Below are 144,179 nucleotides of genomic sequence, written 5' to 3' on the forward strand. Positions count from 1 at the left end.
GTTTACACATACAACTTTATTTAATTATTTAAGTCTTATTATTTAAGTCTTTCTGCGTATATACTGCATATATCCCGTTTTCCTCATTTTTCTCACTCAGTTTATTGAATTCAGAAAAAAATCACTTCAGTCATTTAATTCATGAGACTCTCTTTTTTCTTTTTGTTACTCCTTAGTCTCTTTCTCTCAATGTCTTTCTCTCACTTTCTCTGTGTCTTTGTATCTTTCAGTTACTCGTCTACTCATACAACTCTCACTCCCTCTCTCGCTTTTTCTTTCCGTTTAGTTCCTCTCTTTTGTAGGAGCTCATTGAGGCCCTCACGTCAGTCAAGTGGTCTCTGTTCATTCAAAGCCCCTCGATCGATCACTAGACTGGAAGAGTGCTATCACACAAAACAATGCTTGGCTTTTTTCTCTACTTAATCACAAAGACTACTGCAGCACGGGATCACTCACACACCCCGCGCCACTGTATACACACTTTTTAGAGTAAAGAATACCTAAGGGGGTGGGTGCACCTGTAAGATCTGTAAATTACAAGTGATTAAAATCTATCTATCTATCTATCTATCTATCTATCTATCTATCTATCTATCTATCTATCTATCTATCTATCTAGTTTCTAGCTAGCTAGCCAGCTAACTTGCAGGCTGGCTATCTATCTATCTATCCTAATGTGACAAATCCGCCGGCTGTCATTCTCGCTATTCCTAGGAGGGTCTCGCGCGGACCGTTAGAGCGGCTCGTGCTCTCCGGGGACCTAAAGGCTAAGCTGCACGGCCCGTTCAGTTCTCTCTCTCTCTTTCTCTTTCTCTCTCTCTCTCTCTCTCTCTCTCTCTCTCTCTCTCTCTCTCTCACGCACATGCACACACAAACACACACACACTTGTAGTGCGCGCGCCGGTCCCAGGTGCTCTATAAACGGATTAGCACTGCTCTACAGCACTTAATACCGCACACTGTAACACACCTCATCATCTCTTCATGCCCGGCCAATGCACCGCTATGGAGACCTAAAACGTGTATCGGAACATATTGATTGTTTAATTAAATGACTGAATACCTAAACAAACAAGTAAATAAATAAGGAAGATTTCAGCAATGCATCATTGGTTAATTTAGGATTTCTGTGAATTACTGAAGTGGAATAATAAGCAACTGAAATATCATATTTTTTAAGTAACGTATGAGCCATGTTAATTAGCGTAATAATAATTTATTTATTGTATTGTTAGCCTCATTATTTTTCTTCTTCTTCTTCTTCTTCTTCTTCTTCTTCTTCTTCTTCTTCTTCTATTAATAATAATTAATATCATTATGACTATTGCTGTTGTTATTACTGTCATCATAACGGTTTTTTTAATGGTATACTCTGCTCCATCAGTTCGCTTTAAATAAATGCGCGGCTCCACCAAAAATCCTCGGAAGGGACGCTGAGAGCAAACGGAACAGCAGCAAAAGATGGAAATGAGGTCTCCATTAAGCGCTCATTCGCTCCATTAACATCTCTGGCTCTTTGTGGACGTGAAAAGAAACTTCAAATGTTGTGTTACCGCAGGGCCGAGGGGACAAAGGCGCACGAGGGGGACGGAGGGAGAGCACACGGGAGGCCATTCACGTGCTAACGGAGGACTTGTTCTTATTCTAACACCAAACTTCACAGGAGATAACTTCAGAGGGGAGCTCGCGATGCTACACTAATTCAATATAAGGTGCATCCGGGACCTTAAGGGGTTCGCCGTTACAATCTTGCGCTTGTCAGTTTGCTTCAGTGATTCAGTGCAAGTAGGCCTGCCTGAAAGTCTATGCGGCCAAATAAGACATTTAGTAATATACCCTTAGTCATTAACACGTTTAAGGTGTGCTTATATTAGTACATTATTAGAGTTAACAGTGACTGATGTCAACGCAAACTAGCACATTTTTCCAACTGAACGAAGAAAACCTTAGAATCAAATGCTCAAAGTATTTTAAGAGAAATGAAAAATACTAAATATACATACATGCAATATACAAAAATACTAAATATACATACTCTGATTAAAGCATTCAGCTACTGTATGTTGCTGAGCACAGTACCATTGCTGGCACAGATGTGCAAATGCACACACAAAGCATGTCTCTCTAGAGCATAAACATGAACCGATTGGCACCATGCCTAATGCCAGGCATGGGCTAGAGGGGTACAAATTCCCCCAGCATTTAGCTATGGAACAGTGGAACTGTTTTCACTGGTGGGTAAATGCCTCATCCAATATTTTTGAGATGAGTTGGTAAGTTTGGGATAAGATGAATAGTCTGAATTCTCTTTTTTGTAAAAAAAAAAAAAAAAATCTACTCAAATAAAATCAAATCCTCACAGCAATGCATCATAATAAAGTACAAAGCCTTTTCTGGACCACAAAGACAGTTTTTCCCAAGAAAAGCCCCAATATTTTGGCAGTATAGTGTAACATTATCTGGTTTTTCAACATATCATCATATTTTGCCACATGGCATATCACCAAGCACACTGTCCTATTTCTAACACACCATCCCATATTATTTAACACACTGTCCAATATTTCCTAGCACACTGTTCCACTGTCCCATTTAACCCAACACACTGCACCATATTACCTAACACAAATTATCTAACACATTTTCCCATATGTAATAAAGTGTCATATTAAACCTAACCTTTCTACATTACCTAACACTGTACAATAACACTGTAAATTACTATATAACGTCCCATAATACCTAACACACTGAGCCACAATATCAGATTACCTAGCACATGGTGCCACATTAATTAACAAACTGTTCCATATTACTTGATGCACTGTTCCATTTTGCCTAACACACTGTCACAAAATGAGTATATGCCTACTAATTCCTAACATACTATCTCACAGTGCCTAACACAGTACCCCATCTGATATCTGATATCCAATAGCATTTTTCTGGATTACATAAAATAGGATTTGTTAAAGGAATAGATAATAGGCCTACAACAACTTTTTAAAACTTAAAATGAGGTCACTGAGATACTGACATTAAGTTTTGAGAACTATCACTAAAATACATTTAGAGAACAATCACTACAATCACTTATAATACCAAATATAATTGCAAATAAACATATTTGGCATCTTAACTTGCAAGAATAAAAAGGATATGGTCAAAAGCAATGGGTATGTGGAATACGCTTTAATTGTGTATAGTATGAAACTGTAAAAGCCATCAAATATGTATATATACATATATAATAACGGTGTACTGCAGGTGTTTGGTGAGTATGTATGTGTGCGCAAATTAGCTTGGATGAGATAAACATGCCGTAATAGCCTAATTTCCTGAACTTTGCTCGAACATGAAACTGGATGTTTGAGAGCAGAATTTCTTGTATATTTACTGCAGCGTTTTAAAAGCCCAATAAACACTGCTTATGATGTTTTGAGGCAGGTCAGATCGGCTGAGGGAGCAGAGCGGGTTTAGCTGTAACTCAACTCCGTCCTAAACTGAGGGGGAAATAGTGCTGGAGAGGCCGTTTGATTGCGCTTAAAGGGACACTGGATATCCATGTCAAATCAATTCTCGAGTGAAAAATCCCAGTCAGAAATTTTCTCCGTCAGTGGGAGAAAAAAAACATCATAAATAAAGAAGCGAATGTCACATTGGAGACGAAGGCAGAAACGCGACGGGTTCACTTGAATCTAAACCAAAATAACCCCTGGGATGCTGGAAAGACTTTATTAAATTCGAGCTTTTTGGGCCTCTGCAGCGTGGACATGCAAAACAGATCAGTGCGGCTCTGGACGCGGCAGATTAGCCAAACAGCAACAGACTGCTGACCTCGGGAAGCTGGCCTTATTTATATTCACATTCAGAGCTGCAGATTTTTAACGTTTAATCGTCTAAAACGCAGTGTAATGCTATGCTATCGTTAGGGGTCCCAGCACTGATGCTGCTGAAGCCCTGTTTGGAACTGGTGAGGCGTATCACACAACTTTCCCCACCAGTCCTCTGACTTCCGCAGCTAGTTATTTCAGGAGACTTTTATATAATCGCCATACCCTTCAGTAATTATTTCCCACACTGTGAAAATCAGTGTTGGTCTAACACTAACGTGACACTAACGTGACGGGATGCTTTCTGGAAAGTTTCCAGTGAACTCTTGCAGGCGATGCCATTATCCCAGCTACAGCTCGCCTGCTGTTTGCTTTTCATGGTAAGTAAATGTTGCCCGCTGATGTTTAGGTTTGTCAGTGTGTCAGGGCAGACAGTCTGTGACACCTAATTTATTTAGCCTATTAATTATTGTTGTTATTGTAGTTATAATCAAAATTAAATCTAAAATCTAAGAAGAAAAATAATCCAAAAACTACATTTTACATTTATTTTATTATTATTATTATTATTATTATTATTATTATTATTATTATTATTATTATTATTATTATACAAGTTATTCGTTATAATTGTATAAAATTCTATAATGCCCAAACAATTAATAAAAAGCATACACACATTATAATATATTTATACTATATGGTTGTCACCGTTAGTTCTGTAACTAATGTATTATTGTACATTTATTATATTATTATAAACTTATGATATTAATATTAGTAATAATAATAACATTGCGTGTCTTATTTCAGTGTTATTATTGTTTTTTGTTTCGGACCTAATACTTTTTACTTTACATACTAAAATATGTATACTACAGTAATATTTATACAATATTATTATTATTATTATTATTATTATTATTATTATTATTATCACTGCTGTTTAAAGTTCTCACAGCAGGTCTAAATAAATGTAATAGCTTGGCTACTTCATCGCTGTGTTTAGTGTCTCTTGCAACGTGCGTGTCAGACCCAGCCTCTGCGATTTACCAATTAGCTGTACCTTCATATCAACAGCCTCTTAAATGAAGTGCAAACTGTGCGTTTGATGGTTTTAATCACATGTTACTTATGAATGTAGCTTAACTGTTTTGAGATCCTTATAGCCCACTGACACCGGTATTCAAAGGAAATTAAGAAAGAAAGAGGCTTTTGCAGTTTAAAGCTGGAGCGTTTGTTGTGCGCGGCCCGCGGGGCATGGAGATGGTGGGGGAACCTGGAGTTTATTGCCCCCGTGGTGAACCTTGGCCCCGGGGCTGGAAGCTCGGTGTTGCCCCTTTACGGGGAGGCAGAGGGCCCTGAGGTAGCGGTGGCTTCCAGCAGAGCTCTCCTCAACAGGTGGTGGACATCAGAGGTGGTCGAGCTGGTGTGGACTGTACGAGAATTTTTACGATTATTTTTTTCATACCTTTTCAAAACTTATTTGGGCCAGTGCGCTTGAACTATAGGAATTATTTGGTTCTGCTGTTAATTAAGGCAATGTTTTTACATTTGATACATAAATTATATGTAACCAGTCACCTGCGCAACATCGAGTTAAAAAAGCCTAAAAAGCGATTCATAATGTAAACAAATGGTAGGCTATATTTCCACAACTTTTTTTTTTACAACTAAAACATGATACTTCCGACACTATGAGTCTCTGCAGCCGGTGGAGTTAACTTTCTCGGATTTAAAACGATTAAACTAAACAAACGGCGTGATTTGGTTTTAGAAAACAGCCTCATTTTCAAACCAGCCCTTTGTGGCTGTAATTGGTTCGAAACATCTGGCTGATATAAAAAAAAGGTCTAAGACAAATGCACAAGCTACGTTGTCTAATTAAGTGTATTGAGTGTATATACAAATATAATGTAAGTTACGCAATGCACAGAGAAGAAAGAAAAGCATTGCGGCAAATTTTTCGGTTGGAATTTTGTCACTAGTTCTTTACATAGTGTCAAAGTGCCATGATGAATGGACCAATAGAATAGTTGACATATATAGCTCTGGAAAAAAAGAGACCATTTCAGTTTCTAAATCAGTTTTTTTCTGATTTTGATATTTATAGATTTATGTTTGAGTAAAATGAACATTGTTCATTTATTCTATAAACTACGGACAACATTTCTCCCAAATTCCAAACAAAAATATTGTCATTTAGAGCATTTAATTACAGAAAATGAAAAATGGTTAAAATAAAACAAAAAAGATGCAGAGCTTTCAGACCTTAAATAATGCAAAGAAAAGAAGTTCATATTCATAAAGTTTTCAGAGTTCAGAAATCAATATTTGGTAGAATAACCATGTTTTTTAATCACAGTTTTCATGCGTATTGACATGTTCTCCTCCAACAGTCTTACACACTGATTTTGGATAACTTTATGCCACTCCTGGTGCAAAAAGCTATTCAAGCTGTCTAATAGCTTATGATCTTCCATCAAGTTTTCAATTTGGTAAAATTAAGGAAACGCATTTTTAAAGTGGTATATATATATATATATATATATATATATATATATATATATATATATATATATATATATATATATATTATTTTTATTATTTTATTTTTAAAATAAAATTCTAATTTAATTGTAAGTTAATAATTTACAAAGTTTTCGGCGCATGTCTATGTTGTCTGGACGGTAAACGTTAATACCTGTGTACATAACAGCGTGTCTCGTTCTGTTTGGCTGGAAAATGTTATGGTAAAGGATTGGCTATAAGTAGCTCTTTAGAAAACATTTGAAAACTTTTTAAGTTGCTTCTAAGAATTCAATAATTTAAAACCATTGTTTAACACAATGTTGTTGTTAGTCTCAGAATCTTTTGTTACAATTATATCAAAGTTGTTGTTTCTCTAACATTTCTATTGTAAACTGCTGTTTAAGTTATTATTAATTGATAGTTTGAGTCAGGTGTGATGAGAAGACCAGCAGAACCGCTGACAACATGCCGAATGCACTAATGGTAGCTATATAAATGATTGAATGTACACTCTAAACAAAACAATTGTTCTAATGAGTATTTCAAAATTGGTATTTGACATTTAAATAATAGTGAAATGATTTTGGTACTCTTGGTACAAAAACTATTGAGAACTATATTGAAAAATATTGAAAACATTTCTCTTTTTTTTGCTCAATGTAATACATCGTTTAACTGGTGTTATTCAGGCTACACTCAGTGTATATTTTTCAGTGCAGAAGTATCATCAGCTCAGGTGTGCATAGCTGAATGTTTTTGGAAGACTGGAAAACAAGGCTGGTGTAAACTTTTCAGCAGACCACTTGTTGCAGTGTCCACCAGAGGGCGCTTATGGATTCCTATACATTTTTCCCATATGCTTCCACAGTTTTACTATCCTGGGGCTTTATGATGAAGAATTGAGAATAAGCTAAATTAACTCCACACTTTAATGTGGCAATTTAGAAAAATTACAAATTTAAAGCACCTTTTATAGTGTAGCAAAACTGTGCCAACTTTGCCAACTTAACCCTACATAGTACTAAAACACAGATATGTCTTTAGTGAACGAGATACATACATCAATATATACATACAAAGAACATCATGTATTTTGCTGTATAACTGTTCAAACTGGTTGGAAAAATATATGAATTTAAATACAACTAGCTCCAGCTTGTTTTAAAAAACTACCTCCTGCCCTCACAACTGCTTTTTTACTTCACATTGTACTTTGGGATTACAGTGTACGAGTAACCAAACTCAAAGTCTAATGGTTTCTGAGCATGTGCCTTGTACATTTGAGTGTACTTATTAGTAACAGTTGTTATGTGTTCTACGTGTTACGTATTCAAAAACTAGTTAGTATTAGTAGACAACAGGAATGCATCCATATTTCACTTTATAGCAACAATAAAAAATCGACTGGTTCTGAGAAGCCATTTGAGTATACTTTTGTATCCACTTTTGTCTGTACTACATTCTTATAATTAGTATGCAATTTGGGACTAATTTCAATTCATAACAAGACAACAAAGAGCCAAGGGAGACGTGCAACTTATTCATCTGGTAAACAGATTTACTGCAGTGCACAAATTAATACACATTTTCAATACTGTGATTTTTCTCTTCAGTCACATGGGTACCAACCCTAAACTAATCCCATATAGTGCTAAAACATACTCACACATACATAGATATACATACATAGATATAGTACTTTGAAAAAAGTGTAAGGAAATTAATCTATTATTTGATGCATTTTGTGTAATAAAATCAAAAGAAAAGGATTGCTGAAGCATGCTCATCATTTAACAAGTTTCTTCAAAATCTGAATCTTAAAAAACATTTATTTTCCACTATACAGATGTCTGTTTTATGTTACGTTCTCTTTATTTCTAGACATTTAATATTTAGCCCCCAATCCCTTGTTTAGTTTATAGACCTATAGGTTAGTCTCTTTGTTTTTTGTTTTTTTTTTGTTAAGTACATTTGATACAAAATGACAGCTGTGGACTAAAGTAATTCTTTGTAATTTTACATGAAAGATATTTCTACTGTTTTGTAGATATGTCTTATTTGTTTGTTTGCCTTTTTTGCAAATACTTTTTTATTTGTAAAAACATGCAATACTGCATTGCCACTTTATATTTTATGTATGATTTGAATCTCATACATTATATTAATGAGAAAATGCACAATTCGACAATTTAGGTAATTGCATTATTTAGGAAACACTAATCATAGCTGTTTTTGCATTTTTAGAATATTATATATGTATATATTTTTTTTTCAACTTTCACACTGTTTACTAGATATCAACATAATGCAAATGGTTGATTTTTTGTGCTTGAAAACAACTTTTTGACATTTTTCTAATGTGTCATAAATAGTGACCATCTAGTAGTCCAAGTACTTGTTGGAAAGGGTGCCATTATGAAGTACCTTCTATGCTGCCCCTATTAGACAATGTCCCAAAAGGTGCTATGTCTAGTAAAGAAAATGTGATGAAGTGCTGTATACAGTTTTACTACATGTGGTAGATGTGCCAGTTAGGTGCTACTCTAGGGATAAGTGCCCCAACAGTGGGTGTGATGTGATGTCCTAAAGGTGCCCTCACAACAGAAAAAAAAACTGCAGTGCTCAGAATCATAATATGTATAACGATATGTTTCCCACGTTTATGATGATATCACGATACTTTGATTCTACAATACTTGATACAAGAGGACAATATACTCCTAAATAAGAAAATACCAGGAATTCTGGATTTATTGGAGTCAGTTTTACAGAATTTGAAAACAAATATTCTTCACTGCAGGTGTATCCTATTCATTTAATTAGCACCACCACGTGGAGTAATAAGGCAGTAACTTTAGCAAGTTAGTTTGTGCGGCCATTCTTAGGAAATTTAGATTGCCTAGGTTTCAATAAAAAGTTTGAGGTTTGACACTACGTAACGATAATGTATCACAATATCAATATTTTGTCCAACCCCTACTCTACAATAGACACTCCACACACCCCATGTTTGGCAGTAAGTTCAGGTTAATTGATTTAGCCTAGACCATTTTTACCACGTTTGTTTTCCCTTCATATACACTTAAAAAACGAAAAAAAAAATTGTTAGCATTACCTTTTCATGCAAGTCAGAGATGTTAGCTAGCTGGGGTTTTGCTGAAGTGTAGTGCTGATGGTGGAATGGTGTTACAATAGTAAGCCCCATCAACAACAGATGGGAACACTAATGGATCTTAGCATCACTGGATTGTGTATCATATTACGTTATTTATTGAACCCGAAAAATTAAAATGGCAAAAATCTAAATAAACGGCAAAAAGCCCATTAAATAAATAAACGATAAATACGACAGTTTGGGACATTTAACAGGAGTTCACTTCTCACCTTAACAGATTTACAGTAGATTCCATTAAGATGGACTGGAGAAGAATTTCACTGCGGTTTCATCAATGTTTACCCCTAAACACGCGGCGGGATTTTCAGCACCACCACGGCGGACAGCTCCGGCTTCCAACGAGCGCCCACCGTTCCCGCCCTGGAAAATAAAGGGTGCATTACATTTACACGATTCCGATACGTGAGGCACTTATAAATAAATTACATTTCGACACATTCCTTGAATAAGCGGAACAAAAGACACACAAAATGGCTATTCATTAATGGCTATTCATTTAAGACGATAGTTCATCATACAGTCGAGCAGCAGAACCAACCAGAAACCAAATCCTAATTTGAAATGTTGTAAATTTTCCCTGAAAAGGCAGACTAAAAACTATAGAAAACTCAACAATTAAGAACTAAACAATTATGCAATATCTATAGCCTTTATTCATAAGAAGTAACTTCATATTAAGGTAATAATCTCATCACTTACCGGTTTGAGACAAGCCCTAAATCGTGGAAATTAGTTAAGCAAAGGTTCCCCCATCTTGGAAATCTATTATTATGGGCATTATTTTAGTAGAATGATAATATGATACATAAGTCCATCTGGATAAATCATAAACTATTCTTGAAAAAACAAACAAACAAACAAGTAAAGTCCCTAATGACTCAATAGCTTGAATAAACTCCATCAACACAATGTATCTCTTTAAATGTATTTGTTTGTGCAGGGACCTTTTTGTTGTAATGCATTTAATTATGTGCAAACATCTGCAACATAATATTTATGTGCATTACCCTTTAAAAGTACAATGCCTTCTTTTTCAGTTTTTTTTTCTTTATTTGTATTATTAGATTAAAATGAAGACATCACAACTACAATGAGGGAACCTACATGGAATTTTATAGTAATTACCTGACCTGGTTTGAGATTAGTTGGACCTCTGAGTGAAGCACCACTTGGAACTCCTTCAAGATTGTTGGAGAACCATACCAGTTGACAACCTCAAGAAGCAGACTGAGAAAATACCAAGAGTGTGCAAATCTGTCATCAAAGCAAAAAATGGTTACAGTGACACATGACATATAAACATACATTTTTTGTTTACTATATAATTCCACATGATTTCCTTCATAGCTTTGATATCTCTGATGTCTTTGATGATCTACAATGTAAGAATAATCTAAAAAATAACTGAATGTGAAGGTAATGTGCAACTATTCTGTGTATTTATTGTATTGTAAGTCTTAAAAAATGATAAACAGTTAAATAGATAAATTGTTTTTTTCTTCCCTTGTCTTGCCACTACACTGTTAGTTTCCTCTCCCCAACACAAAAAATAAAAACATATAAATGAACACAAATGTTTTTTTTTTTATTTTATTTCTTTTAGCAAGAATTGTGTTCGATTTATTTGTGTGCGAACAAATGAGTTGATTTTTTTTTATAAAATAATTAAATAGAAGAGTGAATGAATAAATGGATGAATTAATTAATGAATTAATAAATGAAATCTGATGTTCCCTCACATACACACACTTGCACACAAACAAGAAAAAGTTCTTTCCACAGAGGTCGGCACTGTGTTAATTATGTGTTGTAGCTGCAGGCTATAGTGTCCAGTCTGGACCACTTAACCCACTTTCCCCTCAGTTGTGCTCCCAACAGACGCAAACCACTTAACCTATTCTTTGATCTGGCCTGGCCTCTTCAGTCAGAGGATACACACACATCCGGCCAGGGCCAGAATCACTACACAACATGTTTAGTGCCATTTCCTATCTGGGCTGAGTCGTCAGCTGAAGGGTGAGGAGGTAAGTATTCGTCATTGGTCAAAATCTTGCTCTATTTTGATGCTGGAGTATTGTTGCAGAACAGATCTTAATGTTTATTGATAAAATAATGTAAGGTTTCTGGATTGCAATTGGATGTTGCAATTGAATGACAGATGCCCATTTGAATGCAGAAATGCCTGGTTAAAATGCCCAAATACTATGAAAACCTCTGGTAGATGGTCTCTAACAGAACCTTATTTAAAAAATGTTTTTTATCCCCACTATGAAATCCAGCTAAAGACCAGCTGGTTATCTAGAAAGAATATACGCTGTGATGGTAAAAAAAAATACTTTTTCCAAAGTGAAGTATTTCACCATATACCGCAAGGAGCAACCTCAGCATTCAGAGTGGTTTTGAAGATAAAACTGATTCATGTAAGACCTTCTTCCCAGGTCTTGGTTACCCACAACTCTCTGTGCATGTACACTGCCAAGGATAACAGTCAAAAATGACAGAAAACAAGGCCTTCAAAGCACAATTTAGTTTTTAGCCATATAGTTCATTTCCTGGAAGACATAAACAAAAAAAAAACACAACATTTCACACCCCAATTGCAAGAAGCGGGACCTTTCTGGTGGCATCACCATGAAGCTTCATTACAGTGTTCCACTTGTGACCAACAGGTTACCAAGAAGTCTTCATAGGACGGTCCTACCAAGTACCTGTCCTACTTTGGCAGCAAAATAGGCTTTGGAGCACAGCTATTTTGAAGATACACTGATTATCAATGGGTTTTCGGACAATAGATTTTTGGCTCTTCTTAAAATACAAGAAAGACATGTCAAAGTTACTCACCTATAATTAACCACACAATACAGTTAAAGAAACATTCAGGAGAAAATATGCTTTCTAATCTCTTAGCCACCTTCATTTTCAATAGCTTGACAACATTTAAAACCATGGATTAAAGGGGCCAGAAAAGTGTTTAAATTGTAAGGAAAGCCCAAGAGAAGCTATAAGGTATACATCCAAGGCCCCTAAAATGAAGATACAGGTAATAATAAAAAAAACATAGAAGAACTTAACTCTTCATAAAGCTTTCTAAATGACCTTTGTTGACAATTCAGCTTCATGAGGCCTTTGAAAGGCCTATTTTCCAACATAGCCTCAGGGCAGGATTATCTCCTGTTCTTCTTTCAACTCACCCCCACAACACCACCCCACCCCCAGGCCCTAAACCAGCCTATACCCTTCTTCCACCAGCAGGATGTGCTCACTCCTGACCCCCCTAATTGGATCTGAACTCTAGCGTAGTTCACAGGGAGGTTGAGTGGAGTGAGAGGGCTTTATGCGTAACAGTTATATTGGGCCGTAAATTGTTTGCATTGTTTGAATAGGCCATAAAGCTGTATTTGAATCTATAATGATGAGGGTAATGAAGACAGAGTGACACCTTTCACACATTGCATCAGGCAGAGGTCACAACCTCGTTCTGAATACATGAATTTAATATCTAACAGAGGTGACTGGGTAGTGTGTGGGCAGCGATTGGATAATGTGTGGTGGTTGTGTGTGCCAAGGCTCTAACAAATATGTAAAGGCTTGTAAATGGTTCTTGGCTGAAGATAGCTTTTTATTTAGTGTGGAACGCTAAAGAATGGTTCTTTATGAAGCCAAAAGTGGTTCTCCCACAGCACCCTATGGAATCCCTTAAGTCCACCCAGGCTTTATTAATTAAGCATCTTCGCTAAGTCTTACATTTCAGAGAAAAAGCCCCACACACACACTCGCAACCAGCTGCAGCTCACCCGGCGGGGTGCAATTCAGCCCTAGGCTAACTTCACACAGGCAGGGATTCTTACACCTACCAACTCACCCTCATATGCACCGCCAGCTCAATCCCTCACACACGTACATACCCTTACATGTTTATTTGTATATTCAAACAAAAGAAGTGCCAGATTGTTATAATGTATAAAGATGTAGATAAAAGTTACCAGGAACAATAAATGATAATATATTCAAACTGATATTGGTAATGTTTATAGAGCTACACATACAGACATTTTATGTAACAACTGTATAATGCAACATGCCATGTCTTAGCTTGGAGTTGTAGAGGTTACAATTGTTGTCTATTGTTGATGGCTTGTCAAATAGCATCCCACACACTTTTTAATCAGGCGATGTTTCTGGTGATGAACAGTCGCTGTCCATGGCATAGTATCTCTGTGTTCAAGGCAGGCTCTTAAGATATCAGCTGTATGTGGAAACAAGAGTGTGCATTTAGAAAAAAGACCACTGGTTTCTGGATCTCATTAATGTAACATTGGGTTGTCAGAATGACTGTAATGAAGACTAAAGGTGATTTGGCATTATACGAAATTGTACCCTTCACCATGACAGCAGGCCTTTTGGACATGTGATTAATGATAACAAAACATTGATCTTGCTGTTGACCACAGTGGCTTCACACCAACACAACCAACAAATATATGCACATGTAGCTCAAAAATATTGCTCATATAAGTTTACATTTTTAATCATTCATTGTTCCTTGCATTTGTTCACTTTCTTTCAAATAGCATTGCTATCTAAAACTTCCTTCTGGTTGCAACAATTTATTTGGTGATGTGTGTATTAATTAGCACAGGCCTTTAATTCACTGTATTCTGGACCAACAGCATATGAACCAAATGTCACCATTTCCAGTGCCAAATGTCAGCTAGTAAAAGAATTGAGCTGTGAAGCAGTGGAACTGTATTTTCATGCAGTGATGGAGCTCCATCCAATACTTTTGGGTGGAGTAAGTTTGACCTTAATAATGCACAACAATGCATCCAACATCATCTGTATAGAATATCAGTATAGAAAAAAATCTTTTTATTTTAGAAATCACTGAACTCAGGTTCAAATAATTGCATGGCCACAGGTGTATGAAAGCAAGCAGCTATACTGGCAAACTGCTTCTACAAACATTAGGGAAGGAATGGCAAAAGAGCAAAATGAAAGCAACTAGGAATTATGGCAACTCGCTCTGTCAATGTAAAATTACTTTGCCGTTATAATGATTGTTAAATATTTGTTAACCCTTTTATATTCAGAAGATACATTGGATGAGCAGGTGTCTTTATGCTTTTGGACAGAGCCAAATGTGTGTGTGTAATAATAATAATAAGAGGCCCCATCTTCTATCACACGTACAGCATGACTCCATACTATAGTCCATTAAGAGGATTTTCCATTTGGATAAAACACGACACTTGCTGCAAAAGCTTTACATCAGGTGATGATCAGTAGATTAATGCAAGGTCATGATACTCTGGTAAGAACATGGGTCTTGCTAGTGCATTGCTAATAGGAATATATTGATCGTATTGATTGATGTACTCAACATAAACATAGAAAAAAAGATCCACAATGATGGGATGGAACTGAGGTCCTTAGTGCAAACATTAGTTCTTAAAAATGTATTATTATGTATATCGTGGCGTTAATAATGTTTGCTAATTAATTAAAAATAGAGTCTGCTCTATTGGCTTTGTATTTCCAGAGAAAAACCAAAACACCCAAGTTTATAATTTAATGAATCTAAGATAGGAGTTCAGAAAGAACTGTAGACTGTAAATTATTTGTTTCCTGGACTGATCTGTCCATCAACGGAATCAGTATCAAGGTGTCAAAGGCTGTAGCTGAAACTACGCTGAAGGACCTGACTCAAAAAAGTCAAGTTCGTTTGAGGCCTTGAAGCAGCTGGAGCTCGAATGTCTGTGGTAGAATTACCTATGAAATATTAATGCCTGTCAAAACCTGAAGAAAGCATATGCGGATGATACAGATGGATACAGGGGGATTATGTAATGGAGAAAAAGAGAGTGTGGGGGGGGCGGGGTGGCAGCTGATGCACATTACAGCATGGCTGATATCTTACACTCTATAACCTCTTTAACAGTAACACTAATAAATACATATGCATGTAAAACATTTTCTGGTAAAATTGTTCCTTTATTGGTTCCTTTTAAATCTTTTTTATGTATTGATTTTTTTTTCTTCTAGATCACCCATTCAGAAAGAGGATACACAAGTCAACCACCAAGTCAACCACTTGGACATGACTTGCCCAGTTAGGGTATTATTTCTAGATAAATATGGAATATATCAAGGAAACTGTTGATGTAATATTGTACAGTGACTGTATTGAGCGAACCCTAACTGGGCAACTTCACAGGTGGTCACACATTTTTCAGGGCAATGCAGAGATACATTTTATTGTTACATTTGACTAATTCAACAAAAAATATAAATGTTAATGGGATGTAGAGCGTGAAATTCTGTATTTTTATCCCAGATTTCAGACAGCCAATCTCCTTTTAAAATATTTCCTCCCACTGGACATATGTGGCATAACACAATCGGTTAAATGAGGAAAATAAGGTCAATCCAAACCTTGATGAGTCTTTTTTTTTACAGCTAGTTGATTTTTAAATAAGGTCGACTGTGCAGTTATCAGGCTTGTTAAATGGTCCAAAAACTTTCTTAAAGGACTCTATACAAAAAACATTACACTAAAAGACTAATTTGGATGCATAAACTTTTCTTTGCTTGATTAAAGCATTAATGAAATACAAGCAAAAACTTTTACAGATAATTTCTATAACTTTAAAAAGGGTTTAGTATATTTAATAAATAGTCTAGTAAATTTATTACAAGTTTCCATTATTGTCAAAGAAAGAAAAACTTTACTAATACAAACTTTTTTTGTAAAGTATGTCAGTATTGTAGGATGTTTAATTAGTTAGAGTTAGTAACAAATAACTAATAAAGGAGATATTAGTAAAGACCTCAGCAGACATTTAATTACATGAAAAGTTAAAAGAAAAACTAAAGGGAACCTATGAAAGCAAATTCCTGAAATAATCACGAAAATCTGTTGACGCCACAATCCTAATCCACAAACACACACCCAAGATGAACTTTGCCATTGTTGTCAACTAACTACAGAGGGTGCCCAGCACTGGACTGTCTTTTTATCAGCCAGACGAGTGCGGCCCTGACCCGGCATGAGGAGCTGTCCACACAAAGCAGGTATTTGTTTCAGCTGAGCGTTGTTTTCAGCCGGACAGTCAGAGGTCCGGAGTGGACGTCGCCCTCTTTAGAGGCCATTCAAAAGCCTCTTCTCTCCCTCTGCTTAGCCGGGCCATGAATAATGCCCCGAAATGCCCCTGGGGGGACAAAGGAGCAGGAAGAATGGGGCACCACTGGGAGCAAAAAGCAACACACCGGCCCAGACTCTGCAGAGAGAGAGAGAGCGGCAGGGGGACACTGAGTCTGTCTGCAAGGCTTAGAGTTAAAGATTACCTTTGAAATCTGTACCCAACCCTTAACCACCTCTTTCCATCTACCTCTGTGTTTTTTTCTTGCTGTCTCTCTCTCCTATTTCCCTTTGCTCTTTCTTTTCCTTTGCTTCTCTTTTTTTCTTCCTTTCTTATCTTCTTATTTTTGGAATTTATTTGCTTCAGATGTGCATATGTGATTGATCAACACACACTTTATTTATTTCAATATTTGTACAATTGTAAAGTTTTTTGCCTTGGAGAAAGGTTCTAATGAAAATGTGGAAGGCCTCTGTGCATCAAGAAAAGTATTCAGTTTGTGTAAAAGCTTTAAAAGAATATGTGAAGGTTCTCAAACAGCAGATGTTCATACATGGTTACTTTACCCTCTGTACCCTGTAGACCATACTTCAGTTCTTTAATCACAACTACAGTACTGCTCTGATTAACATCAAATATATAGCCCCCAAAAAAGAACCCTGAGGGACAATATATACTGAACAAAGCTACCTAATGATGATTAGTAGCTGAATAATAACGATGCAATTTAAGGGGTTCTTTAGGTAATCCAATAGTTCTTTAACACTTTAGTTTTCAGTTTTGTGTATTATAAATCGTTTTTGTTTTAGTATGTAGTTTTCAAAATAACATGAAACTGCTTTTAACTGTTTTAAAAGGTTATAAAAACTAGTTAAAAACCATTATTATTGCCAAGAAATTAGGTACACTTTTGAATCAAGTAAACTGAACTATTACTACCACTCTTTCTTGTTCTCCTCCTCACTTGTTCTCTCATTCCCTTCTCAGGCACCACTCCCTTCTCAGTAGTGTTTAAACCTGCCGGTAGGCGTGGACTTGAGCAGGGATGAGCCATGAAGAAGATCCGCTTTGATGACAGAGAAGGATCTTTTTGTTCTCTAATCCCTCTCTCCACTCTTCCTCATTTTTTAAGCCCAAGCAGAGCTCAAAGGGACCCAGCGCTGGAGCCTGGGTTTCAATGAGCGCATTCTTCACCTTCGTCTCGCCGGCCACGCAAAGGAATTCCCTCTCCTAATTCTCTAAACACTTGGCCTGTGCTTAATTGAAAAGAAGGAAAGCTCCTCAGGGTCTGGCAGAGTCCGTGGCTCTTGGTCTTCCAGATCAGTTGTTTCATAATCCTGTTCAGTGTGCAGTACACACCTCAGTGTTTTCCCTGCAGTTTCACAGCTGATTTTACCTGTGAACACCTTGATAGTCAGGCCATGGGTTTAATCCCTCCTCATCCACTTGAGATACTACTCAGGGTCAAACTTTGTTACAACACAGGTAAGCGAAAAGGTTCTTTAGAGGATTATTTATTTTATAAAACCATATATTCTAATAAAGAAACATGTTGGCATGTAGATTGAGGTATCTACACATACTTCATAGGTTCTTGAGAATGAAAATTTCTACTGATAACATAGATAAAAATATCTACATAAAACCATTGCCAGTCAAAATCTGAGGACACTAATGAACACACTTAAAAAAAATCTAACTTGACAAAAGTTTAAATAGATATTTGTATCAAATTGCCTCAACAAAAAGCCATAAAAAGTCTAACCTGTGTCAGCATTCAATAAATTATTAAATTGATGGTGTGAAAAAAAAAAACCTTCTTTGATTATTTGACTATGGTTGGTGTAAAATGCTCAGATGCAGTTTTACAGCTGTATTTACAACCCTGTAATTTTGCATGAAAATAAAACTTTGCTTTTCATTTTATGGAAGGCTTATGGGTTAAAGATGTTTGGCTTGGCTGGACTATGTCTAGTCCCTCCCCCAATCTCTTCTACAGAACCCCATTTGTAAATTTAGGGACATAAATATAATGGTTCAAGACAGTATAGAAACATTTTTTTTCTTTTATTGGCCCCTTTCACAGCTCTGTTTTTGGTTTAAATGAGAATACAGTAAAACACAGTTCATGGTCTGTATGTTCTATGTCCAGAACTTTCTTTTTAATATCAACATTTAAACGCTTCTTTAAATCTTGATGACAGTTATCCTAAGGAAACTGTACCACAGTACATGTTAACACTAAGACAATAGTAAAATAGCAGTGCTAGGAGACACCTGGAACCCCCAGAAAGTTTTAAACAACTTTAAATATGAGATTTTATTGATATTTGGAAAATTAAGTCATATTATAGACTAAATGTTGAAAAATATGAAGATCGATAACTTTGTGCATGTGATCCACTGAACTATAATTAAAACGTTATTATATTTCATAATGTAAGGTCATAACGGAAACAGTGAAGTTACCTGTAGGACATCCCTCCTGCAATCTCTCCATCTAAAGACAGCAGAAGGCAACATGTATGGAACAGAAGGCAAAATTATCTATTAGTAATTATCACATTGGACACACATGCACAGTCCCACAGAGGATGAAAGCCTTGCTGTCACATTACATCTGCCTTCTGCTACCAGACCTGCAAAGACATGACCCTGAAATTGCTCTGTCCACCTTCAAAGCCCTTCCTCAGGCAATGTAGTTTAGGATAGTTTTGATGATGCTCTTTACTCTTAATTGAACATCTGCACTGATGTTTCTACTGTTTGAAGGTTGATATGTAAGTAGCAATGGTGAATGTACAGTTGTGGTCAAAAGTTTACATACACTTGTAAAAAAACATAATGTTATGGCTGTCTTGAGTTTTCAATAAGTTCTACAACTCTTATTTTTCTGTGATAGAGTGATCGGAACACATACATGTTTGTCACAAAAAACAGTCATAAAATTTGGTTCTTTCATAAATTTATTATGGGTCTGCTGAAAATGTCACCAAATCTGCTGGGTCAAAAATATACATACAGCAACAAAATTTGTCAATTTTGGTGATGTAGCGAGTTGTGTCAATCAAATTAGCTTCATGTCATGGCCTCTTCACTTCTTGTAAGTGATTCTGATTGACTACAGCTGTTGACTTCTCATGAGCCCATTTAAATAGGGCTCATTTGACCCAGTGATTAGACTCAGCTACAAAAGCTACAATGGGAAAGTCAAAGGAACTCAGTGTGGATCTGAAAAAGTGAATTATTGACTTGAACAAGTCAGGGAAGTCACTTGGAGCCATTTCAAAGCAGCTACAGGTCCCAAGAGCAAATGTGCAGACAATTATACGCAAGTATAAAGTGCATGGAACAGTTGTGTCACTGCCACGATCAGGAAGAAAACGCAAGCTATCACATGCTGCCGAGAGGAGATTGGTCAGGATGGTCAAGAGTCGACCAAGAATCACCAAGAAGCAGGTCTGCAAGGATTTGGAAGCTGATGGAACACAGGTGTCAGTCTCCACAGTCAAGCGTGTTTTACATCGCCATGGACTGAGAGGCTGCCGTGCAAGAAAGAAGCCCTTGCTCCAGAAAAGGCACCTTAAGACTCGGCTGAAGTTTGCTGCTGATCACATGGACAAAGATAAAACCTTCTGGAGGAAAGTTCTCTGGTCAGACGAAACAAAAATTGAGCTGTTTGGCCACAACACCCAGCAATATGTTTGGAGGAGAAAAGGTGAGGCCTTTAATCCCAGGAACACCATGCCTACTGTCAAGCATGGTGGTGGTAGTATTATGCTCTGGGGATGTTTTGCTGCCAGTGGAACTGGTTCTTTGCAGAAAGTAAATGGGATAATGAAGAAGGAGGATTACCTCCAAATTCTGCAGGAAAACTTAAAACCATCAGCCCGAAGGTTGGGTCTTGGGCGCAGTTGGGTGTTCCAACAAGACAATGACCCAAAACACACATCAAAAGTGGTAAAGGAATGGCTAAACCAGGCTAGAATTAAGGTTTTAGAATGGCCTTCCCAAAGTCCTGACTTAAACCCCATTGAGAACATGTGGACAGTGCTAAAGAAACGGGTTCATGCAAGAAAACCATCACATTTAGCTGAACTGCACCAATTCTGTCAAGAAGAGTGGTCAAACATTCGACCTGAAGCTTGCCAGGAGCTTGTGGATGGCTACCAAAAGCGCCTAGTTGCAGTGAAAATGGCCAAGGGACATGTAACCAAATACTAATGTTGCTGTATGTATATTTTTGACCCAGCAGATTTGGTGACATTTTCAGCAGACCCATAATAAATTTATGAAAGAACCAAATTTTATGACTGTTTTTTGTGACAAACATGTATGTGTTCCGATCACTCTATCACAGAAAAATAAGAGTTGTAGAACTTATTGAAAACTCAAGACAGCCATAACATTATGTTTTTTTACAAGTGTATGTAAACTTTTGACCACAACTGTATGTCAGTATATGTGTAGTACAGCTTATTGTAGGTTAATGTAAGTCGTGTAGCTAATTGCACTTGGATAGTACAGCTGATATTAGGGTAAAAAATGACTGGTAAAAGGTGTGTGTAGGATAACATAAACTGGAGTAAAACTGGTGTTAGTACTAATACATTAGTATTCGGCTAGCATAGATTATACATTATTAGTTGGGTAGTATCACTGATTGTACTGCCTGTAATTCACTGCCTGCTGTGATGCGTTCATGCTCTACAACCCTGCACTGATTAACATTAACACTGACCATATACCCATCACACATACTCACACTCATAACTCATTACCTGTTTTACATTAGCTATAGCTCTCCATTATCTCTTTAACATTAACACCGAGCATCCATCACCTGTTCACATTTTTAACTCAGAACCTGTTTTACATTAGCTATAGCTCTACATTTTCTCTCTGTACTGTTATTTTTGTTCTGTTTTTTGTATATACTGGTCGACCTGAGGTTTGTAGGGTTCCTCTGATTGAGTCTTGATTCCTCGTAAGGTTCTTACTCTTTTTATGAGCAAGTTTTTCCTTGCCACTAGTAGCATCACTGTGGTGCTTGCTCATAAGAGGCTTGGACCTGTTTCTCTGTAAAGCTGCGTTGTGACAACATTTGGTGTAAAAAGCGCTACATAAATACATTTTAATTTAATTGAACTGTAGGTTAACATATGTGTAGCATTGCTAATAATACATTATTGTTTGGGTAGCGTAGCTGATTGTGGGTTAGCATATGAGCAGTACAGCTGCTTGTCAGTATAGTAGTATAACTGAAAATATGCATACATTGTGTGTAGTATAGCTGACCATACATTACTATTTGTGTTGCCAAGCTTTTTATAGATTAGTATATGTGTACTACAGCTAGTAATACATATTTGTGTAGTCACTGAAACAAAGGCCCTTCTTGTGGTGAATCAGAGCAAAGTTTATGACATTCAGACAGCTTTCACCATTAAAAACAAAACTATAAAAAATATAGACATAGCTAAACCCATAACCACATTCATACCTTTGGCTGGATGCTGTTGGGCAACATCAGTGTAGTGTAACGGTCCACCAAGTTCGCCACGTAGTGAAAAGGTGTAGGGCGCCATCCAGAGGGCCACTTCTGACAGTACAAGAGGAAGGAACCATCTGTTGAGAATCACTGCCGTTCATTACAAATCACTAATTCAACTCATCATATTATTAGAAAGGAAGAAAGGTCCAGTTTACTCTTCTTAATTGTAACCTAGTAACATAGCATGACATAAACGTAAAAAAGCAGTTTAGACAGTGTCGCTTGTTAAAGGGTTTTAGGGTTTGTTTTCTAATGGAATTTAAAACTTATATTGTTAAACTCTGTATGATCTTTTACTCATTGTCAATGATAGTCACTTGTATACCAAATGCAACATTATAGTCTTACCTAATTAAGTAGATAATCTTTTGGTCCTACGTATGTCATACTGGGTTGATATCCCAGACAGGGACTAAACCTAGCCCTAGACAAAATGTTCCTATCAATATCAAAATTCTCCATCCACAATGCTGTGTACTGCAAGACCAGACCTAATCCCTGTTTTGGTAACTGTCCTATTATATAACATAATAACATAGTCTAAATGTAAATCCTAGAAAAAATACATATATTTTATGTATTTATATATATTCTTGCCATTCCTAAGGTGAACATATCTGTAGAATGACCCCAGTACTGGGATTGGGCACCGTAAATTACGTAAATTATGTCGTAACCAGGGTACATTACTTTTTTGTTATTTTGTTACATTATTATATAACTGTTTACAAATTAGACAAACATTTATAGTTTAGTATAGTTTTTTTTTGTTCAGAATGCATGACATTGTTATATTTATACTCTATTAACTTTAATATTTATTTTGTATCATTTGTATATTCAAGTAAATGTTTTGTCATGTTTCCAATAATATTCCAATATAATTGTTATTTCACAAATATATAATATAATGAAATATATAATATAATGACCTATCTCCCTTGAAAAGCGTTAAACTGAGAGAACAAAATCATGTGCGCCGCCCGGGAATCGAACCCGGGTCGCAAGAATGGGAATCTTGCATGATACCACTACACCAGCGGCGCTGTATACTGCAGCTCACCACATCGCTATGTAAAGGAAACATCATGAGCTGTTCATTCACAATATTTTTATGTGAAATTATATTAAAACTACCTTTGACCTTTATAGGTCATTATCTACATAGCTGGCAGGTTAATAGAACACATTAGCATATTTAATTTCAGGATCAATAATTAGATATATCAGTTTATCATACAGAACACAGCGAGCAGATCATGTTGTAAGTTATAGATAATAACGCAGTTGGGGTTGGATCTTTGCCTGCCGGGAGACGGGCGGCAGTGGTGAGTCTGCGTGACGTCACCCGCCAGCCACTTTTTCATCGACCCGGCAGTGCCAGGCACGTACCCGGCAGTACTAAAAACTGTCAGGGGGCTTGCTCACAGTACGCCGGCAGTATTAAAAACTGCCAGGGAGCTTCCTGACAGTAGGGGGCTTTCTCACAGTACGCCGGCACTATTAAAAACTGTCAGGGAGCTTGCTGACAGTATGCCGGCAGTTTTAAAAACTGTCAGGTAGCTTTCCAACCCCCTCTCTAATAACGTTACACAGATAATACACAATCCCCCCCAAAAAACATCATGTCATAGCGATCTAGTTGATATAGGGAGCTAATATAAAGCTCTGGAAAAAATTAAGAGACCACTTGAGTTTCTAAATCAGTTTCTCTGATCTTGCTATTTATAGGTATATGTTTAAGTTTTAAGTAAAAGTAAAATGATTATTGTTGTTTTATTCTATAAACTCCGAAAAACAGTTCTCCCACATTCCAAATAAAAATATTGTCATTTACAGCATTTATTTGCAGAAAATGAGAAATGGCCGACATAACAAAAAAAGATGCAGAGCTTTCAGACCTTAAATAGTGCAAAGAAAACAAGTTCATATTCATGAAGTTTTACAAGTTCAGAAATCAATATTTGGTGGAATAAGCCTGTTTTTTTATCACAGTTTTCATGCATTTGGGCATGTTCTTCTCCACCAGTCTTGCACACTGCTTTTGGATAACTTTATGCCACTCCTTGTGCAAAAATTCAAGCAGTTCAGCTTGGTTTGGTGGTTGTGATAATCTATCTTCCTTTTGATTATATTCCAGATGTTTTTCAATTTGGTAAAATCAAAGAAACCTTTTATCATTAAGTGTTTTCTTATTTATTTATTTTTTCCAGAGCTGTATATATAACCTAACTAGCTGCCTAACAAAAAAAAACCCAGAATATTAGTCACAGCAAATGAGTTGCAATAAATATAAGCTGAAAAGGTTAGGGGATCCAAACGTTAATTTCATTGGTTAACTAGCTAAAAGTTTGACACCATCTAAAAGGTGAATGGAGGACATAGTTAGCTACACACCGCTGATGCTGTACACACACACACAGCGCTCTCAATGGCAGATGACCGCAGGTAACCCCATTGTCGTCACTGCAGCATCCTTCACGCGCCACCTTCAGCGAACCAATCAGATTGCAGGGAAACGGCCTCCGTCTTGACAACGCTTTCCGGGCTGATAACAAGGGCCGGCGAGAAAAACCCAGAAAAGGATTTTAACTAGCCAACTACATTATATAATATTAGCGCTATAATTCAGCTTCTGATGATGCTAAGATGTGCATGATTTACGTCTACTAGTGCCTGTAATAAGTGATCAGCTGATTCCTAAGCTGAATAACTACATAGCTCTCTCTGCGAAAGCGTGGTGTGTGAAGAAGCTAAAAGCAGGAGGTGAGCTCTCTCATTGTCTTTCAGCGGCGGTGCAGATGTGCTAGGAAGCTAACCTAGCTCTAGCTATGATGGCGTGGGATTTATTTATCTAACGCTAGCTATGTTTTATCTAATCTTGCTAGTAGATATTTCATTATATTCTAACCATGCTTATCTGTGGATGTCATTAAAAAGCTCGTAGACATTTTTAAATACATTCTTCATGCTCTCTCATCCGTATGTTCAGCAGGAATGTTTGGTATGGGCGCTTCAGTCTCCAGTCAGAGTTGTTGGCTAGCCTCTCAAGCCAGATCATCGTTATCAAAGCTGTGCATTCCAGCTAGCGGCGCATGGCTAGTGTGATTGTTGTGTGTTGACATGCTGATGCTTGAGATTGTAGCAGTGATTTGACTAACTGGGTTCATTTAGTTCAGTAAGCAAGCTAACTAACTACGTTACGTATTAGCTAATCGGACTGGTGTCACGATCTAACAGCAATGACAATCATTAAGAAACATAAAAATAGAATTTTAAAGCTTAAAACATAACATAACTAGCTGCAGCATCAGGCGTTTGATTGACAGTAATTATCCTAGCTATCTGTGTATCTAGTTAGCCAGCCAGCTAGCAAGCTAACCCTAGCTGTGTGGTTACGTATACACCAAAACAAAGACATGTGGAGACATAAATAAACAATACTCACTTTAAATACAAATACAATCTAATTTAGCTTAGGTTAACTAGGGCGAAGAGCTAAGTAGTAGTAGTAGTAGTAGTAGTAGTAGTAGTAGTAATAATAATAATAATAATAATAATAATAAGAAGAAGAAGAAGAAGAAGAATCATTGTTTTCTTGTATAGCCAACCCTTATGCTGTAAAAATAATCATGTTCTACAGTCAAGCTCATTTAGCTAGCTAAGATAACGTTAGGTAGGTCAGCTAAGGTTCATAACATTTAGCTAGCTAGTTTACTGATGTAGCCCAACCCTTATTCGGGTTGGGCTACATCATGTTATATGCAACAGACAAGCTCATTTAGCTAGCTAAGGGTAATAACATATTCTACATAGGTTAGCTAGCTAGTTTACTAGAATCGCCAACCCTTATGCAGTGAAACAAATGGTATAAGCTACAGTCAAGCTCATTTAACTAGCTAGCTAATTAGCGAAAGCTAACTTTAATAACATAACCTAGCTGGTTCAGTATAGCAGATCCATATGCTGTGGAGACTAAGGACGTTACAGACTGTGTAAGTTAGCTAGCTATCTAAGAAAAAGAAATAACTTTACCTGATTACACCGTAATTTCATTGCCAAGGAATATGTTACAAATAAAAGTACCGTTCATTCATAAAATTCCACACATTTCGTCTCGTGTAAACCCCCGCTACCCAGTTTAACCCTAAGTGGTTGTTTTGTTTGGCAGGCTAATTGTCAAAATGGCTAGCTAACGCTAGCTGACTACCAACGTTAGCGCGGTAACCTTGCAAAAGACTGCGTTCATACGACATGTGCATGTTCTGTCGTGTAATAATATTAACTAAACTAGTCCACGGTGTACCGTATTTAACTGCATTATCTAACTAACGCTAACTAGTTACGTTGATAGCTATGTGTTAACGCTAGCTGGCAAGCTAAAAATAACCTTGACAGACCCCCAACTAGCTAACTAGCTAGCTTAGCTCTTTCTTAACAGAGGTGATCTCATTTTGGATACAGTAGTTACCAGTCAGTAGTTTGGACACACCCCTTCTCCCCTAAATTTTCTTTTTTGTAATGTTTTTTACACTGTAAATTTAGTACTCAATACATGCAAACTGTACAAGAATATATGCTGAATTGTTTTGTAAAGTTTAACAAACTAGAATATGTTTTATACTTGACATTCTTCTAGTAGCCACATTTAGCTTTGAGAACAGATTTGCACTTGCACTTTATAATTATATGTCCCTTAAGTGTTTATTTATGTCTTTAATATTATTCTACAATGTAGAAAATATTTTAAACAAAGAGAGAAAGAAGAACATTCATTGAAAAGGTGTAAAGTTTGATTGGTACTGTACATTAAAAAAAGATAAACAACAATTCTATACATTCATATTCATGTAGATGGTATACAGCTCTGGGGGAAAAAAATAAAAGACCACTTCAGTTTCTGAATCAGTTTCTCTGATTTTGATATTTATAGGTATATGTTTGAGTGAAGCTAAAATTGTTCGCCCCCCTGAGTACCAGGAGCATCCTTCGCTGTCATTGAAGGCAGAAAATAAATGTCACAGCTAGCTGGCTTAGCAGAACACTTAGTACCCTTAAGCCAAAATGATGGCAGTCCTCAGTATCTGTGGGAATTCATTATGATTCATGAACCCTCATATTTAATCACTTACATTGTTAATACCTGATGATAAATTTGATTAAATAAAAAATTAAATAATTAGAAAAATGTATTCCCATAGATACTGAGGACTGTCTCCTCTATGCTAAACGAATGTCCTACAAACCTGACCCGGCTTGTTTTGATGGAGCTGCTCTATTCTCTCCTGCTTCCCACCTTTCCCAAAATAGCTCTAAAGGGGGCATTACTACATATTTATAGAAATGTTATCCAGGCAGTCTGAACATTTACATGCACAGGAACATATGTCCTTTAAACATAGATTTTAAAATCATTTTCAGTTGATGTTTCAGAAAATAAACCCAGAAATTAAAAAAGAGTGGATCTGTATACCATAACAAGCCACTAACATGTTTGGCCTATTTTATGGGCATTATATTATGGATAATATGCATTATAACTATCAATTATATTGTTAAGCTAAATGGATGCACTGATACAGGGATCAAAGTGCTAAAATATACCAGTACCAAACATGATCGAACCATCAAACAGGAGCATGTGCACCACTCACAGACCTATAGACAGATTGCCTCCGCCCATCATAATGCTAGTGGTTCTTTACCAGTTGTGTGGTGCTTATTCACTTCTGCAATCTGCAAGTTAGTAAGTCTGGATGTATGATTATTGTTTCTTTGGTCAATGCAGTATGCCTACTAAGACATCTCTAAAAGCTTAAAACAGAGGGGAACAACAGGAGTTGTAACCCTAAGTTAATTATTCAGATATTAATCCTAATTACAAGGTTCTAGGGCTTATGAAACTGAATATATTGTTGCAGTAATGAGTGTGTACTTTTTTTTTTTTACTCTAAAATAGGCCTAATCAAAAAACAAAACAAAACACCTAAATTGCGTAACCATTTTTTATTTTGTGCCTTTTGGAGATCAGTTTATGCAGTTGGCCCAAACACTTTCTCACTACTCTATATGCTATTCCTGTTCAGGGATGAGGTGATATAGCCAGTGTTAAACATTAGTTGCCGAGGGCTACCAAAAGCAGTTGAGACAGACTGCAAGGCAGCACCTTTTAATGTTTTCTCCAATTTGCCTGATGGAGCTCATCATTTATTTATTGTCATGCTTTGCTGTGTACAGGGAACCCAGCTGTACCTGAGGTAGCATCACATTTCCCCCATTAAATGTACTGTGGTGTTTCAAACAGTACTAAATGTCAGCATGATTGTAACCAGTTCCTCTTGCTGTCTGTAAGCTTCAGTTTCAGTGACCGATCAGCAACTAGTCTTTAGACTAAGACTGGGCATATTAAACAGTCGGAGGCATGTGTATTTCAGGGCGGTATTTGAAGGCCTGCGGGCACCCCACCCTGTCTTATAGTGGCAATGCTACCCAGAGATACTAGACCTGTCTTTCACGTCTGTTCGGAAACGGTTATAACTTACTTCTTACTGCAACACGTGGGTGGGCGTGTCCCTACCAGGCCACAGTGAACTGAAAGTACGAACTGTGCTCAGCCAATGAAAGTCTGAGCTTGCTTGCTTCTAGTTGTACAAGAGCATATGGCGTGAGGTCAGAGAAGAGGCAGTAGGCTACCAGGTTCAGGAACTTCATGCTGGGACTCGTGAAGAGCACCTTTTCCTTGTGTCTGGGTAGATCTCTGTCAGGCATTGAGAAGATTTCTTTTGTATTGTCCCGGAAATTACTGAAGAATGAATGAGTAATTTAACTGACATTCAAGTAAAGGTTAAGTTTTTTGATACTGTTGTGTTTTTTTCTGTGGGGATTAGGTTAAATGTTACCCCAGGAACCTATTCAGATATTCATTTTCACTGTCAGGCAAAATAAACCATATCTCCAAAATGGCAATTTTACAGAACAAGAAAAAAAAACTTGTTTACTTTCAATTGAACTTAGACATACAAATTATGGAGCAAATCTATTGGTTTATTTAATGCGTAGCATAAATATCGATAGCATAACATAGCATTGTGTATCAGGGTGCTGCTATATAGAAGGTCAGCTGGGAGAGTCAGTAAACAGGTAAATTTTTTACATAAAGTATAAAACGATTCAGTTTCACTACTTATGCTTGATACCAGTTTACTTAATAAACTACATCTTCAAAAACTTTCTTTTTGTCAGCTAAAAGGTATGTGCTGTACAGGAGTGGATAGTTTTTTAGCTGAGGTAATGCATTTATATGTTTACCAAAAGACCGACGCATTCGGCACTCTGAGGACTCAAACAGCATCATGTAATGCATTGCTGGCATCAGTTTATTGCAGTACAAATGCATTGTAAATATTATTTTTAGCTGTAAAACCTTGTCTTAAGTTAACATTTGCTAGTTTAATCTGTTTTATCACCTCTCCTGGGGCCTCATCTACTAATATTCTCATTTGCAATTTCAACGCATCACCTCAAAGTGTTGCTTAAACACATAAAAAATGTAGGTACGAAATGAAACATGAGCATGGGTAAATACACCTACAAATCTCACCTCCAAGTCAAATTCTCACCTCCAAGTCAAATTTAGTACATCTGACCAGAAGCATGAAATGTGTCCATCGCAATGTTTTTGAACATTACCAGCTTTAGTACATCAGGCCCTAGGTCTTCCTTTTTCTCTCTTTTTCTGCCACACTTCCCACATTCCTTGTTTCAAATTAAAAGTCCTTATAATTAAAATGAATTATAAAATTTCTGATGTAGTAATTGTTCAGTGCAGACTCTCAGAATATCCATTTTCATTTTTATTTTATTTTTTTAATATTTATGTATTTGTATAGATATCAACATTCGCCGGTACATATGTGGAAGTCTGTGCATCCCACAAACTAAAAGGTCTTCCGAGAAGGAGCTGTCTATAACCTAAGAATCTAAAGGATGTGAAATGTGTGTTTCCTTGCTAACCCATTTCACTCAGCAAGGCCCTTCTGTTGACTGTTTAAGTGGTTTGCCTTGTTCTCTTTATTAGCCACAGACAAGTGCCTTTATTGACACATATATTTCTTCTGATGGGGAGAGCAGCTGATGTGCTATATTGATAGCAGTGTTGTGCTGTTATGCAGTTAAGGCTGTCGTACCAGTATTGAGAATGCTTTAGGTAGCGTAAACAACGCCTCAAGGATTGTGTTGTTTCTCTCAGCAATGGTGCAGTGCAGGTGATCCCTGGGGGCAGATGTTATCCAATACATGTGTTTGACTGAAGGTCATCCATGCCTGACCCATGTCGCATGCACCACTTCCCTTGCGGGCTCACACTTTCTGAATTTAACGGTGTGCTTTCCTTTCCCGAGGCTGATAAAATTAGAAACTAAGCCATGCTTTGTGCCTGGACTGGCATTTTAGATCTCTCTGCTTTCAGAAGTCTTTTTCAGCCTCATCTCACAGCTTGGATCACTGGCAGGCTGTGTTCGGTAAAAATAGCATGATAATAGAAAAACGATATACATTTCACATATCCTTCTAACACTAAAAATGGCCTGAATGAGTTATATTTAGCTGAAGCAATGTCCTTGAGAAAAGGAGGTGTGATACTGTCAATGATGTGGTACTTCGTTGTTTCACTTGCTTGTCCTTGCTTGCACCCATATTCTTTTTCTGAATTCAGGCTTTTATTCTAGCTCAGCTTTTTACAATCTCAATTTAGAAAAAGCTGGGACAGTATGGAAAATTAAAATAAATAAACTTTTAATTGCAGTGTATATATACTATATTTCATGTTTCATCAAGTCAGTTAGTTTACATCCATTTCTGCAAAGCAGGTGTGCAACACATTCCATACGTTGGTACGCATGTTGCAAATCCTTCTCACAACCTAGTGATGTTTCATTTGTTATTATCTTGTTCGTCCTGCAAACATGTCTCAAGTGGTATGGGGCTGTCATTGGCACTTTTTTTTCCCCTTAAAATGCTTCACACATTCTCTATTGACAACACATCTGTACATAGACAGACCAGTCCATTACCCAAACTTCTTTCACAGCCAGGCCTTTGTAATGTGTGCATTGTTTTGGTTTTGCATTGTCTTAAAAGCAGCATATGATGCTCTAAGATTTCAATGTACGTTTCTTTTAATGCTGCTTTACTGGCATCTCCAGCAGCATTTGTAAACATTACTAATTTCAGACCTTGGCACTGACGCACACATTCAAACTAGATAAAAATAAACCGAAGCTACGTTACATTACTGCATTGAACTGATTTTATGCTTTAATACGTGTCAATGATTTCAGAGATTTGAGTCACTTCCGTATTGGGCTGCAAAATATATTGTTTCAGCATCGTCATTGCATGAGCCTGCACGATAGTCACATCTCAGGATGTGTAATGCATTGTAAGACAAATTAAATCATATTTAATTACTCCTTGCATGGTACAAAAAGAGTGTTCAATAATATATAAGAAATGTATTTCTGTTTTTAAATTACATATCTACCATTGTCAGATTATATCTCTTTATTATTTATTTTATTTTTTTATAGAATTCATTATTATGTTGGATCGTTAAAAGCAGAGGGGCTTTGTACCCCTTTCAATTATGCATGGTAACCCAAGGCACCTGTGTTGTGTCCCCAGAGCACCCGATTCTATTGGCAATGCAACTTTATGAAGATTAAACAAGCTGTGCGTTGAATGCCTGAGTCGACATTGGGCATGCCACAAAGTGGCTGGATTCACAGAGTAGGCATTGTGTCTGGACACTTTTGCACATAGTGTGACTAGATGGTCACACATTCCTAACTTGCTACTAGCTTGATTGCTTATCATGTCTGGACAGGAAATATTCACAATGTTGAAAGTAAATATTGCTGTAATCCGAGCTGTTATAAGCTGCCTCAAACTCGCTGACAGAGCTAGATTGTGCTGACTGTGGCTACAGGGGAAGCAGACAGTTTACCAGGTTCCAGCCCACTGTGAGCTTTCACTTCTAGTCAACATGTTACATTCCACGCCTACTGCAGTCAGACTGTTTTTAGCAGCACATTTTCTGCAGTACTCTTTCTGATGCTACTTTAGGGCAGAGAGATCTTGTAATAAAGTCATTAAAAGCAATGCAATGCAGAAGAACAGCACAGGAATAATAATAATGAATTACATGAACATGATTATTATTTTATTGATTAATCACATTGATTTGCTTAAATTTAACCTTAATGAAAGAAATGATCATATAATTAAAAATAGCAAAACTAATTTGTTCAGTTTTAGTTTCAGCTAAAATATTTAATTTTGGTTGATCACTAGTTTTATGTACAAACTTTGTTAGTTTGATGATTGCATGTATTTCACAAGTGTGGTGGCTTGGAGTGATCTACCCCTCACCATCATATTTGGACCAATGCAGACCCATTTAAAGACATTGTGACTGTGTTCTGCACCTTGCATTGCTACACTTTTATTTAGATAGAATGGCTCAATTATTAATGTACTACACTATAAACACAATCACAGGATGTCTAATAGACCTGTGGATGTATGTGGTTTGAATTACTGCAGTAGAGCTTTCAGCTTTCTTTGGTTTTGTGGTTTGTAGTGTCGTGTGTGCAGCAGGGGCCATCAGACCATATAGTGCAATCACATTGCAACTCATAGAAATGTGTAAAAACGTATCTGTTGGTGTGTGTGGAAGCCTATTTCCTGTATTTTTCCTTTTCCTGTACTCCTTCAATGGGTGTAGTGTTGCTTTGTTTACAGAAATGAGATTTTGTTCAGACCTCCATGTTGATCCTTAACCTAACATACACACACTCTCTGACATCGCACCCTCGTGCTGACAGGGGAGTCTGTTTTAGAGGTGAACATCTTAATGACAAAACAGATTCTGAATTGTACACACAGACTAAGCTTGATTGAGATTTTGTGCTTTAACCACAGTCTCTGGGTTTTTATTTTTATTTAATTGCAGCAAATTATACTCTAATAATAGTACTACAAAAGTTCTTTGAGCAGTGGCTAAGAATAACTATTGTTGGTAATTCATTTCTGTGAAAAAACAAAAGGATGTCTACACACTCTCTTGTACAATTATTTTTTTCATCCAAAAATGGATGAAAATTTTGGAATTTTTCCAAAAATCCTAAGTAGCATGTTTTATTTGCCAGTGCTTTCTTTTTCTTTTGAAACATTGCTTAGTGTGTAACATAGTTGCCTTCCCTGCACCAGACAAGAATTTTAATGGGACTGTCTTCTTCTGTTTTTCCAGGAATGCGGATCCTTGATTCTTAATTGCTTTAAGATTTTCCATGCCATCAAAGTAAAAAGTAGCATATTAGGAAAAAGCAAAAGAAACCGGAAGTTGCCTTGGTGGCTGGCACAGCCATCCAAGAAGGAAAAGGAAGTATAGCGGCACTCTCAAAGAGCTCCAGGAACGAGAAGAAAGCTTTCCAAGGATAAAGATCTACAGGATAAAAGTCACAAGAGGAAAGATACAGAAAACAAGACCAGGAGGGAGGGGAAGGAGCAGAGCATCAGCAGTGACGTGACCGATCCGAGAAGAGAACCAGCTCCACTCTGACCAGTGAGAAGGAGAGGAAGTATTCTGTAGTGTCTTGTTCTCTCTGACCCACTGTCAGGATGAAGCTGAAGGAGGACGTGAATCCTATCCTTCTGCAGGTCTTTCGTTCTGTGGTGTGGGTCTATTCAGTTATCACCTTCATCCCATGGTACATACTGTCTGGAGCTGGGGCCAACCAGGCCCGCGCCAAACGCATCAAAGCACGCTCTGTAAGTAAAGCTGTACCCTATAATCTGAATATTTAGTATATAATGACTAGCATCCAACCATTTTGAATAACTTTCTCTGCATAGTCTGTTCTTTAATGGTCAGGACACCACAGGATGACCACAGAGTAGGTACTGTTTGGGTGGTGGGTCATTCTCAGCACTGCAGTGACACTGGCACGCTGGTGGTGTGTTAGTTTGTGTTGTGCTGGTATGAGTAGAGCAGACACAGCAGAAATAGTCTCTGTTAAGATTTAGAATAGTCAGTAATTTAGAAATATAATGTGGGCAGCATCCAGTGGGGACTGATGATGCACTGTGTTGCAGGAGATGAGCTTCTATCTCTGACTTTACATCAACAAGGTGGATGAACTAGGCAGGAGTGTCTAATAGAGTGGACAGTGTGTGAGCACAGTGTTTAAAAACTCCAGCAGCACTGCTGTCTGATCCACTCATGCCGCAACAACACATATTACCAAACTAACATACACACAGCAACACTATGTCAGTGTCACTGCAGTTTTAAAAATGCCTGAATGTTGCAAAACAGTGTGAAAGAAGGATTATAATGTATGCAGAGAAATAGAAGGACTACAGTCTGCAATAACAAACCTGCAAAGTGTTTATGGGTGATTCTCACGAAATCAGACTAATGAGGTGGCATTAAGGAGTGTGATGAACAGGTAAATGCTATCACTTTGGGAAACACTGGTTTATAAACATCTCATCAAAGGCTATATTGGAAGTGATTAAAAGTAGACATTGTGATATTTTAAATTATGTATTTTTTATAATTTAGTGTGAAATTCTCAGTACCGCAACGCGTCCATTGCTGAATCTCGGCTCTTCAATTACACAATTTTAATATTTAAAATAAATAAATAATAAAAAACTTAAATGTATCTCATAAAGTAAATTGTTACAGTCAATAAAAATGTATTACTTGGAATTCATTGGTAAAAGAAAAGAAAATATTTAGAAAAATAACTTTGGTCAGAACCAATGTTCTCAGCCTCCGCAACAATTTTCAAGCACCATTTAAGACCACAAGGAACAGAAAAAAAACAGCCATTTTGAGAGGGGGGACACCTTTTAGTATGACACCCAAGATGGCTACCAGGTAAGCACCTAATTTTATACCTCTCCAGATAAATGTTAAAAACTTGGTTGTCAGCGAGCATACACAACTTTTTGTTTCTCATTACCGAAACAGCTAGTTTTTAATGTTTAAAAAAATGAAAATGTTATTGTGTTTTGGGAATTTTTAAGGTTTTTAAAGTCTAAATACAAAAAGCTAGCAAAAGTTTAGCCAGGCATCATGGTGGCCCCACAGAGATCAAAGAAGGTTAAGGTCCCTCATACTCCGCAACAGCCTTCTCATACACCGCAACAATTTAAGGCCTGTTGCGGTAGAGAGATTCACTGTTGCGGTAAAGAGAAATTAATGTTTTAAGTGACATGAACTTATATATATATATATATATATTGTTTCATAAAAAAGCCTTTATTTACTTATAATAAACAATATATAAAACAATACATGATGCAATTTCAGATACTAAACAGATTTATGTAGCAGGGCAGTGACACCCATATAACTTACGCATAAGATATAAAAATAATATATAAAAATAATAATAATAATAATATATATATATATATATATATATATATATATATATATATATATATAATATATAATTTTCATATATATAATATATACATTTCATGAAACAACTTTTATTGTTATAAACTGTTAATAAAGGTTGTTTCATGAAATTTATTTTTATAAACTTTTATTGTTATAAACTGTTTATATGTATATATATATATATATATATATATATATATATATATATATATATATATATATATATATACACACATTTTATGAAACAACCTTTATTAACAGTTTATAACAATAAAAGTTGTTTCATGAAATGTATATATTATATATATGAAATTTATATATATACACACATATATACATTTCATTAAACAACTTTCTTTAATTTTATCTTTAATTTTAATTTAGTTGCACATTGATGTTTACATTTTTCATGAGATTAATGCTTAATACAAAGATGTTTAATGAGATGTTGAATTGCTTGTTTCATACTTAAATATTTAATTTCAATTTAGTTGTACATTGATGTTTATATCTGTCATGAAATTAATACTTAATAAAAAAGTTGTTTTATGAGATGTTGAATTACTTATTTTGTATTTAAACATTCCATTTCAATTTAGTTATACAGTGATGTTTAAAGTTTTAAGGAATTTATGTCTAATGAGGTATGTTGAAATTTGTTTTATTAAAATACACAGTTCAAAATAGGATATTTTCACAGCTTGAGTCTTACTGAGAATAATTTTCAACAGCAAATACCACATTTTGTTCAATATTACTACTCCATACAAAACTCAAGAAGTACATCATTAGAATTTGTTATTTATTCACAGCATTCACACTCTGTGTTTGTTGTGTAAAGTGTTATTGTTAATTAAGTAGGAATCCTTGTAATGACTCTCTTTACCGAAACATTGACTCTCTTTACCGCAACACATATTTATTTACTAATTATTTTACTGTTATAAAACAAATTCTAGTTTATAATGGTATTTGGATAAATTGTATTTCTTCATAGGTCATCTGTACTAAATAAGAAATTATACATGTAATTTTTCAGTTAAATATCCTGAAAAGACAGGACATGAATCATGAAATCTGTTGCGGTAATGAGACAAATCATAAAATAAAAAAAAATGGGAAACTTATAAATATAATATTTTCTGGGTTATATACACATATGAGCACAACTGTTAATAATATCTATTTAAAAAGTAACAAATGTGTAACTTTTAAACCATATCTGTTCTGTGTTATCATGTTGCGGTACTGAGAATGTGTGTGCTCTGACTGACTAAAATGGTGCAAAATATACAGAAAAAAATTATAAAATTTAAAAAAAAAGTATTTCTAAAAAGTTCAGACCCTAGTCTTGCATAACAAAAAGAAATTTTATATTTAAATGCCTTTTGAATTTTTTCAAGTGTGAACCCTTTTAAATCTGTTTTTCGTGAGAATCACCCTTATATGTGGCCAGTAGAGCAGATTAAAATATAGTGTGGAAACAAGGAGGTCTGTTAATGTTACTGCATGTTATTTCAAGCCCTAATATTAACTACACTATTTTTTTATTCATTCATACTTGCATAAATACGAAGGTAGTGTGCTCATTCTATTTTTATATGCTGGGCAGTTCTACAAATATTATTGCTAAATATATAAATCTCGTGGCAGTTTAATTACTGGCAGCTTTTCGGAGCAGAACTGTCTTGGATTACTATATGCAGCATGCTGTGGTTGTCATGGTGTTCTGCTAGACTATTTTTAGCATGTCTTAGGGGTATTAGTTTGCACACTCTTAATATTTCATGTCTTGAAGATGCTAAATCCACTTTTCAAGGACTAGACACTTGAACAGGAGGTGAATTTCAAACTTCTATATGTTCTCCTAACACATCATGTCATGTCTTACTCTGCTAGGTGAGTGGTCATCCATCGGGCCCATACCGGGCAGTAAACAGTGAGCAGCGGCTGGTCTCCCAGCTCCACGAAGGTGTGGACACACTGGATAAAGTGTTTGAGTATGCAGTAAATTTTTTCCCAGAAAGAGATTGCCTCGGCACCAGGGAGGTGCTCAGTGAGGAGGATGAAGTACAGCCCAACGGCAAGGTCTTTAAGAAGGTGAGACATGAGAAATATGCACACTCACAGTGTTCATGCATGAAACGTTAACACTAAGGTCAATGTTTTTTTTTTTTTTAGCCCATCTTCTGGGAATTGGTTTATTTTTTATTCCTTCTCCTGAGAATGTCTGGGAACCCTGTTCAAAACAGGAAGTTGCGCTGCTGTGGAGCTGAGCTGCATTGCATATTCCAATAACAACACTGGCATAAGTTTGTATTAGTATTAGGGCATTTGCTGTTGCAGGAATGCCTGTAAATCCCATTAATATGAATGTTTTTCAGGTTTTGGGTCCAGTCCAGTTATAGCTTCTCATATCTAGAGCAACCTGCAGTTTCACTCGTGTTACATAAGTTGGACTCTTATTGGGATTCATGGGTGTTCTAGCACAAGAGAGAGTGGTGTACCACTGCTTTTAAATGATTGAACAGGGCACCACCAAAAAACAAAACAAACAATCAAATTGGGCCTTAATTATCTGGTTTTCTTGGATGAATGCATATAGCTAACTTATTTTACTGCATCAGGCAAATAAAGCTTCATTAATCTGACTAATTTAGATTAAAAAATTATATTATTTGTTGATATAGCTTAATGTATATGACCGTCTTAGCTTTATTTACCTGTACAATTTAGCTTAATATATCTGACTAACTTAGCTTTATTTACCTGTACAACTTAGCTTAATGTATCTGTCCAGCTTAGCTTTATTTACCTGTACAACTTAGCTTAATGTATCTGACTAGCTTGGCTTTATTTACCTGTACAACTTAGCTTAATGTATCTGTCCAGCTTAGCTTTATTTACCTGTACAACTTAGCTTAATGTATCTGACTAGCTTGGCTTTATTTACCTGTACAACTTAGCTTAATGTATCTGACTAGCTTAGCTTTATTTACCTGTACAACTTAGCTTAATGTATCTGACTAGCTTAGCTTTATTTACCTGTACAACTTAGCTTAATGTATCTGACTAGCTTAGCTTTATTTACCTGTACAATTTAGCTTAATGTATCTGACTAGCTTAGCTTTATTTACCTGTACAACGTAGCTTAATGTATCTGACTAGCTTAGCTTTATTTACCTGTACAACTTGTCTTAATGTATCTGGCCAGCTTAGCTTCATTTATCTTTACAATTTGGCTAAATGTATCTGGCCAGCTTAGCTTCATTTATCTGTACAATTTGGCTAAATGTACCTGGGTAGCTTAGCTTTATTTATCTGGCAAATGTGGCTTTATTTATCTGGTTATGGTAGCCTAGTGCATCTGGCTAACTTAGCTTAATGTATGTGGGTAGCATAGTTTTATTTTACTGGGTTACTTAGTTTAATGTTACTGGCTAACTCAGCTTTATTTTGCTCGTTTAGATAGTTTAATGTATCTGACTAATTTTAAAGCAGCCATCCGTAAGATTTATTTTTATTTATTTTATTTTATTTAATTAAATTGTAGTGGTCCTGAGTTGAGTGAACACAAATTATATATAAATGGCATCAATGTGCTTCTGCTACATTGTGCTCCTTTGCTTATTATATTAAAAAAAATACTGTTTCTACCAAGTGCTTTCTTAATAAATTAAAAAAAAAATTATCTCATTGTTTTACAGTGATATATGCTGTGTATGTTTAGTCCACAATTAAATACTTTTAATTAATTATTTTTAACAAAAACATTTGCATATATAGTTGTTCATCAATCTGCTAATGAAATACAATCTTGGTAATCTGAGGACTGTGGTACATGACGTGAACAAAACTGGAGTGTTTTGTTGAATTATTGCTTGTTGGTGTTTAGACAATTTAGTTTTAATAGATAACATAATGTCTAATATTTTTCTTGATGCATTGCTAGTTTCGCTGTATCAGTGTGTTGATGTTCCGATGCAGTAGTTTCTGTTTCCTGTGGTGTGTAAAATTCCTACTGTTTACTGTTTAATAATGTCACAGTGTTTTCCAGTGATATATGTTTTAATAGTGAAATCAGCTTTTCTGCCTGTAGGTCATACTGGGTGACTACAACTGGCTGTCATATGAGGAAGTGTTCCAAGTGGCCCAGCGGTTCGGCAGTGGTCTGGCGGCTCTGGGTCAGAAGCCACAGTGCAACATTGCTCTTTTCTGTGAGACTCGGGCAGAATGGATCATAGCGGCGCAAGCCTGCTTCATGTACAACTTTCCGGGTGAGCTCTTCAGTTACACGTATACATTTCTATGTATACACTTACAAACAGATATCTATTCATAGTGTGTTCAGTAAATCCATACAGTATCTCCAGTGGGTTTGTTTTTGCTGACTTAATGAAAAGATGGGAGAACATCAAGTCAATAACCTTTTTCGGATTGTCTTTCAAAACTCCATTCTGCTGCAAGCTCAGCTTAAAAATTAGACTCGAGGGATGTCTCTGGCACATTTCCGACAGATCCATATTTTTTATTTAGGGCAGAATAATTTTTGTAGCTGCAGTGTTCATTATTTATATAAAAAAAACTTTTATTTAGCATTTATTTAGCATTTATTTAGCGAGATACACTGTAGCATTTTTATTAGGTACTGAATTCATCCTCAAACTGTAACATGGAATGAATACAGATTCTTGTATGTAGTGTGCATCATTGCTGTCATACAGAAAAACATAATGTGTATCTATGAACTAGCTTTTTTCTCCTGTATTGCTGTTTTGGGGTACAAGGTTTTGGCATGACCATGACAATGGATTATGTCCATCATACATTCGGTGTTATTACTGATTACACCTGAAACACCATAGCAAACACAATATAAATCCAGCCTATCCTCTACATTTTCTTCAATAAGTCATTCAGTATCTGATTGATGATGACTTGGATTTAAATTATTGACTGTTTTTTGTAATGTAACCAAGCTAAATGTATTTTAGTCTAAAAAAAATCAAACCTGTGCTAAAATTAGCATTTCTCAGAAGTAAAGACATATCAGTTCCATGGTCTTGCTTGTTTCTCATTCTGTATCTCTCTCTCTCTCCCCCCTCTCCTGCAGTGGTGACTCTATATTCGACACTGGGAGGGCCAGCCATTGCTCATGGCCTCAATGAGACAGAGGTCACACACATAATCACCAGTAAAGACTTGATGCAGAGCCGCCTCAAGGTCAGTCCGCACTCGACTCCTGGCTGAATACTAACAGGCTTTCTTTATTATATTCAGAGCTATGATTGGAAGTTTTTTTTGAAAGGTTACACTTCTTGGGCATTGCTTACCTAACAACTCTATACCATGCTAAACATGGGATAGAGGGAAATAAAGCCTGCTAACATTGGGCTGAGTAATGGAACTGCGTTCTTTTAAATGGAGCTTCATCCCACACCTTTGGGATGTGATGGAGTGGTGTTTGTGATCCAGTTAAGATTTGTTAGCTAACATATTAGTACTAGAGATGGGCCGATTCATTTATTTGAGGGCAATGAAGCTGATACTGAACTTCATTCGTCTTTAAGTTTACAAGAGGACAGAACTTGATCAATCGTGCAGGGCTTCTTGAATCTAACCATGTCTGAAACCCTGTGAAATTCTGTTTACCAGCTATGATTTTCTTTGCAGTATTGTATTTTTTCTTTGCAAGCTAACTGATTCTTAGTACCTGTAAAAGGGGGAAAATAGCATGATTAAAAGTTTCCAGAGCAGAGTTCGATTTGAAATTTTTGTTTTTTTATAATTATATATATATATTTTAAGTAACTGTAACACTTGATTATGTGGTGTAATTACCATAGGTCATTACATATATGTGAACAGTAGGCAACTAACAAGCCCAGTGGACCAAAGAAGGACCAGTAGTTTACGTTTGAATGCTTAGTGTTTACTAGCCACTTGATTGACTGTCTTGGTACAGCTCTTTTATTATATTACATTCAGTACATACCAACAGTGATCCTGAAATGTAATCAAAATGAGACATTCTACAGGCATTTAAAAGTTTAAAAAATCAAGAGAGCAAGGCCTCCGTGTTTTATAGGGCTGGGGCGACGCATCGACATAATCGACGTCATCGATTACAAAAATACATCGATTTGCATAACGTGCGTCGGCGCGTCGTAAACATGGCGGCGCCTGTGGAGAGCATTAGAGGTTTTAGAGGTTAGATCGGGCCCAAAAATTCCAACTGGCTGTTTTCGGGCTGTTTTAATGAGCGAAATATGATCAGAATTATGTTAATTAACACGGTAACATAGAAGCATAGAACTATTATTTAATTAAAATGATTTTTAAGAACAGCTAAACACAGTTCTGCAAGTCAAACGCGGAGGAGTTCACGTGCGAGAGAGAGAGAGAGAGAGAGAGAGAGAGAGATTTGCTTGTTCTACTCACAGGTGAAGGTTCTCTTTGATCTCCTCGTGCTCATATTCTAGTCCCATTCATAATTCTGCAGCTCCCTCAGTGTTTTCTGCCGTATTTTGCGGCTAGCGCGAGCGCTTACAACTGACACCGCGGACCGCGAGGTGCCGCCGCGTTTGTGCCGAATCCGACTCTCTGCTGAATCTGACTCCCGCTTCGCGGACAGAATCGGCACAACACCCCCGCTGTAGAACTGCGGTAGTGAAAACAGCGCTTATAAATAAATTAGTTTAGTTTCACTTTCAGTTTTCGTTATTTTTTTTAAATAAAAATATAATTAAAAAACAGACGCCTACATCTCGGACTATTTTCTGGAGCCCGGGTCGGATTTACGGGCGGGCCTCGGGTCATGTCGGGTTCGGGCAGAGAATCTAAGCTCTAGAGAGCTTGGACTCCGGAGAGCAATCTCCAGCTACAAAAAAACGCCAGCGGGCATCTAAAGTTTGGGAGCATTTCACGCAAAAGGGCAACAATGTGGTCCTCTGCCATACGTGCAAAAGGAGCACTTGAAGCGCAAACATCCAGGAGCACTATGTCAACAGGGTCACACAGTAAGTTACCGTTTACATCAGGGTCTCCGCGGGTGTCCTTAAAAAGACTTAAGGCTGTCTACCAAAGGTTTTAAACCTGCCACAGGCAGAAATTATACATTTTTGGTTTATATTTGTGCATGGCATTTCGCAGTTTCCAGAAACAGTAGCATTATTCATAAGTTCAGGTGTTTAGCTAAGCTAGCTGCCTTAAGTTATTTTAGCTAGCGCCGTCGGCGCTGCGGTGTCACACCGTTTTCTGTCACCGTCGGAATTTTGTGACCAGTGCTCACGGTTATGAGCGTTCATTGGCAAAACGGAAGCTTTCTATACCTACACCTTACCCTCAGCCCTAAACTGAACCGTTTTGGCCAGTCGGGGTAAACATTAGAAACGAACACGTTTCGAATCGGCCAGTGCACCGGTCTGCTGAGAACTACTTGCCAGTGGTCACAAAATCTAGCGGTCACAGAAAACAGTGCAACACACGGTTGTGGTGTATGGGAGCTTATCCATTTTTAGCGTTATAGATCTAAACAACGTGTTGTACATGTAAGTGATTATAAGTGTGGGGTTTGGTTTAGTAGGCTTGTGGTGTTGTTGTTGTTGTTATTATATATAAATATAGTAATTTATCGTTTGCTTTAAAACGTAAAATAATTATTTAAATATGTTTCTCAATGAATAGATTAGTCGACTAATCGAAAAAAATAATCGTTAGAATAATCGTTTAAAAAATAATCGTTAGGGACAGCCCTAGTGTTTTATGTACACTTTTTTCAACCCAGAGAGAACCTGTCCTGATTTGGATCGACTCTGTGATGGCATTCACAGAATGTACTGGTTCCAGGTTATTTTTATAGGACTAAGGTGACATAGTGACAAAAAATGACACATTAAGGAATCTGAGATCCCCAAATGCAACATTCTGCAAGGAACACCGTTCCTTCATCCTAAAATAGATTTGATGTTACTGGGACACTAGCCTGCACTGTAAAATGGTGAAAAGAAAGACCTAAAGAAAATTACAGTGTTATTATAGAAGCATTATCAGAGAATTAGCATTTCTTGTTCTTAAGCTTTTCTTACAGTCAGAATATGGTGTTAAGGACATGCTTTACACATGCATTTCTGGACAATGCCAGGAAATATTTAACTGGCATTGAAAGTTAAAATGAGTAATATTACAAGATTTTACACTAATATGACTCTGGTAACAGTATGTAGCATTATGCACAGTCCTGCTGGCATGCTGAGCCCAGAGTAGCTATGACAGTGGCACTATTCTTCCTATTACAAGCATTAATGCATCATTATGATTTAGGAGCTGCTATTTTGGGGTTCTGTGCAATGATGTTCAGCCACCACATTAAACCCATTCATAGTTGTGAACACACAATAAATCACATACTGGTGAAAACAAACACCTGGACTAGTGGGCAGCCACCTCAGCACTCGGGAAGCAATGTGATTTGTGAAATGTGGTTTTCTTTGCAGCAATTTGAGTCTTCTTTATTTAATTTAACTGGTGAACTGAGAATGCATCTTATAAATTGTAGGCTAGTGTTGCAGTAATATCAATTCTGTCGTAATATGATGGGAAGCCAGTGTTCTTTGCAGAATGTAGCATTTTCTACAGTGAAGTCATCTCAGAGTTGCTTGTATAACTGGCCTTGATGTCACTGTAGAGGCTTAAGGCACATTCCAACTGCGGTAGTTGTTTCTTGTAAAGTGGACTACACTGGTTACTCAAACCACTGGGGGTGAAAATGTTCTTTTAGAAGAGAACTTCAGACTGTGTAGGGAGAATTCAACAGTTCATCAAAGTTCATTTGATTGACATAATGTTGTTTAAAGATGATGTTCCAAATAAAGGCAAACAACAAACTGCTCTTCCCCTTTTTAAATTTTTTAGTGACTATCTCTGTATATATAGCTTTTATTTATTATTTTCTATGTTTTGATTTTTTGTTGTTTTATATGTTCTACATCAATATCTTTAAGCTTTAGCTTAAAATGTATATATTCTTTTCACGTTTTACTTTATTTGTTATCAAAGTATCTCACTCCTAGTTGTATCATTTATAACTGTGTATGAGACAAACTTTTTTTTATTATTTCATGCACATACACTTTTCTGTTTTCCTTTTTTGCACTTCTGATATCTGTTTTGCTTTTGTAATGAATTTAAAACAAAACATTTTAAAGCAATTGTTCAAACTGTCTATCTTTCTTTTCTCCCTTCTCAACAGGAGATTGTGCTGGATGTGCCAAAGCTGCAGCACATCATCCTCGTGGACCGTAAGCCCACCAGCTGGCCTGGTTTACCCAGGGGCATTCAGGTCCACAGCATGGCCTCTGTGCAGGACCTGGGGGCCAAGCCTGAGAACAGTAAGGCCTGTTAATGTTGGACTCCTAATTATTTAACAGTTTTACTTAAAGTGGATTTGTTAGAATAATTGGTGAAATTTTTTATTGTTTTGGCCCTTATGTATCTCCTGTTCTCTCCTTTTCTTCCTTACGTTTGCAGTGGCTGTACAACGTCAGCGTCCCCTCCCCCATGATATTGCTGTGATCATGTACACCAGTGGCTCTACAGGCATTCCCAAAGGAGTCATGATCTCCCATAGCAACATCATTGCTGGAGTAACTGGCATGGCTGAACGCATCCCTGGCCTGGAGTAAGGCTGCTTTTGTTGCTCTGTCTGTGTGTCAATCAGACACTTCGTATTGAGTTATTTTACTGTCTTTTAAACCATTTTTATTGGGTGAAAGAATGCTAAAGATTAATTCTAACAAAACTAAACACTAATATCTAGAAATGAGCTGCCAGTACCTTTTTTTAATGCTGGAACGTTTTGTTATTTACTTAAGACGTCATGGCAGCTACCTTCAGTTCAGTTTTTATTACAGCCAACCCTAGTAAATGAAATGAATTTTAAAAGGTTTTCCTAAATGTTTATGTAGTAAAATCTGCAGATGTGTGCATAACAAATATCAGTTAGCTGCAAGGGCCCACTTTTATTTTAGGCTTTATTTAAAATGCCACCTCTCCATGTGTGTTAATTTGGGTGTCTGTGTTGTCTAACTCATCTATATATTTGTTTGTTTCTGCTTGACAGTGAGAAGGATACCTATATCGGCTACCTGCCTCTGGCTCATGTGCTCGAGCTCAGTGCTGAACTGGTGTGTGTATCTCATGGCTGCCGCATTGGATACTCATCACCGCAGACACTCGCTGACCAGGTACACAAACACACACACACAAACATCTCTGCTACCTTAAATAAAAGTATAGACAGTATAGACATCTGCTGTTCTCTTTGCTTGTGTTACAAAATTTCTTTATCTCACAGTCAACCAAAATTAAAAAAGGCAGCAAAGGAGACACAAGTGTCCTAAAGCCAACGCTGATGGCAGCTGTACCGGTAAGGATGCAGCACATTTTGATAACTTATTTATCTAGATAGTCTTATCCTTGTCTATTCTATTTTTTTCTCTTTTTTTTTCTTGTATGATTTTTTTCTTATTGTCTTTCTGGTTTTAGGAAATCATGGATCGTATTTATAAGAATGTGATGGTTAAAGTGGATGATATGAGCCGTTTTCAGAAGACTCTATTTGTGCTGGCCTACAACTACAAAATGGAGCAAATATCTAGAGGATATGGCACTCCACTGTGTGACAAGTATGTCTTTCTCTCTCTTTATCTTTTGCACTCTTGCAATCTACTACAAACACTTCACCCCCAGGTGTTTTGCATGCTCATCAAGATTCAAAGAGACAATTACCTCTGTTTTGCAAGTTAAAAGACAACATTTAGGTGAATGAGTTAAAGACTGCATTAGGAAAATTGGGGAAAAAATATAGAAAAAATAGCCTTGCCCTGAAAAGAGACATGCAGGATATACTTATACATTTTGAATTAAATGTATGAAAATACATTTATATTTTAAAGCCCTGTTGCCAATATTTGTCTCTGTGTGTAGTTTGGTTTTCAGAAAGGTGCGCTCGTTGCTGGGGGGGAACACGCGGGTGCTGCTGTCTGGAGGAGCTCCACTGTCTGCAGCTACTCAGCGCTTCATGAACATCTGTTTCTGCTGCCCTGTGGGTCAGGGCTATGGTCTTACAGAAACCTGCGGAGCTGGCACAATCAGCGACAGTAAGATTAAACACTGTACACAGCAGACAAAGTAATAGATATTACTGTATTGACTTAAAATGTTCTATGCAGAAAGTGATCCCTTTACCTTGAGGTCTGTTAAAATTGTTTAAAAGACTTTATATATGAAACAAATTGAAAACTTATTTCATTGTAAAATGCATGTGTGTTTTGTGTGTTCAGTGTTCGACTACAGTACAGGTCGTGTTGGAGCTCCTCTGGTCTGCTCTGAGATCATGCTTAAGGACTGGGAGGAAGGTGAGTACTTATCACACACAGATTACACTGTGATTCACTTTGTTATTCATATTTATTGATGATTGTTTTTTTTTTTTTTGGATTTCTATTTTAAGGCGGTTACTATAGCACAGACAAGCCCAATCCACGAGGGGAGATTCTGATTGGTGGGCCAAACGTTACCATGGGTTATTATAAAAATGAGGCGAAGAACAAAGAGGACTTCTTTGTGGATAAAAACGGTCAGCGCTGGTTCTGCACAGGGGACATCGGAGAGTTTGGGCCTGACGGCTGCCTCAAGATCATCGGTAAGGAGACACAAACACACACGCTATCTACTTATTTAGAACGTAGGATTATATTCATCAGTATTCATATCCTGTACAGTAGTTTTAGGCACTTAATTAAATTATTTTAAATGTCTCTAAGCAATAAACGCAGTAAAAAAAAATCTAATTTTAAAGAAATGTAACAAAAATCAATGTACAATGTTTATGTGTGTGTGTGTAGATCGTAAGAAGGACCTAGTGAAGCTTCAGGCTGGGGAGTATGTGTCCCTGGGGAAAGTGGAGGCTGCACTGAAAAACTGCCCTCTCATCGACAACATATGTGCATATGCCAACAGGTAACCACACACACTTGTTAAAAGCACAGTATACTGGTATAGACGATAATCACACATTGTGGCAAAGTGAAATATAATCCAACTGTATGTATCTGTATGAAAGTACAATCTAATCCTTGCAGCAATCTTTTTCTCCCTTTTCTCTCTTTTTTTGAACCACTTTCTCCTCTTTTAGTGATGAATCATACGTGATCAGCTTTGTGGTGCCCAATCAAAAGCAGCTGCAAGCACTGGCTGAGCAGAAGGGGGTGAAAGGATCCTGGGAGGAGATCTGTAACCGCCCTGACATGGAGAAGGAGGTGCTGCACATAATCACAGAAGCTGCCGTTACTGGTAAGAACATTCAGTGCATTTTTTGGGCCTTGCAGGATCTACACAGTGCTCTAATGATGCTAGCTAATTGATTTTCTATAAGTATGGTAGTGGTAGTGTCTGACATTTAGTAAATGAAGCCAGATTAAGCTTTATTGGGCAAGTTCCTGGCAAGAGATGAAGAAACTACAGTTCTAAATCAAATACAAGCTCTTTAGTGATGTTCTCTCTGTCTCTAGCTAAACTGGAGCGTTTTGAGATCCCCAAAAAGATCCGCCTCAGTGCAGAGGCATGGACTCCAGAGACGGGCCTAGTGACGGACGCCTTCAAGCTCAAACGCAAAGAGCTGAAAACCCATTACCAGGAGGACATCGAGAGAATGTACGGGGGCAAATGAGAGAAAGAAAGGGTGAACGTGGCAGAGGGGGAGAATTCAGGATCTAAAGCCCACTTGCACACATCCTTCTCCTGCTACGATCAAATTATCAACACTTGAATCTTTGCTACATTGAGGTATCTGTTCTTGCCTGACCAAAAATATATAAAGAAATAAAACAACAACAACAAAGCCAACACCAAGAAAAGGTCAGCTGATCAACTGCTAATGAATTGTTAGCTGCTAATGCATAATTATAGCAGCTCACCTCCCTCGGTAAGCAGGATGAGATGACCATTGAGGAGAAACTTCTTGGAGACTCACAGCACAGAGATTTGTATGAAAGAATATTATAAAGATGCTAAAAAAAAAAAAAAACTTCCGCCACCAAACCCTTCTCTTATCTGACGGTCCTTGAGGAATCGGGATCACGCTATGCTTTTCTCCACTTGGGATCTCAAAACGACGGATGTTACATGGACGAACCAGCTGTATTATTTGTCAGGAAAACGGTAGGGTTGACTCTGAGCTCACCGGCTTGAGTCTTATGCAGGGAAACCTTTTTTACAGTTGGGTTATGCTTTTGCTTGTTTTTTTATGTTTTTTTTTTTCAGTTTCTATGCTTGTTTGTTTGTACTGTTCCACCGTTCAATGAATATCTTGTGTCTTGTGAAATCAAGCCTTGAGAGATTTGAATGTGAAGGCCTATTACACTCTTTGTTTCCAGATTACTACTTGGTAGTTAGTATGTTTTTGTATTTTTTCCTCAAAGTTTTCCTTTGTGACTCCTGTTTTACCTTGATCCCAAAGTTTGTTACAAAGAATGGCTGTTTACCTTTGCTCTTGGACAAGGTATCGATGACTCCAATCATGATGATGATGGGGATTATAATGATGAGTGTGATGTGGATGATAATAATATACTGTATTATACTATTTGTAGTAATGTGTGCTATGTGCTTGGCTCTTGAGCCACTTTGATGAGAATTTTTAATGTTCAGTAGTAAATCAGTAACTTAGATCAGGACCCACTTTCCCTACTAGCATTGTAGTGTCAGAGATTAAAGATCATCTAAAGACGTAGTTTAGCAGTGCTAACAGTGCTAACATGGCATATAGTAAGAGAAAACTAACACATACTGAAGCCCAGCTCTTATGCTAATGGCTAGTTTCAGTAGTTATGATAACTGCTAATTGGCTCACTGCTTAGTCGTGTTTTGCTAGCTCCCATTCATTGTTGGTGATTCTAAACGCTGCCGTTTGTGTCTGGTTGCTGCCATTCATTGTTAGCCACAATGTTAGCCACAGTACTGTGCAGGTTGAACTAACTGTCTGTTTAAGATGGTAGAAACTGTTAAATGAATTTGGTTATAAAACGCTGCCACGTCTATGCTTTGGGGAACGCTCCTCCCTCAAATGTGCTCTTTTATAACAGTTGCAGCCAAGTTGGACAGTCTTTACAGAGCATTTGCACAAAATCTATTCTGCACAACTGCTGTACTTTGTACGCAGTGCTCCCACTGGGATGGTTGAAGACGGCACAAAAGCCATTGATACCGATACATTGAAGCCTTGTGTATTGTTCACCTCAAATACATGTAAACGGAAAGCATGTGAATAAAAACATTGAGGTTCGTAAACACTGTGCCACGGAAGTCATAAAGCAATACCTTTACATTTAAGCACATTGCTGCTGTAAATTTCATAATTTCATGTTTAGCATTCGAGAGAGACTTAGAATTGTGATTGTCCTCACCATTTATTAAAATGTAGATTAATTAGCTTTTATATCATTATATTTGACGAAGATCGAGGATCAATGCTGTGTTTCCTATTTCCCTACTTTGAGCTGCACTGTTAGAGACTGTAGCACAATTGCCGTAAAAAAAAACAAGCAAAGAATAAATCCATTTTTCAATTTAATCCATTTATTTGGTTTAATAGTCAAATAAATTATTTTACCTTTTATTTTATTTTATTTTATTTTACCTTATTTTATTTCAACTCGTATACTGAAATATAATGAACTGTTAAGTCATATCAGAATATTCTGACCATCTCCTTGTTACTATTACTCTCACTGTCCATCTTATCAGCTTTACTGAGCATATAAATTGTAACACTTGTAGTTTTGTAATTACAGATTGTAGATCTGTATCTGTTTCTCTGCATACTTTATCCTCCTTCGTTAGAATCCCACAGAAAACCAGAGAGCAGGTACTCCTTGGGTGGTGGAACTTTCTCAGGACTGCAGTGACACTGACATGACACAGCAGTGCTGCTGGAGTTTTTAAACACTGTGTTTACTTACTGTCCTCTATGTTTAACACTCCTACCTATAGCTGCTCCACCTTGTAAATGTAAAGTCAGATACAGAAGCTTTGAATCTGTTGCTGCACAGTTTGCGTTGGTCATCCTCTAGTTCTTCATCAGTGCTCACAGAATGCTGAGGGGTTTAAAAACTCCAGCACTGCTGAGTCTGATCCATCCATACCAGCACATATTATAGAACTACAGAGTACTCTTTATATAATCAGTGGAGCTGAATAATTAATAAAAACTGACATAATGCAATACAGTTCTTCCCCTAATGTTAGCACCACCTTAATTTAGATAAGCTAACATTTACTCACGTCCGAGTTGCCTCAGTTCTGTAATGTTTGTCCAACCCTTTAGCTACAACAGAACACATTTGTGGGCGGAGCCAAGAAAGGTAATCAGGGATCCTGTATAAAAGCAATGTATTGCCCAGGTTGTAGTCGGTTTTGGAGGAGAGAATCTTATCAGCGAGTGTTGATAACTTTAAAACCAGCAAGCTTATTAATCACTTCACAACATGAAGGTGTCTACATACATGTGTTTGTGTGTGTGTGTGTTTGAGAGTATGATTGTGCATTTTTGTATCTCTTATTAATATTCTAAACTAAGTATTCATTCTATTCTAACTTGAAACAAAGATTGTGTGTATGTTGTTACATAACCCCCCTGCTCCCTCCAACCAACCCCCATTAATTAGCCTTCTCCTTAAACTCACCTAGCTACCTATGTATCTCTGTATCAGACTGTAACTAAAAACCAACTGTAACTATTTCATCACCAGAACAATAATGCAATACTACACAGGATAAAAAATATATATGTATAAATATATATACTGTATATTGCTTTAAGTCTGTGCAAATGTCAAGCCTTTATCCCCTTAACAATAGCAGAACTTTTCATAAGACGTCAACCGGTATATTGCATGGATGTTTACAAAGGAGCGAAAACGTGTCAGGTTAATGTAGTTAAATGCCTTGTAGAGACCTTTTTCCAAAGGTTGAGGTTGTAGTCGGGCTCCCAGATGTTTTGGAGACCACTGTAAATTGCATTCTTATTTTTTTTTTCCTTTTTGATATTGTATTAGAGTCCATCTTGATATTGATATTGTCATAGTAGTTAGTCGTTAGTCACCAACAAGGATAAAAGTATAAAATGAATGTGCAATAAGTATCTGTTACTCCATTATGTACTTAGAAACGCACATTTTTAGATTTTTACGCCCAAGAGCAGGAATGTCTAGACCTCTCTTGGTGTTTTTAAGTTGGAGAGGTACATACATAGTAGTTTTTTGGCTTATTTCACAGGATTACTGCACCAAAATGTATTTGTCAGCTCTGTTTTATCTGGCATTGTGTAGGTCAAATCATGGTAACTGATGAGTGATAATTTGACTGGTGATGCTATTGGCTGATTTGATGCAACTTGTGGGGGTGCACTGATATGGGTAATTACAGAGCCAATACTGATATCAATATAATGTTTGAGTTGAGTGTGTATATATATCCGCCGTCGCCAATAAAATGTATAAATTTAGTATCAAATGTAAAAAATGATAGCTGCAAAAATATAACTTTAATTTTTGTTGTAGATTTACAAATGCAGTAAAATGTAAAAATTGAGATATTTTAGCTGTAGATACAACGTAGAATTTAGTGCAGTATCAAAGCATCACTCAAACTTTACGTTTCTTCCAGAGTTCTATAAATAGTATCTGTAAAATACTCACAAACATCCATACAATACAATATGAACATCTGTCTGATGCCAATAATGATCAGCCACAGTGGCTTTTCTTAATGTATATGTGTGTGCGTGTATGGGGACCCTAAACACATCCCCCCCATCTGTCAGGTCATATTGTATGTAAGATAGAAATGAAGAATAGTTTAATAAATGTAATATATATGTATGTATGTAAGGAAATTATGATGATAATTTAAGCTGTACAGAACAATAAAGAAACCATGTTTAAACAACAACAACATAGTAAAGTAAAGTGTGTTCAGGTATAATATTCTAGAGTAGAGAGTAGTATAAGCAACAAATTTTAACTAAAGTTGACATACATAATTTTCTAAATGCTCTAAAAAAATGTCAGATTTTTGTTCATTAATTTATTTTCTTACAAAAATCACACTCGCAGGGGGTCGCTAGACATTTCAGAATGTTAAGCACAGCACCTTATACTGTTAGTATCAAGATATGGTTCTGATTCACTATCCACATCTGATCCAAATCCAATATCGTGCATCCCTTACAAATTGTGCTGCAAAATTATATTTGGACGCCAGGAACCAAAATTCAGAGTTTTGCAACCAAAATATCTGTACTGTAATGGTAGGGCTATCCACATATTCAGTCAATAACTGATATAAAATTTTACCAAACTGTTTTTTATGTTATTATTATTTTATTATAAGATTAAACCTGCCATTGTATAATGTAATTATGTAATTGTTAATTTGTAGCACTTCAAAACATCAATTAGATACAATTACTTAAATAGCCCTGGGTGATATGGTAAAAAATATATATATATTTAAAGTTAAAAACATTTGCACGATACATAGTGTGTATTGTGATATTCTGACGTGCAGACAAAATTCATCAGTAGCTGTAGATTAATTGTTATTTATGTAAATTCAGCCTACATTTGACCATATGCACAATATACTCAGAAAAGTATATTGTGTATTATGATACAATTAATCACAATAGATTGAATTTTTGTCGTCATATTACCCAGCCATACTCAGCATACTCTAATTTTAGGATTAACACTGACAAAATTCCACTGTCATGCTCATGTGTTAAACCAAGAGACGTTGATTTCAAACTTCCAACATTTTTTTTATTTTACCCAGCGCACTTACTTTTTCTTAGCTTTGTTTGTGTTCTTCTAACTCTTGCAGATTTTCCAGCCTGATTTCTTAAGCATATTAGTTGAAGTCCAGTTGCACTTTGTGCGGCTGAGCTGATAAGAATTCTACTTGCATTAGCTTGCCTTCAGATGTTCCTTTATTGTTGTTGTTTTTTTACATTGCGTCCAAACACGTGGACCAAAATGGTCTGAAAGTGGCTCAAAAGCAAGTGAGCGTCTTGAAATAGTTGACTGCCTTTTTGTAGGTGATGAGTATGATGAATTTTAGGTTTTCACTCTTCTCTCTGTTAATCTAGACCAATTTGGATCTGAATCCACAAGAAGACATTGTTACAATGAGCTAATGGGCTAAAAATGACTGACCCGAACACTTCCAGCCATTCCATTTTAGAGCCTGGCCCATACTACACGATTTGTGACCAATGCTAATTTTAAAGAGCTAATACTTCTGCTAACCTGTGATTTACTCAATGATACGATTATTAAGTAGCAACAGTTTTAACCATTTCCACAGCAACAGGAACTCACAAAGTCCTTAAAATAGTTAATAGGGATTATTATAGCAGTTTTGTTGATTGTCTGCTAATTGGCTCTTAACTCTCGAACTCACTGAATTAAACACTGGCATACAAGCATTAAACCACTAAATATTGCCTAATTTATAAACATTCTTAAAGTACAGATGTCCCTCGGTATTGGCGCATTATCAGTGGAATATTGTGGCCATATATGTGACACTTACTGTGGGCTTTATTCGAAACCAACACTAGCCAGTGTGCTCCAAAAACGGTTTCCCCATTGAAGTGGTAAATGCTTACAGTACATCTCGATAGTGTGTATGAACCCATGAATGTGATAGATGAGGTGTGTTGGGAGAGCCTATGTATGATGTCTTTATATGAGAGCCTGTGTGAGATCCTCAACACATTTTGCTTTTAATCTCCATGTTTTTTTTTTTGGCCGAAGGAAGCTGTGTTTTAGCATGAACTGCTATCTTGTGGTAATGCACAGGACGGCGCGCAAAATGCACTTCAGATCATAAGGAAATTGTAAAAACTGAACGGATACTGAGTGTTTACGCTTTGCAGAAAAAGCCCAGCCGGATATCGGCAACGTGAGGACTAAAATGAATTTCACTGCCTGCCTGTTTCTATTGCAGTGACAGCAATCCGAAAGAACTGAAAAAGACATGATGTACACTCCTTTTATCACACAGACTGTAAATATGTATTGTTTTTTTTCCAGGGATAAAAAAAATCCATTCTCTTACATTCTATTGTAATCAAGTCATACCTCTTTTTAAATGTATTTACTCATTTTTTTGGTTGTTGTTTTGTTTTGTTTTGTTTTTTTGTATTGATCATTCTTGGGGTCTTATCTCCTTGGTGGAATTACTGCCTTGTGAGGTTCTAGCAGATGTGTCCTACTTTTTATTTATTTGGAATTTGGCCTTGAAAATTACTGTATGTCATTAAGAATAAAGGTTTGTGACCGTTCCAATGGCTCCTTCATTTCACAATGCGTCTTTTTTTTTTTTTTTTTTTTTTTTACAGAATTTTTATATTGTTTGGGCCATCTTATGGCGTCACACCAATGTCAAAAGTTGAGGACGCAAATACAGGATGTAAAGGTAGGATAAACAATAGAAGAAAAAGAACTGGTGTTCTGCCGAAATCTGACTCCCCTTTACACACAATGATGTTATGCAGCAGTACGGACACCACAAATTATGTCTGTGATTTATGTATCTACCAAGATTTACTGAATTATTTATAATTAAGAAAAATAAAAGGAATATGAAGGTAATGTGTTACATTTATTCCACTGTCAGAATTCAGCACAACATAGAGAAAGGCGCTTTGCTAAATTGACAACATTCTACAAAGTATGGAGAGACACAGCATAAATAGGTGTTGTTACCAGGGTTGTGCAATTCAATTAATGTATTTGAATTAAAGCCACCCTACAGTATGTTGAATTGAATTTTAATTGAAACTAATTGGAAGTGAATGAATTACATTAGGCATACTTTCATTTAATGTTAAATAATTAGCAATATCTTTATTTCAAAGTAAGTAAATAAAAAATGATTGTATTATTTGTAAAGTTCTCTAGGGGGTTACACTCTTGAATCTAATGGTCATCAGTTCCTCAAATAGCCTAATATATTTAGACAACATGTTAAAGACTTGGATCTTGATCTGTTTTATAGATTTATAATTTTTTGTAAATGTTATAAATGTTCTCTTTTGTTTGCAATATCAGATTATTTTTTGCAAATGGGGATTTTTTCTTTCGTTTTATTTCCTCATCAGCATTAAAGACCCCAATTTGACTCCATATAAAGGCTTATTGTTAAATACACCTTAAATATGTGTTATGAATTTCTTAGAATTATAATTGCAATTCCGCTTTCTGTTTGCAATCTCAATTCAAACTCTAATTTAAGAGTTGAATTGGAAGGTAGGGGTCGTTCTCAATTCAGTTCTGAAATTTGTACAACCCTGTTTTTTTACAGCCCATGTTAATTTTAAATAGGTTCCAATTGGGACCGGGCATTTTAGGATGAACATACAAGGCCCCACATGAGTGTATTTTCCATGACAGTGAAAATGCAGGGTAAGGAAACGTTTTACCAAAACCTTTTACCAAAATTTACCAAAATCTTAACTTTTGCAAAGAAAAAGGAAGTTGGCCCGTACGGGGATCGAACCCGCGACCTTGGCGTTATTAGCACCACGCTCTAACCAACTGAGCTAACCGGCCATGAAAGCACAGCTTATTAAAGCGATTATGAACCTTTAAGTAAAGCGGCGAAAGCTAGATTTTTATATTGTGTTTATATATGTGTAGAACAAAAGTAAATATTTGTTTACACTGTTAATATTATTATTAGCGCATTTTCCGTTACAAAGTAATCTTAACATTGATTTAATAACATAGTTAAAGAATTACAACATATCAGCTTCGTTAACCTAGAAAATAAGAAATGTTAATAATTTCTAATAATGTTAAATCTGTTTACAGCAGGATATTTATTGAGGTTATAACTATTCAGTGAGGCTATAAAAATTATATTTATGTCGCTGAACGTTAGCTAGCCTGGGTTTGTATTGACTGATTAAAGGCAGAGTGAACACATCCGGGCTTAAGACCTCGTGGCGCAACGGTAGCGCGTCTGACTCCAGATCAGAAGGTTGCGTGTTCAAATCACGTCGGGGTCAAACTTTTTAAAAAATGTTTTAGAAAATCATTCTTAAATCATTAATCATTTGTGGAATTACTGCCTTGTTAGGTTACAGCAGACCATATTAACGGTTCTATCAGGGTGGCTTATTGGTTGCCAGATAATCAACACCAGAATCAGTGTTCACTCATAACTTGGGCTTTTTACGAAAAAAAGACAACGGAGCTAATCATGTAAACTGTGATGAGACTGTTTCTGAGCCCCGGATTTTTACACAAGTTACCCAGGCAACGCCCCTGCTAAATAGTGGTAAAACAGGAGTGAATTCAGACACTAAAGTTACCTTATCATTATCATACGCCAGCACCGGTCGCATAAACACACAGGTGAGTGGTTGAGCCGTGTTTAAAACTTCATAAACACACGAGCTGAGTTCTGAATTAAAGTTAGTGAAGCTCTGAGATGATTTATAAGTAGTTTCTCGGCCTGGTATATTTACGCTGATTAAAAAATAATCCTCACATTATTGAACTAACTTACATGAAGAAACCCAGAAATTAATAGCGGCTAGCAGTGTTGCCAGATTGGGTGGTTTCGAGCCAAATGTAGAGTTGTGTCTGGATGAAACGCTGTGATTTGACGGGGTGCATTGAACTCATTAGTGTTGTATTTAGATATCTAACCATGCAGAGCCAGAGCTTTCCTGCTGATGGAAATTTAAAGCTGTGTTTATGTTCGTTATTACATATGAATATTTATTTATTTATTTAATTGCTTGCAAGATTATTTTATGTACTTTATTTTCTTTTTTTGGTTTGTGTGTCCAGTGATACAATGTACAAAACACATCATACAAACATGCAGAAATACTCATTTAAATATTGTTTTTTTGTAATTAGTGATATTTAAGGTATTTTATTTAAAATCATGTAAAATCACTGTAAACATGTTGATATGATGAACATCAGCTTTTTGGATGGTTTTCTCAGTATTTTGGCAGATTTGAAACACACTTTACCCAGTGAATTGGTTTTATCTGAATCCCACTGTAACTCTGGCAACCCTGATGGCTAGCTGTCCGCTCCGTTTCGGCTGTTGCTTAGTAGCGAGACCCGCAATGCATTTTGGGACACATTTAGCTCGCTTTGTAAACAGCGATGTTTATTTAGATATCTTATATGTATATGCATATTATGTCTATGTTTTTACTATAAATCATTATGCATTATGGGAGTTTTAAGTGCCCTCAGACAGTAAAAAAAAAAACGTCTGACTTTCTCAATAGAGCCCTACTAGTAAATAGGGAGCCATTTCATTCACACTTCCCTTTTAATTTATTCTCTCTCAAATTAATTTTTCTTTAGAAAGTTCTTCAAACATGATAAAAACACACATTTATCATTGCTACCTGCTACTGCAGCGTTAACCAATAAAATAAATCTTAAAAGACGATAAAAAAAAGGTGGGCTCGTCCGGGATTTGAACCCGGGACCTCTCGCACCCTAAGCGAGAATCATACCCCTAGACCAACGAGCCAGCGGTGCGGATGATCATTTAGCTACGGCCTATAAAGTTGACTATGTGGTGGAGCTAATTTACATGGTAATGGATTAATTCAGTCGACATTGATTCAAAATAAATAAAAAACTATTACAGCACATATTGTGTACTGGGCTTGGTAGTATTTACGTGTATACCCTATAAAATAGCCTTAAATTTCGTTACTCACTGTTTCTGTTTTTTATTCTTATTATGTTGTAATATATATTTATTTAATTGTATATATTTATATGTGTTTTGTCAGTGAATGTAAAGACACGTGGCACTTTGTAATAGTTTTTTAAAAAGATGTCATTTTAATTTCTGTCCGGCAGATGGCGACAAAAGCCCTGCTGAAAACTCCAACTCAAGGCCAGTCTACGCTGGTCTGGTTTCAGAGGTCTAAGCTGGTATTTAATGGTAGATATGGGTATAAAAACACAGTACCAGTCAAAAGTTTGGACATATTCTTATTAATATTTGCTCATAATTTTTATTATTTACTACACTACAGATTAATATTAAAGACTTATAAACAATGAAGAAACAAATTTATGCAATTAGGTAGTAGACAAAAAGGTGTGTGGTACGGAGCCCATGTACAAAAAAAAATGCATGGCCCAGACTTATTAAGGGGTGGGAAGTGTGCCAATGACTTAATTATCTCACCTTAAAAAGTTGTGGCAATACATAATTATTTAATTCTCTCCCTTTAATAAGTTATGGCCACTCTTTTTTTTCCTTTTTTTTTAATAAGATGTCACCGTAGGGCTGGGGTTGGCAATAGGTGGCCCACGGGCCAGATGTGGCTCACAAGCATGAAACATCTGGCCTGTGAGGTTGTTTGAACTATAAAGAATTATAATGAAAAAAAAAAATAATAATAAAACGCTTCTCTGGTGAGCTTTTGTTTATGTCCTCCCCTATCTCTCTGTCTCGCTTGGTGTGACTTTAGTTTTCGCCCGTTCTTGGGCTCCCTTATATCTCCTTATAAGGGCGTTTTTTTCTGGCTGTGTCCCAATTCACTAGCCATGCAGGGACAGTGTATTGGACGCGACCCTGAGGACACGGATTCGATCCCATGTGAGGAGCTTTGTGTTTGTTTATTTATTTTTTTCTTTCTTCTTGGGTTTACCTGCTTTGAGATCAACTGTTCTGCATTACACCTCATTTTCTGAAACAGAACTCTTTTTTGTGGCCTGCCACGTAATGGCATGAAAATATTCGGCCTGTGGGCAAACTTAATTGCGACCCCTGCCGTAGGGGCTCTATACTGTGGCCTTCACAAACACCTGACAGAAAAACCCAGCCTAAGTGTTTTAATAGGGAGGAGTTGGAGATCAGAGTGAGGGAAAAGCAGTTAACACATTCTCAGACCTTCTAGAATTCCTTAACGAAAGATGAAGAACCATTCTAGGTTCTACCTCATGTAGTTGTCATCAAAGCCAAGAAACACTTTTTGTGCTGACATTTTATATTAGAGCTGTTTTAAGACACAGTGACAGTGTACTTCTCTACTCAAAGGTATAAGAAAATCAAAACTTATTTTGTTGATACAAAGATAAAGAAGGTGACGGTCAGTGTGGAAGTAGGAGTTTTTTATTTATTGTAATTAAATTGAAGCAGATCTTGGCAACTTCTAAAAAATACAGACCCAGATTAAACATGGTGTGTTCATACAACAAATCAGAATAAAGTCTCTAGATTTTTGATTCTTAAATATTAAAGAGCAGTTTCCCAAAAAGGAAGTAAGTTTAGTCTTGGACTACACAGCATTTTAAATGGCGAGTAAATATTAAAAGGAATATATAGTCTACAACTAACTTAAATCCTGTCTGGGAAACTGACCCTAAAACACAAACATACACAAATCTACAGTTCTATATCTTATTACAGTAACAATCTACAGTAACATAATCAACAAGACTACTATTACTCTAACTAAACCTAATGTAACTCTAATCACAAAAAATAGCAAAAAGAACAAAAAAAAAAGATTAATATTAATACATTTTGAAAATCATTTTTCAAAATTCATCCTCCGATGTCAGGTGTTGCATGATTTTACGTCAAGGTTAAATTTGGATTTAGAAGATTCAAAGCACTATTTACACACCCGGACACTGGAACTCTTTAACAGAACTAAACTTTAAATGTAATAATTAAAACCTTTCACAGCTCAGCGTGATCTAGTCTTATTTTACAATGACATTTGCGAAGAGAAAAGACATAACATACAGCTTAAAAAAGAGAAAAATTACAATATTTCTATTAATCTAAATAGTACAGAACAGGTAGTAATATGAAAAAGTCACAACTAGAAGAATTCAGGTAACATACACAAACAAAAAGAAATGTTTAGAATAAAACATGATGTATGGTGTAAAAATGAAAGTAAGAATTAAATATGCTCTATAAAAAACTATAAGTACACTCTGAAAGAATGACCATACGCATTACACCTTTTAGACCCACCTCTCATTACAGCAAGAAGCTGTATGATGTAATCACAAGCTGAATAAACCCACCCACACCAAATACAGCCATGGGCCATTGACAGTGTTTCATGACCTATTTAGCACCAGGGTTCCCCACCCACATCAGATCCAAGGCCATTTAGAGAACACACCTTTATGGAACATGTTTGGGTACTCCAAGTGGGAACCAGAACGTTTTGTCCTCAATGGCCCCACAAATGGGTAACTGTGATGGGCCCCAATAGGGTCAATGATAGGATAAGGAGGGGTTAAACATGGGCTGCATATGGGTTTTACTGCTTAGGACTAATATAAGTGTGCTTTGATGCAGTAAGAGAGAATCTCTACTCTTGGGTTTTATTTCCACTAGATTTTGGGACATTTCTGTGAGAATTTGACAACATTCAGCCATGAGAGCATTAGTGTGGTCAGTTAGTGAGCATGGTGACCTTAGGGTCATGTGCATCCCATTCAATGGGGATTATACTGCTAAGTTGTGTGTGCACAACTGAATGCCTCTGTCAGCAAGAGGTGCACTATGAAGTAGCTGAACTGACTAATTACAGAGGAAGTCCTAGACTAAATTGTTGGAAAATATCCATTTAAAAAGCTTTGTAGTCATAGACTAGGCTTAATCCCTTTATGGGAAACTGTCCCTTAATGCATGAGGTTCATTTTGTATGTTCCACACAATTCATACTGAAATTTAGAAAGAATTATTACATAAAGTATGTTTGCATATTTGGGAAATGATGCTAAGGGCCCACAACATGTTTATAAGAAGAGACAGATTTAAAATATGGCTTTATAATATACTAGAAACAAAACAGAAAGGAAAGCAGGACAAGACATAACATAAAAGACAAAAAGACTGGGAGATTGGGAGAGTGAGGAAAACAGGAAGTCGTCCCAGACGTCTAGGAGGCGGTGAATTTTCTGAGTGTGATGACGATGAGGGCGAGGAGAACAGAGGCGCCAAGGAACACTGCGATGACTATGGCTGTGATGGCACCTGGTCCCAGGACACCTATAGATGTCGGACACGAAACGCAATCAATCATTCAGCATTTGCATACAGAAAATATTGACATTTGCTCTTTTATTTGCAGTTTAATCAAAAAGTGATAGAGTGGAAATATAATTAAAAAAAAAAAGTCCATCCATCTGAAACCCACTATCAGATCTCCCTCAAACTCCTCCATTATTCAAACCGCTTTGCTATGAGCATACTGGCCTGTATTCAGCCTCACTTACAAAATAACACCTCCTTATTTCTCTAAGTGTGGGTATTCCCATGTCTTTCCCTGAGCTTACACTTCATGACCAATTTACATATGGCTATTTCCTGACTTTTGGTCACTGTCACTGTATGATAATATACAGTTATTATACCCAGATTCAAAACCTGCACATGAAGTCTAACTGTACCTTCTTCATCTACAATCGCTGTGTCTGTGCTGTCCTCATATTCAGTGATGGTGCTTTGTGTCACATCCTGATAGGGGTCTTTCGTTGTGATATCATTTGGTGCTCCTGCTCCAGAGAGTGTGTCCTGGTTGTCGCTGTGTAGCGTGGGAGAAACCTCGCCGACGGTTTCTGTGGGAGCAGAAAAATTGGACAGTTATAAAATTATTAAAATGAAAATATTTGGCCAAAATTGAAACTGAAAAAAATAAAAATACTAAGCACAGTTTCAAGGCTTTATTCATTTTGCCAGTTTTCCCACCAATGTATACATTCAATTATCACCTTGGATAAATTAAACAGCCAACATTTATTTATTGCTCTTAAGAAAACATCATTGTCCAGGATAAATTATATAGCTGCTTTTTTGCCATGTCCAACTGAATATTTTCAATTGCAAAATATTTGGTGCATCTTAAGTGTACTGCATATATACTGTGTGAATAAGGTGTCTAATTAAAAAGAATCCTTTAAAATGTAGATGCAGCTGTCTTAACTAAAGTGAGCAGGTTATCAAATCACCCATATTTTTATATTCAAAAAGCATACATATATAATTCTTGATAACATGTCACTGATATGTTTGCTGCCTTCAGTTTTCTCTTGTATTGACTATGTTCCAGTTAAACATTCAGATAAATTGTACACTATTTCAAAACATTTTTAGAAACAGTAACTACAGACTTCATAGTTTACTGGATTGATAATTATTCATCAGTATTTTTGGCAAATCCAACCAAAATATGTCCCAATGTTTACATCCCAATTTATCACTGTTTGCTTTGTATTAGGTTTGCACTGTTAGCGATACCAGTTGCTAAATTGTACCGTATCTATCTATATATTTAACACATTAAACCATGCAAACATGTCCACAGACAGAAATTGGACGGTCCTGTGTTTTTGGATAATTTAATGACACACAAACAAATAGATATCATAAAAAAACCCTGAACTCAGGGTTGATGAGGCTTACCCAAATATGAAATCTAATTTGTTGGCTCATTCCAGTTGAAATTTCTTAGTTTAAACTTGGAATTCTAACATTTAGACAACAGTAATATTTACTGTGTAAATCCCACTCTATGTATATATCACAAACAAAATGAAAATTCCTGAAAATGGTCCTCCCAAAAGCATTTGGAAGCAAATAAACACTTCAACACACACAGTACCTCAGTGATTTCTGGCTTATGTAAGACAAACATACTGGGCATTGCTACACAAGCTCAGTTTAGTAAGGCCTACAACACCAACAAACAGCCCTAAAGCTGAGCAGCCTGAATTTAAACTAGCCAGGGTCGGAAAAATCAATATTATAGCGCCTTTTCCACGGTCAGGCTAAGAAGATGTGTTTACGGTAATGTCCTGTTTGCCTGGTCATTCTGAAACACGGGACGGAAGTTTCTAGGTGGAGGTAAACGTTAGTCAGCCGCTACTTTGATGATGCAGGGCCGAGGGGAGGCGGGCAGACTGGCTGATTGAAGGAATGAATAGGTGTCTTTGTAGAGGATTAACGCTCCCACTAGTTATTCTGTGCTGCCCTGCAGTCCTCTCCGTCTCCGTCCCGCCTTCCCTCCTCTCACTTGCATTCCACAGGTCGTGGCCTGGACCTGCAACGTGACTTTTCACACCTATGTGGAAGCCATGGTAGCTTGACCCTGTTTTCTGTGACAGCCCTTAAGGACACTTTGTGGGAGAAGTACTGACCTCATATTAAAAGATGTCTATGAGGAAAAGCATCGCAATGTCTTTTTTTAACGCCCCATGGATGAACATACAAGTTGGGTACAGGAGCAGTGAAGACGTCTCACACTAAATGTTCAAAGGTAATTTGCCTGATCCTGTAACATTCCTCAGAATGTCTCATGATCCTCCGAAATATACAGTTGTTAAAGAGCTTAAAAACAAATATTAGATACTAAGTAATCTAACTCTCATATAATACATACAGCTCTCAAAAAATAAGAGACCACCTAAAAATGATGAGTTTCTTTGATTTTACCTAATTGAAAACCTCTGGAATATAATTAAAAGAAAGATGGATGATCACAAGCCATCAAATCAAGCTGAACTGCTTGAATTTTTGTACCAGGAGTGGCAAAAAGATATCCAAAAGCAGTGTGTAAGACTGGTGAAGAAGAGCATGCCAAGATGCATGAAAAAAACAGGGATATGTGAATAAAAACCAGGGTTATTCCACCACATATTGATTTCTGAACTCTTAAAACTTTATGAATATGTACTATTATGCTATTTATAATATGCTATTTCTCATTTTCTGTAAATAAATGCTCTAAATGACAATATTTTTATTTGGAATTTGGGAGAAATGTTGTCCGTAGTTTATAGTTATAAAAATATAAAATATAATAAACAGTAAAAAGAGGTTTTGAGGGACAAAAAGCATTCTGATAATGACCAGCTATGCTTCCTATCATTCTGTTGAAACAAAAAACATGGGTTAGTACTTTAGTATACTAACCTTTTGAACTCACACTGTAAAAATTAATATATAGTCTATACATAATAGTTTTACGGTATAGTATGTGATTTGGACACTGAGAATAACTGTGGCCTCAAACAATTTTTATACAAATTCATTAGCTAGCTAGCTAAAAGCTTCACAATGTTAGCCAACACTTGCTAACCTAATGCTACCTCAAATGTAACACAGTTCAGACTCTGTGGTCAGGGATGAACTGGTAAACACAGGCAGAACGCTGGACATTGTACATTTTTTATCTTGTTTTATTTACAGGCAGAGACCGACATGTTCTCTGTAAAACTCTTCCCGCCGTCTCAGAAATAAACGACCCTGAGGCGAGAGGCTGAGCCAGAGGCACTGCGCATGCACAGCACTCAGTATTTTCTCTGTGGTCACCAGCGCTCTGTCAAAGAGCCCTTCAGTTCAGGCCACAAAGAGCGCTTTTACACAGAGAGAGAGGGCGGAGAGCAGCGGCTCCAACACGGTCAGCGCAGTGGACACACTGACCCACAGTCCTGTTATGGAAAAGCAGACAGACTCCTGAAACTTTTAATCTTCCATACACAGAGAGAGAGAGAGAGAGCGAGAGAGAGAGAGAGAGAGAGAGAGAGAGAGAGAGAGAGAGAGAGAGAGAGAGGCCAAGCGCTGGCCTGTGTTCAAAAGCACAATGTGCTATATGCTAGCACATATGCTAGTTAACTCAAAATAGGAGTATAGAAATTACCCCAAATATTATACATATTTATATTTTGTATCTAGTTTAAGCAATAAATTATCCATCATGGGTCTGAAGCATATTCCGAATCAATAGGCAGAAATTAGAAATACCCCCTGGACAATTGTATTCATTTTATTGACTTTTTTTACTATTGCATACATTAACTGCCTTTAAAAAAAGCTTTTTACAAAAGGAAAATGGACCAACCCACAAAGCATAAACAAAATGAGTTACATAATTGTCATTGTTCAGCATAAAATATTCTGTCTTTCAACGTTTTTGGCCAAACATCCAAAGTGCTTTTTTGTTATTTTCAGATGATTGATTTAGGTTGCCAAATATGCGGCACATCCCTATTATTTACATCTATTTTTTTTTCTATTTTTTAATTTGATTTTATTAATCTGAAATCATTTTCTGGCAAGCATGTTATCTGTTAAATATTTCAATTATAGTATCATAGCATCATAATACCCATCTGTTGATTTTGTTACAGTTAACTGTAGTATATTTTAGAATTAGGGCAGCTAAACATTTTTAATTTATATTATATTAATATGTCAGAAGTAGTACATTGTAAACAAAATATAATTAATGGCTTGCAAAAAATCCTATACTTATTTTCGCTTGTTTTTTTTTTTTTAAATCTTTAAATCTGGCAGTTGTTTTTTTTTTCATTCTATCACAATTGTATGATGAATAGACCAATTGAAAGTCAAAAATACTTTACATTGATTTTTATTTAAAGTTACTTTTTTTAGCTTTCTGTAAAGATGTTGTTTTGAAGTTTAAAAAAATCATACTTTTTTTTTATTATTTTGGTTAATAAAACTGTACAAATGGCACTGGTATAGTAGACAGGTACAAGAACGTGTGGTATGTGTCTCAATTAAAGATCCATTTTTCATCTTTTGTCTTTCAGACGGGAAAAGACAACAGATAAGTGTGAACTTTAATTCCTCTATCACATCCATGGCAGGGTGTTGGATGTGCCCGTGTCCTCACATCACCCCACAGCCAGGCAAGTAAGAGAGAGCTGGTACTTTAAAAACACCAGGCAACTAACAGCTATTTCAGTCTTTTATGCAGTATATATGAAGAGGAAGAAAAGTTCTGTTCACAAACTGGCCAAGAACAGGAATAGTGAAGTGTTTGGCCTGTAAAACCTCTGCTATGTTTGGCTTATAGAGCGTTCTGAGGTTTGTAGGAGAATTCATGGCTGTAAATGTAAAACAGGGATTGAGTGTTTTAACCAAAGATGTAATCAGTCAGTTCCCTGGAATCTTTTTGCATATTACGTGAATGAACTTCAAGCTTCTGTGTCAAAAATATATGGTACTTTTGTTTAAAGTCACTCCAAAAGCAAACAATACCATGACCAAGATATTGTTTGAATCGGGTTTAAAAGTTTAAATGAATGACTGTAGAAAACAATGGACGACTCTGGTGTTTAATTTCCTTCTGTTCTAGTGAAATAAAGCCAAAATACTCTGTGATGTAAACTTTGGTACAGATCAAGAACACTGTCCATGTGTCAAAAATATGCTAAAGATTTACCTAAAGTGAAGTAGGGCTGCTCAATATATCGGTATATCATTACCACCGCATTGTGCGCATGCACAGTATAGCAAATAAAATCAGACATTATACAAAAAAAAATCCTCATTTTCACTTACATATATATTGTTAGATGTTAGACTTCATATGCCTGATATATTTTAGATGAATCTAAACTGAGTGCATTATTAAAATCATGATGTTAGATTATTGATTGATGGAGCATATTTGCTATCACTCAAATATCCACAGTACTTAATTAGAACTGGTCAGCTGTGAAGTGTGATTACAATAGACATGACTATTCCACAAAATACGGGAGGAGCTAATCACAAACAATATTGGATGAAATTTCGTACAATGATTCAAGTTCTGCAGCAATGACGGCAGGACGACTTGCAGTGATGAACACTATGTTGGCATTGCAACTGTTTCTCACTACATTCTAGTACAAAACTATTTAGTATTTTAATATTTGTGTACTAACCTGCCAAACCTGTGTCAAATAAGGAAGTACAAATATCTCATAACCTTACATAAGTAGAAATGCTGGTTGTCTATATCTTACTGGAGTAATTATTGTTTACTTCTAACTTCTACTCCTTACATTTTTAATCAATTAACTAAACTTTCTACTCCTTACATTTTAAAAACAATCGAGCAAGAACATAGCAGACGTGTGTAGCCTAGTATAAAGATGATCCGTGCAGAGACAAACGTCCAACTAAGCTTTAATTTTAATATATTTACATTCTACTAAAATACATTTGTTTTAATGGGCATATATGCAGCTGAAAGAGGGAGCCTAGTGCATTCCTAATTTATCAATAGATTTCATAGAACATTATAGTCATTATGGCTTTTACAATATGTGGGGGGAGGGGGTAGTGCACTATAGGCTGTTTTTTTTCTCCTTACCTTACTTTTACTTTTATACTTTAAGTAGTTTTGAAATCAGTACTTTACTACTGGAGTAAAAAAAACTTGAGTTAATACTTCAACTTCTACAGAAGTATTTTAAACCCTAGGATCTATACTTCTACTTGAGTAATGAATGAAAATACTTTTGATACCTTTGCAAACTGTACTATTAAAATACTTAAGATTTTAAGTACAATATATTTCATAAATGTTAGTGTGTAGTGTGCAATCAGAATATAGCATAAATATTTGGTAAAAAAAAAAAAAAAAAAACTAGGAATATCTTAAAAACTATATTTCAGGTCCAGTCTGTACGGTCTTTGGGAATTTTCCACAGCTTAAAACTCATGTCCTGCTGTCTGCTTGTGTGCTTAACCTGCGTAACCTTGTCTTGGCGAATCAGGCGGATGATGGGCTGCTTTTCCGGAGCGTCTCACAAACATTCTTTGTGTGTTTCAGGCCCGTATCCACAGACTCAGCACTCTGGTGTGAGAAAAACTAGTGAGTCACTGAATGTGACGCTGAATTCTGTGGAACAAATACTCTGTCACAGTTACGTCCTACAGACAGTTTTAATAAAGGGGTTGTGTGGGTTTGGATTGTCCTTTTGATGTGGGTAAAGTTCTATTTGAGTTATATAACTAATGATAAATGCATCCAGTGTAGATTTAAGATGCTCCAAAACAAAAGTATCATTTGGTTTTAGTTTCAGGTACTCCTGACAATGACAGGACAGTGCTTTTCCCTCCTTTTTCTTCATCATACATCATCCCATGTGGGCCTCCTCATATTAATAAGGCCTATTTTAGTACTCCAAAACATGTGAATGGCTTATACACCAGCAGCAGAGAGCCTAAAATGAACACGTAGCGAGCGAAATTCACGTTTGCTCAAGCTGTTTACCCAAACTCCTAATGAAGGAGAGTATCAGTGAGCCGTTTTATGGAGAGAGGCAAACTTTCAGCCTCAGTAAGCGCCATTCATACAGCTGAGAAACAGAGGCCTCTCAAAGCCGAGCCACACGGAGTTAAACACGTATTCTAGAGCTGCACAAGATATTGTTTGTTAATGTTTAATTGCAGTGTTTGCTTTTGCAGTGCATACGTTTTTGAGAAAATGCAAAAAGCCAATAGCAAATAGCAGTAAAAAAAATAAAATAAAAAAATAAATAAATAAATCAGATGAGCTTCTGTGGTTGTGCTTATATAATGGAAATTAAATAGAAAAGGCTTATATTTAACAGCTTAAAATAAAATCAGCCTTTTTTATAGTACATACAAAACTAATACAAAGTGCATTATTTAGCAATTGATAAAACTAAAAGCAGTACAAATGAATAAAGGTAAACTAATTACGCAGTTTGACAGATAGGGATTGAGCCAATTTGTTGGACTATGTCTTTGATTGAAAATGGTAAATATATATATATATATTATATATATTCGGCAATCAAAATTATTTAAAATAAAACCAAATAAGTGAAACAATTAATAGGTTATTTAGAAAAATGACATTCAAGTCATATAGTCTTTTATTGGTCTGCAGATTGTTTTAAAGTTCACTGTTCAAATTGTAGATTTGTAAATTTTGCAATCGTGAACAGTTAATTAAACCTAATTAAAAAGTTCATGTTAAACCAAAGGTTTAATTTTGTTCTGTTTCAGATTTAAATGTGTATTTTGGTGCATCTTTGGTGCAACGTGAAAGATGATGCAGTGTCAGCAAATCCTGTCCATATCAAGACTAAAATTAAGATTTTGCTATATTTACAAGTATAAGCATAGTTATTTGATTTACTAATATCACAAAAATGTAAAAGCTTTATTTTATGTTTTGTGAATTTCAGGTAACAGATTGCACATGCAGATGGGTCTTACATTCTCAAATTTGGTCCTTTGGTTGATTGAGTGAATTTATAGACGGCACATTTTTGGTTTTGTGTAGAATCATTTTTGTAAGTGCTGATAATTTCTAAATAGTCTCTAAATTGTGAAGTAAAGGTTTCCGATACACACATTGTTCTTGATTGGGGGAAAGTAGCTCTTCTACTGCATCGCTCAAAGTAACAAAGTAACATTAAGGTTGTTTTAACAAGTTAAACCCATCTATTAAGAAAGATTTAAGCACATTTAATTATATAATATTATTTCAAGACCAAGCTGACCTGAATTAATACAACAATACATTTCAAGACATTATTGTACAAACCTCAGGTACAAACAGAAGAATCTGGAATGAGGCTGTTCTTACCTGTCCGTACCAAAGCCACGCAGAAGGCGAGGGCAGCTAGGAGGAGAAATCTGGACTGTGAGCTGGAGCTGTTGCTAAAGGCCATGTTGTCTAGGCTGGACCGAAGGCTTCTCCTCACTTCTACCAGACCAAGGAGCTGAATGTAGAAGAGGTAGAGAGGTAGGGAGAGAGAGGGGTGGGGAAGGGAGGGGTCCGGTCTGTGGACAGTGTGGACATTGTCAACACCTATGCTTACAGCCCACCCAGTTCAGGTCCACTCTCAACAGTCTTCACTCAGGTCAATCAGATCAAATAAATCTCATATTAATCAGTGAGAAAGTGACTCACAAGATCTAATTAATGATCTCAACCTTTTTACTGACTCTCTAAAATGCTGCAGCCACTGATAAACACCACCCTACCAACTGGGCAAAGGAATAACGAGCACCATGAGCAGGATTTTTGACCCAGTCCTGAGGCTGATTAATGATGTATTACATTTTGCCAGTGTCTGTACAGATGCTTAATAGTTTCACATTTAACTCATTGAGTTAGATGTGAAACTCATTACATAGATTAATTACAGTGTGATAAATGTGTTTTATTATGCTTTTAATTATGCTTTTAAATGTTTAGTAAAACATTTAGCAAAAAAAAAGGAAAGACAAGATAACATTCCCATTCCACCTTAAATGGTGCACCAGAAGGCATCAGCATTTAAAGTGGATCTGAAAAATAACCTAAAAGCTATTAAAAGCTCATTTTTTAGCTCCCCATCAGAGAGGAAATAAGGGTTGAAAATGATTACTTGCTGCACCACCTGCCCACTTTCTGAAGATATACAATACCCTAAAATTAACTTAAAGTTCAGCAGCTAGGTTGCTCATTTTGCTTTGCCAAATATATTTTTGTTTCATCTCAGACAATAGCATGCACTGGTTAGTGGAGCTTAAAAACAAGAAAGAGTGCCAGTTCTACTCCTCATGTGCTCACAATTACAGAAATTACCCAGCCAGTGAATCAGCAAACCAGGCAGCAGGAAACGACAAGCCAACCAAACTCAAAACGTAAAGAGCTCCATGTTTCACACAGTGGAACGGAAACCTGAGAATGCGTCATATTTCCAGCACAAAAGTACTTCCGATTGTGATTTTGTTTAAAATTAAAAAAGACAGAGAGAGAGAGAGAGACAAAAGGTGTCCATATAGAGACAATGTGATGTAGAACAGCCCACACAGAGACTGCCATTTATTTTATTTTCTTCCATACTGCAATAAAAAAGTATGACTCCATTGGTTCTTTGTTTCCATATATTATAATACAGATGCAGAATTGAAAGTTATTCTTTAAACAGCCTAATATTTTACAAGAAATGGATAACTACTTGGAACTTTCAAACACGTCCTTAAAACAGGACAGCGGTGATTATACGTCCTTAGGTCCTACGTTGTCATCGTCGGCTTCTTCCTCCAACACCGTGCAGTGAAGAGGAGTAGGAGAAGTTGAGTAAAAGGAAAAAAGGAGGGCGGGAGGACAGCAGGAAAATCTAAACATTCAATAAATAAAATATTACAAGGGGGTAAATAGTTTGTTTTGTATAACTGGCTCTATTATTAAACCTCAAGAGTCAAGAGTCAATTATGCAGCTGAATCGTCTCTGAAGAGAGCATTAAACAGAATCAGATCTTTAGTTGTAATAATGTGTGGACTCCCTTTGCTCTCTGGTTCTGCAGAGGCTGGTTTCCCTCTTAATATTTTTTTTGGATTGTTCCTTGAAGTGGATGGAGGCTAAGATTTGGGGCAAGATGCTGGACATATCCTCAATAGCCTCCAACACCTCAGCTTCACGGTTGGAATCAACAGATGTGAACTGACAAGAAGGGAAAAAAAAAAACCCCAAAAAACAGGAAAAACAAACATACGGAGAGGGGAGAAAAAAAAAAAAAGAAAAAAAAGGGGGAGATGGGATAAAACGTAGCTGTTGTGAACAGAAAGAGTCAGTAGGGGGAGTGAGCTTTTCAGCAGGTCTCAAAAGTCCTCCAGAGTCTCAATCTCACCCATATTTAATCGCTCAGACGAGGCATTGACGGAAAAACCTGTTTGACAAGACAAAAAAAAAAAAAAATCAAGTATGATTAGAAGCACAATAAAGGTTTGTTCTATAACCAATAAATCAATGTACAGCCATAATCCATGCTCAACTTACCTAACAAACTTGGATCTGCTCTCACCATCTTCTGTTTCTTCTTTTTCTTGCCCGAGGTGACCGTCTCAAAGCACTGCTGCTGTTGCTGCTGCTGCTGCTGCATGGAGGAGTGGTTGGACTGAAACACTGCCTGAGATACAGTCTGGTTCACCCCCCACACAGAGTCCTGCTAAACCAGAGCACAGAAGCACACACAGAAATATCAGCAAGATATCAGCATAAACAAAAAATCCTTCCATTTCTAAGAAACACCCTATCAAAACACACAGTTCTACAGTTCTCCCATTCTTAAGAGCAGAGGTGTCTAGTAACAAAATGCAAATACTTTGTTACCTTATTTAAGTAGAAATAAGAGTAATTATTTTTCTGATTACTGTTTTTACTTCTACTATTTTTATTTTCACACAATTATCTGTACTTTCTACTCCTTACTTTTTAAAAGTTGCCTTGTCACTTCTAATTATTCCAGCTTCTCATCATTCCAAAAAAAATCTATTGTGGTTGGATGAGAAGTATAAATATACACATTTCCAACATCCTATTGATTAATTTGTAAACCATCACACCTGCACACGTCAGGCCACACTCCAGCAAGAATAGAGTAGATGCAGAGACTCAGGAGAACTCGAGCCAACTAAGCTTTAATATATTTGCACTGTACTAAAATACATTCATTTACAATGGGCATATATGCAGCTGAAACAGGAAATCTAGTGCATCCCAAATGTATCAACATTAACATTTTAATATAACATTATAATCATTATGGCTTTTAGAAAAATGTGTTCACACATTACTTTTAAGTAGTTTTCAATCCAGTACTCTTACGCTTTTACTTAAATTGATCATTTTAACTTCTACAGAAGTATTTTTAAACCCTAGTACCCTAGTACCTAGTACCATAGTACTTCTACCTGAGTAATGGAAGTCAATACTAGTGAAACCTTTGTTTACGATCTAAGCTATCCATGGTAACTGTATAACAGTAAATTTACCACAGAAGTTGAGTTTTACATGCTGCTCTGGTATATTTCTAAAACATGGCACATCATAGTTTGCTTTTAGGTGTTATGATTCACAATCAAACAGACCTGTTGATTTTTCTGCTGCTGAATCTGCAGAGGTTTTTGCTGGTTGACGTTCTGTTTGGCACGGCGCTCCAGGAACTGCTTGGCAAAGTCCTTAGCCTGGGGTGAGTCTCCCAGATATGCTCGCACATAATCGTGCACCTCGTATGGAGAGTCCACCTCCTTCAGGAACGATGCAAATGTCGGGACTGCAGGAAGAGACACAGAACTCAAACATTGTACTGAAACCCCCTCATCACTCTCTGCGCGCGCACACCTCTATCCCCATCAGCAATATTTGCTTCTAACTCCATATCGTCGCTGTCCAATGAAAAACACATCCAAAACAGCAACTTTACAGGAGAGAGAAAAAAAATTTTTAAACTTTCAATGGAAGTCAATGTAAAAAGAGTTTATTCCAGGTAATTTTGAAGAGTTTCTATTGGTTCGTTCGTCAATAAATTTTGGCACAGTGTAAGGGACAGTTTGTCTGTTCAAATTATGTAGTAAACTAAAAATCGACAAAAATGGAGACAGCGACGATATACGACAAATAACTATATATTGTATTCTCTACCTCAGTAACTGCTGTGATAATGTATGACCTTTATAGGATACAGCATGTGATTTATCTCCACATCTTATCCTCACCACAAACTTAGACTGCACTGTGTTGGTACTTCACTGTCCTGTCTGGTAAATTATCTCATGTCTGCTGTATTTATTGTAGTGTTTTACTTCCATGTTGCCTAATGTTTTGCACATTTGCACTTTGTCATCTTCATTGTACTGTTTGCTTCATGGCTCAAGACGAACATAATTTTGTTGCACTGTGTACTTGTACTCAGATGGAATGACAATAAAAGCCTCCTGACTTGACCCTGTAAGCAAGGTAACATACTGCAAATTTTTAACGCAATCTATTATCTGTATTTACCCAAACAGATTTAACGGTCTAATGAAGGATCATTATCAATACAATCTGAGTAAAAGAAAAGTTTGAGAGCTGAAGATACTGAGTACAGTTTTTACAATTACTTATATCCAGCACATAAACCATTCACCTGAAAATAATATATTCGTAAACATCATATAGTTCACATTAAAGAAAACGGTCATCTGCCTGAGTAATGTTTAAACACATATGAGAAATATCACACAAGCCAAGTTTGTCGTCATTAGTTGTGGGTGTGGAACTTTGCAAAAGCAGGTTGTTTATGCCTGGGGCTGCACTGCCCGTGATTAAAGCTTTATGAATGCGTACAGGAACGCATGTGCAAATCTCTTACCGTCCAGATTGTTGGCAGTGTTGAGCGTGTGTAGCGTCTGCTCACACCACTGCATGAAGCTGTCCTGACTCTTATTGGCTCCCTGGAAGAGCTTCAACAGCTTCTCCTCCTCTTCCACTTTTTTATTGGATTTAGCACTGTTGCTATTACTGCAACACACAACAGCAGAGACAGAGCACAACCCATTTTAAAAACACAAACTAGAAGGGATAACATGGAAGTTCTTTACATGTAGCCTAGACAAGTTAAAATATAAAAAACAGTACAAAATATGACCTCTACACAAAACTAGAACATCAAGTCATGATTAATTCCCTATATATATATAGATAAAATTTATGATTGGAACAAGTCTAAAGTCTTTGCTGAAGGATTTGTCAGAGAGGTGAATATCTGCCCTGCAATACTGGTGTTTTTCATAACCTAAACCTAGAAAATGCTGAATTTATGTTCAAATAGATCAGGTGATTAAACTTCTGTTAAATAATTAAAAAGCCCCAAAATATCAACAAGAGCTAATAGTGTAAAATAATTGGGCACATGCATACAAGCAAATATATGCATATACCCAGGGAAAGTGTAATCAGTCACTTTCTCACACAGTCATTTGAACAGGAAACCACAAAGGTATCTTCCAAAAAAAGAAGGATGGAAAAATATCACCTCTATTACCGCAGATGGCAAAACCTTGGCTCTCACCAGAAGCTTTTAAAGTGTGACATTTAGGTCACAGAGCATTTTGCCATAATTTTTAAGGGATATTTATTGGTGATTACAACTGATGCTTAACATTCGCCACTTCTCTAAAATTACTATGTAAGAAATGAAATTAGCTTTGTTTTATCTTACATAGGTGTATCCTAACTGAAACAAAAGTGGAAGTGAAGTGGCAAAGTCTTTTCACACATTGATAAAGGAAAACTAGTCATTTGGCAACATGGGAAACTTCAATCCTAAAGGACATCAGTATAGAGTACACTTGGCTCCTAAAACCCACCACTAGATTTGTACAAACCATAGATACTTTTAACTAGGATACTGAAAGCACACAGCTGTTAGGTTTTTTACCTGAGGTTAGCGTTTCCCTTGTTTTTCTGTGCGTTGCTCTTGCGCGGGGGTGGAGGCTGAACGGTCTCCTTAACTGCATCGTCCCAGAAGCCCATGTTCGAGTTCTGAGCGTCACCCCAGATACTGCTGTCTGGCGTCCACTGAGAGCTAGTGTTACTCACTGAACCCCAAACTGAGGTCAAAACCTGCAAAGACATCGTTACTGAGAATAAGATATTTATATGATTTCAAAAAGCTCTCAATCCCTCTCCCACATGCTCTCACTAGAATACTTCCTATTTAAAAACTGCCACTGCAGGTCCCGTCATAGCTAATGGAGATCAGGCCACTTCATTAACTATGGTGTTTATTTTATTGCACACAAACCATTTATTTGTGTTTTGGTGCAGAGAGCAAAATAAAAATTAAATAGCCTGTATAAACTACACATTTATATAAAAAGATTACTAAAAGATTATCCATAATTTCTCTTTACACAATTACGCATAATTTATTCAGGTTGTTCCTGTGATAGATTGCTTTGACAAAACCTAGAACATGTTTACTGCTTTGTTAAATAAATAAAAAATACATATAAATAATCATAGCACACCAGAGGATGTTGTGAATACATTTACCAAGATGTGAACATAGCCTCATCACTAAACATACAAACACCTTAGAATTAGACCATAAAGTAGGTAAAGATCTAAACTTAAGCAAAGGCACATTTACATACAACACAAAAAAATAAATAGAATGGTCTGAAGGTTTAGTAAATAAATGTTCCATTTATAATTTGATTGCATTAAATGAATGTTGTGTTTTTTTATTGTTTTTTTTTAATTATTATTACAGACATTTCTCACAAATTCCAAACAAAAATATTTGGTGGCATAACCCTGGTTTTTAATCACAATTTTCATGCATCTTGGCATGTTCTCCTCCACCAGTCTTACACACTGCTTTTGGATAAATTTATGCCACTACTGGTGCAAAAAAATCAAGCAGTTCAGTTTGGTCGGACGTCTTGTGATCATCCATCTTCCTCTTGATTATATTCCAGAGATTTTCAATTTGATAACATCAAAGAAACCTATAATTTCAAGTGGTCTCTTGTTTTTGGGCTGTAAATGGAGCAAACATTTAGAGGAATATGAAATAATTAGTGAAAACACATGCAGAACTCACGGTTCTATTCTGGGTGCGGTTTTGCTGAGGAACAGGAACAGGCGGTTGCTGATCTTTCCTCTGCTTCATCTGTTGGGCCTCCTCCTGTTGGATCTCCAGCAGGGACTTTGTGGCAGCAGGCTGCTTGGCTACACTGCCCCAGCCCGAGAGCTTGGTCTGGGCCTGCTGTTGCTGTTGCTGCTGCTGCTGCCTCTGGAACTCCTGCTGCTGGCGCCGCTGCTGCAGGAGAACAGAGAGATGTGTGTTTATAGACAGAAGTGAAGAAAACAAATCTAAGCTTATGCAAGCATCTACCTTTTATCTACCTGTATATTGAAGTAATTCATACACACACCACAAAATCATTTTAGATATTTTCAACTAAAAATTGATTTTAGGGGGCGTTCATTCTTCCAAACGGTGGGGGAGATGAGGGTTGTGTTCTTTATCCTGCTGCAAAGAATTGTGTTGTATATATTTTAAAACCAATATGAACAATCACAAATTCAGTCTCAGTTAATTTCCACTTCAAACTACAACTATACACAATCCAATGTGTATTATGTAATACTAAAAAATACACAGTGATTTCCAGGTTTAGCAACTATATCACGAAGCTGCTCTGGCACTGGTTTAGTAACTGATACTGGCTGTCCTGCATATCATGCATACTTTCACTGCCAGCTCCTCAATAAGTCATCATGTTGCTCTTATGTCACGTTGGCTCCATCTTAAAGGACAATTTATTATGTAAAACCAATATGTCCGGTTGTAAAACTTACGTCTGTCATTTAGTCACATTCAGAATGTATGCTTAGCATGAGCTCAGTATTAAAATCACTTGGGAATTTTGAGACATTAAACTGCTGGCGGTCGGAAAAATGCTTTTAATCTGATTTTAATCTTACCTCCTCTTTAGACTGTCGTTCTCTCTCCTCCTCAAGCTTCTGGATTTCACTGAGAGACAGAGTGTTCTGAGTCTGCGAAAGGGAGGAGGTTGCGGTTGACTGCTGACCCCACTTAGACGACGATGGAAGCTGGAGAGTTGGAGAGACAAAAAAAAAAAATAAGTGAAAAAAATCTACTACTCTTTAAAATTGAGTTTATTTTCAATTTAGGGATTGTGTAACAACTGCAGATCTGTATCATTTAAATGACTAAATTCACCTACAGTCAGGGCAATAAGTATGTGGACAGTGGCATAACCTCTGGTTTTGAAATGAAGCAATCAAAATTAAGTGTAGACTTCGAGCTTTAATTAAGGGATCAACAAATTATTGTTTTCATTAGTTTTTTTAATTACTGCTTATTATCTTTACTTTTTTTTACTATTCTTTGCAGTGAATGACTGAGGTCTGCAACATTTTATCAGGCATTTAATGAAGCCTTCAATTGGGGCTCGTTTCAAGTCTTTGCACTTTCAATTTGATCTTTAATATGATAAAATCATACTGGCTTTTAACATGCTTCTGTATTTTGTTTAAAGTAACTATCCATCTGAATAATTTTACAAAATTTGAGCATCAAGCACAGCTCTATGAACATCCTCCACCATGTTTGACAGATTGTGTAGTATGTACTGGACCATTAAACCTTTATTTCCTAACCAGTGATTAATTTCATCTGTTTGGGGCAGCACAGGCTCAGTGGTTATTGATGACAAGGTTGTGGACTCTTTTTCAGGCACTTTTCTCACCTTCATTTGAGCGAGTTGCTGCTGCTGTTGCTGCTGCTGGAGCCGGCGCAGGGCCTCCTGCTGCTGTTGCCGCTGTCTCTGCAGCTCCTGTTGCCTTTGAGCCTCCTGCTGCTTCTGGAGCTCTTGTTGCCTTTGAGCCTCTTGTTGCCTTTGCAGTTCCTGCTGCCTCTGAAGCTCCTGTTCTCGTCTCTTCTGCTCCTCCTGCTGTTGTCGAACCAAAGCAGCTGCAGCTGCTGCAGCAGCCGCTGCTGCCTCCTCCTCTAATCGCCTCTCTTCTTCTTGCCTCCTCTGAGCTTCGAGTTCCTCCTGCTTCCGCCGCTCCTCTTCCTAATAGAGACAAAAATCAAGAGACATTTAAAAGTTCTTCCCACATGGATATCAATGAAGAAGAAAAAAAGTTAATAAAAGCAGTTTCATGGGAAAACTGTGTTAGTTAAACATCTTGGATAAACACTCAAACCTAGGCTTCTGAAGCCTGTGAGGAATAACTCACCTGATTACGAAGGAACTCTTCCCTTTGCCTCCTTTCTTCTTCCTCTCTCCTCTTCTCTTCTAATCTTCGCAGTGCTTCCTCCTGGGCCAGACGCTCCTCTTCCTCTTTCTGCCGCCGTTGTGACTCCTCTTGTTCTCGCTGCCTCCTTAGTGCCTCCTCCTGAAGAACAAAACAGACTTTGAGATCTTTGAGGTTTAGATTGCTTACATGGTGTGATTATCTGATCAGTTAAATGCTAAACTGGAAACGAAGCAAAGGGACGCACCTTTTTATAGAACAAATGAAACCTTTGACTAAAAGCAGAATAAAAAGCAAAATAAGTTCGCCACTTTTCATCACAAATTAATAAATTATATGGCCTATATGTATTCCTTGTCTTGCTTTTCAAACATACAGCAATTACAAAACAACGCATCAATAATTATTAAATATTTAACATTTTTAATATGCCTGCAGAAAAAAAAAAGTTCAATAAATTTACCTTAGCTGTGCTACTTTAATCATAAATTTACTTCTGCAATGCCATTCTAATACGGTAATGGTTCCTAAGCAGTGCAAAATTACTAATTTTCTCATTATACATTTAGCATAGGAACACTATTCTAACTATTAATTAATTTACTTCAGCCATAATGTTCTAGTCACATATTTAGATAGATAGCTAACTACCTCAGTAGTGCTATTTTCATCAATAACTCACTAGTTTAATTCTAATCAAAAATTGACTTCAACATTTACCTCAATTTACCTGCACAATCTAAGTTTCAGATAGCTATCGCTTCCTAATTTGTAATTTGCACAGGTAAAGGTACCCAGACTCTTGGTAAACAAACAAATGCTAAGGATAAGTTAGCTCAGCTAGTGTTATTATCCTTGCCTTATATAGCTTGTATCTTATAACTGCTGAAACCAATTCTAATGTTAAAGTAAACACTGCAAGAGGACTTAAAATAATCATTGTTCTGTGTAAAGTATTAGTTTTTTCACTTATTTGGGCAACAGTCAGTGCATTTTTGCCCATTTTTAGTCGCCAAATATATATCGCATCCCTACTTTGGGATTCTGAATACTGTTTAAGAATCTGGTCAGTCACCAAATTCAGTGTCTAAAAAGGTTTGGAGATAATTCTACGTAGCATCTAAAAGGATTCCACATTAGTTATATGCAAAAAGATTTCTAAATCTCGTGGACTACATATAGCACTTTGATTAATAGTGCAGAGCGTAGGAGCAACGGTGCATTACTTTATTTTATTATTGGGGGCCTTGTTTTCGATCATGCTCGACATGGCTAATGGTAAACACAGTGGTGCTCCTAATAAATGCTTACCATGGCCTATGAATATACAGAAGAAACTTGATATAACCTTAATATGGCACTACCATAAAAAACAGGATACATTAAGTGATTTTAATTATACTACATTTGTTCGATTCACAGTTTTTTTCTGTCGCAATTGACAAGATGCTTACAAAAGTGCTTTACTGTCAGACTGAAAAGTGCGAGAACATTAGGTACAAGGGAGACCAAGACAAGATTAGAAGCTGTCAAGACCACAGCCATGCAACTGTGAGAAGCACGACACAAACCAGACAGAGATTAGATAAAGGTAAATAGAATCAGTACATGACTGGATTTCACAGTTATACAGATCACATACAGATATATAGATCACTGTATCATCACTGGAGGGCAGTGGAGCACAATGGTCTTACTTTGATCAGAGCTTTTATATATATTTTTTGTACAATATCTATAGTGCAAAAACTGAATCCCACTTTTCCCCTCCCTAAATAAACCAGATGGATCTAATATTAGTACGGTTTCAGTTCCCAGCCGATATGATCTAAAAATTTAACCTTTTTTTTAAAACACACAAAAAAGTGTTTCAGACAAGACTACAGATGTGTGCCATTTCATATCATTATTATTTCTGACATCAGTAGGCTATTGTTTGTAAAACAGAAGTTGTATTTTACAGGACCGATCAGTACTAAATAATAATGAGTGTGCAAAATGGCTATAGATATCCAGTTTTCCAAATATGGTTGTCTATACCTGGCAACACGGGGTGTGGAAATGGGACTGGGGGGAACTGAGTTGGGCATGTTTGGAGGCTAAAACCTACAGATTACCATGGCTGTGACCACACATTTAAGAACATAAGAACATAACATACTAGCTGAAGCTCTGCTGTCACCAGCTGCCAGTGCTTAAACTCAGCATGATTTCCTAATATCTGGTTATACATCATTTCTAACTGAAAAATTGTACAATCATTTTGTTGCAATAGCATGTTGTTAGTTTTCCTTTTTCTAAGTATATTTTTTCTTCATTTTATCATACAGCCAAGAGTCCAGTTATGACAAAAATACCTCAAAATATTGTGATCACATCTAGGGTAGATCAATCAGAACAGAAATCATAGGTTGAAAAATAAATTACCACTGGTTCTGTGCCTAAATCTACAATAAAATAAAATAAAAAAAGGTTTAAAATACATAAACCCAATGTAAGGAAAAATCCAATAAAACTATAGAATTATATTTAAAAAATAATGTTAATTATCTTGTCATAAATTATCCTGACTCACAGGCTATGTAAAAGTTTGCCCACATAATCTTGATCCATCTGCTCTGACCTGTTTCCGCCGTGCCAGCTCCTCTTCCTCCAGACGTTTGCACTCCTCCTCCTGTCGTGCCCGCAGCACCTCCTCTAATCGCTTCCGTTCCTCCTCTTCCCTTTTGGCCCGAAGCTCTGCCTCCCTCCGTTCCATCTCCAGCTTAAGAGAACAAGACAATACGAGAGGCAAACTAAATCAGACAGACAGACTATAAAAGACCCTCAGTAAGGGCGAACGAAATTCACAAATGTGTCTCGACTTTACTTAATCTTTAGACTTGTTTTAAGGGTCACACTTTATAATAATTGTTTCCAATAACTGTGTAATCAAACATTAAAAACCCATATTTAAAACAGTGTATCTATTGTAGGTTAATTACAGTTGTACAAGGTATACACATGTGCATAAATGTCAGTCGAGATAACAGACCTAATTGCATACCAGACAAATGCTACGGGAGAAATATTAATTTATACACAACTTACTCTACACACACTATTACATGTGAAATTTACACACACTATGCCCAAGTTAACACAAGTCAAAACTGATGCTGATGTGTAATTACATAACCTGTACAACTATAATTAATCTGCAACAATGTGTACTTCACCAGTAGTTACACTGTTATTACATGGATTGTTAAAGTCCCTTAATATAAAGTCGGATAGTTCTCAAGTACTCAACAATATCTGAAACAGCTACTGCACTTTAAAGTCCGTCTTATTGTTAGCCAAGCTTTTACCTACCTTTGCTTTCTCCAGCTGTATCTGGTCAATAGAAGCTTGAGTCATCGTCTCAATGGGAAGATCCCACACACTGGCCCCTTCCCAAGCTGAAGGAAACACACACAGACTTGTCACATTAATGATACAACCTACACAAAAAAAAGTTCTGGGCAGGGATTAACTTAAAACTATTTTCAAGCAGACTTTCAAAAGTGCAAGTATCTAATTACTGTTGGTTGAATGAGTACATTTTGAAAAGACTATAAAGACTAAAAAATTGCAACAGGTAAATGTGAAACCACATTTTAAAAAGCTATAAAAAAAAAATGTGGAGTTAATTAGATTAAAAAAAAAAATCCTTTATTAAGATGGTGACAATGACCAATTTTGTATGGACAACATACTGTCTCTGAAATATTTGGTATAAATTAGATAAAGTGAACCCATGTGATGAAATTCACCTTCAAAGTAATTTCTAATCCCAGAGGTTCACATGTTCTTGCCAAAGATTTCCTAATTTCCCTCAATAAATAAATAAGCAAGTATAATATTTTTGTCTAATTTGTTAGACTGGGTTCTCTTTATCTCTTTATTACCTTTTGGCCTTCTGTGAAAATCTGATGATGCTTTGCAAAAATTTATGCAAAAATATAAAAACAACTGTAAATGATTCACAAACTTCCAAGCATCCGACACTGGGAGGAGATAGCTAACATAGCAGCAGACAAAACCCACATTAAGGTTCTTTAAGTAAACACCAGGCCACCAATTTTAGGACTAGAAATCAGGCTTGAAATCAGCTTTTATATGTTGAAGTATCTTAAAAAAGGCAGGTGTTAGCCATCACTTCTCAGGTTGGTTTTAACATGCACTACATATAGAGAAGTGAAATGTCAACAGCTATCAAAAGTATCAATTACATAAATATGTTGCATAACTACAGCTTTGATTTACAAATCTTTTTTTCAGTCTCAGTCTTTCAAGATAGCATCTCAACTCTCTGATTAGCATAACTACTTTTAGTACATGGGCCAAAACTGACACAGATTAAAACCAAGAGGAAGAGATTAAAAAAAAAAAAGAAGAAAAAAAAACTGGCAAGAGATTGCGTGGGGTGTGAAACCTCCGAATGACTCACATACAGGAAGAGAGAGAGAGAAAGAGAGAGAGAGAGAGAGAGACTGTGCAATCGATCTTTAGTTTGCATCCTGTATAGTAAACTGTACATTTCAGGCTGAAAGTACTGTATTATTAGTGATAAATCACCTTCATAAGGGATCCTTTTCTTTCGAGCAAATGACAAATATTTTCCATGTTAAAAAAGGCTATCATTATTTACTGTTGAAATACGTGGTGTGATAGCAGATCTACTGATATACATGACAAATAAGTAGCATAACATGCTCCGCTAGAGTAAAATGGACTTTGTAGTAAAACATGATAAAAAGTAGTTACCTTTGATGAATAACACACCTCCGCATAGCCTGCCTCCTGGCAAAGCAGCCGGTGCCGGGAGGCAGGCTATGCAGAATCTATGTATATATGTCTGTCATTATCAGTACAATGATGGTGGCACACGGGGCTAAAGCTAGCATTATGGGATGTAAACAGTGGTTCTTGTGCACTCTAAGTTATTAATGCCTCATGTTAAATGTCAGTGCTTTTCGGATTCTTCCAATGAGGTGTGAGCTGGATAACGGGGTAAAAAGTGATTTATCGGGGTAAATTATGCCCCGTGTCACTCTGAAGTCTGAAGGGTGTTTAGACAAACTGTTAAAATTTCTGGATCTCGCAACGCTGTGGGAGAACAGATGTGTGCTATTCATCAAAGGTAAGTACTTTTTATCATGTTTTACTACACGAAAATTGCATTTTACACTGGAGTTCTCTATTAAGCCAAGTCCTTTTCCTTCTGGCTATAACAAGTTAGCTGCTAACAAGCCATATGTTTTAACACTTTTAGGTACTGAACAGTCTCAAACAATCCAGCACACGCCATTGGTTTATAGTCTAAATCATTTTTAACTGAGGAGGGTGGCCAAGCTAAGATATAAGACATTTTAGTTAGGATAGCTAATATTATAGCCTGCTTACAGCAATAATGAAATTTTAGGTAGTAAATAAGCAGCTACATTTAAAACAGGTATACAAGCCATATCATACACTACACAATGACTTGTCTAAACCTGCCAAAGTGTTGTGTATCCTAACAGCGCTTTGGCTTTTTTTTCTTATTTTGTGTGCACTACAAAACAAAACTTAAATGATTCCCACAGAATATGACTATTTACCCACATATGAACCAGAGATATTTCTTATGGCTCATTTTCTTGATGTGTAAGCACACGATCAAACAAATCCCATCTGAATAGGGTTTAAAGCACCGATGGCAAAGAGAAAGTAAAAATGTTCCATGATGAGATTCAGTGATACCTGTGGTAAATGCACGTCTGCATATTTCTAATTCTTGTGAAAAGTTACTAATGTTGTTACTAATAATAAATGTTTTAATGCTATTCAGTGGTCGTTATACTCTATGAATCAGATTAAAAGAGGAGGATGAAATAATGCAAGTTTCTAAAAAGGAGAATGCGTCCTTTTTTTTTTTGAAAGCACACTACCTACACACACAGCTCCCTTCAGAGTTCTTCTTTCTTTTGTGAATCGCTGCATTTCAGACTTTTAATTGTAGCTCCATAACCAGTGTGCTCATGCTTGTGTGTATTAGGAAATTATGTTATGACATGCTGACGTACTGTTAGGAGCTGCCGGTTGAATGCTGGGGGTACAAGAAGCTTGCGTAGAAGGAATCGGCATATCCCAAACTGAACCCGAATCTGGAACGGACATGGAACGTGTCACTGGCGGCAACAGGCTCTGCTGCTGTTCTGGAGTTCTGTGTTACAAACAAAATATAATAAAAAACAAAAAAAAAGGGAAAAAATCAGAAGAGCTGATACACAGGCCTGAAACAGAGAGCAGTTCAAACTGCAGCCAAACAAGCAAATGTTCTCTATACATTTTAATGGAAATTAAGTATTAATAAATCAATAAATCATCAAGCTTATAAAATGTCTCAAATGAGTCCTTATTCTACCGGCTTGAGAACACAGATCTGATAAAGGTAAGTCAGGCAGTAGATGTATCTGGCTAACCTGAGCTTGAGGGCCTGGTGCAGGAGTAGGTTGAGCTGCTGTTGCTGCTGTGTTGGGGGAGGAGCTGAAGTGAGCACAGCTTTCTGCTGAGCTAGTGCCTGAGCATACTGCTGATGCCTGATACAGATAAAAGAGAAAATATTTGATCAATTCACACTCAGGCAGCACAACATAGCATTTCAAAAGACATCGCAATGTACACAAGTGCAACAGTCCCATAGCAAGGCATGCAAAAAAAATAAAAAATATAAAAATTAACTTAATTTTGACATTTTTATAGTGGCTTAATACAGAGGAGAAAAAAAAAAAAAAAAACTTTACACGGGTTCTATTTGACATGACAAAATCTAACAGATTGCATTATGGTTAAAAAAAGAAAAAAAAAATAAAGGAAAAAAATTGCATTGCAATATTAAGATATTTTCACAATACATGATAATACTGTGATATATGTAAGGCAAAATGCATCAGTAGTGACAAAGCCTTAAAAAACACTATTCACAATATACTTCAATCCATCCAATTAAAGTGGACTAATTATTGCCCTCTGTCATCAAATGTACAGTTAACTCTGATCTTTAAGCACCGATGATACATTTAATATGCTTAAAAATATTTTGATTGTATTGTATTTTGTGGATATAAGAAATACACAACACGAAAAATAACATTACCTACCACTAGTTGCATTATTATAAGATAAAATATAGCTCAATAACATAAAACAAATAACAAAAAAAAATTAAGTAGTTTTGTATCACGGAAATACGAGGGTAGTAAATGAAAATGTGACTCACCTGAGCATGTACTGGTACTGCAACTGCTGAATCTGATATACACTTAAAGCATGCTGCCTCTTCAACCTCTCCTGGTCCGAATCCCCCTTTTAAAACAAAAATGCACTTTTAATACAAGAGTTTCTTAAACAAACTGTGATGATACTCAGATCTGAAGACTGATTCTGCAGATACACACCATAGTAGAAGCATTACAAGAAAATGTACTCATTTTCATTTACAGACAATCACACAGGTGACTAAAAGTAGAGTGAACAGCAGTTAGGACTGTGTTTAACTTCTAAAGGAAGACAAAACAAATACAGAGCTAAATATATAGTAGCCCCATTCTTAACTTTAAACCCATTCTTAACTTTAGCTATGAAACTGTTCAACAGATTAAGAGGAACTGTTTCAAAACAAAAGTGCAGCAGTGGCCTTTAATAAAGACTAAAACAGAGAAAATGATAGGAATGCAATGACACTTTTTACTACTATTTCTTATACAAATGATTACTTTAATTATTCTTCAGGGTTCCTAATATTATCTGTTTTTTATGTAAACATTTTACCTTGATTGTGATTTATGAACAATGATTTGACTGAACGACAAGACATTGCATTTTTCTCTGGTACAAGCTACACAAGCTGCTCAATTGGCTAAGAATTCTTAACTTTGGAGCCTCCATTTTTAGTATGTTTTTTTTTATCTAGAATGTTTTTAGAAGAAAAGACAGTCATAAATGTATTAATTTTAAAAATAATAAAAAAATGTTATCAATTAATTTTCTATTGTTTGTCAGGTAAAAAAGGTTGCAGGTCTATATTTGTTTTGTTCATTTAACTGAAAATATCATTTAAAATTAAAATACATATAACATAGCACACATCACACTGTCCACACAACTTCCTAATCACTCCTGACTGTTCTTGACCTTGTACTGGAGTAAGATATTGCAAAATATGTGGAAAACACAGTACAATATAGTAAGTATAATTATTTTGTACAGTTTCTAGTTACAAGTCGCTATTACGTAAAAACGTCTAAAGCTTCTCAAAACAGGACTGCTTTTCATTACTATTTTTTTTCTTCTACAAACAACAAATACAACCCATCCTTTACTGAGGACCTTAATTTAAATGAGTGTAAAATACATATATCCACAGCTCTTATTCTGCCTTACCAGTATGGGAGGTGGTGCAGGACCAGGGGCGAACGGCACTCTGCCCCACATTTTAACCAGTTCTCCCAGAGGATGAAAGCCCTCATCACAGCCCCTCTTAACCAACAGAGTCATGGTAAAATACCCAGCCTGAAACCACTCAGACATCTCGTGATTATTAAAAGGACCTGCAACACAAGACACGATGCATAGAAATAAAACGTGAGGGACAGCGCACTCTTCTGTGGCATTCTCCTGCCAAACATACAGTACAATACTACAGCATTAAAAGTTGTCTTGTTTGATAAGATGCTGTGTCAGATCTTACCCTGAATCTCTCCCTGAGGGTCTTTGTAGAACCATTTAAGTGAAGCCTCATGGGACAGCGGTAGGCCGGCGGGTTTGGGCCGCTCTGCGGTCTTAGCAGCCAAGCGCTCATCATCCACGCCGCCATCATGCAGATAAGCCACCATCTTCTCCGCTTCCTGTTTCAGAACGAGCCAAGGAGAGGCACCATGTTCATCAAAGTTTCATCTCAAGCATTCAGAATAAGGCTTACAATATATTGCAATATAATAGGATTAGAACAATGTCAATATAGATTTATATTGTATGGTTTCATTCATATTAATACGTGGCACCAAGATCAAATATATTTTTAAATGACTAAATTCCCATAGTCGCCCCCAATTTGACAAAGTTACTGCTTCATTACTCCACACGATGGCGCTAATCAAACAGACGCCAACAACTCCATTCCTGTTTTTTGATTATTTATATGCATTTTATCCTCTTCTGTACACAGATGCCGCAAAGTATCGAAACGTATTGTCTTGCGATATATGAAGTTTCGAAGAATCTCAGTATTGTGATATTGTATCATGAAATGGCCTGATTTTCACACCTAATCATGAATATATCAAAACAGCTGGCAACACAACAACAAAAACAAAGAATATAGTAGCAAAGCTAACCTATGCTAAAAAGTAGCACAGGCTGAAGGTTGGCTACATTTACTAAATCACCAGGGCTGACTACCTAAATACTGAAACTTGTTATTGCCCTAGACAATGTTGCAAATTATTTAGTGTTTCAGATTCATCAATGTTTTAAATATAAACATTATAAAGAACTGAATCTTAACCTCTTTATGGTATTTGAAACTTTTAACAGAATAGGGATGTGAAACTGGAATACACCTCAATAACACAGACACATGGTATAGGTCTTCGGTAGCACGTGAATAATCCTGGCGATAAAGAAGAAGTGGCATTACTTTGGCATGATTGTCTCCCTGTGAAGCCACGCAACTTAGTAACCAGAAGTGGCTTGGAAAATGAAGAGACAGACCACAAACTTCTCAGAAAGTGTGCTTTGCTTGTGCTCTTAAGCCGTTTGTGGTGTTGTCATGCAATAAAGGGAACTGAAGATTACAGGGGTGAAATTGCAAACAAACAACAAACAAACAAAAAGACAGTTTCAATAAGAACAAAGTGAGTGCCATAAAGACTAGAGATGGATTGATTATTAGTTTCAGATCAAATACAGAATGCCTTTTATTAAGATTTGACGCTTGCCAATACCGTTCAAGATTGAGGTTAGATGCCAGTTTAGAGGTTAGATGCCAGTTTAACATTTACAGGTAAACTTGGTAATTAATTCTTGTGTGTCTTGAAATGTTCTGCATTGTCTCCAGAGAAGAAAGGTACTTTAATCCTTGGAATAAACTACATTTAACACCCTTCGAATTTTAAACATCAGCTGAGAGAATCTGCAAATTCCCATGGATATGCAGAACTGCACCGTTTAGTTCAGATTGTTAGCAGAGTTTGCTAGATCCACTGTGTCTCCAATACTGTACTGGGTTTAGAGACCAACTTTTTAGCAGGATACCAAGTTAGTGGTGGTAAAGGTCTTTAACTTGCTTCTTCCTGTAGGCATGTTAATTTTATGTTAATTCTACATATTTGTGAGTATCAGTTAGACAGTATAAATACTTCCAGGACTGAGAAAATGCAGAGTCCTGTGGCCAAATGCAATGCTGGAGCAATTCTCATTAGATAATGAAAATAATGTCAGGTAAAGACATCAAAAGATTTATTTATTTGGACTAAGAGTACTAATAGGTTTTGCATAAATGCAAAAACATAAGAAAAACTCCCCCTTCAGACCTCTTCGACTCACCTGTTCAAAGTGCTTAAGCCCCTCATCCTCGTCCGTGTCGGTGGGCATGGCTGGAGGCTGGCCAATGGGAGTAATGATGCTCTTGAAGGAGAGAGCAGCATGCACCACTACAGGCACTTCCATGGGCTTGGGCTGCTGGGGTGGGGGGGCTACTGGCTGCGGGGGCAACAGCGAAGGAGGAAGTGAGGATGGAAGATCTGAAAAATAAATACATGAAAGACTCATTTCAGTATGACTGGGCAAAACATCAAGGAATAGCATTACAATTTAAGCACCAACAAAAGTAAAAACTATTTACAAATGATTCCACTTATGAAGAACCAGGTGATATATCTTACCTGTAAGTGCACTGAGTGTATTTGTTGTGTGGGATATAGATATGGGAAGGGGTGTGTGGATTGGAGCGGAAGTGGCTCTGATTTCAGGAGCTGCCGGTCTCTCTGCTGGTCTCTCAGGCTCTTCTGCTCTCTCTGGCTGACTGGTGGGCAGGGATACTGCAGGAGCTGGTTCCGGAGCAGGGACTTTTGCCGGCACTTGAACAGGAGGTGGAGAGGGCTCTTCTGATTTCCTGCCATCTGTACAAATATTTTACATGCTTTATAAAAACACAGCCATACCTGAATGCAGATATTTACCCCACGTTCTTCACAATTTGAAAGGCCAATTATCCAATGCCTAGTTCTGTGATCTCCCTCCATCATCACTAGTAATGCCTTAACACTTGAAGGACGAAGACACGAACAGCATGATCTGTTCTAAATTATTTTTGTAATGTGAGCTTCAGGGACTAAACCTTGTAGTCATAACATCAGTACAAGATAATTAAGAAAAGAACAATTTTGCTGTCATTTACCCTCATGTCTGGCAGTCTGGTGCTTCACTTCAGGCTCTTTGGTATTCTCTGCTTCGTTGTACTCTTTCTCCGAGCGTTCTTCACACTCCTCCAATGGACGGAAGTCTAGCTCTGCCTCCTCCAGAATTGGCTCCTTAGAAGCCTTCTGATAAACAAACAAATAATGTCTCTACACTCTCTACAGCAGATAAGCGTGAAGTATTCGTTTAAAAATAGCAATAGAACTCTTTTAGAGAAGATTACTTATTTTAATGTGAGATCATGCCAAATAAAATTTAGATATACCTTATTTTTCACACTATAAGGCCCACTTAAAATCCTTTAATTTTCCCAAAAATCAACAGTGCGCTTTTTAATCCAGTGCATCTTATGTATGAATTTTACCAGTCAGGTTGTAAGGAGCAGTAAAGCCACTCTGCTGAAGTACAGTGTTATACAGAGTATCAGTTTAGTTCTCCAGCACCAGGGCTGAAGTAGTATTAGATGCTAACCGCCATTTCCCCGTTCAGAGGTGAGTTTCATCAGCCTCTAGCCTGCTCCTAACCCAGCTAAGACTGCTAAAGAAGCATTTGCTATTTTACTGTTCAGAGGGAAGTATTGACTTGTAGCCTGCTGCTAACCCCGGCTAGCACTGCTGAAGTGCTAATGCTCCCTTTGTATAAAATAAAGAGCAGAAAATAGACGCTCATTGATAGTGCGCCTTATAGTACAGTGTGCCTTATAGTGCAAAAAAAAAAAAAAAGGTACTTCGTAACATCTCTCAATAGGAATAAATACATTTTGTGGATGAGTGATAAGTGATGTAGCTAAAAGCAGGTACATAGTGCTGTTGCTGCACTTCTTCGTTCACCTTGAGAGAGAGGAATGCCCCAGATGAATCAAAGGTGCCCGTTTCTTCCTCAGCATCCTCCAGACACCATTCAGGCAGACTATCCCGCTCGTCTTCCACGCTGCCACTGCCTGAGCGGGCCCTGCGGTAGCCCCCACCACGCTCCTCCTCCCCCCGTGAGTCAAAGGGGAAGCGGCGGCGCTGGTCTGGGTGTTCCCGCCACCCAGCCAAACGTGGTCCATCTGAGTAAGAAAGAGAGCGAGAGACTGAAATAGTGTGATTAGATAACTAGATAATCATTAACTCATTCTACAACACAACAATAACAATGATAAGACTGTATGCACTTTTGTAATTGTAAGCACTCTTTAATATCTAGAACAGGTATTTGTACTGGCAAGAATCTGGCAACATGATACCCATCAACAAAGAGGGTTTACAACTCAATAAACTGATCTACTGCAATACTTTAAACAAGATGTAAAAAAAATAATGAAAAGTAACTGTAGGGCCAACCTTTTCACATTTAATTCCAGGGTCATCAAACTAATTTAGCTGGGTTTAAATATGGTACTTTGCAGGCACTTAGCCACAAGCCAGCATATGGATGTGCTGTAATTTATTAAAATACAATTTAAAACATAAAATACATTTTGTTTGAGTTTATTGTTGAGTTTGAATGCAGTCACAAACCAAGGTACTTAAGGTAAAAACAAGCTAACATGGGTTATTTTTAGCAGATCCTGCATACAGTTGTGAGTAGAGCTACTTAAGGTGGTATCACAGTAGCATAATGGTAGACCAACAGAATAATTTAACTGGCAGGTTTTTTAAGGTGGAATGGCTCAATACCACCTGCTAAATATAGCAAGTCTTAGCTTTACCAGGACTGTCAAAATAATTTAGTGTTTAAATATGATTATATACCAGGGTACCAGTTAGCACTAAGTGACCATCACCTAATTTCACCTGAATCTGCAATGTAACGCACTACAATTATTTTATATAACAGTCACAAAATATATTAAATATAGCAAATTCACAAAAAGAAAAGGCATACTTGGGACTTCTTGGATGTTTTCCTAGAATGACCTGCTTGCAAACACAGCAGCACTTAGAAATATAAGTAAACAAGCAAATGGAAAAGGAGTGTTCCTTTAAATATCTTTATATCAATAGGAACATGTACCAACATGTACTCAGATACGCATGTTTTGACAGCTGTGCTTAAACAGGGCGAGTCAATTATTGACTTTATGACAACTTAACCTCATAAATTTATATTTCTCTCTGTTCTGTTGTGTGTATGTGTGTGTGTGTGAAAGGGAGAGAAATAAGACTCATCAGGGAAGAGATGCATGTAGAATACAGGAGTACACAAGAGGGAGGGCACCATGCGACTGGGGGGGTGGGATGGGGTGGGATGTGAGAGATCAGGGTCCACACCTGGACTCGGGGGGCACCATCGCTCATTATCGCGCCGGGACCCCGCCAGCCGCCAACCGCCCCCCTCTTCATCCTCACCATTTTGTTCATCGCGAGACATTCGCCAGTTCTCACTTTCAGATCGTGCAAAGTCATGTTTTCTCGCCAAACCCCCTGGAACACCATCCTCATAGTTACCCCGTACTGTGGGAGAAAAGACAAAAGATGGAGGGAGGACCATAAAGATAGCAGGTAGAGATGGGAAAATGGAGAAAGAGTGCATGCAGAGAAAATACAAATGTGTAGTACTGAAATCAGGTGCTAAACTAAAGAATAAACCTTTTATCTATCTTACTAAACAGGATGAATTTTAGATTGCAATAGTGCTGGCTTTGATGTGAGATGCTGGTACTTACTGTGGTTGAGCTGAAAGTGGGCTGGAGCTCCATCTACAAAAGATAAAGTTTGAAAAATGATCAGTTCTCACAGAAAGGAGACAAACACTTTTTGATGAGTATAAGCATACAGATAAGAAATGCTACAAGCTTACCTGGCTCTTTTCGAGTTGGCTTTTCAAACCTTCTATCTCCCCTAAATTGAAAAACATATTGGTCATAACCCTCTTTAAATAATGGGAATTTGAAAAAATAGCCATTTAAGCTTTTTTTTAACCAATGATACAATGATAATACATTACAAGTAATGCATAAATGCATCATTACGTTAACAGACTTCTCTTTAAGAATATTTAGACATAAACATAAGTGTCTACAACCTGACCTGAATAATAATAAACATACTGACTTGTTTCTTCTTAATGAACAGAGTAAGCACAATGGGTAAAAGTGGTAACCAGAAATTACTGATCATGTTTATACATTATATGAAGTCAATAACCTAACTATTGGTACAAGCACAGCCATACAGTCTCACAATGTAGTAATGCAGTATTTACAGTGTATGGCAAGAGATTTGTGCAAGTGCACCATAGCTCAATCACTAAGATTATATTAGGGTTGCAGCGGTAACCGGTTTCACGGTATACCGTGGTATTAAAATGCACGGTTATCATACCGTGTGTGTTTGCTTATTACCGGTAAAACGCAAGCCAGCGGAGAAAGTCACCCGCGCATGCGCAACTCTGCTCCGCTTCAGCTACTCAGCACACAGCGGTGAGAATGGCAGAAAGTGCATCAGACTAGAGCCTAGATTCTCTGCCCGAACCAGACCTGACCCGAGGACCGACCCGAAATCGGGTCCGTTCGGGCCGAGATTTCCCACCACATTCCTCGGGCCGGGTCGGGTTGGGCTCCAGAAAATAGTCTGAGATGTAGGCATCTGTTTTTTAATTATATATTTTATTTTTAAATAAAGCTCTGGTGTGATAATCACAATGATAATGCTAAGTAACCAATTATTATTGTTAATGAAAACGAACCAAATAACGAAAACTGAAAGTGAAACTTAACTAACTTATTTATAAGCGCTGTTTTCACTCCCGCAGTTCTACAGCGGGAGGTGTTGTGCCGATTCTGTCCGCGAAGCGGGAGTCGGATTGAGCAGGGAGTCGGATTCGGCATAACAGCGGCAGCGCGGCTGCACGTCGCGGTCCGCGGTGTTAGTTGTAAGCGCTCGCGCTAGCCGCAAAATACGACAGAAAACACTGAGAAACTACAGAATTATGAATTGGACTAAAATGAGCACGAGGAGATAAAAGAGAACCTTTACCTGTGAGTAGCTCACATCAGAACACGCAAATCTCTCTCTCTCTCTCTCTCTCTCTCTCTCTCTCTCTCTCGCACGTGAACTTCTCCGCACTGTGTTTAGCTGTTCTTAAAAATAATTTTTATTAAATAATAGTTCTATGCTTCTATGTTAGTGTTAATTAACATAATTCTGATCATATTTCGCTCATTCAAACAGCCTGAAAACAGACTTGTAATCTTGTAATCAACAAGCTTGTAATCAATGTGGCCGTAGTCACAGCTAAAGGAGGAAATACATCAAACCTGTTCTCCCATCTCCGAGAACACCACCCCGCTGTGCAGCGCTAAGTATGTGTTTAGTTTATAATTTTACCTAAATAACCTAAATAAAACTTATTTGTAGTCGTGCACAACCCATGCGGTAAGCGCCCGCAAAAGCGCTGAGTTATCCGAAATTTGGGCACGCAGGTACAGGCGTGAAGTGCGTGCTACGATGGATTCACGTGTCCGTGTAAAGGTCCTGGCCGGACCGGATGTGAAAGACGCCATTCATTTACATGCGTTAATTTTCAAATTCTGACGTGCCTGTTTTTCATATGTTGAAGGTTTTAAGGTGTGAAAGCCTTAAAATAGAAATCTCTATTGTGAGGATCATGTCAGAAATAAATCCCCTCTTTCTGCAGTATCTGGTTATATACCAACTTTTTTTATATATATATATACACTCTTAATGCCCTTAAGAGTAGTGGAAAAACATGGTTTCCTTCACCTGATGGTGTAGTTTCTACAATAAATAGTTAATTGAACAAAAAAACTTTGTTGTAATTTCTTTAAGGGTCAGTTTAATAATATATGTAACAAACTGTGATACCGTGATAACCGTGATACCGCGGTATTTTCCGAGACGGTTATCATACCGTGAAAATCTCATACCGTTGCAACCCTAGATTATATGAATAGCTGAAGTAGTACTTTTCTATATGATTAATCTCTATAAGAATAAATGAACATTACCTTAATTTTTATTTAATTTAATCAGCAATATCTAAAGCATGTTGGACATTCAAACCAACCATCACTACTCAAAATATTTAAATTTATTTTGCCCAAAAAAAACATTAAGGTTAATGATTTGAAATATTGAAAACAGCGGTATTTATTGTTAAGCAAGCAGGGTACCTTTCCTCCCAGCTCTGAGAGCGATGCATCTCTCTCGCGCCGCGACCAAACCCACCCTCCACGTCATCAAAACTTCTTTGGTAAAAACCTCCTTCTCCTCTTCCTCTCCCTGAAGTCAAAAACAGACACATACAAAATGCATACTTTTTAGAAGTCATGCTCAAGACGAAGCACACAAAATTAATATAAAAACCTAAAGAACACCACACAATTTTATCTGTCATTTATTTTTCAAACACAAGATGAATTAGCTCATTAGTTTCTGCTGCCAACGCACTCATTATCTGTGCAACTCTGCACCAAAAAGACATCTCTCTATTTTCTCTATTTTTCTCTCAGAGTAGGGGAAAAGTCAAAGTGTGGTTGAGGGTACGCACCTCGCCCGCGTGAGGTACTTCGACCTCGGGTTGCCCCTGCAACCACGCCTACGCCTCGCCCAGTCAGACGCAGCACTGCCGCACTGTTTACAGACATGGAGAAATTTCTCTGTGGAAACACACAAACATATGCTGAGAGTTACTGACACAATCCTGTGTAAATATATTTAAAATAGAATGTCACACACCTAATGTCAGTTTATCACATCAGCTAGCAGCTTGCAAGTTACAAAACCCACACTTCCTGAATGCTGGTACCCTGTGCTAACAGATTAACAGATTGTCGTCAAAATACACCAGCTGAGAACTTGTATTGTAAACTTTATCCTAGTTACTGTAAATATTGACAACACACAAAGAAAAATGCTAAAGAATAAAAGGGTCCTCATTTATCCTAGAAACACTTTTCACTGGGATTTGGACAATTTTGGACATATTATTATTGGTGGATAATTTAGTGAATCCTGAGAGCTGGTCAGATCATATGATCCACATTTGGTGAGTTTTGGCAGTGTTGCATAAAGTCACTAGGCACTGGAGCTGCTTGTTTAACCACTAAATGGAAATATAGATCTCATTCACAGTTTACACTTTAGGTTCCACAGAACTGTTCTAATTTTACAACACTTTTCTGCTAGTGTAAGAGCTCAAAAGCATCTTGAGTTCAGGATCTAATGATACAAGCGTTGGATATTCTGAGTGAATGACTAAGTGCTTTAGTAAGTCACTCTGAATTAGAGGTCTGCGTGGGACTGTTTTTTTAAACCCGCTCCCGCCCGCTCCCGCGTCTTTTTGTCCCGCTCCCGCCCGCTCCCGCAAAAAAATCACTTCTTTTAATCCCGCTCCCGCCCGCCACATACACATTCCCGCCGCTCCCGTCCCGCAGTCCTAATATGAATTGAATTAATTACATTTAGTGCTTCAAATTTACATATGTATTTATTAAAACAGCAATTCAGTTCGCAGTCCAAACACATGCCATCAGGTGCATCAAGAATCCTAGAAGTGGATTAGAAGTGGATCTATATTATATAAAATAATAAATGTAAAAATATATAAAATTAAATTCAATTAGTTTAATTAATATTTGTATTATTATTATTAATAATAATAATAATAATAATAATAACAATAATAACAATAATAATAATAACAATAACAATGTTATTGTTATTATTATTATTATTATTATTGTTATTATTATTATTATTATTATTATTATTATTTTGCACCAGTATAGTAAATGTCGTCCTTTAAAAATCAAGAATTCTAGAGTTAAAAAGATTGTTATTTTTATTAACCAAAAAAAATTCAATATACAATACTTCTGGTATGCTGTGCTTGGCTGCAAACCACAAAACGTAAATATACATAAATAGCAGATGGCTGTAAAGAACAATTCAAATGAAAATGCAGCCTATACTATGAACGAAGCAGAAACATTTTAACCCGTAAATAGGAGTAATATCAGATGGCTGTACAGAACAATTGAAATGAAAATGCAGCCTATACTATGAACGAAGCAGAAAAATTTGACAAAAAATTATTGAAAAAAGGCAGTGAGTAAGGGAATATTTTACAAAAAGTAGCGAATAAATAAAACAGTGAGGTAAAGGTCTGCGCGGGACTGCTTTTCTAAACCCGCCGAGTAATATCAGATGGCTGTACAGAACAATTCAAATGAAAATGCAGCCTATACTATGAACGAAGCAGAAAAATTTGACAAAAAATTATTGAAAAAAGGCAGTGAGTAAGGGAATATTTTACAAAAAGTAGCGAATAAATAAAACAGTGAGGTAAGGGTCTGCGCGGGACTGCTTTTCTAAACCCGCCGTAAATAGGAGTAATATCAGATGGCTGTACAGAACAATTCAAATGAAAATGCAGCCTATACTACGAACGAAGCAGAAACATTTTACAAAAAATTATTGAAAAAAGGCAGTGAGGAATATTTTACAAAAAAATATATATATCGTATAAATAAAATTTCACCAAATAAATTCTGGACGCTGTGAGACCTTTTTCGTTAAGGACATGTTGGAACTGAAATTAGAGTTCTTTAATAATTAAATAAACAAACAGGGGGCTACACTAGCCTACTTCAGATTCCCATGAAGGAAAAGGATGTTGCTCACTGTAGAGGGCTTTAGCACGCTGCGTCTCTCTTCCAGAATTCGCCCACAAACACTGAAGGCTCGTTCCGATGGTGCGCTGGATGCCGGTATGCAGAGAACATGACGGGCAAGTTTACTAAGTGATGGAAATTCAAGCCTGTGATTTTTCCACCACTGAAGAACCTGGTGTGACCCTGATTCCTCAGTTGTGTCCAATTTTACACTTAAGTAGTCATTTATCTCTGATTCTGCTGTCGTTGTTCCATCCTTTGCCATGGAACCCTTGTCCTCCCATTCCTCAAACTCACGGAAATGCGCTCTCTTTGCTGGAGGCTGAGGTTCGTCATTTTTGGACTCAAACATCAGGTTCGCTATCAGCTCTTTCACAGCATTCATGACATCTGCTCGTGCGTAATTGTCTAGCATCTTTAGGTGTCGAAGTTTTGGAGTGAGAAATGTTGCCACTCTGTAGAGCCTGTGGACAGCATTTGGTGCTGAATTGTCAGTTGACATAAGTTCGTTCAGACGTCTCACACACACAGAAGCAACTTCAGTCAGCGCAGGTATAGCCACTGCATCGGTGCAGTGCATCATTAGTTTGACAGACCATGGAAGCACTAGAGATCCACTTAGTGTTGAGCTGTCTGATTCCAAATCATTTGTTGCGTCTTTGAAAGGCTTCAAAAAGGACACAACCGTTGTCAGCATGTTTTTGTTGATGCACCCGATCTTGCCATATTGATTATTCTCCAGCAGTATTGTGGAAATTTCTTCAAACTGTTGCAAGACAGAATCTGTCATATCAAAAACTGAATTCCACCGGGTCTCTACTGCCTGTTTCAGCGATTTCGTCAGTTTGCCTTGTTGTCCGGAATGCTTGAAGTATGTCACCAACTTTTTAACATCTGTTATAAGCTGAGAGACCTCGCACGCATTTTCCATCACGGCAGTGGCAAATGCACTCGACAAAATCACGTTGAGAATGTGTGCACTGCAGTTGATTCTGGTGAAGTCACGCAAACTAGAAACCATATTCGCCCCTCTATCAGTTACAAAGACGATCTTATTGACCATGTTGGTGCATGTGCAGTCAATACCAAAAACACGGAGGTTTTGGAACAACAAAGATCTAATGTTGTCCCCCGTCTTGCTGGTTCCTGGCTCAAATGGACTTGCAAACAACACCCTTGACACAAGATTGTAGCTGTCGTCTATGTAATGTATAGTGGCTGAAAGGAAAGATGTCTTCCTGTAGTTTTCCGTCCAAATATCTGTTGTGACAGCGCACCCGTATTTGCTGATGGTCTCCGTCATTATGTCTACCAGAGATCTTTTTTGTTGTATTGCTTCTTCTTCAATGTGTCTTGAAATAGTTGTGGGATGGGGCAACATTTCTTTGACGTCAAATTTGCCAATCTTCGCTGCAGTGTCAACCAAGTGCTGTGCAAGTTTGGAAAAGCCCTGACCAGAGACTGTATCAAATGGCCGTATGTCCTTACAGACAAATTGAACACATTTTTCGGTCGTTTCCTTCTTTAAGTTATTTGTCACTTTTGTGGTACTGGTGAATGACAGTTTTGTCTGCCCCTTCAGAGCTGTGCACCTGTGACGCTTTAAACCAGAGGTACCTGATTTGTGGCTACTGTACACAAACACTTTGTTACATTTATCACAGCAAGCAAATGGTAGACGATTTCTGTCTCCATTAATCACAATTGAAAATGACTGCCATACGTCAGACTTGCCTGCAGTTGGCTTAATTGTGGAGTATTCACCTGTCTTAAGAGCATTTTCCACAGCTGAAACTTGTGTACCATCTACGGGCTCCGCCATTTCTGTGGCAAAATTACAAAATGACGCACAGTGCACGCTTCATGTTCACGTGATCAGATGCTTAGCCAATATTTTTAAATAGTGTATTGCTCTCCTATGATTGGTTGTTTTCCTTCTGTTCATTATGCATGGGAAGCATTGCGTGATTATTTTGATTATCATTTTCCTAACTACTTATTCATTTGCGGAGCGGCACCACAAATGAGAGAGGTGGAGTGAGTGCTGGCGGAATAATTCAGGTGAGAACGACCCAAACGGGCAGGTGCTTAAGCAACCTCCGCCCCACATACACACCCCCCTCCCCCCCCCCCTCCTCTGCACACGCCTGCTGGAGATGCTGAAAATGTGTGTGTGTGTGTCCATCCTCCGAGAGATTTTTCTTGTGTTTTTTTGTTGCTTGCATGGGAATCATAGCGTGATTATTATAATTTTCTTAACTATTTATCAATTTGCGGGAGCGGGACCACATGTTAATGTGGTCCCGCTCCCGCATGGCCTGTATTGATTAAATTACCGCTCCCGCCAATAACAATTCAGTTTTGTCCCGCGCCGCAACATATTCTGACGGGTCCCGCGGGTCCCGCGGGACTCCCGCGGGAGTGCAGACCTCTACTCTGAATAAGAGCCTCCGCTCAATACTGTAAGTACAAATGTCACTGACGGAAACATGAAGCCACTGTTACTCCTACTGAAAGGTGGGAAGTGACTGGAGTTCACTCGATGGATCAGAAATCATACATAAATAGACATAATTATATGATGTATGACTACTGAGAGAAAAATATGAAACAAATATGTAACTTTGTTCTATATTTTAATGCCTCAGTTTTACAACTCTGCCCATGCTCTCTTGGAAATCATGACCATATAATAAACCTTTTTATTATTATTAAAGCTAATACTATTCACTTTCACAGCCCAAATAAAAAAGCACCTTTTTCAATTAGAAAGAAAATGTGACAGTTAACTACAATTATTTAATATATTAATTGTTAATTATTTATTATCTACCTGTTTTACCAGCCCTAACAGTTTAAAAGCACTAAATCAAACAGCAATTGACATGCACGGTTCAAGTTTTTCATCAATAATGCTAAAGGCAAAAATCAATACTGTCATGTGACACCAACAAAGACAGACATTACATACTAGTATAGACAGATTACAGCATGTCATAAGAGTGTGACCGTAAATTCAGGAGTTGCAACAGAATTGAAACAAAGACTTCTATTACTCATGTGTGTCATATTGTTTGAGTCACATGTGAAAGATTTTCAGCATGTGCGTATGAATAATGCTAATTGTGCAACTCATGTCTGCAGATACGTACACACAGTTACTGTACATACCTATAAATCATGTGAGGCGTGTGGGAGAATGAAGTGTTTGGGGCAATGTTGTTACCCACTATGCCACACCAATGCCAACTGTTACAGGAAACACATTCTGAACATAGCTGAGCCTTCTCATATTTGTGAAAAAACTTCATTGTGCGAGACCTCTGTTTACACTTGGTGTGTGTTTGTGTTTTACACTACATAGAATCTGGAAGGCATCAAATTGCCTGAGCATACCTGTTCCTCCTCTGTAAATGGAACAAGGGCCAGAGGCAGTAGCGGCTCCTCTTGTAAAATAGGCAGAAACTCCTTGTCATGTAGATCTACCGGAATCTACAATCGAAGCACAAAATTTAATTAATTAAACAAAACAATTCCCAAAATATCATATTACAACACATACAATATCAGCTGCAACCGAGCACTTTTCTTTTTACCTTGTTATCCTTTACATAAAGTGCTAGCATCTCTTCTCTCCCATAGCGATAGTCTGCAAGTTTATACTTTGGCAATGCAGGTGAAAGAGGAGGAGACGCGACACTGCTGCTCCCCCCTCCACCAGACAGGGCACGGAGCCTGGGATAAAAAGAGAAAGAAATGAAGTTAACAGACAGACATCATTATTATTGTCACTTTTTAAGGGGACGCTTATGATTGTAATGCTTACCATTCTGGTCCAAAGTTAAGCGTCTGGGTTTCTGCCATTTTTCCTAGAAAGTCTAAAGAAAAACAAAATGCAAAAACATTTGATAAGCATCATCTCTGTATTTAATTGGTTATTGATTATTTATATGTGCCTCCATTGAACACTGTGGTTGTTAGAATGCTTGCCCTGTTTCCTGTGCTTGACCGAGGTCCAAAAAGCTGCTACTGTTGGGACCTTATGCAAGGCCTTTAAGGCCAATTTATGCTTTGGCATTAAATCAACAGCATACCTACACATGCATAGCCTTCGCCATAGCCTGGTGCCCATCTTACCAAACAAATTAACAAAGCTGTGAAGCAGACAATCACAGCTGTGATTGGTCCGCTGAAGTTTGTGTTGCTGCCTATACATTCCTGCCTGCATGGTTAACGCATAAATGTATAAAAGTATAAATGTGCACAACAGCTTAGGGCACTCACACAGGTTAAGCAAATGATTCCAATAATTGTATATTTGTTATATAAACAAGAATGAGAAAATACTACAGTACTGTCAAGAAATCTCTTTCATCATTTACACACAAAACGTTTAAGTTAGGGAGTTATTATCACCTATTTACATGGTGTTTGGATTTGCACAATTCCATGTAAATGTGCTATTGCTATTGACGACCTGGGACATATTTTGGATGGATTTGTCATAAATCACTGGCAAATTATTGACAAACCAGTTGTGGTAAACTAAAAGAATTGTTTAGCCAATTGTTTTTTATAAGTAGTGTACAGTTCTGACATAAAATAAACACACATTTATTTTAATGTCATGGTTGATGGTTAACCAGTCTAATGAGTGTGGAAGTGGGACAACATACAAATAAATATGTAAAAAAAAAAAAAAAAAAAAAGTCTACATACAATGATGCAATAACATAACGAAAAACAGTTAAATGTGTTGAAATGTCTACTAAAATGGGACAAAGGTTGTCCTTGTCTGATGGGAACAGGATTAAAGGAATATATTTCATAATTCCACAGACCTCTAACTCACAACAATATCAACAATAACTTTAAGAATTATATTACAATAGATCTAACAATTAAACAACTTAAATCACATTACCTTTTGCCTCACTAGGTCTATTAATAAACTAATACCCAAGAGATACGTTGAGTACAACTGCTTTTACTTATATACAAAAGGCCACACTAAACAAAAAAGTACAACTTCTACTTTTTACTTTCAACTAGGATTCAAGTCTGTTCAAACTACAAGCATTGAAATAAAGGTCAAAGATCATAAACTATTATTTTGCATATGGTATGATTTCATCAATATCCAGAAGAGCCATTTACATAAGCATGTAATTAATAAAAAAAAATTAAACATACAAATCAAACCAACATATATTTAAACAGTTCACAATAAATCAGGGTGACAACAGCTTAAAATAAACAGATACTGCAGCAGACAGCATTTATATTTGCATGCAGTTGGTGCTTAAACAGAATTTTAGTTTCGGTATCGGAATTGCCCTGTTTTGCCATTCAATGCCACCTTGCAGGCCAGTCTACATTACACAGCTTCATGATCCAAAACCCTACAGCGTCTCAAACATTCTGACACAAACAAATCACAACTAATAACAGCTGACAGATCTGGGTCAATGATCAGCTTTTCATAAACATGTAAAACAGGAAATTTCATGATCTCACAGGTCTTGACGTCATATTTTAGTTCCTGTAAAAAAGGGTGACCCCAAAGTCTCCCTCATCTCAGTGCAGCCTACACCAGTGCAGCAGCCAGAGCTATTTTAAGGACTTTCCCAATTAGGAAGGGTGTTCTCAGACATCTGTATTGAACAGAGTGCTTCAGTGGCCTGCAAAGTTTACTACACTTATTATTATGATGGCAACCATGCAGAACATTTCGATTCAGTAAACATCCCACAAGAATGATTTAGTAGGAGCAAAATGTAAAGCAACTTTTACACAGTTTATAACTTGGAATATCATTTGGAATAACATCATGACCCGAAATGATGTAATTGTGTTGGATCTATCTGCAGACACTTATTTAAACCTCTTTTAAAAGCTTAAGTCTCAAAAAATTAAGGCTCTCAAACACAGACTTTTGAAATTGAAAAGTGAAGTTGGCTAGTTAGCTAGCCAGTGCTCTTACTCACTCACTGGGGGTTAAACCACGTGTATGTAACAACATATGTCAATAGAACTCCTTAACCATGATCGTGTCTGTTTAAGATTTGATATTTTCGTGAAAAGATGAATGTCAGTGGAAAACAACGGTGGAAAGTATGTAATTAGTCAAATTAGCTACTTCTGCAGCTGTTAGCTCCAAAGCTGACTAGCCAACAACTCCCACGCTAAAGACATTCCTGGCGGATACGTGTCACTAATAACCACACACTGCCACATTTTGTCAGGGCAGATATGCCTAAATATCCCAAAGAACAAACATACAACTATCACAGTCACAGAGGGGTGAATTTGGGTTTTAATGTGGGCTAATATTGGTCTCTACAGCTTGTCCACAACAGCCCAAACTCCATGTGCTAGCTAACAAGCAGCACGCTAGCTAGGTTAGCTAGTTAGGTTATGTTGGTCTCAAATAGCTTCACACAAATGACCGAATCAGCATACTGAGCCAATAGTTAGCTAAACAAATGTAGCCAGCGACATAGCTTAGCTACATTAGCTATATTTCAGTAACATTTCTTCGGTGTGACAATATTAACATAGCTAATAGCTACGTTAGGTAGCTCAGCATAAAGCTAACTATAGCAAACTATAGGGACAAATCTGGCAGATGTCAGCCATAGCTAAACTAGCTAGCCAATGCTAAAATGACTTCCAGATTACCTAAGATAGCAAAGCTAACAGGATAGCTAACCTAGCTAGCTTGCTGGCTTTCTATCTATCTAGTAAGTAATATACCTGCAGGAAACCTCGACATGACAGACGATTCATCATCATCACCACCACTTTTGTGAAGCACCTGCCCAACCCACACACACACCATGTAGTTAAACTTGTTAGATAGCTAAACAACCAAACTGTCACTTAAAAATGAAAGCTAAGAGTATGAACTAACCTATGAGCTTATTCAGCGTCTCTTGTTCGTAGAAATGTAAGTTAACTACTTAACTAGCTAACTAAACAGGTAGTTAGCTAGCTTGCTCGCTCGCTTGTAGGTTACAGGTATCAGGTCAAATCCAGCTAAGATAGATAACGCCAACTGATTATCCTAGCTAAATTACAGAACTGACTGAAATGCTTGCTACAATCAAGCAACCCAACTAGCGCTAGCTATCCAAATACACACGCTGGATTTCACGTTACCTGAACATGGCGGTGACTAGCCAAGCTATAGCTAGAAACCTGTTTAGCGTGTCATGCTGCGTTAAACCTATAGCTACAGTAGCGTTAAGTAGAATTAGATACGCTAATTAACCTGCTAGCTAGATCATTATTTCACACACATTTTAGGACATAAGATAACTAACTAACTTTAGAGGTTGTAACTAGGTTAACTAACCTAGCTAAGCTAGTTGTAACTGACTGTATTTTAAACGACAACTCGTCTCTTACCAGTAACAACGTGTTATCCTAGCCAGCTAGGTTAACTACTTTCCCAACATTTATGAGTGCCAAAACTTTACACAGATCGGAACGACTGTACCTACTCTAAATTCAGTAAAAGATCATGTAGAGGAGGGTTGACACGAGTTTAGTTCATCCTTAACTCCCAATCCTCAGTGCGGCCTAGCTTAATGAGGGGTTGTTTAATGTCCACAGCGCTACTAAACGCTAGCTGCCGGCTGTCCGACGCTGCCCTATCCGCCTCCCTACAACCGCGACGCGGCAGGCTCGCCTACGCGAGACCGGCGCCTCAAGGCCAGGCAACCATGCGGGTCACAACACCACTGCTAAACGACCTCAAACCCCGCACCCTGTGGGCCTACATCACTCAGAATCGACCAATTACCAATTAAGCTTTATTTTCCAGCAAAACCGCCTGCGTTTTCCTCGCTGTCTTACCTCTGCTTTTAACTGACAGCGCTGAGTTTGTATGCGAAGTTCTCTCTCTTTCGTTTCCACAAGATGGCTGAAAAAGCGTCACATGACAACGCATGGCCTGAGAGAAGTACCCGGATGTGGGGGAAGACGCTGACTGCAGAGTTTCTAACCCTGGTTTTTTAAACGTGTTTTAAACTATATACAGCTCTGGGGAAAAAAATATGAAATCACTTAAAAATGATGAGTTTCTTTGATTTTACCAAATTGAAAACCTCTGAAATATAATCAAGAGGAAGATAGATGATCACGAGCCATCAAACCAAGCTGAACTGCTTGAATTTTTGCACCAGGAGTGGCATAAAAGTATCCAAAAGCAGTGTGTAAAACTGGTGGAGGAGAACATGCCAAGATGCATAAAACATGTGATTAATAACCAGGGTTATTCCACCAAATATTTCTGAACTCTTTATTAACTTTATGAATATGAACTTGTTTTCTTTAAAAGCTCTGCATCTTTTTTTATTTTAGCCTTTTTTCATTTTCTGCAAATAAACGCTCTAAATGACAATGTTTGGCATTTGTAAGAAATGTTTTATAGAATAAAACAACAATGCTCATTTTACTGAAACATTAACCTGTAAGTTAAATAGCAAAATCAGAGAAACTGAAGTGTCACTCATTTTTAAAGCATAGATGGGATTTGGAGTCACAACAATGCAAAAAAAAATATATATATATTTCATGGTAAAGTTTGTAGTTAGAGAGTGGTGACAAGTAACAAATGCTATTTTTTTTAGTGTTTTAAGTAGTTTCTATGAATGTTGTTAAAAACATATCTTACTTTTTCAGTTAGGTCAATGTACAAGACACTATGCTTAATTAAAAACATTTTGGGGGGACAGAAATGGCATAGATTCAGCAGAATATGCCAGGAGTTGTATTGTTTTTTTTTTAGGACATTTGTTTAAAGTGTTTTTATAGGGAGGATGAAAAAAGAGTACCTTGCTGACATTATACCAATACATTTTTTTTCTGACCTAGACCAAAAAAAATAAAATAAATATAAATAAATTTAATAAAATATGTACTGTACAGCATTATTTTTTCCACTTCCAATTTTACTTCACTACATATTTTCGACGAGTTTAATACTTTTACTTTTATGTACATGTGCTTATGTGCTGCATCGTTACAGTTCTAAAAATGTATAAATGTATTAAAAGTCATATAAAATCATTCCAAACCCACATTATCACCAAAGCCAGAGCGGTAGATGCTCTGCACTGTCACCGTGTTTGATGAATTAAGAGATCAAGCTGATCTTATAAGAAGATCTCACTGCTACCGTTCTGCCTTTTGCACAGCTAACTTTCTACTGCTTTCTGTAATAACTACACAACAAAGCAATGTACTTCAGTACTACATTCAACAATAAACTACTTGCAGTTCTTAAGTACAAAACATGTTGAATAATGTAGTATTTCTACTTAAGTGTGAAGCTTAAAGAACACTTCAACTTCTACCCAAGTCACTTTTTTGATCTCTAGTACTTTATACCTAGTCAAAACCCAAATGCAAGTGTGAGAAATAGCTAATGGCACAGAAGCATTTAAAAGTACTGCAAAACAACCTTTATAAAGTACTAAAGACCCTTAATAATAAACTTAAATCACTTTGTTGCAGTAGTGTATTCTTAAAATGATAAGATGAATAATTCAATGTTTTGGTATATCACCAAAAATATCGTATTCTCAAGAATACCCTGAAATATCGTGATATTATTTTACAGCCATATCGCCCACATGTATTAGAGAAAAAATATGGAGTGAAGTAAAAGTGGAAGCAGTAGAAAAAATACATAATTTTACTACTCAATTACAGTGGTAAAATAGTTTTTGCATACCTGAAAACAAACAGTACAAAAATGTGTCACATTTTACACTAGAAAAAAAAAATTGTAGAACTAAAGTGAGTCTTCTTAGTAAACCAAAAGACAGAACTGGATCAGTTTTGAATGTCACTGTTGATAGCCAAATGCATGAATTCACAGTTTACTGATTGTTCATGTATGCTGATAAATTATAATAAAATTAATTGCTTTTGCTTTTGTAATTTTTATTATTTTTTCCATTGTAGATTATTATTGAAGACATCAAAATGATGAAGGAACACATATGCAATTATGAAGTAAACAAAAAAGTGTTGAACAAGCCAAAATATGTTTTACTTTGATGTCAACTTTTTCCTACTTTTGCCATTTTGCCATGAATAATTTATTTTTAGTTCCTATAGAAATAAAATAGGACATACTAGTGACTTTAATTAAAAGATTCATATGAAATCATCAACTATAATAATAAAATGAATAATTCATTTATTATATATTTCAGAGTCATGCATAAATTATTGCAGTTTAAACTGTAAAATAAACGTTATTGACCTCAAAATGTAGAATTTTTACACATTACTGTGGTGTGGTGCTTGAAATACAGTATAATTAATAATTAATCAAATAAATATTAAATACTTATTAAATAAATAGATAGGTCAAGAAGTCTTAATTGTTAATATATATTTTATTTTAAAATATGAATAATTTTAAAGTGTTTAACATTCAAACTTGTTTTTTCAGTATAATATATCTGTAAATTCTGGTGTAATATATTAGTAAACTACATGTGGTAAAAGTGGAGCACACCCATAACCATGCAGTGCTGTTTCCATGTAAAAATGGAAATGCAGAACTCTGGCTAGACCATGTGAAATCACACTTCCATTTATTTAACGGGCTTATAGGGCACGTATACACACACAATAACATCATAACCAAATAAGCAGCTAGGTTAATGTGTGACTAAAGTCCTCTGTCTTTTGTTAAAATTGTTTTTAGACCTAAACATGAGGTGGTTCTTATTGGTGAAAGATTAAGTATTTTTGGCTGAGATCTGCTACGTTTTAATTAGATTAAATGCAAATATTAGTTACATCATTAAAAAGTTTGTTAGTATTAGTATGAATGTAGACTGTATTACTGCACCTACGCACTTTAAATGAAATCACTCAAACTTCTTGTCACCTGTAGACTACTTTTTACATCCTGATTTTACAGAGGATGATTTTGTTGTTCTCACTACTATTATTTCTTGTTCTCACACACATCTTTTTACACATGTCTCTTTCACAGGAAATAGCACCACTTTCTTATCTGTGATCAACTTCCCCTTAATCAAAGGTTGATGAGCACTCTGAGCAAATATATTATTAATAATAATAATGGCCTCATTCAAATAATTGTGATGTTTGTTAAACCCAGTGAGAGAACTGGATATTTTTACTTTTCTTGGGGGCTTGTCACATAAGTGCACAACAAAGTTCAAATTGGACCACAAAGTTGACAATTATTTAAACAGTGGACTTGGACTACATACTGAAAAGTGAATTTTTCAGCCTCACATGTAAATGATTACAGTTGTGGTCTGATTATTCCTCTACTGGCCTGTAAAAAGGCTGTCAATGGCTACTTTAGGGTAGTGAAACCCTTGGTGAGAGACCACTAACTGCTAGGCATTCCTCCGCAACGCGCTCAAAGACTTACTTACTTAGTTGATAGGCTTTGAGAGGAAACAGAGAGAATCAGGACAAACTGCCCACCATATAGGCCATTGGCCAGCCACTTTTACCCTTATTTGCAATGTGTTGTAAATAAGAAACCTGTACTTCCACTGATGGGAATCGTTAATCTTTATTGTATGACATCCTTATGGCGAGGGCTTCAATCCTGCCTTTACTGTGGAGCAACACACTGCCCCAACTTCTGGTGTGATGATCATGATCTGATAAAGCATCATATACGACAATCAGCCACCTCTAGTAGTGATATGAGGGACACTAACAGCTGAGCATTATCTGCAGGACATCCTTCAGCCACATATGTTGCTCTTAATGTAAGGGCTTCAGCCAGGGGTTCGCAGGAATCCCTCCACCAGATTACAGCACTTCCTTTGCCTGACTGGTTGCCAGATTTATTACCAGTCAAGTCTTTAAAGGATCAGCTTGGACAGCAGCTTTGGCAGGATCTACATGCCCAGCTGCAAAATCTGTGGGCAAATATGCTATACTATGCCATACCAAACCTGTAATTTGTGCCCAACCGTATCTCAACTTCTATCCAGGCTAGAAGTGTACAGATTATAATTCTGTAGTATTTTATAAGTATTGTAATCCCTTACATATATTATTACATTAACACATATAGTTTGATTAAAAATACACACTGTGACCAGTTCAAATGCCATTCATGTAGTTTGCCATCAGCTGCCGGAGACCCTGAGAGAGCACAACTAGTCTTGCTCTCTCTTGGTGGGTAGATGGCACTCTCTCCCCTTATCACTCCAAAGGGTGATGTTGTTCAGCACAAGGCGTCTGTGAGCTGATGTATCAGAACCAAGTCTCTGCGTTTTCCTCTGAGTGCGATTTTATGCTTCTCGACAAAGCTGCATCAGCAGCAGTTTAAAAACATGCGGCTGGCTGACTTCATGTATCGGAGGAGGCATGTACTAATCTTCACCATCCTGGTGTTGGGGCATCACCAGTGATAGGGGGAGTCCTAATGAGTGGGTAGGGTATTTGGCCTAGTAAACTGGAAAGAAAATTGGATATAAAAAATCTAAATAAAAAAATTAAAATAAATACACACTGTGAGAATAGGAGTATTCTGTCTTATATGGAGTCTATTATTTACTTCTTGTATAATTGTTTACATTTGCACTTTATATTCATAATGCTAAATATACTGCACCTAAGTAATTTGGTGGATTTCTTGCTACATTACATAATTTTCAAGTTACATTACATATTTTGTTACATTATTAATATTTTATACAAAATCAGACTTATTGTTAGTTACTAAGTTACTGTTGTTTACAAAGCAGTTTTCGTTTCTACAAAATGTTTAGTACTATTGTACTAAATCATACATTACATGAACTTTGTTTCAGTAGTTTATTCTTAAAATTATTAAAATATTTTTAAATGTTTTATATCCCTAAAAATATTGTTCACGCAGAAATACCCTGAAATGTTGTGATATTGTTTTATAGTGGCACAGCTCTTGATTATTGATTAGACAGGAAATGGTCATCTGACCTGTCTACACTAAGCTAGACAGATGTAGGCCAGGCTACGTGTTGGTTCCCCAGACGGTATGACGTCCCTGCAGACGGGTAGAATCATAGCTCTCTCTTGGCAAGGATGTGGTTGAAAAGTTTAAAAGAAGAAGTGTTTTCATCTGACACCACAGTCTGCATTCAAGTCAGTATCAGGTGCTAACATCGGAGCAACAACATCTTGGTAAGTCAATTTTTTTAGAAAAACACTTGATTTAAACAGACAAATGACAGATAAAGGTCTACTATTTTGAATATGAGCCGTTCATACTTTCTGTTTTGGTTTCTTGTTTTTTCATCACAACTTTTTTTAAAAAGCACATAAAATAGTGCAAACCTGTTTTTTTTGCATATTATTGTTACAAAGTATGTGAACAAACAATGCCAATGTGCTGCTGTTATACATTTACAATATAAACAGATATATCTGACATTTTCAATGTATGCATTTAAATAGATACATATATAATACATAAAAACATATCCCTAAAAAATTAATGATAAAGATATAGATTTCTTTTAATTAATAGAGTTTTGATAATCTGCAGGATTTAACTGAACTACAATTTTTAAAGCACTTTAATGCAAAATCGCAGTGGTTTGAAACCAAAACCAGACAGCACAAATGAATGTAGTACACAATAATGTAAAGAAAAGAAGATGGTAAAAAATGATGAAACACAAAAACCTGATTACACCAAGGCAGGAAGGCTCTGAGAGAGCTGAAACCAACATAGTGCTACGTTCAGAACGTTCTTAGAGGTGTAGGTGTCTAAGCTCCATTAACTTCATTAAAGCATGAAGAAATCAAAACAAAGCTGTACTAAATCATTACGTGACAGTTACCAAACAATCATCACTGTAGCTTTGTCTCAGTTTCTAAAGAAGCTAGGGAAAATCCTTCAGAATTTTGGATGCCCAGAAAGGAAGCTGTTGGCCATATGTTGATTTAAGAAACCTTCTTACTGTGTAACATTTCTACTGAAAAAAACTATGTACATCTAGAATCTAGAATCTTAAATTTAACTATAAAAGCAATTTCATACATGTGTAGCTTAAAGCATGTGAGACACTCTCTATTCTATACACATTAAAGTGAAAAACAACATGAAAAAATGACAAGAAGGAAGTAACTAGAACAATGAAAAGTAACAGTTGTGTATGCAAATAAAAGGTCTGAACCTAACAGTGGTGCCTGAATGTTTGTGAGCCCTTCAGAATTTTTAATCCTACAACTAGAATCAAACAATTAAACAAATGACATAAATATTAAATTATTTTTTTATTGAGAAAAAAACTGTCCCACATTACAAATCTGTGATTGGCAAAAGTATGTACTCTTTTGCTTTTTCAGCAATAACTACAACTAAACTAAATCCAGTAACTGTTGATTAGTCCTGTAGATCAGTTTGGAAGAAATTTAGCTTACAACAAAACAGTTTCAGCTCTGTTATGTTGGTGGGGTTCCTCCTATAAACTGCTTGCCTCAGCTACTTTCACAACATTTCAAATGGATTATGGTCAAGACGTGGACTTGGCCATGGCCAATTCAAAATATTAACTCATTTTCTTCTTGAACTATTCTTAGGTAGAACTCATGTGGATTTGTGTTCTGAGGGTCATTGTCTTGCTGTATGGCCCGCATTCTGCAGACAGATTTGCGTCCTGATATCTTCCTTTTGAATTTGCTGATATAGTTTAGAATTTACTGATATATCAATGATAGCAGGCCGCAGCAAAAAAAAAAAATCATGATACTGCTTCCACCATGTATTACAGATGGGTTAAGGTTTTATATGCTGAAATTATTTATATTTTTTAAAACTATTTTTGTGTCATTTGTTTTATATGTAATTCTCCATATCTACCTGTAGGAATCTAATAAAGTTTTAACTCAGTCTTATGCTGAATTACAGAAAGTTCTAAAGTGTTCACAGCCTTTCGAGCACCAGAGTAAGCCCTGACTTCAATCTGCAGCAGTTACTTGATTTGCAAAGTGTGCGGTTCAGCAGTGCTAAGTTCCAACAACCTTGTGAGAACCAAAGCCACAACCTTATGCCTGAGAAGAGGAAGGTGCGTAACGAAAGCATGATTTTTTTGAGTCATAAATCAGGTTTTGCTGATATGGGAATAACAGCTGAGCAGGCATTTTTTAAAAGAGAACTTATTTTTTCCATAGCTTGTGGATGCATTCTTAGAATTCATTGTGATTTTGGTGAATCGACTTTTTAATCTATTTAGGTCGCGTCTGTCAGGTTTTTTGTAGTGTATGCGTGATTTAAATCAGAATAGGCAAGGTGTGCTGACAACAGCGGTAAAGTCTGCGGTGGATGTCCCTACCCCGTGTATGATTTGTGTTGGTGTGCCTGAAGCAGAGAGGATATTCTGAAATAATTTTCACATGATCTCCAATCACACTTCTGTCATGATAGGCGTATATAGGTAGCAAACCACAAACACTTATATAAGAAATTTTTATTTTGTTTCTAAATAAAAGATCAATAAAAAAGATATTTATAGTGTGTGTATGTATATATGTGTGTGTGTGTGTGTATATATATATATATATATATATATATATATATATATATGATATAATCCAAATTGTTTACAGTTGTTGATAAATTATTGTATACTAATTTAAAACTAGCAAAAAATAATAATAACAATAATTCACCATGAAGAAATTTTCCATTATTCATTCTTCTTTTAAATGTGTCTTGTCATGACCATCCCTGTAACATTAAATATACTCTAAAACAGAGTGGTCTGGTAGGTTTGTCGGAGAAGTTGGTAATATGAAAATGAATGATTATCATACTGTGTTCACTGTATATCAGAAGTTGGAAGTGTGTAGGACGGAAGTTAATCATTCATTTTGTGATTTGACTTTTGCAGAGCTCCGCCGTGCCCATACACTAGAGACATGCTACAATGAACTCAACAACTAACGTGAGATGTTTTTACATTTGTAAAAAGTTTGAGTTTCTGAGAAGTGTCAGATTCTCTTCTTGTCTCATTTTCTAAATGTAGCATATTTTATAACATATATTTTTGGCAAGCTATATAATATTAAAAGAATTGAGAACATTAAATTCAGATAATTAACATTAATACTGCTTTTAGAATATGCAGATGTGTGTTTTCTGTACGTGAACATATTTTTATTTGAAAAATATTTGTTTTTTTTATTTGTCTAAGGGTGCTGGAACTTTTTAAAAAGACAGTGAGTTTGTAGAACCACCACTCTTATGTAAACCTTTAACATTTGCACAAATATATAATATTGTTTTTTTTAAAGAAATTAATGATAATCATAAGTAAGTAGTGCTATTAATTAGTAGTATTGCTTTAGAATGTGCAAGAGTGAGTTCTCTCTTTTTTGTTATTATTTTTCTATACCTCCTTATTACATAGAAAATAAAAAAACATGGGTTTTTACCAGAGTGTCAAAACGCTTGAATTAAGCAGTAATTTTAGTCCACACTCATATGTAAACCACCTTATGGTTTCTACATTATATTACAGCCACTTTACAGACATTACAAAACCTGCTCCGGTCTGCCTATGCGAGTGTGAGTAGGTGTGTAAGAGTTATAGACATATAGAGAGAGGACAATGACTGTTGACTGTCAGTTTTTATAATATATTTAGATCTTTTTTACTTAAATTCGCCAGATGGAGATTAAGTTGTCGATTACCACTAATATTCATTTTGATCAAAATTTCCAGGATTTGTCGACTCAAAACACAACACACATCTAATGCTAAATGTAAAGATGATGCAATTAAATGTTTACTCTTTTCTTCAACACATTATTATACAGGCCACAAGGAGATCCAGTTTTAAATGCTGAGCATGAGCCTTGCTACAAGCAAGGGGTGTGAAATTTGTCTGAGATATTATACACACATTGTTTTTACTATATCTCACCTTACTGTAGAATGTGTGTGTGCGTGGGTGTGAGTGTGAGAAAGGAACACACATCGAGAGCGAGGGCAATGACGTTCAATAAATACTTCAGAGCTTTTAACCTAATCTCTACCTGACACGTCTGTGGCGCACTTTTGAATTGCACGGACTGTCGTTTTGATATGATTTCTTGTACTTTGTAAAATAACAGAAACCTGTTGACTCAAATCAAGCTTGCAGTCGATGCCAACGGGCAGGTGCTTTCCTCAGTGCTGGGAAATTGACTGCCCATCATAACTGACCGCATGCTACAGGCACTGGAAATCATTGACCTATTCTGTAACTGAAAGAGATATTGAACTGAATAAGCAGGGGTGCACAACTTTAGTCTGAAAAACTTCCTTTTTAAGACTGGAGCTGTGCACCCCTGGAATAGAGGTAAGAAAAAGGATTTTCAACAAGCCAATGATTGTCCTTTTCATTTACCCCCCAGAGTCCACCCAGAGTCAACATGAACTGCTCATTTGAATCGATTGATCAAATCATGAAGTCGCTGGAGATGGTGATCTATATTCCTGTCTTTGTCTTTGGCGTGTTCCTGAACATTGCCGCCCTCGTGGTGTTCTGCTCCCGGCTCAAGAAGTGGACAGAAGCCTCCATCTACATGACCAACTTGGCTTTGATGGACCTGATTTTGTTGCTTCAGCTTCCCTTCAAACTGCATGCCAGGGACAACAAATGGCCAGCTCACATGATTACGTTCTGCTCCTTTTTGGAAAGCCTGTACTTCATGGGCATGTACGGGAGCATCTACACCATAGCATGCATCTCCATTGATCGATACATTGGCCTATGCCACCCGTTAAAAGCAAAGTGGCTGCGGTCCAAAAAGAAAGCCCGGATTGTGTGCGCAGGCATCTGGGCATTCGTTGTGTTGGCGTCCACGCCTGTCTACACCTTCCACGAGACAGTACAGGAAGACTTCCGTTGCTTCCATGGCTTTTCGAAGAAAGGCTGGAAAACAGGGCTAATCATCTGCTTGGAGGTGTTCGGGTTCTTGCTTCCCGCCCTTGTGCTGGTGACCTGCTCGGTACAAAGCATCCGTGCCTTAAATAAGTCCCACAGCGCCAACACTGTTGAGAAGCAATCCGGAACACGAATCATCTACAGCAACATTTGTGCCTTCTTGATTCCCTTCACCCCTAGCCACGTGGCCATCTTTCTCCAGTACCTGGTGCGCAGTGAACACATCTCAGACTGCGAGGACACCAAGAAGATTGCCCTGTTTGTGCAGCTGACCATGAGCCTGTCCAACATCACCAGCTGCCTGGACGCTATCTGCTACTACTTCGTGGTCAAAGAGGTGCGTGGCACCAGCAGACTGATCAAGAGGTCCCTCAGCAGAATGAAAAGCAGCAGTGCCTCAGAAAATTAAAAAACCCACTTTTCGGTAATCATATGAGTAAGCCCACAAGTTCTCAGGCGCTTCTCACGCGAAGGGAGCGTGCCGAGGTGAAGAGAAACCTCAGAGATGAATAGTCAAAAGCTGGCAACTGTTGCAGAGATTTGTTATCTAGTACAGTACTTTTTATGTAATCTACGCTGATGACCTACACATGTTTCAGGACAACTTTTTCATCTAGTATGTTCGCCCAAATGTAAAGTAAGGTAAGATAAACAGAATGGTGAATGTTTAAGTGTAAAATGTCAGGTTACAGCTGTTGCCTCATGAAGAAACTGACAGTCAGTTTGACTGTGTTCTTGATGGTCTTGTTTTTCATACACTGCTGGTTCAAAGGTTTGAGGGGAGCTCGTCGGCTTGCCTTATTTTAAAATGTGAATCTTCTTGCTGTTACTTTTTAGTTAATTAAGGAATGATATCTGCATAGGGTTTGTTATTATGAAGTAGTAGACATGAACCAATGTTTTCAAGTGTCTTTTTTTTTTAGTATTGAGAGTAGGTTTATAATATATAATAATAAATTATGTGTAGTTGAGAGTGGGGCACAAACTAACAAAAAGTAAAATGTATCATGCATTTAGTCTGTGGTTGAACATGCTTTGTCAGCTTCTTGCTATCCTGAAGCTGCGTCATAAGTGTGTTTTACAGTAAACTGACAGTAATTTCCGTATATTTTTGTACTTTTAAAGTAGCTTGTACATCTTATATGTTCTGATCATCAGCTGCACAGATAAGTCACAGAATTCACACTGTGGTGTTCGTAAAGAAGTCTAATTTTGGAGCATGTAAACAACTTACAGGAAGAGCTAGTACAGACACTTCCAGACACCTCACGGCGGGGTGAGTTGTAACACATGCCTCTATACACAGTAATTCCATACAGCTTAAATTTGAACACTTTATAAAAAAAATAAAAATGCATAATTAAAATGTAAATAAATCAGATGCATCATATCTTTGTGATATTAGCTTTTTCAATTGTAAAGTCAAAAAATGTTTACACAAAGAATTGTCACTTTTAATTGATGTAAAAGTATAGTGATTTTATTGCAATATTTATTGATTTAAAAAACACAAACTAACAGTGAGAGAGCACTGTTATGCTTCAGCTAAACTATTCTAACTTTTTAAACTTTAATCAGACTTTATGCATATGGTGGTGTTTTTATACTATGAAGTGTTTATAAATTTTGATTAGAAAAAAATCACAATATATTATCTAGCTAACAGTATCGATTCATAAGTATATCAAACGTATTAACAGGTTCTTGTTAATATAGAGGCTTCCAATTTCATGTTGTTATTTTTATATAGAATAAAACTTATTACTTACCACTTAATTCATCAGCCTTTTTAGCATCTGTTGCAACTTGCCCCTCACCCCGTTATTATTTAATCATATATTAATTGGATTTAATTATTTAGCAAAAACTAAATGGGTTAGTTTGTGCTCTGTTCTCACTTACTTCTGAGTGCTCTCATCAGTCTATAAAACGTGTCCGGTGAATGTGAATGTTGACATTTGAGTGTCACTTATATATATATATTTTTTATTTTTATACATGGTTAGCTTTTAGCCGCTAACTAATGCTTAATTTGCATTAAAAACACTTTTAGAAGATATACCACCTAAAAGCTTTTAATAGTAAATATACTGTGAACCATTTCTTAACTGAAATAGAAAAGAACACAGAAGTGTGTAGGCTGCCGCGAGTGGCGAGTGCCACCGAGTTTCCACCAAGTAGGCGAATGAGTGGGTCCGGCATCATGCCTGCTGTTTCATTTCGCCTCAGGCAGAAAGTTTCTGTTTGTCCAACCTGTCAGAGTTTCATAGTGTGTGAAATGTGGTGCACATGCATGTGTAGCATCATATTATTTAAAATGAAAACAGTATTATATATGCATTTTTGAGCCAAAATCTTACATTTTTTTAGTAGCCTATACATGTATTTATTCCTTTGATGTTTAAAATAAAATGTTAAGAGTTTTTATATGTATTTTATGTATATTTTATATTTTATACACACTTTTCTTTTTTTGAATTTTCTACTTTGTTACTGTTAATGTTCCTTTAACACTTTTTAATAAGGGATGCACTGAATATTTAAAATAAATATATATATTGTCTGAATGGTTTCTGCATTCAGCTGAATAAGTAAAGAAAATTAATAATTCATATTGCACTGCAGTGCTCTGTAAAATGCCACCTGGTAGTTAGCAAACAGTTGCAGAACAGCATATTTAAGTTCATTTATTCATTATGCTTTACTTGTATAAATTAGTTATAGATGCTAGATTTAGTAACTTTTAAGACACTTTTAGCTAGTTATTTAAAAAAAGCAGCTATCAACAAATTTAGAAACCTACAGTTTATTTTTAAAAAAGACAGCGCAGCATGTACTTGAAGTAGCTAAGCATGTGCAGTGCAGTTAACACCAGTCTCTAATCTGTTTGCTTCATCTTTACCTTTAGCCCTTGTGCATTTCTGAACTTCTAAACTGAACCTCATTGTGGCACTCATGTAAAAAAAAAAATAGTGAATGCATATAACTTAACTTTATTTTGATAAAATATTATAGCACAACATATTTTGGTGTGTCTGCTGTGATTGTGTTTAACAAATATATATTTATGCATAGTTGAAATTTTGTAATGGATTTCTCTTTAAAAATCAATATAAGATATACAGGACATTTGCCAGTGTTAAATCAACATTGTACTGTGTGCATTAAGGCTATTTAATACATTTAAAGGGAACAAAAATTTAAATTAAAATTCGGTGCATCCCTTATATAAACTGAAAGCTAAATATATGTGAATATCTCTTTCTATATACAGTTTCTACATACTAACTTTATCTGGACTGAGGGGTAAGTGCTATGTTTTAAATACATACAAGCATTTACAAACTACTATTGATATATCATCGCTGTCAGAACAAAACCTTGTATCTCCAAATAGCGACTTAATAGAAGATAGATAAAGTTAAGTCTCCTTAACTTTCAATTGAAATCAAAGTAAATTTATTTGTAAATTAGTCGTTTATAAAGAAATTGTGACTCAATGCAAAGATCAACTGCTTCAGATTGTGTCTTGATGTAAAAAAAAGAAGCAAAAATGGAGATACAAAGTTTTGCTCCAAAATAATTATTTGTTTTGTTGCATTAAAGAATTTCATTCATGTACATCATGCCTTTTTTAGGCAAATGAATGATCTACAATATAACACAAATAAATAACTGAAAATGATATTAAGAACTTGTCCTTTCATTTTTTATTTTACTTTTAAACTCAGAGTTATACCATAGTTTTACACATTTTTTTCACAATCCACTTCATTGGTGGTAATATCTGGCAACTTTTAATAGTGAAACAGGTTCCAGACTTGACGCGTTAGCTAAGTGTCATGATTACTAATAACTAGCGCTGAAAAGCAAAATAAACAAAAAATAACCCCATTAACTGTTTTTAAAAAATCCAAAACTCAGTGCAAAATCTCAGTTTGTAATCCGGTTATATTTAAAGATGAAACATAAAGGACCAGTTTCCCAGACAGTTATTAAGACCAGTCATAGAATGTGTTTTCTTTTCAAAAAAAATTTTCTTCATAATTCTGTGTAGTGCAGGAGTCGATTTTCTCCAGACCATGACAAACCAGCAGCATAGATATAATTATACAAGTAAAAAATTGCCAAATTGAATAATATTTGATATTAATGCTTAATATATTTAATTCATTATTAAATGAGAGAGTCCCAAAACACACAGATATACACTAAACACAGAGACAGTGTGTTTAAACAAAGACGTTTTGTGGTTTGAGACACAAAAATGAATCAGCAAATCAGTAAGAGTGCTATCTGCTGCACCATTTACAGTAAAATGAATCACTTCAATACAGAGATAGCAAATAATAAAGAACAGCATAACATACAAGTAATCTAATGTTCTTAATTTATAACAACTATAGCACTCAGGGGACTAATGTACCTGGAACATTACCTAGGGTCAGTTTCCTGGACAGGAATTAAGTTTGGTTCATAGATTATATTTCCCCTTTAATAGAAAATCTCCATTCAAAATGTTGTGTAGTCCATGACGAGATATATTTTTTCTCTGGGAATCTGCACCATATTGTTTGGACTATTGCTTATAATCTTGAAAATGATTAATGACTGGAAAAACATAAGCTGTTCCTCAATTAGGATTAATGGGCGGAGTCTGACAATAATATTTTATCAGTGTGGTGTCTGAAAAATGTAACTTTATCTTAAAATCTAACAATAAATTTCAACAACAGATCTGTCATAAAATAATCTCAACTCAAGGCACGAGATGTAACATCAGAGGCCTATGGCCTTGTGCTCACACAGTACACCAGTACCAATATCTCATGGTATATCCCTCCCTCCTGTGAATTGTTGCTTAATTACTAAATGAACCATTTACTGTGTTCAATGGGATGATGTAATGTAATGTTATATGTGGTAATGAAATTAATAGAACACATACAGTATATTTTTGGCTAAGCTTACCTTAACCCATATATATATATACCTTCTTGTTAATTACGTTCTCCTGTTTCGAAAGACACTGTTCAATGTTGTGCTTTATACAGATGGCCGAGAACATGTGGTCACACAAGTGAGAAACAAACAATAAACAGGTAGGCAAATGAAGCTAAAGAAAGTACAATGCCAGTCGACACTCTACAATAAAAAAACAGGAACAAGTAAACCAGTGTAACTGACGTCTATGCACTGTGGTAAAGTGTGTGTGCTGCAACTTAAGCATGCAGTGCACAAGAAGTTCACCGACATGAGATGATAGATAAGAATAAAGGTCATCAGAAGGTAGTAGTGTGAGCATCAGTGTAAATAGGTGACCTAGATTAAGAATTTTTCACTGTAATGGCTTTGTGGACGGTGTAAAAAGCGGGGCAGGGTAAGTAAAAAGTAAGAATTTTTGCCTCTATGCCAGAATTTGGCTCCCTATTGTGTGCACACATGTCCCATAACAGGTTCCCTTTGGATTCCTTTCATCTACAGTTACAGTAGATACAGCAGAGGCAAGCTTAAGTGTTAGCATCCATACTGCTGTGTGACACACATGCATGCACAGGGGAGTCACATGTCAGCACAACACTACAGGTGCTGGTCAACGAATTAGAATAATTTGAAATAGTGCTATCATGAAATTCTTTGAATGCATTTTTTGTGCAGAAAGCAAATCAGGTGTTCACCGCACCTGTCCTACTCGTTAGACTAATCACAGAACTCGTTACCTGGAAAAAAAAATTGCTCAGCTGAGCTTTCCAAAAGGCCCATTTAGGCCATTTAACTGTGACACTGTTGTTTTATTGAATTAGAATAATGGAGAAACCGTTTCATTGAATTAGAATAATTTTTATTATAATTACAATCATCACTCAAGAAGAAGACTGTCAATGCTGCCGTATATCAAGATGTTCTTTTTCCAGGTAACGAGTTCTGTGATTAGTCTAACGAGTAGCACAGGTGCGGTGAACACCTGATTTGCTTTCTACACAAAAAATGCATTCAAAGAATTTCATGATAGCACTATTTCAAATTATTCTAATTCGTTGACCTAGTACTTTTTTCTTCTGTATTGTTTAATGGGTGATAATACCCTGCATCAACAGCATGTAATTGGTCCGAAAGTCCAAATCATCTACAAAAGTGTTTTCATACTGCAGACAAACCGCACTATGGTTAATCTAAAATAAGACCAACTCTTTTGTTTGGACCCTATGTGGTTTACTGCTCCTTTCACACAATCTATTTTTGTCCAGACCAAACTGAAAAGTCCCTCAGTCAAAACAGAACTCTTTTGTCACAATGAGCAAACACACAAAGAAATTTTAGCTGCCAACTTTGAAACATGGGGGTGGTGGATTTTTCACGATTTAGGCTTGTATTGCCACCAGTTACACTGTAATATTAACAGTATTGTATAAGTAAAGGAAGAAATGGATTCTACTACATACCAGAAAATCCTGCTTGCAAATATGAAAGCATCTGTCAATAGAGAAATGCAAAATATGCATGAAACCACCAAAACTACAGCAAGAGACAATTTTTAACCATCCTAGATGGTCCTCAAACATCACAGAAACATCACAAGTTGAAAATGGTGCATCTTCGGAAGTATATGAACATGCATGGGGTGTATTTGTAAACACTGCATGAGTCTAAAAAACGCATACAATGCTGGTGGTCCTGTGTTGGTCGATGTTCACACTGTCCACAAGGTGTTCACTGATGATCCTTTAAAAACAACAAGCCACCTGATGCCACTGAGAAGCCATTACCAGTCTCCAATTCTGTCTAGCAGTCAAACCACATCCTGCCACAAATGTTTCACAACTGTGATGACGACAGAAGGCTGATTTTTCTTCTAGACAGCTGCTGAATAATATTCTTTAGCAAATTTTAAAAATTTGACTTATTTACAGTTTATTGACTTTTTGAATTATTTATCCACATCAGACCCTACATTCATTACAGTGGATGTCATGTGTTTTATTGTACAGAACAGTAAGTGTGACCCTTTTTCATCAGAATAGACCATGAACCAGCCAATGAAAATGTTTACCAACCAATGAAACAGTAGCTTAGGCCCTCCCACTGCACTGTAAAAAAACAAAAAACAAACAAAAAAAACAACTCAGACATTAAGGCATGGCAGCACTAGAGTAAACTATGTTTATTTTACTGTTTAGGGATTTGGGTTTGTGAAATAAAAAAAGTCAATATAAAAAAAAAAAATACATGGGCTTTGAATTAAATGGACATTAAAAAGCAACCTAGTAAGATTTATTTTCTTAATAAATATTTTATATTAAAATATTAAAGTCTTATTTTGTTTGGATTACAGACAAAAAACTGTAGTATAAAGAGGTTGATTCATTTTTTGCATTCTTTTTTTAATCAGCAAACTGATTATACAGCTCCTGCAATCAAACTATATTGTGAGTGTACAGACAATGGCTGTGTCTGAAACCTAAGAAATGCTGCCTACTCAGACAGGATTCAGAGTACAGTCATGTCTAAATTGAAATTTAGTAAAATGGCAACAGCTAATAAATGACACAGCTAAACACTCATATCTAGAGAGTAAATTTTAAAGTATTTGTATCTGTACTTCAACTTGCAACTCAAGTTGCCTGTTAATTTGAACATTACTAATCATTAACTGATTATTGTAACGATAAATAGAGTAATATGTGATTTGAAACCAAGCTTAACTGAGGTGCAATGCAAGATATAAAGTTATTAAACAAATCACTTAGCTAACAATCAAGATTGTATATATTTGTTGATGATTTTATTTTTAATCTAGTAATTATGACCCCTACTGTGGAGAAAACAATTACGTTAAATAACATTACCTATAAAAAAAAAAATAAAAAAAAAACACAATTTCATCTGCTTCAGCTCCAGCATTAGCATCAGCTCTATCTACTGATATAATCCCAAAGGTTTATATCAACTTTCTAATGGCCTAGGCCTCTTTAATTAAATAACTTTTCTGGTGGTACTATATTTCCCCTATTTATACTAATATATTTATTGGTAATTATTGGTTCCCTATTTAGACACAATGTTGCAATAAATTTTGGACCAAACCAAATCAGACTGTTCAGAATGTAAGGGTGTTTCCACGAATACAGTAGCGTTTGATAATTCAGTAAGTATCAAACTTTACACTATGATATGAGAATTGCAAATCACCTGAATAATATTGAAAAATATAACCATTGTATTAAGCAGTCATACTTCACCACTGTGCCAACTGGATACAAATTTTCTCTCATTTGAACACACAGAAAATGAAAACTGGAGCTCTGACCCTGGTGGGTGGTTGGTTGAAGCTGTTTGAGGAAGGGGCGGCTAAGAAATGAGGGCATGTTGCCCTCAAAACACTTTTGATAGAAATTGAATAGGCCTGCTACATAATACAGAGCAGTCTGTAAACTGTAGTGAGCTAAGTTCTGGTGTTAATGTTAGCTTTAACATAATATAATATAAAGTGACTTATTTTTGTAAAAAAGCTTGCCCCTCTGGTAGTGCAGATGAGTGTTGGGTAGTAAAAAACAGGATTCGCCTCAGGAAGAAGAGCCAAAATAGCTCCAAGTCAATTCCAACACCAAAGTGATTTTATTAAGTATCCAAAAATGACAAAGAAAAAAAAACAGGTCAAACCTGACCATAGACATTGAACTCTAGACTAGAAAATACTACCTTTCAGTGCCATACACAAAACGAATCCTGTCTTTCAGCCAAACAGGAAACTGAATCCCCACCAGCATGTCTGAATCAAAATATCTTCCTTTTTAAAACTCTCCCACAGAGGTCTCTACCTGCCCTTTATACCCGTAGCTCCGCCCCTTCCTCAATTAGGCCATTGGGCCATACCACTACTACAGGTAGTAGGAAGTACTTTAAAGGTATATACACACATATATACAAACATGTCGACATTATATACACCACAATTATATACACATGTTTTAAACATATCACTACATGGTAAGTATTAATACATTTATTAATACACATTCATAGGTGTTCCCATAAGGAATCCCCCCAATCTTGTAGCGCATCCAGAGCTCCAAAGATACTACAAGAAAAGGAGTTAATATGGCCGCCATTCCCTAGGAAGCCACCTCCCCCCAGAGCACAACAACCAGGTAAGTATATTTAGTCTATTTATACATTTAAAGTATTTCATTAATGTCTCCCCAGAAGTACTGGTGATTTGGCCAGGCCTCTGTCATTATCACAGTTTTGTGTCTCTAAACTTTTTAACTAGCTTTATTTCAGTCATAACAGTAGTGGAACTCTTTTTGGCTGTATATTGAACAAATTGTATTAAGTTTTTAAGATTTCTACACAGAGATAACCATATAACTAGGCCAAAACATAGCTATATTTTTCATAAATGTATTTTGTTGTTAACACAGATTGAATGTGGGTTTTTTTATGCCCACAACCCTGTTGTCTAAATGTCTTGTTGGTTTATCATAATAATAATAATAATAATAATAATAATAATAATAATAATAATAATAATAATAATAATAATATAATGATGAAGTTGCATAAATTCTTTACCATTTTCTTTATCATATAACTTTTTCTCAATTCTGAAACATCTAACTTGAATCATAGAATAAAATGTTTCGTTCTTGTTTTTGTTTTACTTTTTTAGTCTATTAGCATAAAAGCTAAATAGATGCCTTAAGATGCTATGTCAATATTTGCCACAGGATGGCGCCAACGCATTATAATTCGTTGTGGTGAGAGCAAAGCCAACAATGTATCATTTCAGACACTAAAATGATAATGGTGGCTTTATATTAATGGTTATCATATTTTATCTATGTAGTTAGCTGTTGTACTTTTTAACCTATTTGAGTCTCATTTAAACAGTCGTAGATACAGAATTGTCCAATTTCTATTTGAGGACATTGTGTGTCCATGGCGTTTGGATGCACAAAATACAGTAACATTTTAAAGAATATTAAAGAGGCACTAAACCCCAAACCATATTTTTTCATTAATAGCTGAATTGTGTTCTTTTGAAACTGTGATACATAAACCTTCCCTAACCTTTGCTTTTTTTGTGGTTATTTACACCTCGGCAGCACCTTCGGACGTTCAGCTGTGCTATAGGCAATGATGTGACATCTCATTGCTATCCGAGGCACACTGCTCAGGCTACTCAGCTCTCCCTTATGCCCTGCCCATAAACCCATATATCACCCAGTGCCCCTTCTAAATTACTCCCCCCTTTTTTATAGCATTTTTAAAATTTTAGCTAAGGGCAGAGTCAGCTAAAATCAGGGTTTAAGTTCCTCTATAAAATATGAGGCCTACTTTGGCTAAATGTGCCATGAAATAAAATACAAAACCTAAATGCTTCCATGCCCAACTGTACCTAATCTAGAGGCCGCCCAGCAGGAAACTAGGGCCTCCTTTTAATTGTACAGTTTTGCCTAATAAACTTATCCTTTCAGACTAATATTGTAAATACTTCCATACATGATACACATCTTTGCAGCATTTTGGCTACAGTAACACAGCAATCACTGGACATTGTGTATGAGTTATGGGTTTTTAGTTCTACTATTACGACTCCGGAAGCAAATTTAGTTAGTTGAATTATTTAATGTTTGAACAAAATATTTGTAGGCGAAACAAGTACACGTATATGTTCGTGAAAGTCGTATAGAAACGATTTCATGTATTAGAGTCTTTGGCGTAGGCCCGTCATCGGCCCAGGGCTTGATACATCTGGGCTCTGCAGATCCTGTCGTACACTGAAGACAGGGCGGAGCCAACCCCCGGGCAACCGAACGGGACCAACCTGGAGGCGGCGGGGAGGGAGGAGGGGAAGAGCGACCAACAGCGTCTGAAATGCAGCAAGGTACTGAATGAGTGATCGTTATTTAAAGCAGAAGAGAAAATCTGATTGGATAGGTAATTAGGTGACGTAGCATTGGAGTCTATAGTAGAACTTACGCTGCGCTTTCATTTCTACTATTACGACTCCGGAAGCAAATTTAGTTAGTTGAATTATTTAATGTTTGAACAAAATATTTGTAGGCGAAACAAGTACACGTATATGTTCGTGAAAGTCGTATAGAAACGATTTCATGTATTAGAGTCTTTGGCGTAGGCCCGTCATCGGCCCAGGGCTTGATACATCTGGGCTCTGCAGATCCTGTCGTACACTGAAGACAGGGCGGAGCCAACCCCAAAAGTATAAATTATAAATATACCCACCGCAGATCTTTACCTGGTTTCTACTTCCTGTAATAGACAAAAAAAAATGTTTAATTAATAATAGCATAATACAATGTTACGATTTTATGTTGCACCGAGATTGTGGACAGTGGTGTGTTTTATTTATACCATGAATATCCCCATGCATGAGTGAGTTTATTTATCATTTAACTTGTGAATTGCGTAATGTGAGCACATGCTGGATGCATCTAAATGTGGGTGTTCTGTGCAATAACAAGCAGAGTTAACATGAGTGTAGTGCCCAGTGATGCGCTTGATCGCGCCAACTTTCCATGCTGTTAGTATGGGCCGATGCCCTCGTTCATACATGCGCTTGCTGCGAGCCTTGAGCGGGGAGCGCCCCCGAAGCGCAAGGGCGCGAGCCCTCTTCCATACTCTAGATACTAGCTCGAGCGGGGTGCGCCCCCGAGGGCGTGAGCCCTTATAATTCATTCATTTCATCTTTCGTTATTCTTTTATGCGTAGAGGACGTCCCCAAAAGACATACGGTAGCATGCCTTCTTTCAGTCTTTCGTTCATTCATTGTATTCATCCGATCATACGCGGGGAATGCCACAAATATGTAGGCTGCGTGCCTACCTCATTCTTTTATTTATTTCGTTCATTTGTTCATTCTGTATTCATCGATCATAATATTACCTTGCATTAAATTACGTTTAGCCGACTTTTTGTCTGAAGCGACTAAGATACAGCACAAATATGTTATAAGATAAATACAGAAATAGTAGAAGGAAAACATTACACAATAGGGCCTAAAGGAGGTCAGAGGGAAACAACGGGATAGAGGAGCGAAGGAGGAGAGAAGGAAAATGAGGTTAGAAAGAAAGAGAAGAGGTTATGCGAGGGGTGCGCCCTCGAGCAGTCGAGCCACGGGCTCTACATTCATACACTTGGGCGTCGAGCCCGAAAAGCATGCATTGCTGTTAGTGAGGGCCAAGGGCCAAAACATGCATCTAGGTTGGGCGTTGAGCCCTCATGCGCGGGGACCGCCCCCAAAGCATGCGTTGCTGTTAGTAACGGGCTGCGCGCCCTGTAAAACGCTGAGCGCGGGGTTCGACCCCTGAAAAAACATGCTGTTAGTAACATGCAATAATCCTCATGTCATGTCGTCTGGGCTGTGAGCCCAAGATAAAGAGGAGATTGTCTCCTGGCATGTGTTGATGTAAATGACCACGGGCCATAATGCATTAAGCTATAGGTATAGACATGTGATAATCAGCAGTGTTGGGAGAGCATCACAGATCGTTTTAATACTGGTTAATACTGTTAGTGAAGCATTGAAACAAAAGCAAATGTTGATGTATAATAGATCATTTAAATCGCCGGATTGATGCACAAATTAACATACTCTAAAGTATGTAGTACTTCCACCGCCTCCAGTGTTTGCTTATAAATAATACTTACTTAGACAGTGTTGAATGAGCTTGCTGAGCGTTCAGCAGTAGGTCCAGTTCTGGTCTAAGTGTGTGACAGGTGTGCTGAAATTACCCGTCTTCTTCAAGTAGCCAATGGTGACGTCAGCTTCGCTGAGGATGTGGCTGCGTCGTTCCTAAAGAGAGCGACCAGCGTAGCAGGATGGAGATGGTCAGCGTTTCCTAATTGACATTTGACAGGTGAAATCTGACCACTGTTTCGCCATAGGGTAGCTATTAGGTGAAACCAAACAGAGGCGCATAAAGTTTAGAAGAGCGTGAAAGCAGATAGCTGCCCCAGAAGTGAAGACAGAAATAGAAGTGCACTTTTAGTATTTTAATTGTAAAACAGGGCCCTGTTATCTGCAACAGAATGTTTCGCGCAAACAGAAATGAAGGAAGGAGTAGAGCTTAAATCAGACAGCGTGAGGCATTGAACTGATCAAATAAATATTGTCGGCGCGCGCTCGTGAATTGCCTGTGCGCTTAAATCCATAAAAGCTGCCGTATGCAGTGGAAACATAGGGAGAATATATAAGACTTGTAAATTAGATTTATTTCTGTAAATGGCAAGCTATATTAAATTGAGGAAGAGGATTTTTGCAATGCCTTTGAGGAGTAAGCATATAGCTGGATTAGAAAACGAACTCGGATAATCTGACTATTACGACGTTCCTTATTAATTGGCATCAATAATTTCGTAGAGAGAAAGTTTGTTACCAATTATGAAATTAATTTATAATTACTGAGTCCCAGGTAATTAAATTGAGCAATGACATAATCGGAGTGCAGAAAGAACAACTTAAATGAGGATCGTGATCACAGCTTCGCGGTCACAACGTATTTTATTAATAATTTCAGAAAAATAAAAGTAATGAAACGCACGCGATCACCACCGATCATTTCGTACAGAACTGAGAGGCAGATCCAGGGGCGAGGGTCAAAATTAATAGCCAACAGTCGGCAAACTATCGCCCTTGGAAATAAATACCCAAAACCGACAAACAGAGCGGCGCTCGCACCGAGCGCAGCCGAAGAAACGGCGCCGAGGAGAACAATGAGAAATACCGGACCACAACCAAGAAAGCGAGACTAGAAAAGCCACGAACGACACAGCAAACAGAGAACACACGAAAAGCACCCAAGCGAAATCGCGAACCCAGAGACAGATAAAGATACAGATACATAGATATGAAATAGCCCTAAGGAAATGTAGACATCCAGCAGCAACAGCACGATTCATAAGAAATAAAGAACAGTAAGAATAAAGAAACACACTATATACGGATCAAAACACAGAAGAACAGAAAAGATAAGAAGATTAAATAGAAAAGAAAAGGTAAGAAGTAGATAAGCCGGGAAGCAGGTCAGCAGCAAACAGTTGTAAAACGCAGAGGAAGACATATTCCTTTAAACTAAGCTTTAACAACTAATCCATTTTACAGGTACAATAATTCGTAAGAGTATCAGCAGTACCATTATTATGATTATCATTATGTATGGTTTATATAAATAAATATACCAATAAATAATATACTACAGTTGGACAATTCATTGTACATCAGTTCGTATTCTAGCATTACGTCTAATTAGTACTAGCACCACTAGCTTTATTATGAACCATTACATATTTATTTTTCGTGCTTATTCCATGTACAGCACACGATGAGCTGCATTGAAACGTATGAAGGTGCTACAAAATAAAGAGTAACATCGGCAACATTATTATCAATATCACTATTATTAGTACTAATATTACTACCATTACCACCATTAGTACTATCAATATTATTACCATTATGAATACCGTAAACTAGGCAGAGCAGTAGATGTTGCCAACTGCCATCAATAATTTACGGAGCAAAGTGCAAGGAGCAATGACATGGAACGCAAGAGACTGAAAGCACTGAGAAACACAAACATGCACATGATACAAAATATGACGAAGAAGCGAATACGTGAAAACCCAATCATGAGCAACTGCACGAGACAGTAAGGGAGGCGAGGTCGGGGAAGAGACGACGGAAGAAGGAAGCAGTGGGCGGTAGAATGTTAGAATGTAGTCAAAAGTCCGGAAAATCAACAGAACAGCGAACAGAAGACAGAACAGAAAAAAGAAAAAGAAAAGAGGTAGAAGAGCGGCCAGCCATAAGGTCAATAGACCGCGAAGAGGACCATCCACGCGCCGGGGGCAAACGGGCTTCGGAAGGAAGGCAAAAGAAGAACCTTACCTTGTAGGATGACAGCACGCAAGCGCGGGGAAAACCATAGCAGCATCAGCAGAAACAAACGGCCTACCAAAAGCCGGGCCAGGCACGGCAGTAGCTAAACAGGAGCAGGAAGAGGCCAAGCAGCAGAGGACCCAGGCAGAAACACACGCGGCAGCGCAGCAGCAGATCCAGCAGAAGCGCCAGGTAGGGCAGTAGCAGCAGCAGAGCTGGCAGAAGCGCCAGGAAGGGCAGTAGCAGCAGCAGCAGCAGATCCGGCAGAAGCTCCAGGTAGGGCAGTAGCAGCAGCAGCAGCAGATCCGGCAGAAGCTCCAGGTAGGGCAGTAGCAGCAGCAGCAGCAGCAGATCCGATAGAAGCGCACCAGCAGCGCAGTAGCAGCAGCAGCAGATCCGACAGAAGCGCACCAGCAGCGCAGAAGCGGCGAACGAACCAGGAGCGCGCTAGGCAGCACAGCAACATTAGAAGATCCAGGCAGGAGCGCGCCAGTCAGCTCAGCAAAAGTCAAAGTTCCAGGGAGAGCGCGCCAGAGGAGAAAGATACGGGCAGGTCCGCGCCAGCCGCAGCAGCAGCAGAGGCCAGGGGAGGCGGAGCGAAGGCAGAGGGGCCGGGTGAACCGGTGCTCAGTTACAACTTGCCACCCTATCGAACCGCGCTATTCTAGTACACAAATAAAGTAAAAACGCTAGAAAAAGCCCCATATTCAAACATGCTTCAGCAGGAATACAATAAAGCCGAAACAAAATATCGGAGGACAGTTAAGAGTAAGGAGGGGAGACCACAACTTAACAGAAAACCACGAAATAAGAAAACAAACAAAGGCCCCGCGCATGGGCACTGGCGTCGAGAAGCACATCACGACGGGTTGCACAATACGACAGAACACTGCGTTACAGGGAGAGGCAACCCGGAAGCAGATCCACAGCGCTCTTCGACAGCGACCAAACCAGAGTCCGAACTCCACGCCGAGACAGCGACCGCCTGAAGGACCGGGACAGCCGGGGCTTATCTCCGACAGTGGGCTGGGGCGGCGGCGGGACAGAGCAGGAGGGGGTAGAGTAGCGGGCCGCCAGCCAACGGCGCGGCGCGTGGCAAGCAGATTGCGTCGTCCGTGCACAGCCGACCGGACGTGGGGAGCAGCAGCCGCCAGTAGGAGCGGGAGGCGTCCGACGACAAAGCGGCCAGCAGTAGGAGGTTAGCAACAGGAGGCCAACACGAGACGCCGGTCGGACACACTAGAAGCGAGAACGGGACATAAGCGAGAGAACTGCGGACAACGTCAGGAAGAGCGACCAACAGCGTCTGAAATGCAGCAAGGTACTGAATGAGTGATCGTTATTTAAAGCAGAAGAGAAAATCTGATTGGATAGGTAATTAGGTGACGTAGCATTGGAGTCTATAGTAGAACTTACGCTGCGCTTTCATATCTACATTTGACGTTATGCTACTATTTGCCATTGGATGGCGCCACCTCATTATGATTCTTCATTCTGTAAAAACAAAGCAACCAATGCACTATTCCACATCACACTATATAATCACTATATTCAAAATCTTATATATTTTTCATAGCATGTATTTGTTGTACTTCACATTTTCGAGATCAACCATTTCTAGGTAAATATACATTTTACACCAGTTCTTCACAACCATTTTAGAACATGTTTCACCCACAATCAAACCGAAAACTCAAAAGTACCACCTACAAGTCATCCACAGGAACAGTTGCAAGCAAACTAGGTGAATGATATGGACAGCAGCTCTGCTTTTGAATCACTAGGTTCTTCAATAATATGTGTATAATAAAACATTGTTGAAATACAATAGTTGCGTTTTCAACTAAAACAGGATCTCAGTTAAAGGCCTCAGAGGCAACGAATCAGTGCCACAATAGCACACTTGATTACCTTACCTGAACCCTTGAATTAAGCTACACTGACTAAACTGCTAAAATGCTGCTCCAAAGCAGGGTCCTCACTTGACCTTATCTACATTCTTTAGGTTCTTCATTTTCTTTTCTGCAAGACTTCACGTGATGAAGTAAATACCTCCCACAGTTTCCTGTGTTTTTCGGTCCATGCCTGCACAAAGCGACAGTTGCAAACTCAGCTCATATCCGTACGCTCATGTTTCTTTGACTTGAAGGACCAACATTAAGCGAACGCTTTCCATCATGTTCGAAAACAACAGCAACTGTAGCCTGGCAGATTTGAGATACCCTCTCTTCAAAATCACCTACAGCCTGGTGCTGGCACTGGGGCTTCCTCTCAATGCAGTTGCTCTCTGGATGTTTTTGCGTCGTCTATGCAGGAGTATATCTGTTCCTGTTATCTACATGACAAACCTGGCATTGTCTGACTTGCTCTTCGTGCTGTCGTTGCCATTCCGCATCCTCTACTTCTCTACGGGACGCTGGACCCTGGGTGACGTGGCCTGCATGATCCCGGGAACGCTCTTTTCTGTCAACCTCTACTCAAGTTCATTCTTCATCATGCTGGTCAGTGTGGACCGAATGCTGGCCTTGGCTTACCCCCTGCGCTCCCGTTCAGTTCGCACTCCCACAGTGGCCTGGATCACCTGTCTGGCTGTGTGGATAGTCATCGGTACTCTGGCTGTGCCTGTGGCTCTGAACCACCGAGCCAACAACGACACGCAGTGCGGAGTGCAACGCTGCTTCGAACACTACAGCGAAGAGAACTGGCGCTTTGGCTTTTTCATCCTTTGCATTGTGACCACTGTAGGGATACTTCTGCCTTTCTGCATCATCTTGGCCTGCACCGTGGTGGTCGTCCGGCAGTTGCGAGGGATAGCCGTGACTTCGGCATTACCCTCTTCCACTGAGGTCAGCATAAAGATGGTGTGGCTCCTTCTGTCCAACCTTCTGATCTATGCCATCTGCTTCATCCCCTTCCATGCTGTCTTCATCCTCTATGGCTTGCAAAAGCTGAATGTCTTCCAGTACTTTCACAACTTATTAACTGTACAAACAGTGACCATGTGCTTGGCCAGTACAAACAGCTGCCTGGACCCGCTTGTTTACTACTTTAGCACCAGGAGCCTGAAGAGGAAGAATTCATGTGACTCACAGAAAACAAAAGACCATAAAACATGCCAAACCTATTATTCAATTCCCTTGAGAGGACTACCTGAAGACTGATTTGCTTGCTCTAACAGACCAAGTAAACCTGGCAATTAACAGGTGAGATCAATCAGGTTTTCTTGAGCAGGTCAAGCACCAAACTGTGCACGAACCAACTCCCCTCGAACTAGAATTGGACTGGAACTTTGCCATCAAGTCCACTGAAACAGTTCAGATCATAGCCTGATCGTAGACTTGCATTGCCTGTCTTTGTTGTTTCTTATCGCTGAATCAGATTTGCAACCAAGACTGTTAAACTGACCTGAATTGGTTAAAAACACCAGCAGCAACACCACCACCACCATCACCACATAGCACAACACAGACACACTTGCCTAAGTTGGTCCGGTACATTGTCATCATTGTCTGCAAAATATTAATCTCTCTTCAGTCCTACCACCTATAAGGTACAATAATTGTTGTGTATCATTCCTGTTTTCTATCTTTATATAAGATTGTTCAGTTAACCGATGCTTTTAGAAACTTAAACATGTTTTTTATTTTAACTGTGTAGCATGTGCTTGCTCTGGTGTTAGTTCAAGACCATTATAAGCTACAAAAAATGTATAGGAGAAAAAAAAATATTTATACATTTAATTATGTAAAACTATTAAAAAAATAAAAAAAAACTTTTAAAAGTATCCTGAGCTTTCTACAGACATTTGTCATGGGCACGAACCACCCAGTGGTCAGCAGTGCTGCTGCTAATGGGCTGTTAGACTGTAAGTTATTTAAAAAAATAATAATTTGACATAATATTTAGATCAAGCTCATTGATTGGTCTAATATTGTATAGTTACATGACCAACAAAGCTTATATTTCACAATATAAGGTACTGTGTCAATTTGAGCCTTCCAATCAATTTGCTAGTCTGCATTAAATGTTGCACTATATTTCTTTAGTTTTAAATGTCAGATTCAATTTCCGTGTGGGCTGCAAAAATTTGTGGTGGGTTAAGTGGGCCGCTGGTTGCAAATGTCTGAGAACCCCTGTACTAAGCAATCTGCTAAAGTACTAATCTCAAAACAGACTTCAGAAAAAGAGCTAACAATTCAAAATCTCCTTCACTGATGTTGTTAAAAGAGTAATGCATGAAAGGACTAAAGATTTGTATGTGGTTGACAAACATTTTGGTAGTGCTTCCTAAGAATCCAGTATTTATAAGCATTATACATTAATTTATAATTAATGATGTGCTATGCATTATATCTTATATTGGTTGTCATAAACTTTTATAGTAAATTGCAAGTACTTAATGAAAGTGAAATATATACAGCTCTGGAAAAAATTAAGAGATCACTTCAGTTTCTGAATCAGTTTCTCTGATTTTGCTATTTATAGGTATATGTTTGAGTAAAATGAACATTGTTGTTTTATACTATAAACTACAGACAACGTTTCTTTCAAATTCCAAATAAAAATCTTGTCATTTTGAGCATGTATTTGATAAACATGATAAAGGCTGAAGAAAAAAAGATGCAGGGCTTTCAGTTTCCTTAAATAATACAAAGAAAACAAGTTCATATTCATTAAGTTTTAAGAGTTCAGAAATCAATTTTTGTTGGAATAACCCTGTTTTTAATCACAGTTTTAATGCATCTTGGCATGTTCTCTTACACACTGCTTTTGGATAATGTTATGCCACTCCTGGTGCAAAAAAGCTTGGTTTCATCTTCAATTCGTTAAAATCAAAGAAACTCATAATTTTTAACTGGCCTTTTGTTTTTTATACAGAGCTGAAATTTGTTATATACAGTACAAGTATGTGTCTTTATAAAGGCAGGTTTGTTCCATGCCCTTCAAATGTAACAGCATTAGTAAAACACATCTTTACTTAAAGCCAGTAAAGAAAGAGCACTCATAATGCACTTTATAAAGGCTTTCATATGAAATTTCTTCCACATCTAAAAGGCTTGTAGGAATTCACTTTACTTAAAGCCATGACCCTGCATAATGCTTTTAAATGTGTTATATATATATATTTTATATAAAACTGTGAAATGTTTCAGAACCCAAACCTATTTTATAGTGTATTATAGCATGTGCAATATGTACAATGTTCTTATAAGGCATTATGAACCCTGTCACATACTTGTACTCTACTGTATCCTATATTATGTAACTATATATATTTGTGAGGATTTATACAAGCCATTGAAAGCCATTATGAGATAAATATGTATGCTATGTAAATATTAATTATATTTCTAAATACATTTATAATGCATTATAAATACAGGATTCATAGGATACATTACCAACTTTTTGTTCATAGTTTGAAAAAGGCAGACTCTAAACTTTATAACCATGACTTGCAGAAGCACATGTAACATGGTATGCACTTGCAAACAGTGGGCATGGGTATAACACTGTTACAGTCTGCAGCTGCCAAAGTTGGTTAAAACCACAAGGCCTGTGGAATTTCCTATGTTAAGATGCAGCATATGGGTCCAATCAACCATGGCTGAAACGGTTTCTCTTGTTTCAGCTATTTAAACCTTACTTGCTTTTGTTTATTAATATAATTTGGGTCACACAATTTTACAATGTCAGTGAGTGACCCAACATTCCTCCTCAAATCATTCTCAGCTAATGCACAAATGCTCAGTAATCAGTGCAATACTCTATAGACATTGATATTGAAAGGATATTTCAGCACCAGCCATTAACAATTTAATGTTGATTACAATTGTTGTACATAATATTTTTATTTGTAGTGTGATGTGTAAGTATTCAGGATGCACCTTTTAACCCCTGTAGCATGTAGTTGTTATTTTATTTAACACATTAAAAATGCTTTGCTAGTAAAACTTTCAGAGACTAGACATAATGTGAAATTGGTACTTCCTGTGTCTTTTTAGTTCCATGCAAAAGTAGCATAATTTATTGAAGTGTAATTATTGCAAAATAGCTTGATCAGTACGCAATAATTATTGACTGGGTTTATCAAAATAAGAAAAAAAACACGATTTAATCTGGTAATCTTCTCGATATTTACAAACATAATGTTCTGTACGTACAAAGTGCATTGAGGTATTAAAGCAGCCATATATGCTTTAGCTATATTTCAATACTCCAATACACTTTTTGTTAAATTCAGGGTGATCTGACAAAAGCATTAGCTATTTACTCTTCCCTACATGCAAAGATTCAGATCACTTTAAAGGGAACAGAATTTGACATTGACATTTAAACACATCTATATGTGAGTGAGCTCAATAATGCTGGTTTATACTTCTGCATCAAGTCAACATAGAATCTATGATGTAACTTGCACAAGTGGCTGACGACCTTATGGTCATTTATTCTTGGAAAACCTGCATTGCTCCGCGGTTTAACGGCGAAGACAAGGATGTGTAGGTGTTGCTGATGCGTTGTGCAATGCGTCATTCAATTTTTAGAGAGGTGCACAACATGGCTACACCATAGATTTGACCCAAAAGTATAAAATGTTTGTGCAACCAATAAATTATGGTATTTCTATATATGATAGATTGTTTGTACACTGTATATTAGCATGTATTGTGGGATTGTTACAGTGCACTGAAAAGTTGCCACTACACAAACAAATTATTGCACTATTTAGTGAATAGAGCACAGTTTTGGACACAATTGAAACCTTAAAGAGAGACAGCCAAGAAACAGCCATTAAAGGAAACACCTGACAAACACAAAGGCTGAATAGAACTTCTTAGATCAAGCAAAGAGAAAGACGTTTGTAAACACAGGTAAAGCATTTGAATGGTGAAGAGGCCTATAAATGAAATGCATGAAAAGGGATCAGTATGTAGCTCTATTTCTGTTCTAGTGTTACCTGAGTAAGATTGACTTTTTTGCTGTTTCCCAGTCAGTATTGTTTTGTCCCACTTTCAAATGTTTGTGATATGTGTGGGATTATCATAACTAGTTTGTTTTGTTTTTAAAGTCAGTTTGTTAACTCACAATCGCAAGCTCAGTGTCATTACCTTGTCAAATCATTTAAATTAATTTGGGATGGAGAGAGGGGTGTGATGCTTTGCTTTGCTTTGCTTTCTGTAACAAATATTTTACAGATCTCAATGCTTACTGGGCAGATCTTCCAACAAATGAAAGTTGCATTTGCTAGTTAACCATCTTGTAATTATACAACTTTCTGTTGAGCATTTGAAGACAGCATTCAAGTCCAGAGTCAATTCAGTTACACAGGAAATTTGGCAGTGTTAAATCAACACTGTTAGTGTTATATTAACACTGAGAGTGTAAAGTTTAACACTAACAGTGTTGATTTAACACTGCCAAATTTCCTGTGTAGATTTGTGGCTGTTTTTTATTCTTTACATTAATTATCATATAATTAGCTCATATTTGAATCAATGTTTGCTGCCCTATGTTGTAAAATGTTGTCTAAAATGCAATGATAAATGCTATGTAAAATGCTCTCCTGTGGTGCCTGTGATGGAGCAAGGTCAACATCACTGTTAATTTACTTCAATGCAGTTAAATGTGTCTAAACTGTTTTTCACACTTAGGCACCACATCATGTATATTTTTCACACATTAACAGAACCTGCAAACTGCTGCTGTAGAGGCATTGCTCCCCTTCTGGCTGTGTATTTATTTACATGCTGAAATATACACAATTATTTTGAATAAAATATAAAAAATATTTCAAAAAGTGTTCTGAAATGAATCCCTGGCCTGAACTTAATTAAAAAAGTTAGATGTTTATCACTTTATGCACTCTGTGTATGACACAGCTCATGTTGTTTGTTTCAAAAGGTCTTAAATGAATTGTATTGATTAATGTGTTTAAAGCTGTTTTGTATAAAAGCTAAGATTAAAATGGAACTGACACAACACATCCCATTTAGTAATTTAGTAATTAATCTTAGGGTTTGCAATTCTTTTATTCTGTTAATATTGCTCAATAGCTGCTGCAATAACTGGTAATATTTGTGGTTATACAGTGTCATTCCAAAATGTCATGGGATAGCAGTATTTAAATTGATCGTGAAGTTTTACCTCAGAGGACAGCTGGGGACAGCTTACATCAAGTTATGTTGCACCAACACCTGTATAAGTTGTGAGGTTGTAACTTGTGAGCGAGGTTAAACACTGGTCAGCATGCTCATGGCAAGGCAATGTGAATTATTAGAGTTTTAGTGAGGGCTGATGGTCGGTGCCAGATGAATGAGACATTCTGTTTCCAAAGTTGTGGAAATGTGGGCCTTTGAACATTGCCTGACCATATTGTTTCATGTGTACTGAGAATTGGTAAAATAGTGGCATTACCACTCACATTGGACAGCACAGTGGGTGGTAATGATCATGACCAGTGGTCTCTGTCTAGAATTGTCCACACCACACACACATCACATTCTTAATCTTCAATGTGACATGGTGAAAGTCATCAGACACAATACTAGTGTAGAGTGTAGATGAATTGGTGTTCATTAGTCCACATAGGATTCCTTGCTATTTAATAAGTTATAATGAAAAGAAATGCAGCTAAAACAAAGTGTATACTTGTTTCAGCTGTAGTAAAGTGACAATAGCGACAGTAAAAGTGATACTTGCACTACCCAGAAGATTTCAGAACAGAACTTACAGAGAAGTGAGCGGATTAAGACATGAGTCAGAAGGACAGTAAAAGTGTCTGAAGTTTGTTAGCAGGAAGAGGCTGTACGTCTTCTGACAAGAACTCTCACATTTGCGTTTGTAAGAGCAGATGGCAGAGCAGACATGGAGAGCCTGAAGCCTCCAAGAATGTACCAGAATTTTTGGAGCTTCGAGATGCAACAACCTGTCCCAATGTTCAGTGCTGGGTAGTGACAGACTACATGCAATCTAGGATTCCTTGCTATTTAAGACATGGATGTGGTTTTAGGTTGAGAGGTATTTTAGGCTTGTATTTTTATAGACATGACGTGTGTATATTAACCTTTAGTAAATTAGCCTCATAAGTCTTAGGAGCTTATCAACTACATCTGAGGGAAAAAACTGTGTAAATTAGATAATTTGCTGTAATTTTTTTTTTTTTGAAAATATTTTTAAAACAAATTTTTGAAAATAAATTATTACAAGTTTTTTTTTTACAAATTATTACAAATTTTAGTAGAAAAAAACAGCATGACCAAAATCTTATGAATGTACATTATGCTTGTCAAAAAATGGTTAACCAGCTTATTTACCAGAACAGAGTATGTTTTCATCTGAATGGCCGGCTTTTTAACCACTTTGACCATCAAAAAGTGGCTTAGACCATCCGAAACCTGTTACCCGTAAGTGATTACTATAATTAAAATAATTGTACTTCAGTAATAAATAAAATCATATCTTGCATAATTTTGTCTGTATCATCTCTAAAAATACTAAAATTCTTTAACTTCTTAAACTTTAAATTCTGAGATCAGTATCAGATGATACTCAGCATTAAGGTACAATATTGTGACATCCCTAAAAATAATATGAACAAATTAGTTCAGAAACAATGCAAAATATCACATTATCAAATGTGTTTCTGGTTGAATTTTTAGTTGTAAAGAAATAAATAACAAAGCATTTATAGTCCTCTGAAGAGGAGGTGGTGACAGGCCATAAAAGAGCATGTAAAAGGATATACTACTTCAAATAATCTACAAACTCTGTAAATGCTGGACTGTCTGGTTCTAGAGATAAAGGGGAGTTAAAGCTCAGCTACACAGGAAAAGGGCGAGGACTTGTGAAACTGTGAAAGTCTGAAAGTGTATGACTTGATTGCAAAATGAGATAAGAAGCCAGTTCAACTGAATATATAAAAATATACAAACTATATATATATAAAATATAATATAAATAAATTCGTTTTTATATTGACAGATACATAAATGTGATGCATATAAGAGCTCCAGTAGAGACATTTAATACATATTTATTAGTATAACTCTAAAAAAAAAAAAGAGGAAATTTGCAAAACAGTCAAGGAAGGAAGTTCTAGAGGCGTGGGCAAGGCAGGTTCAGATTTTGCTCAACAACCTTCACAAAAACATAAAATAATAATATGAAGCTCAGATATGAGGGATAAACCGACCACTGTCTTTAATTTGCTAAATAGGAAGAAAACATTCTAAATTCAACAAGAAAAGCTTTTTAGATAGATTGTTTTCCTTCAGCCTGGTATACACTGCAGAAATGTGTAAATGCTCTGTGGTGGTCCTGTGGGGTCCTGACCATTGCAAAATAGGGTGCAAGAAGACCCTTTTTTCTGCATCATGCAGAAAAATTTAAGGACTACATTATAAATTGAAATGGTCATTACACGGACTTGATAAAATGAGTGAGACAATGTGAATGGAAAGTATTTCCCCCACCTGTTTTACTATTTTTTTTTCCAGGGCAGCCAATCAGAATTTGGTTCATAAACGTATTTTAGAATTAAAATAATAACAAAAACAGTATCACACACATCTGACTTATTCTAAAGAGTCTGGAAAATGGCCATGAATATATAAAACATTTAAGTTCTTCTAATAGCAACAAATCTGGGTCACATCTGACATTTAGCAGTGGCCTACATTTTTCTGGAATGATCTAGAAGTGGGCCAGATGTGGTTGGCAGAAAAAAAACAGATATATAGCAAAGACCTACATTAACAACCAGACCTACGCCAACAACAACCAGACCTACGCCAACAACAACCAGACCTACACCAACAACAACCAGACCTATACCAACAACAACCAGACCTGCACCAACAACAACCAGGGCTACACCAACAACCAGAGCTACACCAACAACCAGAGCTACACCAACAATGTGACCAACGCTACACCAACAACCAGACCTACACCAACAACAACCAGGGCTACACAAACAACCTGACCAACAACCAGAGCTACACCAACAACGTGACCAACAACCAGAGCTACACCAACAACCTGACCAACAACCAGAGCTACACCAACAACGTGACCAACAATGTGACCAACGCTACACCAACAACCAGAGCTACACCAACAACAACCAGGGCTACACCAACAACATGAACAACAACCAGAGCTACACCAACAACCTGACCAAAAACCAGAGCTACACCAACAACATGACCAACAATGTGACCAACCCTACACCAACAGCCAGACCTACACCAACTACAACCAGGGCTACACCAACAACCTGACCAACAACCAGAGCTACACCAACAACGTGACCAACAATGTGACCAATGCTACACCAAAAGCCAGAGCTACACCAACAACAACCAGGGCTACACCAACAACCTGACCAACAACCAGAGCTACACCAACATCCTGACCAACAACCAGAGCTACACCAACAACCTGACCAACAACCTGATCAACAACCAGGGCCACACCAACAACCAGAGATACACCAACAACAACTGGGGCTACATCAACAGCTAGAGCTACATCAACAGCTAGAGCTACACCAACCACCAGCACTACACCAACAACTAGAGCTACACCAACAACCAGAACTACATCAACAGCCAGAGCTACTCCAGCAACCAGGGCTAAATCAACAACAGCCAAGGCTACTCCAACATCCAGAGCTACACCAAAAAACAGACCTATAGCAATAACCAGGGCTAAACCAGCAGCCAGAGCTACAACATAAACTCTGTCACTTTGTCCATCTAGAGTATCAGGATTATATCTGCATAAGACCAGGCCACATTAAAATGCAAAAGGTTTAAACGCACCCAAGACTGAGCACACCAATTCAGAAGGTGAACTAAAATGAATTTGAGCCTCACTCTAGTAATGTAAACACATCCATCTCTACAAGACACAACACAGTTTCTTTGCCTGGTTGTTCATGAACCATTAAATCTCAAAGAATCATTTAGATGCTGAAGTGGTTCAAAAAGGTTAAAAACTTTTTGGCCTGGCAAAAAAAGGATTGATGGTTCAACCCTTCTTAGCCAACAGTGTTTCAACAGTCTAGATATATATATATGTTTTTTTTTGTGTGTGTGTGTGTGTGACTTCCTCTTTTGTGAATCACTACTTCAAGCATGTATATGCAACAGCATATACAGAAGCAGCAAAAATATGACATGTAATATTACACAGTCAGAGAGGATTCACTGTTTTAGGTATTACCAACAGTCCTTCCAAAATAGACTACTAGATAGATAGATAGATAGATAGATAGATAGATAGATAGATAGATAGATAGATAGATAGATAGATAGATAGATAGATAGATAGATAGATAGATAGATAGATAGATAGATAGATAGATAGATAGATAGATAGATAGATAGATAGATAGATAGATAGATAGATAGATAGATAGATAGATACTTTATTAATCCCCACAGGGGAAATTCATTTGTCCAGCAGCAACAACTATACAAAAATATACAAAAAAAAACACAACCACAGAGTACACACGTCAACAAGAGGTGTTGTACAGCCTTATGGCAGTAGGAATGAACGACCTTCTGAACCTCTCAGTTTTATGTCGCAGCGAAAGGAGCCTGTTACTGCGGCTGCTTTTTTGAGCAGCCAGAGTCTCATGTAAAGGGTGTCTGTTTTTCTGTCTGGTTTGCAACAGACACCTCACCCTCTTCTCCACCAGATCCCCCACACTTTCTGATCAATTTATCCAGCCTGTTACAGTCTCTCACAGTGATGCTGCTTCCCCAACAAGTCACCCCAAAGAACACAGCACTCGCCACGACGGAATGGTAGAAACTGCGCAGAAACTCACTGCAGATATTAAAGGATTTAAGCCTCCTTAAGAAATAAAGTCTGCTTTGTCCTTTTTTGTATACTGCATCAGTGTGCACTGACCAGTCCAGTTTATGGCTAAGGTGCATTCCCAGGTATTTGTAAGATTGAACGGTCTCAATGATTTGTCCTCCAATTTCCACAGGCCTGTGAGAAAATTTCTGTTGACGGAAGTCCACA

At 37.0% G+C, this 144,179-nt stretch overlaps 5 protein-coding genes and 3 non-coding genes across 13 annotated transcripts; 4 read left to right on the forward strand and 4 right to left on the reverse strand.

The window, feature by feature from the left end:
* Positions 1 to 23,208: 23,208 nt before the first annotated feature.
* On the reverse strand, positions 23,209 to 23,279 carry trnag-ccc (transfer RNA glycine (anticodon CCC)). Its single transcript has one exon. It is a non-coding gene; the product is annotated as a tRNA-Gly (tRNA).
* Positions 23,280 to 24,756: 1,477 nt separating this feature from the next.
* acsl3b (acyl-CoA synthetase long chain family member 3b) lies at positions 24,757 to 55,118 on the forward strand. The gene is made up of 16 exons (XM_022678995.2): positions 24,757 to 24,999; positions 33,542 to 34,062; positions 37,610 to 37,810; positions 39,810 to 39,987; positions 40,824 to 40,933; positions 44,961 to 45,099; positions 45,239 to 45,389; positions 45,831 to 45,954; positions 46,065 to 46,136; positions 46,256 to 46,395; positions 46,697 to 46,869; positions 47,053 to 47,127; positions 47,223 to 47,414; positions 47,617 to 47,731; positions 47,907 to 48,064; positions 48,283 to 55,118. Exons 2-16 carry the CDS (start codon positions 33,913 to 33,915, stop codon positions 48,438 to 48,440), a joined length of 2,136 nt encoding a protein of 711 aa, XP_022534716.2. The 5' UTR covers positions 24,757 to 24,999; positions 33,542 to 33,912; the 3' UTR covers positions 48,441 to 55,118.
* Positions 55,119 to 56,774: 1,656 nt separating this feature from the next.
* trnaw-cca (transfer RNA tryptophan (anticodon CCA)) lies at positions 56,775 to 56,846 on the forward strand. Its single transcript has one exon. It is a non-coding gene; the product is annotated as a tRNA-Trp (tRNA).
* A 1,427-nt stretch (positions 56,847 to 58,273) lies between these two features.
* trnap-agg (transfer RNA proline (anticodon AGG)) lies at positions 58,274 to 58,345 on the reverse strand. Its single transcript has one exon. It is a non-coding gene; the product is annotated as a tRNA-Pro (tRNA).
* Positions 58,346 to 59,929: 1,584 nt separating this feature from the next.
* Positions 59,930 to 70,369, reverse strand: snorc (secondary ossification center associated regulator of chondrocyte maturation). Its single transcript, XM_022678994.2, has 3 exons — positions 70,224 to 70,369; positions 62,254 to 62,421; positions 59,930 to 61,852 (listed from the first exon to the last, which is right to left on the reverse strand). Exons 1-3 carry the CDS (start codon positions 70,306 to 70,308, stop codon positions 61,743 to 61,745), a joined length of 363 nt encoding a protein of 120 aa, XP_022534715.1. The 5' UTR covers positions 70,309 to 70,369; the 3' UTR covers positions 59,930 to 61,742.
* Positions 70,370 to 71,418: 1,049 nt separating this feature from the next.
* Positions 71,419 to 106,270, reverse strand: gigyf2 (GRB10 interacting GYF protein 2). Of its 5 annotated transcripts, none has more exons than XM_049478812.1 (29): positions 106,154 to 106,270; positions 102,120 to 102,171; positions 101,890 to 102,028; positions 101,690 to 101,785; positions 96,169 to 96,277; positions 95,792 to 95,900; positions 93,457 to 93,497; positions 93,323 to 93,355; positions 93,006 to 93,110; positions 91,503 to 91,723; positions 90,653 to 90,797; positions 90,138 to 90,374; positions 89,800 to 89,996; positions 87,944 to 88,100; positions 87,637 to 87,803; positions 86,474 to 86,559; positions 85,677 to 85,793; positions 85,278 to 85,417; positions 82,543 to 82,628; positions 81,812 to 81,952; positions 79,171 to 79,329; positions 78,678 to 79,004; positions 77,890 to 78,018; positions 77,003 to 77,221; positions 75,833 to 76,017; positions 74,765 to 74,913; positions 73,500 to 73,684; positions 72,409 to 72,577; positions 71,419 to 72,298 (listed from the first exon to the last, which is right to left on the reverse strand). In XM_049478812.1, the coding sequence occupies exons 1-29, from the start codon at positions 106,245 to 106,247 to the stop codon at positions 72,231 to 72,233; spliced, it is 4,062 nt and encodes a 1,353-aa protein (XP_049334769.1). In that variant the 5' UTR covers positions 106,248 to 106,270; the 3' UTR covers positions 71,419 to 72,230. The 5 variants fall into 5 exon arrangements, with proteins under 5 accessions (XP_049334769.1, XP_049334768.1, XP_049334767.1 ...); XM_049478811.1 differs by having other exon boundaries at positions 90,653 to 90,794; positions 92,928 to 93,110; XM_049478810.1 differs by having other exon boundaries at positions 72,409 to 72,574; positions 92,928 to 93,110.
* A 5,139-nt stretch (positions 106,271 to 111,409) lies between these two features.
* On the forward strand, positions 111,410 to 119,930 carry LOC103035787 (G-protein coupled receptor 55). 2 transcript variants are annotated; one of them, XM_007235568.3, is made up of 3 exons: positions 111,410 to 111,481; positions 114,196 to 114,249; positions 115,704 to 119,930. In XM_007235568.3, exons 2-3 carry the CDS (start codon positions 114,232 to 114,234, stop codon positions 116,643 to 116,645), a joined length of 960 nt encoding a protein of 319 aa, XP_007235630.2. In that variant the 5' UTR covers positions 111,410 to 111,481; positions 114,196 to 114,231; the 3' UTR covers positions 116,646 to 119,930. The 2 variants fall into 2 exon arrangements, with proteins under 2 accessions (XP_007235630.2, XP_049334977.1); XM_049479020.1 differs by lacking the exon at positions 111,410 to 111,481 and adding an exon at positions 111,814 to 113,370.
* A 13,277-nt stretch (positions 119,931 to 133,207) lies between these two features.
* Positions 133,208 to 138,471, forward strand: lpar5a (lysophosphatidic acid receptor 5a). The gene has a single exon (XM_007235570.4). It carries the CDS (start codon positions 133,316 to 133,318, stop codon positions 134,297 to 134,299), a length of 984 nt encoding a protein of 327 aa, XP_007235632.1. The 5' UTR covers positions 133,208 to 133,315; the 3' UTR covers positions 134,300 to 138,471.
* The last annotated feature ends 5,708 nt before the right edge of the window (positions 138,472 to 144,179 follow it).

This window comes from Astyanax mexicanus, chromosome 4, assembly GCF_023375975.1.
Source record: "Astyanax mexicanus isolate ESR-SI-001 chromosome 4, AstMex3_surface, whole genome shotgun sequence".
NCBI lineage: Eukaryota > Metazoa > Chordata > Actinopteri > Characiformes > Acestrorhamphidae > Astyanax > Astyanax mexicanus.

Coding starts and splice junctions, on each gene's coding strand:
- gigyf2 (XM_022678993.2), bottom strand. CDS start 106,247: ATGCGTTGTCATGTGACGCTTTTTCAGCCATCTTGTGGAAACGAAAGA. Junction 101,786..101,889: donor TTTATGTAAAGGATAACAAG/GTAAAAAGAAAA, acceptor CTTCGATTGTAG/ATTCCGGTAGATCTACATGA. Junction 73,685..74,764: donor CACTGCCAACAATCTGGACG/GTAAGAGATTTG, acceptor CTCTTCCTGCAG/TCCCGACATTTGCATCGTTC.
- acsl3b (XM_022678995.2), top strand. CDS start 33,913: ATGAAGCTGAAGGAGGACGTGAATCCTATCCTTCTGCAGGTCTTTCGT. Junction 47,128..47,222: donor GCTTAAGGACTGGGAGGAAG/GTGAGTACTTAT, acceptor TTCTATTTTAAG/GCGGTTACTATAGCACAGAC. Junction 48,065..48,282: donor CACAGAAGCTGCCGTTACTG/GTAAGAACATTC, acceptor CTCTGTCTCTAG/CTAAACTGGAGCGTTTTGAG.
- snorc (XM_022678994.2), bottom strand. CDS start 70,308: ATGGCCTTTAGCAACAGCTCCAGCTCACAGTCCAGATTTCTCCTCCTA. Junction 62,422..70,223: donor CGTGGCTTTGGTACGGACAG/GTAAGAACAGCC, acceptor CTGCTCCCACAG/AAACCGTCGGCGAGGTTTCT. Junction 61,853..62,253: donor AGCGATTGTAGATGAAGAAG/GTACAGTTAGAC, acceptor CGACATCTATAG/GTGTCCTGGGACCAGGTGCC.
- lpar5a (XM_007235570.4), top strand. CDS start 133,316: ATGTTCGAAAACAACAGCAACTGTAGCCTGGCAGATTTGAGATACCCT.